The sequence below is a fragment of the Alligator mississippiensis genome, chromosome 7 (assembly GCF_030867095.1).
Source record: "Alligator mississippiensis isolate rAllMis1 chromosome 7, rAllMis1, whole genome shotgun sequence".
Lineage (NCBI taxonomy): Eukaryota > Metazoa > Chordata > Crocodylia > Alligatoridae > Alligator > Alligator mississippiensis.
Window position 1 is genome coordinate 64846364 of NC_081830.1, and position 121896 is coordinate 64968259.

Consider the following 121896-nt stretch of genomic DNA (forward strand, 5'->3'; position numbering starts at 1 on the left):
CAAATAAGTACATGTCAAAGTTCATTCTAGATTTCTTATTTTCCTCTATATTGGAAGTGGTGTGGTTGCTGAGGTACACAGTTTGCCTAGGGCATCAATTACCTTTGGACCAGCCCTGCTTATTTAACCTTTTCAAGTGATGTTGGTTAGTGGTCTTTGAGATGCAGGGCTCAATGCCTTTTCTCCTCTAGCACACTGGAACATTGTACCTGCCCTAATCAGCTTTGTCTACTTTATAAATTAGATTTAAATTTATAGCCTGGGAAACCTGTTGGCAATTTTTTATAACTATTTAGTAAAATTTATTATGGCTAGTTGCAGGTACTTAATTTATTGGATGCAAGTACCAGCTGTTTTTTGATGATTTTATTTGATGGATTCCATTTTTTCTTTCTTTAAACTTATATGTCACAAAGAAAATTATTTCCTGAGAAACATATTAGTTAGTTTTCTTTTAACTAAATATATTCATGGAAAGTCAGTTATGTAATCTCCTTGTATAGTTCCTAGTTTAATCAAAGTGTCCTTTTTTATGTCGGAACGTGAACTCCCTTTCTAAATTTAGCTATTAGTTCAGTAATACAAACTTACTGTTGATCATGAGAATTGCTCTATTTATATCTTCTCTATCACATCATTAGCTTCTTAGTTGGTGTTGCTCCTTTTTTATGATAATTTTTATCATAGAATCTGATCAGCATATTATAATCCACCTGCATGTGCCTACATTACTTTTGAATTATATTTTTAGATCATCCTGTTCTGTTACTGTATATAGTTCCTTGTTTAATAATTAATTTCAATTGTCTTTGGGAAGAAAAAAGGTGGAAGGTGAAAATTGCAAATTGAGTTGCTATTTCTTAGTCAGCAAGTCAATTACATTTTCTGTACTATGCACAAAAAGGAAATGCACAAATATATTTTGTTCTCTGAAGCAAGGACTAGGGCAATTATTTTCTGATATCTCATTTATAATTCAATAAAAAGTTGTTTGGGTTTGTTTTGTGTTGTTTGGTTTGGTTGAGTTTTTCATTTCATGTCATAAGTATGACTGGTCTTTTCAAAAGATTCACAGTCAGCAATGGTAACACCAAATAACCCTAGATCGAATATTATATTGTTGAAGAAGTTATAGTTTAAATAAATCAGGTCTGTGGAGAAGAGTATTTTAATCATCGCTTTGCATATTAAATATTAAAACCATATAAAAAATGTGAGCACTGCCCTTTCTTGGCTTCAAAACCCATCCCATATTTCTAGCTCAGTCTTCCTCATTAATACATTTCTTCCTTGCTCCTTACATGAATCTATTGATGTTTGTTGGACTACATTTTCAACTTAGTTGAAAAGAAATAAAGAAAGGGACTTTCTTGTAGTCCTACCATAGCATCAGTTTGCAGGCTCCAAAGCTCTCTGGGGTCTCAACCAAGGGATCATTACAAGCACCTTCTGAAAAGAATAAGTGTCATAGTGAACCACAAACTTCTAAATGCATTTCTTCCTATATCATGTTTTAGACTGAAAGAGGTAACATCAAAAGAAAAATATTACAAAAAGTAGCAATATATATTTTAAATCATTATAAACACAATTTAATTAGCATTGACATATTTTGATACATTAAAAAGTGAAATGAAAAGCTTAAATGTGTTATCAAAATTAAATCCCAGAGCATCTCTTATCTCCTAATGCAAATAGTTTCTCTCAAGTTCTTTCCTACCTAAAACATCAGGTCAGATGTTGCAAAAGGCTCAACTTTTTTTTTTTTTTTTTGAGATATACGAAGCAACTCCACTCTACACTTGGAAAATATTGAGTAGCTATAAGATATCATAAGATAAAATGACTGCAAGCCTCCAAGGACATAGCTGTGTGTCATAACCAAATAAATATATGCATGTTGCTCATTTACATGGTACAGAACACTTTTTTTTGCCAAAGTGTTTTGAGCTCAGAATGTTCAAGTGTCTTCTTTGTTTTAATTTAATATTTTAAAGGTATTCATGCAGAAATGTCAGGACAATATTCTAATATAATTAAAGGCTTGGTCTATCTGTGTGTCTGCCTGTCCATAACACTTTTGGACAACTGCGCATGCGCAGACGAGAGGGCAGGTGGCAATTGGCTGTGCGGCTCGGGCTGCGCGTGTCCAAGTTTGTACCACTGCTGGGGAAGTTTGTGGCAGAGGTGAACATGCTCTGGCCACCTGAGCAGCAGGGCTCCCCCCTGCCCCCCATCTCCTTGCCTGAGGTCAAAGTGGGGGGGGGGGGAAATCACAGTGGCAGCACCCCCCTGCCACCTGGCCCCGACACCCCCGAAACCAGCTGACGGAGAGGGAGGTGGCAGGCAGGAAGGGAGGGAGGCGGACATGGGCCAGGCGGATGCTGAGTGGGGTGGTGGAGGAGGGCCAGACCCAGAGCAGCGAGGAGGCACAGGGCTGGACACAGGGCTCCATCCCCACCTCCTCCCTCATCATTTTTGACAGGCAATTTGCTAGTTATACAATATTTTCTCTGCTTATACTTTTAAGATAAAATGAAATAGCAATGTATACCAAAGTCATCTTAAAAAAAAAAAGAAAAAGAAAAAAAATTCTACTTTTATTCCTACCTCTACCATGCAAATTGTGAATTTGCAGTGTAAACAGAGTACAGTGACCAAAGAAACACTTTTGGAAGGGCATAATCTAAGTCTAGATTTCTGAGGGGGAAAAAAAAAGCTAAAGTTTGGGGAACAGGGATCATATCTTGTGTTTAGAAAATGCCTCAAACATTTCAGGTTCTTAGTCTTCTTTCTGCTTGCTCCAGTGGAACAAATAGAAGATTCCTCCGTCAATCCAGCAACCATCTCCCAGTGCAAGTCAGTGCAACCACATGCTGTTCAAACTAACCGTTTCTTAAACAGTCCTTGAAGATCTTTCTGTCAGACAAAGATCCCTGAAACACATCACATTCTGTTTCCACTTTCCATCCCCCTCCCCCATTTTAGGAGAGTTTTCAGCTCTCTTTTAAAGCAGTGTGTCTCAGCCTGTGGGTTGCAAGGATATATGAAAGGGTTGTGAACAAACTTTAAAAATGGAAAAACATGGGAAACTGTGGCTTTCCCCTTGCAGGCTGCAGAGTTCAAGCCCCTCCACCCCACATATGGGGAGGCTGGGGCCTGGGGGTGGGGGGCAGTGGGTCGGGACTGGCCACTGATTTTTACAAATGGGTTCCGATGCAAAAAAGGTTGAGAACCACTGTTTTAAAGGAACCTATGAGTTCCTTCTTAATGGTGATTTTGGTTATTTAGGCCTTAGCAAACTAAAAGCACAAGACTGAGTAAGGGCTCAGTCCCACAAATCTAGACTGGGTCTGAAACGATAACTATGTGTAGGCTGAATGAATAATAAGTTATCTAAATATAACTAAGTCGGTGATATTTGGGGGCAGACAAATATCCAAACATCACTACCATATAGAAGTCATGGCTAAGGATATACACAGGAATACAATTTATGGGAAAAGAATGCTTGGGACCATGAGGCAGACAGGGAGAGATAAAGACGACTCAATTAACTCTTTGTTCTGCTATGACTGAACAAGCATTTTTCTAACAAGTGGCTTAACAATACCTTCCTCCCAGCCCTGACTTAACTCACCTATCTAAATCAAAAAGAGGGGAGGGACAGAGACTAATATGCTTATGCTTCCTTTGGTTTTGGTGCAAAGAAAGAATCTATTCATATTATTGTATTCCAATGAGGCAAGAGGACCGGAATCCTGGAAAAAAATGACACGACGTTTGGCTCTTCCTACCTAGATGAGATGGACTGGAACGAGAGGGGAAAGGGTTAAAAAGAAGTTCTTTGCATCCTTGTTGTCTCTCTTCCTAAGGCCAGGAGAGAGTATAATTAGGAAGAGAGATGCCTACAGCCTCATCACCAGGGATCCTGGTTTTTCTCTTTTCGAAAAACACAAATTCTCTTATTAAAAAAATCCCCAAATCCATGTTGTTCATTATTAAAATGAAATGCCACTATATAAATATATATATATATAGGTATCAGCAGAATACGATGTTTTATTGATATATTTACAATTTTAAAGCAATCTGGCAGCCTCAATCATTATACTAAAATAAACGCTAAATACCTATAAATTTTGGTATTTGATTCTGGGTTTTTTTAACATGGAAAAGTCAGAGCTCCCCCTGCCCCCTTCACTCACCAGGATGTGGGTCCAGCTGCAGCTGACCCCCTCACAGTTTTGTGGTGCAGAGCAGCCCTGATAATGCCAGTACCCTGCCTCTGCCCATGTTGGTGCCCCTCACTCCCCACCCACAGCCCCCGCAGGCCTGCTGGTGCCCTTCACTCCTAACCTTCTGCCCACTGCCCCTTGCCCCACTGAGTGTGAGGAAAGGAATGGGTATGTGGGGAAGATGTGAGGGGCACAGGCAATACAGTGGGGTGGGGGAGAATGTGCTCCTCAAGACTTATGTGCCCACAGTATGGTGTGGGGCTGCAGTGGTGCCACCACTGTGGCCCAGAAGACATGACCCAGTGCTGAAGGGAGTGCCACCCCATCAAGGTGAAGTGTGGCAATAGCAGCAGTGTGGATTTGTGCCCCTACTCCTACCAAGCAGGCAGTGGGCACCTCCCCTTGGCAGCCATAGTGGTGCAGCGCTCCCTCCCGTGTCAGGTTCCACCTGCTGAGCCACAAAGCTGGTCTAACCCTGCTGCAGCCATGTGCCCTGCTGTGGATGCAGAAAACCATAGGGGGCATGTGCCCCCTCCACCCTCCTCCTGCATCACCTGTGCACACCTCCACAGCTTGTACTCCCTTCCCCACCCCTGTGTGACCTGTGCCCCTCCCTCCCCACCCAACTTGTGATTTGTGTCCCCTCCTCCCCCCCATCCCCACCATGATTTTCTCCTTTAAAAGAGAAAATCCACAGTTTTCCCCGTTAAGGGAGAACATCCAAGTTTCTCTGTGTTTTTCCGCAGTGAATGGAAAACCAGAATCCCAGCTCATCATTCCTTTTCCAAGGGCTAGTTGAAGGAGTTAAATATTAGCTAATATAATGAAAAGTTGAACACTAGCACTTGAGCAAATGCTGACTGACTGAATGTAGGCATATCAAGTGACATAGCTGCTTATCCTTTTAGCAGTCTTCTAACTTTCCACTCTTGAGTGAATCTGTTTCTGATGCACAGTAATATCAGGTGCAGACAGAAGCGACAATTTTTGCCCAATATAGCCACAGAAAGCGATTTATAGCTATGATCAACACAAGTGCATGGCTGCAGACAGCTTTAAAAATGGCCAATTGGGTGAAAATCTGACCCTTCATTGCATGAACTAACAGATAAAGGTATTTTGAAATGTAGCATCTTTTGTAATTCGTGTCTGCAGAGCTCCCAACCTATCACTTTTCAGAATGGGAGGGGGGAAGGGGAGCAGAGGGAGTTCTATCAGGAGTTCTCAGTCCCCCCTGGAGGGGTGGGGAGTATATTGAAGTGCCCCCCACCCCAAGGTGGGAGGAGGTTCCAATTCACCCACCCCACCCTTCAGCACCAGCTGTATAGCCTGAAGAACACTCCCCGCACTGCCTTTCCCCTCTCCCATTCTGAAAACAGAGAGCATTGACCTGGCTGCCAGTCCGCAGTTAGATTCTCCTCCCCACAAAACCAACAGTGAACTTCTGTTAGGTCCAGGGTAACATTGCAACTCGGAACGCTTTGCAAAAATTGCTCTGAGCTACAGCTGGGTGCTGCACTTCTGTCTACACCCATTGGTGCCATTATTCAAGCATGGGTCAGCCCATTGTTAAGGGCAATATTTTCTAAGACACTCAGTTCCAATTTAATTTTAGTAGAAATTGGGTATCCAAATCTCCCAAGCAGTAAAATTTACTTTAATGAAACATGAGCTAATTTATCTGGCAGACTTCTATAACAGGGTTGGCCATACTGTGAAGCAGTCTCTATATGTGGCACACAGCAGATCAAGGAAGGAGCAGGCAGCATAGCAGAAGATAGGACAGGGAGCAAAAAGTAAAACAACAAGTCAGGTGGGGAGCACAGGATAGGGAACAGAACCAAAGCATCAGATTGGGCAGGAGGTAGAAAACAGAGCAACAGCTCAGAAACAAGAGGGAAATTGGAGTGGCAATTGAGGAGGGCATGGGGCTTAATTTATGGCATGTCTTTCAAAAAGGTTAGCTCCCATTATTCTATGATACACTCAGACCCATTCATGGAAAGCAATGCCATACTCTTTCAGAATGGAAATGCTTCTGTGCATCTAGAAAAGGAGGAATTCCATTAATGTGAATGCAAAATTGCTCTGAGAGTCTTGCAGATAGACTGTTAAGGCCATCTATTTTATATATCACTTAGTGCAGGGTTTTGGCTGCTATGGACTGGACAAGGTGTGCACCAAAAAGGATTTTTACAGCTGGTTAAGCATTATTGCCGTTCACGATTTTATTTTTCTCAGGTACCTCGGGTGTAAAATTGTATTGTATAGGTATATTGACTCAGAAAAGCTGGACTCTGGAAGGAATGTCAAAAGAAATAAATCAGAAACCATTCACTCTCCCATGAGCATGAAATCCTAGAGTGCAAAGGGGGTAAAAATCACCTTATAAAATATCATAAATTCCTGACATTCTTGTTTAAGAAAACAAATATAAAATTGCTCTTATTAAAAAATGTGTTTCTCTGCCAAAGAATCTTCATAGCTTGCCGTGGAATAGGACTGTGAACTTGAATTATCATTAATTTAGCACAGATTAGCCAGACAGAGGGTCTATTGGGCTCATCTATGGATTTATCTTCTTGGTCACGTATGGCAATAATACTATTTATAGAACACTTTCCAGATTGAAGCACACTAAGACCATGATTCAGCACAGTACTTAAACATGTACCTAAACATGGAACCAGTGACATGCTATCATCATATACAGGGTCTTCATAAAGTCCCTGTGTACAGCCTAAGTTATTCAATTTTAAAAGTGCACAAGAACTTTATGAAGACCCTGTATACTTTCTAAATAGAGAGGAAAACCTCAGGTTAAGTTTGCTAACATTTCTAATTCATTATACAAAACAAACATTCTCTCAAATTAGCATTAGATCATGTTTTAAACTTATATATCAATTTTAATTGGTCATTTTTCTTGTAAACATCTAAATATCCCTGTTGCATAAATTCACGCTTTTTTTCTACATTTTTTCATCTTAGGGTGTCTATACACGTACATTGAGGATGCTCTGACATGTTGTAACTACAGCGTATTAGAGCAGACTCTATTAATCGAGTCTGCTAGAGCATAGTAATTACTGCGCTCCAGTAACATGTGTAATCAGTGTCCCCACAATAAAAATGGTTGAGGGCATGGCACTTCAACTAAAGCTCGTTGAATGAGCTCTAGTTAAAGTACCTCCACTGCCATTTTTCAGCATGGGGACACTGATACATGTGATGGTCCAGGCACTTTAATTAAAGTGTCCCCACCTACCAGAACACACATATAAATGCCTGTAGGCATTAAAGCATCATAGATTGTAAAGGTGAAGGGACCTCGGAAGATCATTGGGTCCAGCCCTCTGCACCAGGCAGGAAAGACAGGTGGGGTCAGGTGACCCCAGCAAGATGACTATCCAGTCTCCTCTTGAGGGTAGGTGATTGCACCACCTCTGGTGCATAGCCAGGCTACCCTATGAAGAAGTTTTTCACAAAGTTGAGTGTGAAATGGTCTTCCAGGAGCTTGTGGCCATTACTCCTGGTTCTCCCCACAGATGCGCTGATGAACACTTGTTCACCAAACCCCTGATGTACTCCCCTGATGTAGCAGTAAACTGCTATCAAATCCCCTCTCAGCCTTCTCTTTTTCAGGCTGAAGAGTCCCAGGTCCCTCAGCCTTTCCTCGTATGGGTTGCCGTGCAAGCCTCTAATCATGTGGGTGGCCCTTTTCTGGGCTCTCTCAAGTTGTACCACATCCTTGTCAAAGTGTGGTGCCCAGAACTGGACACAGTACACCAGTTGGGGTTCTCACCAGGGTTGAGTAGAACGGAAGAATCACCTCCTTGGTCTTGCTAGAGATGCATCAATTAATGCATGCCAGAGTACTATTTGTCCTGCTGGCAACAGAGTCACATTTGCCGTCTCAAATTCATACTGTGGTCTGTTATTACCCCCGGGTCTCTTTCATTTGTAGTGCTGGTCAGGTTGGCATTGCCAAGCCTGTAGGTGTGCAGGAGATTGTTCATCCCCAGGTGCAGCACTTTACATTTCTCAATGTTGAACTTCATCTGGTTCTGACTCACCCAACTTGCTAGCCTGTCTAGGCTGCAGATGCAACAGATCCATCTTCAGGCTTGACAATGCTTCCCCATAACATGGGATCAAATTGCTCAAGTATTTTTTAACACCTAGTGATTAATTACTGTAATTCATCTCTCCTCAGAAATAACAAATCCAAGACCAAGAAATGAGTTTTCCCTGTGAGCACCAGAAAGCAAAACCTCAGAAGTCACACCTATATTAAGTGCTTCCTCCCTACGTCTGCCCATTAAGAACTTGTCCAGTTGCTTTTCTTGGCAAAAGTTTCTCAAGTGACTTCTATCTAAAATGAACCATTCTTCCAAGATCAACACTTTCACCTGAGAAGTCAGACCAAGAATAATATCAACATAGTAACTGAGTAAAGTTCCTCTAATAACTAACTGAATAACCCCAACAGAGAAACCTTCATAGTATTCAAAGAATCTACCATATATATTCGAGACAAATACATGCATAGAATCTTGTCACTTACAAAGTCCCCTAAGTAACAGCTTTAGAAAATGTTCTGCATTAATGCATGATATAGCTATGGATTCAGATCTCAAAGCCTAACATAGATGAAAGTCCAGCTGACTTCATAGACATTAGGGCTGGAAGGAACCTTGGAAGATTGAGTCCAGCCACCTACCCCATGGGCAGGAAGTCAGCTAGAGTCAAAGGATTCCACCAAGATATGCGTCCAAATGTTTCTTAAGAGTCCAGAGTAAGTGCTTGCACCACCTCTGGAGGGAGTCTATTCCAGGCCTTGGGGGCTCAGACAGTAAAGAAGTTTTTCTTTATGTCCAACCTAAAACGGTCTTGGAGGAGTTTGTGGGCCTTGGACCTTGTCATCCCTTGGGGCACTCTGGTGAACAGGTGTTCCCCCAGATCCTGATGCACACCTCTGATGTATTTATAGGATGCAACCAGGTCACCCCTGAGCTGCGCTGTTCCAGGCTGAAGAGTCCCATGGTTCTCAGCCTCTCTTCATAAGGCCTGTTTCTCTTGCCCTCTCATCATGCACATGGCACTCCTTTGGACTCCCTCAAGCTTCTCTACATCTCTCTTGAATTGTGGAGCCCAGAATTGGATGCAGTACTCCAGCTGCAGCCTCACCAAGGCTGAGTACAGCAGAAGAATGACATCCTGAGGTTTACTTGAGAAGCATCTATGGATGCAAGCCAGAGTTTTGTTCGCTTCATCAGCTGCAACATCGCATTGGTGGCTCATGTTCATCCTGTGGTCAATCATGACCCCCAAGTCCCTTTCAGCAATGGTGCTAGTGAGCATAGCACGGCCAAGCCTATAAGCATGCTGCGCATCCCCGCTCTCCCCCCCTCGCCCCCCCCCCCGGGGTTGAGTACCTTGCATTTTTCTGTATTGAATGACATCAGGTTTATATGTGCCCACTTACTAAGCCTACCTAGGTCAGTCTGGATCACCAGCCTATCCTCTGGTGTGGCAGTTCTACCCCAAAGTTTAGTGTCATTGGTGAACTTGGCCAGTCTGCTTCTGATACCAGTATCATCATTAATAAAGACGTTAAAGAGAACAGATCCAAGGACAGAACCTTGGGGGACACCACTGGTCATGGAGCACCATGATGATTCACTTCCAATCGACCACTACTCTCTGGGTCTGACCTTGGAGCCAGTTCCCCAGCCATCGGCCTGTGATGTAGCTGAGGCCACAGTTGGCCAATTTTTCCATAAGGATATCATGGGACACCAGATCAAAGGCTTTTTTAAAGTCCAGATATATGACATCAATCTCTTCTCCCTTGTCCAGGTGATATGTCACCTGGTCATAGTAGATGAGATGGGTTAGGCAAGACCTACCCTCAACAAACCTGTACTGGCTCTCCCGCAGGATGATGCCATTAGCCAGATTGTCAAGAATGGCCTCTTGGATAATTTTTTCCAGAACCTTTCCAGGGATTGAGGTCAAGCTGATTGGCCTGCACTTCCCCAGATCTACTTTCCTCCCTTTCTTGAAGATAGGAACCACGCTGGCCTTCTTCCAATCTTTGGGTACATCACCTGAGTGCCACAAGTTCTTAGATATCCTTGCCAGTCACTGGGCTATAATGCCTGACAGCTCCTTAAATACTTTGGGGTGCAATCTGTCAGGACCAGTTGACTTGAAGGTATCCAGACTCTCAAGGTGTTCCTTTACAAGGTCTACACTGATGCTGGGTATAAATTCACCTGCACCCTGGCCATCCTGCATCATGCTAGGCAAGGCAGTCCCTTTGGGCTGGTGAAAAACCAATGCAATGTACCCATTAAGCAAGTTGGCTTTTTCCCAGGTGTCAGCTGTTAGTTGTCCTATTTGGTTTAGCAGGGGTCCGATGATGTCCTTGCTTTTCTTCCGACTCCCCATGTATCTAAAAAAGGACTTTTTATTGTCCTTGATAAGTGTATCCAGTGGAGTTCAGTCGCAGCCTTTGCTTTCCTGGTTCATTCCCTACAGATCCAAACTAGTGCAGAATACTCTTCCTTAGTGGTGATTCCTGTCTTCCATCCTTTATAAGGCTACAGCCTTTCAACCTGTCACCACATAAACATTGTTTCTTTATCTTAAAGGACTTTTAGATTTTAGCTCCATTCTAATTAAATGAGCTGGGAACTTATTATAGAATTGATCACACCTTCACTCTTTCAATGCTTCCAGCCACTGCCACCCTCTGGTTCATGGGTGGGCAAAATATGACTGGCTGCCAAGGGATTTTATCCAGCTTGCAACAGGTCCCTCAAACCTGCCCACCCATGGCCCCATCCCATCCACCCAGCCAAGTGTGCCCTGCCCACAGAGGTTCCAGGCCAGTCTTCATGGAGACTCCATCAGTCCACTCACACCCCTGGCTTGGTCTAATAATCTACCATTTAGGGAGTTTTGATGAGCTGTTGTGAGCCAGGTCAGCACCCCATCCCCCCAGCCCACAACAGTTCACCAAAGCTCCCTATGTGTCCCTCCAGCCCAAATAATTGCCCACCCCTGTTTTAGTCATCTCCTCCCTTCAGGACCAACACACATTGTCCACTGTTTATGGCACTCCCTGATATAAGCTCTACAGCAAATAGCTGTTTCTCTATCACACCTTATTACACATTTCTGCCATGATATGCGTAATATCTAGTCAGCAGATCAAGGGCTCGATAGGTGATAAAATGCAAGATCTTTTCCACTTCTTTCTCTTTCCTACTGTCTGTCTTACTACTTCTGTCCCAAATTAACTGGTTCCATTATTGTATAAAACTAACTAAGCTGTGCAAAGTCTTCACCATACTCATTTGTGTGTGTAACTGATTTAATCCCTATTTTATTTAAGTCTTTTTATTGTAATCCTTTTCTACCAGCGATTGTTTGTTTTTGTGTTTATACAGTGTACAATGCAATGGTGCCCGAGTCAGGATTGTGGCCTCTGAATGCTACCAAGTCATAGACACTTACTATTAGTACTACTACTATTTATTCAGTCTCACTAAAACCAAAACACGATACACCAAAATATTATGAGAAAAAGCCTTTCTAGGCACCCTACAACTGAAAGGACAGAATCAGAGATTTCAATAGTTTGGATATGAAGCCAGATTTTGGTGAATTTACCAAACCATTATCTAAAATTCTATGATTCACCTGTCATCATCACTGATTATTCATAAATGTGTAATGCTTGATTCAATACCAGCCTAAATCCATGGAAAGAGTCCCATTAATTTCAATGTTTGTTGGATCAGGTGCATAATCCCTTCCCCTTCAAGGACCTGGGTCAGAGAGAAAACCTTTCTAAAATGATAGATTTCACTAGGTTGAATGAGAGCAAGGAGTTTCTATATAGCTGATATACTCAAGTCAACAGCGGGGGAACAGATCCAAAATCATGGAATGAGCAAAAAGTAACAGCACAGAGAGAAAACTGATAAATATATATTTCAATTAGAAATGTGAAGCACATCAAAAGCAGTACTACTGATATGATGTAGCTCAACACTATGTGGTCAAGGTGAGTCATTCCTATTTGTCCTACAGGGGCTCAATATGTACTGGAGAATGATCATTTTCTCCTTTCCAGCCTATAATGGGGGGTTGCACCCCTGTTGCTAGGAAGGGACTGCAGGACAGAGATGAAGTGCTAGGTCCCTCAAAGAGTAGGACCCTCCACTCCAACAGTCTGGAGCTTTCTCTGGCCTATGGTGGGCCCCTCAGTCCAGCCTGGCTCAGACACCATCCCACCATGATGCATCCTGCTACCTAGAAAGGCAGTCCAGCTGCGGAGCCACCCCAGCCCTACTGCATGCCTAGGGGCAGCAGGATGCACCTTGGGCAGGCGGTGTGGAACAGGAACAAGGGGGCTGGGTCCAGGCTATGTGCACAGGTTCTGGTTGGTCTGCTCTGGAAGGGGTGAGTCTGGAGTGGGCACAGGGTGCTGTGGGGCTGTGCGCTGTTGGCAATGGCAGGGAGGTGCCACAGGGCATGCAGGCTCCAGGCTGTTGTGGGGCAGGGGACAGTGCTGACCAGCTCAGGGAAGCATGTGTAGGGGGCTCCCATGCACACCCCACCATACCCACAAAATCTCCTCTGCAAACCCTACAACCACACCCTATCCCACACCCCACACACTCCTCTCGTACACCTGCATACCTCTAAGGCACACACACCCATACACCTCTGGGGGGAGCCCCACTCACTGCTATGTGCACACACCCCACACAAACATCCCCACAAAACCACCGACCACAATCCCCCATACCAACCCACCCCCATCCACACATGCCCCCAAACCCCAGATCCACACCCACAGCCCCTCATAAACCCCATACTCACCCCCATACCCCTTCACAACCCCCACAATATACAAGAAAACGTATATTTTGAGTATTATGCAATCACCTCTATATACACAATGCAAACACACACAAAATAGGACAAAATATCTTTTTAAAACAAAATTAAAATATTTTATTGTGGAAGTTTGATTTTCTTAGTATATAAATTTGGGGTTTTTTTCTGGTTACAAAAATGGTAAAAGGTGTACTTCCAGGGCAAGGACAGGGACTTCTAGTCCCAAGATACTGACCAGGGGGTGGGACACCTGTCAAGGGGTAGGGTTACCCTTGCAGCCCTCAACAGCTCACCAAAACTCATTACGCAGCCCTCCAGCTGAAATAATTACCTGCCCCTGGTCTAGGCTCTGACAGGGTAGCAAAGGCAGCAGAGGCCTGGCCTAGTGGTTAATCTATTGATTAGTGGAACTAAGGGCTCTAGCTTTGAGACCCAGAAAGGACTGTTAGCCAGGACAAGAAAAGACCTTATGGTCAGAGAGGCTTAGGGTCTGGACTTAACCTTTTGATAACTGAGATTTAAGGAATAATAGACAGGGACAATAACCCTGGCCTTAACTCCATACCCCTCTCCCCATAATGGATAAGGCAACTTCTAAGTCATCTAACAAGGTGTGGCAAGCAAATAAGAGGGGGAGTACAGGGCCAGTGGTGGACTGAACTCCAGTCACCCGCCAGTGGAATCCTATAACACTGCCATTAATTGAATATTTATACCAGCCAAAGTAAACAAGCAACTGACTTTAGAAAGAGAGGATGAGTACTAAAATATTATACAATCTTCCCTAAAGATTATCACCACAGAAACCAAAAGGATAGTCTTGCTATCCAAGATGCAGCACAGCATTCCAGAAATTCATCTATATTGTGGGTGGTACTAGACAGAGTGGAGGAGGTAAGTATTTATGAATATTGTTGTTAATTTTGAATTGCCCTTCAATTCAGCCTTCTTCACATTAGCAATGTTTTGTATGCACTGGTGATCACAGAAGGTACATTTCCATGTGTAGTCAAGATTTTTGAATCAGTGAGCAAAATTTATTTTGTGGCAAAACAAGATTTCTCTCAAATGGAAGTAGAAATTGTTGACATTTATTATGTATCAGAGTACCCACTCAGTCATAGATCAGGAATGTGATCATGCTATAGTCATAAAACTTAAACAGCAAATTCCAAATATCAGATTACCAATTTGAACAAGGTAGGGACCATGCAGTAGCTGAACTAAATTCACAATAGGGATGAGATTATAAAAAAATCTATTCTTTAAGTGTAATTAAGACAATCTGAGTAGAAAATAGAGCTAACAACTTTGAATGCAATACACTCGGAGCAGATCTTATTGTAGCAAAAGTTGATTTAAATTATATACCATGTTTGAAATGGGAAAATAATCTCCATAGGGAATTAATTGTCAATACAATGCACTCAAGCACATGGGGCTAGCTAGTGGGACTGATCAAAGATCAGGTAAGTAGAAAGGTGGCTTCAGTACATCTTTGCTCTCCTGCCTCATGCTGAATACAGAGTGAGTGGAGCGATTGATTTGGCTACCCAGTTGGATAAATTGATGAAGAATTATAAGAATCACAGCTCAATAAGTATTGTTCCATAAAAATTTATATTTTAAATGCACTGGCATTAACTTCCAGTGAAAGTTGCACTCCAAATTTTTAGGTACAACTGTCTAGCCTGAAAAATTAAATATATGTGCAGATCATCTCCCAAGGTTCTCTCACCACTGGGAAAGCTGGAAGCTATTTGAAGAATAAAAAAATTCACATATGAAGTATGCTCTTTCTACTGAGACAGCTTAAATAAGATGTTTTAAACGGTAAGCACAATATTGAATAGCTTTTAATCAATTCTTTCAACACTTGTACATATTGGATTACTCACAGAATGATAGAACTGTTGCTAAAATATAACCATGATCAAAAATAAAAACTAGAAAGACTAACCAGAGAGAACACTAGTGCAGGCCACTATAGAAAGGGGTAAGATTGTTGAAAAGCATACACATGGAATAAGGAAGAACACAAGAAATATAAGCTCCAAGTTTTCAGAAGAGAAGGATATAGCATTATTATTTTACACCTATTGGAGAGAAGTATTCATGTAAATGAGAAGGGACCTCATTGAAGAGAAGAGATTTAAATAGGAACAAAACCAATGAGAGGAAAATCAAGTGTTGGTATTTGATGCCACTTAAAACTACATTGGAATCAGAATCTCCCTCTACCTCTAAACCAGCCGGCTGATGAACACCACAAAAAGCTTTAAAAAAAAAAAAAAACATTTTGAAAAGTAAATTTTTTGCCAATTTCACCAGCTACAGCAACTAAAATAATCCAGTGCCTTCCTATCAACTCAAATATTTACCAGCCCCATACAAGATGCAGTTCAATACTAATCTCTTCCATGCAGCTCAAAACCAATGAACTATTAATCACTTTTCCAAACTGTCAGGGGCGTGGTCCTACAGGAGGGCCGTGATCTCCTCAAGGCCTCCTCCCCATGCCAAGTCAGCCCAAGGGCAACCTCAGATTCTCGTCCGCCACGTCTTTGATGTTCCAATATATATTAGGGAGGCTGCCTTACGTCTCCTTGGACACGGTTACTTCTGGCCCCGTGAACTCCCAGACTCTTCGTGGGTCTCACTCTACGATTAGGTGCTTCAGGGGCACCCTAGCCTTAGGGGCTATGTGTGGCTCCAACCACCCCTTTCACCATGCCCCAAGCCTCGCAGCTGGAATAGACATTGTTCAGTCTCTCTCTGTCTCCTTCTGCACCCTCTCTCTGGGGCCTTCGCTGCAATGCCGCCCTCTCTCTGGGGCTCGCCAGTAAGCTGTCCCCTTCTCTGGGGCTCGCTGCACCTGCTCTGGGGCTTTTCCACAATGCCCCCTTCTCTGGGGCTTCTCACCTACCCCTCTCTGGGGCTGGGGTCTATACACCCCAAATGCTGCGCCCTCACTGGTGCTGGGGTCCTCACACTCCACTGTGAGTGCCCTATGAGGCCTCTTCCAACCCCTTATAGCCTCACCCAAACCACCGGTGATAAACAACAACACAACAGAAACTCAAGCCTCTTGGCTATAACGTAAACATAAGCTGCCTGGCTATAACAACACTTTGCCTACCGGGATTCTTCATCCCACAGCCATATCATGTGCTGCTCTTTCAGCAGGCTTCTCCTCTCTTTTGCAGCAGAGAGCTCCTTCTTCTTGGGCTGCTGGCAGGGAACTGCCTCCGGCCTCCAGCCTGTGATTTATATAGGAGCCAGGCCCTGTCCCTTTCAGTCAGCTGACCTTCTGGTTGCCCTGGCAACCCACAGCTGGGCTCCTTATACCCAGCTAGGGCTCTTTCTCTAGCAGTTTTCCGCTCTTTAGGAGCAGGGCACCTCGGTGCCCTGTGACACAAACCATTCCTTTTTATTGGCTCATGTCTCCCCCATAATCATAATCTAATCTTGACTTCAGTGTAGTTATTCACTAATTCACAATTCCAGCAATATCCTCAAATAAAAGTAAATTTCACAATTTTCATACAAATCAACTAAGTCAATTTCAAAGTCAGTTGCTTAAAAATGTAGAATTCTCCACACAAATAGTCTACAGAAAGGCTTCACAAGTGGTGAGAATTATTGACTAATGTGCCAAATAAAACTCACAGGGTGCATCCACACATGCAAGCACGTGCACTTGCAGCAGCTCAAATAGAAACAGTGCAAATTTGAGGTGGGGCCTTTTGCCTCAGTGCATGTGCCCAGATTTGCACTTTGTTGTGGAGCAAATTGTGCCACTTGGGGCAAAATAACCCTACCTGGCTCCTCCCAGATCTGCATCCAGGGGTCCTAGAGCCCGGGCCAGCACCTGTGCTGTCCCCACAGTATAAAAACCTACCCTAGGCAAGCAACTCAGGGATGCTCTCTCTCAGGAGCTTCTGGGGCCCAGCCAATTTGTATCTGGGGACACTACCCCTTCTGCCAGGTGGACTGCTGCAGCAACATCTGAAATCCATTTTTTAAAATACCCCAAAATCCATGTTCTTCCACAATTAGGACAAAAGACCACTCTATACACACACACACACACACACACACACACAGAAAGATCACTTAGGCAATGCTTTATTGGTATTTATACAATGTTAAAGCAATTTGGAAGCCTACCAGTGTCTCTATCATCATAGTAAAATTGATTCTAAATATCTGTGTGTGTGTAAATGTGTGTTTTTGGTTTTCTTCGAACATGATGGTTGTGTGATGGAGGGGGATGTGGGATTTGCAGGAAGGGGCTGGGAAGGGCTGTGGGGGAAAGCAGGTGGATGTGGAGGGATCTGGGTTGGGGTGCGGGTAGGTGTGGGGTGGGGTGATTGTGGGGGACTGTGTGGGGGGGGACCTTGTAGGGGGACTGCTCAGGAGGGGTGGGTCCCCTGGTACCCACAGGGTGCAGCCCCCCTAGCACATGGACTGCCCCACCGCCTGCAGGGTCCAAGCTCCCCCCTGGAGGGCCACAGCCCCTATCCCCTGTGCAGGGTGCCAGGCACCCTACAGGGCCACACCCCCCCCACCCTATGCAGGGTGCCAGGCACCCTACAGGGCCACATCCCCCCCCACCCTGTGCAGGGTACCAGGCACCCTGCAGGGCCACAGCCCCCCGCCTCTGTGCAGGCCCATAATTTACCTCCTGCAGCAGGGACCGCACACCAGCAGGGACCGCACCAGGTCCTGATGGCACTGGGGCCTCTCACGCTGCCAGGCCCAGTCCTACGGCAGCAGGACTTGGCACAGTATGATTCAGCCTGGGCCACCCAGCTAGTGTGCCATTGTACAGGAGCTGCGCAACCTGGTTGGGTGCAAAGCCAGACTAGTGAGCTGCATGGCACTGGGTTGGGCACAGTCCCGCCACACACTGCCAGGTCCACTGCAGTTGCCACGCGCTACTGGCTCTGGCCACTCACCCATCCCAACCCCCACCCCCTCACCACCCCATGGCCCTACATGGGCTGCCACACATCTGCCCCTTCACCTGGCCCCCATGGCACCAGCAGCAGCAGGAAGTGTGGCTACGGCTCTGCTGCAGGCATAGGCAGGCAGTAATGCTGCACTGTCTGACCAGGACTCCTACATACTAAATGGACCCAGCCCAGCCCATCCAAGGCCATGCACTAGCAGGCCAGGCCAGGTCCATTCAGCATGTAGGAGCTTGGGTCAGCCAGCACTGTGACACTGCCTGCTGTGCCTGCAGCAGAGCCACAGCCACGCTGCCTGCTGCCACCAGTGCCATGAGGGCCGGGTGGACGAGCAGCCATGTGGCAGCCCCCGCTCAAGCCCCTCCACTTCCCCACCCACTGGGACATCCCACCCCTGGCCACTCCCCATCCCCTCCACTCCCCATAGTCCCCAAGAACCCCCTCCACTCCCAACACCCCCCCCCAACATCCCTCTGCCACTCCTCGCACACAGCCATGCCCACCCACACCCATAAACCCCCCCACCCCATCCCCTAACTTACCTTGGATAGCATTGGGGGCAGCAGGAGCACCACAGAGATGCCCTGGCTGAAACCAGAGTATCTCTCCTGGAGGACTGACTCCTGTATTTGCTCCAGGCATGGTTGCCCCACCGTTCTGTGGAGCCGGGTTTCTTTAACCTGGATATCCAGGGGCCTCATTTTGTCATTTGAACATTTTTTCATTCCTGCACATGCCTCTTGCAGTGTCTCAAAGTGGTTTGATACACTGCAAGAAGCATGTGCACGCTTGTCTGCACATGTCCACATTGTCCACTTTACAAATGAAGAAAGTAAAGGACAAAAAAAAAACATTCAATTTGAATACTCCGTACTTTTCATCCATAGACCTTAAACTGATATATGTAGGTGGATGGAATATGGACCATCATCCTCATTTTACAGCATTATTTGTCCAAACTTCACAGTCAATCTCTAGAAATGGAGCAGTCATTCTTTTCACTTCCATTCATTGCCCATGACTTAATCAATGTCAGGGGCAGAATTCAAACTCAAAAGAAGCTCCCTGGCTTCCTCTAATACATTTGTAACACGTATTAGAGATTCTTGTACATTTCTTAGAACTGCTTAGGTTATGGCATGATTTTATAATCAATTTACTAGCTTCAGTTAATCATGGTGTGCTGATAGCACTACTGTCTTACTCAGTGCTTTACAGCTATGTCCTGTGAGTTCTCTCCTTGAAGGAGTAAGTCTATCTAAGTGGTCCACAAGCCAGGAGGCTGTTTTAATTTTAACATAGAGCTCCCCAGAGTTATCTCCTGGGGTGAGGGAGAATAGTACCGTGCTCCTGAAACTGGCTCAATGCTTGAGCCAGCTCTTCTATTCTCACTTCCGCCAGAGTGAGTCACTTACAGATTCCCTATACTTCTCCACAGCTGGTTGTAAGATTATTTTGGCTGGGAGCTAGGCTTGCACAGTTGGTACCACCTGCTGTAAATTCTTTAGTCCTTGTTATCTCTGCAGCAGCCCTTGGCCTTTTAAAAGCTAATTCAGTAAAGGATGGGGAAGGGACTGTGTGCCTGATCTTCAAACAGCAATTTTATTTTCTAGCAACTCTTAAGATTTATAATTCAGCCTACATTTTGGGAATTCATAGTGTGACACAATGAACTACCAATCCCTGCTGTTGCTGCTGCTACTACTATTTAAATAATTATTGCAAACTATTTTCTTAAGGTCCATGGTTGAGAAAGTAAATGCAGTTTAACTGCAATTCCAAAAAGAGTTCAGCTGCAGGTAACAAGGTTATTTTGGAATTTTACCCATGTAACCAGGAACATCATTTGTCTTTATCACTACAGCCTTGTGGCTTATCCAAAGCACAGGTTAAAAGTCTTATGACAAACCCTAATTTTTTTTTTTTTTATATGTACTGCACTGTCAGGAACAAGAGTTCATTAAAAATATATGTTAGCATTTTTAGGAGCTTTCAGTTTTAGCATCCTGGATTCCAACAGATGAGTAAGAAAGAATTTAAGAAAGATAAAAAATTACAAGAAGAGCTAATAGCTATTAAATGCATTCTTTTAGGATGCAAAATTATCTTGAATGGTTCCGGGCATGTCTACTAATCAAATGCCAAGTAAAGAGTAACTGTCCATACATGTGCAGCAATTACTGTGAGGTAAATTAACGTAAAGTGCCACTTACTAGTACCAACAGATACAGGTACTAGCCAATGGTGCTTTACATTAATGTGCCTGAACACACGTGTAGATGCTAACTCAGGAATAAATTGCTTCTGGTCAGCTCAGTTAGCCGTGGGCCACAGGTGCTGCTCAGCTTAGCCCCGAGTTGCGGGAGTTGGGGAAAGAGCTGTCCTTGGCTCTGAGAGCAGTACCAAGTAGCATGGTGCTGAAGGCCAGGAGGACAGGGCAGGCCAGTGACAGCCCAGTCTCCAGGGCTGGCAGCAGGGAGCCATGATCCCTGCTCCATGTCTTTGGGCGGCTTGCTCTTGCACTGCCTGAGGTGCCTTGGAGCATTGCAGCGGGGGAGGGTATTGGGGGCGGTGAGTGGGAGGAGTCAGCACAGCTGCCAGGGGTGCAGCTGCCTGGCTCCCAGGAATCAAGTGAGGAAAGCCAGGCAAACTTTACCCTCTCTTTGCACTGGCTGCCTGCCACCTCTCCTCCCCGTCCCGCCCCCCCCCCCCCCAACACCCCTTTCACCTGCCACCATACTCCAAGGCACTCAGGGCAGCACAAGGGCAGGGCCCCACAGGTGCAGAGCAGGGGGCACTGCTCCTCACTGCCAACCTAAAACACTAGGCTATCACTTCCCTGCACTGCTCTGAGCTCCTTTACCACTCAAAGCTGCCCCTGGAACCAAGGAACAGATCCTCTCCCACCCCCCAGAGCTCAGGGCTGACTCCCACTCCCCCTGCCAGCCCATGGCTGGCACCCACGGGAGCCTGGAGCTTCTCCTGGCTGCTGCAGGGGGGCAGAGCAAGGCAGGAGCACCCCTGAAGTAAGGCCCTGCTCCTGTCAGGCTCAGTTTGCTTCTGACCTGGGAGCTTGTATAGATGCTCACCTGGGCACAGTTTAATGCACCTGAATTTTTTGCTCAAAAAAATTCAGATGCATTAATTGCACGTATAGACACACCCTCTAAGACACGAAGCTTCGAAAGACTAAAACTTCATCTTAGTTCTGAAAAATACTTGCGATTTCAAAAGGAACAAATGCAGAGATCAGACATCAGCAAGAATATTCTCCTGGATGATCAAAGCTACAGACTGGACCCAAACCAAGGTCCTAGAAAGTAGCATAACTAAGGAGAGAGGGGACAACTAGGACAGCAACCCTGGGGTGCCATCTTGGAGGGGACTTGCAAAACAGAACTGCCACAAGTGTTAGCCAGCTAGATCACCACTGTCCCATACATGGCTGCTGCCTAAGATGCAAAGGTGCCCTATTGCATCTCTACCTGGTCTTAGATTCTTTTCCACATTGGATTTTGTAAAAGTTGAATTTAGGAAAGGATTTGATTTGTAAAATACAAATCCAGACCTTATGAAGAAAAAGATTAAGTGCAAACCTAAGACAGATTCTGCTACTGGCTCTTTGTTGTATAAGTAAATTGTCCATCTCTTATTTTTTATGATTTTGGTTTTCTAACAGGTCATTCACTGGAAGTCAAGGAGGCAGAACCCACCCATATTTTCAGACCATACCAAAACTGGAAGAAAGAGTAATGATGTTAGGCTGCCTCAGAAGCAAAGACTTGATCTCTTTCCTTACCCTTATTCCAAAATACACACACAGACATACACTTTGCTATTTCATCCTGTAGCACTGAGAAGTGAGGTTACTCACTTGGGTCATATATGGCTTGCTTATCCTCCCTGGAACGGAAAGCTAAAATTGCATTTTGTCCTGATGCCTGCACTATGTGACTGGTTAATTGCTCTTCAGTGGTATTGATAGACAGGATATGGGGATTTTCATAATAAAATATAGTAAAGTTACTTAGCATCTAAGGATGCTGAAAAGAAAGGTTTAGGGTGATGGTCTCTTGCTGAGACAGACAAGAACTCAGACTTCTCATGCAGAATAAAAATAATTCATAAAATGATACAAAGCAATCTGTTCTAGGTGTGATGGCAGTAGATCAATATACCTATAGGGTGAGGTGCAGAGCCTGGCTGGCATTATTTTAACATGCATATTTTATACATAGACAAATGTATAACAAAGAGACACTTGTAACCAACTAAGTCAAGATCATTTTTGAAACGGTACAGCAACTTTTTGCAAAGTTTTAACTGTGGCATAGCAAAGAAGGGGAGACAGGAACACCAGCCTTCAGTGCTGGCCCTGGTGGGGGGCACAAAAATAGCAGCACCTGTTCTGTCAAACCAGTTGCTGGAATGCTGATGGCAGGGCAGTTAATGACACTGTCCCATGCACCACTGCCACCCAGGGTACTCAGGCATCCTATTACACCTCTGAGTTTTAAGATCGTTTTTTCCATTTTAAAAGACAACATCTTAAAACTCTTTCAAGCTTTGATTTGCTAAGAATATTTTTCTAGAAAACAAACTCATCTTGTTCCTTATTGCTTAAAGCTTTTATGTGTAGGTTGTGGTGGCTTGGTTCAAAATCCTCTCTGGTTTCAGGAGTTGTCTTTGGAACAGCACATGCTGAGCTGAGTCGAAGGGAACCAAGTACACTGTAAAGTCTCAGCAGTCTGCTAAATCCCCTTGCAAATCCTGGCAAATTCCCAGGCTTACCTGTTCTCACTAGGGCTAAGTGGCCTAAGTACAAATCTATTTAAATGTTGTGAGTTTAAGGCTGGAATTTAACCTTCAACGTTACACTTAGGAGATGCTGTAAAAGGAAGATAAGACAGGATCAAGCCAATGTGAAAACAGTGAAAACTGGAGTACAGGATAGGCAGACTTAGAACAGGAGAAAAGCTAAAAAAAAGACTTTGGACTGGGGGTTAAACAAATTCTAGCGATGAGATCTATGGCATAAATACTCCATAATGACTACAATTTATCATAAACTAGGGATGTTCTTAGCACATGAGGAATGGAAGGATTCTGTTTTGCTCTCATATAGTATATGGACTATAGATTATTTAAAAATGAATCATCCTTGCAAAATAATCACGCTAGCTTTCCACTATAAAAGATATTGAAAGCACTGTGAAACCATTAGCTACTGAATAGCATTTGAGGGAGATCACAAGAGCGCTATTTCTTATTTTTGTGACCATTTCTCTGCTGTCCTAACCATTCAAAGCTACCTAAACATCCAGACCTGACAGGAAAGACTGTACTCATTGAGGTGCGGGGCCTTTGCTAAGGTCTGGGTTAAGATTAGCATGGCCCTTTATAAGCATGGTTCCAAGATCTGTTGAGTATTTAAAGTATAAAACATTCTATAATAAAAATACAGATATTAAGATGTTCTATAACACAAATAAAACTAGTTTTGTGAATTCAGCAACCTCAAAAAGTACTTTAAGAATTTTGCAAAATCTTAAATGACATTAGGCTCCGTCACTCCTAGTTTTCATATTGGTAAAGTTTCCATGTAGGTTTGGGAGAAGAGACAAACCAGAGAGGTATGAAGCCATCATTGAAGTCCCCTGCATAGATGAAAGGAGCTCACCTAAGAAGGACATAGAGAACCCCAATAACAGCAGACTGCTATCCCTCCAGCTCCATAGCTCAATCAGGAATGAATAAACCCAGCATAGCAAGTCAGGTGCCAGCAACGTTTCCTTCTTCTACCTAACAATCACTTTATAGAAAAAAAAGAGCAAGAAAACACATTGTCTTTGTCTTCCCTAGATGTGAACCAAGGGTTTGAGCTGCGCAAAAACCGCTTTCAAAATGGCTGAAACTGGTTTAAGGTAAATCTGGATGATTGTTATATCAGACTTCCCTGATTCAGGTTAAATCAGTTTATCAAACTTCTGTCCCAGATCCCCTCCAGATTCAAATTAACTCTCAGTCTCCCAGCATCCCAAGCTGCTTTGCACCTCCCCCACAACCCCCCCTCCCACGCCCTACCCCCCCACACTTGGAAAGTGGGTGGGCTAGCCTTGGCCCAAGCAACCTGCTCCAGCCAAGCAGGGTGGCATGCTCTAGTGACTCCCCACCCAGCTTCTGGCCTAGGCCATTACAGGAATATGGCTGCATTTCCAGAATCAAAAATGAACATCTGTTCACTTGGTTATCCGTTCAATCTACACATCTTAGACTAGCCTGTAAAGACTGAATTAATTCAGCCTCAGGCTTTTTGGCTGTCTTTAGCCCTGGTGATAAGTTCTGTAAAATCCACAGGTTTACTGTCTACTTCTTATTTTAAGTGAACACATTCATTCATAAAAAATCCCTAGATTATGATAAATTTTAGTCATTATGGAGTATTTATGCCATATATCTCATCGCTAGAATTTGTCTAACCCCCAGTCCAAAGCCTTTCATTTTTTTTTTCAGCCTTTCTCTTGTTCTAAGTCTACCTATCCTGTACTCCAGTTTTCACTGTTTTCTACATTGGCTTGATCCTAGAAAATATTCTAACTAGGGTGATCATCTTTCTCATCTCAAAACAGGACCCTCCAACACACATTGTGGGAGTAGAGGTGGGAAGCACCAGAGAGCAGGAGCAGGAAGGGTGCAGGTACATTGGTGAAACAGTTCTGCTGAAAACAAGACAAAAGTTGTCTTTTGATTGAGCCAACAGAACACCTGGAACAGGTGTTAAAAATGAGACTGTCCCAGTGAAAACAGGACTGTAGTCACCCTAATTCTAACTGATACTTAGCTTACACACTATCTACTTCCTTTTCAGACCTAAGGAAGGGCGTTTTGTGCCAAAACTGAACGTTTGTCTAAAATCTCTTAGCTATAAATCTAGCCTAATAAAGGATATTACCTCATCTTACCAATCTTGCTTCTTACATATTCTCTGGACCATCAGAGTTACAACAGAGCTACACACACATGTACAAACACACATACGCACAAGCACCCTGATCTTCACCTGTACTTACTCACAAGAGAGAAGTTTATTGATGAGCTGTTTCTACCAAAATAGTCAGCAGTGAAATAGTTAACATTAGCCGCATCTACATGAGACACTGATTGTGCAGTCATTACTGCACAGTCATAGTACCCTGTGTTACTGTGCAGTAGAGCTGACAAATGGCTTTTTTGTGATGCTGACTGCGCAGTAGCCCAAGACTACTACGCAATAACATTGCATCATGGTTTCTGCCACATGATGCTACTGCGCAGTAGTCTCAGGCTACTGCGCAGTAGTCTCAGGCTACTGCGCAGTCAGCATCTCCTGTAGATGCAGCCATTAACTTTTAAGTTTAAATTTTTACTTTTAAATGTTAACTACTAGACTACAGAAATAGTACACATGCAGTTCACACCTCTCCTGCTGTCTTGTTTTGTGCAGTCTTCAGAGCCAATAGGCAGAAGTAAGGCAGTGGTTCACATTTGAAAGTTTTTCCCCCTGAATGGAAGGGTTAGATACTTAAGTCAAAATGTTCAAATGCCTACGGTTAGACAGCTAAATCCCGTACACAGAGATGTAGCAAGTAGCTTCGTTTCCAAGGGTGCAAATGAGGTTGCATAGGACCAGATCCTTTACCATAATAATTGAGAGCTTTGCCATGGACTGCAGTAAAGGCAAGATCAAGCCCTCACTTAAATGAGTCAGCATTGATTTGTCTATTTTTAGGCATTCAAATATGAATATTTTGACCTCTAATATTTTTAAAGAGTCTGCAGAAACGACTATGAACTGCTCATAATGGTTATTCTTTTCTTCACCCATCTACTGCCTAAAAACAGTGCAAGAGACATTGTTTGGACTCCCTGTGCACCGACAGTTTAGAGACCCAAAAGACCATGTTTATCTTCCCCCACTCCTGTTATTGTACAAGATTTAGGTTGTGTGTGTCTGATATTTTCTCATCTGGGATGAAAAGACCCCAAGGAGACTTTTAAGTCATGGACTTCATTCAAATTATCTCGTTGTCCCCAGACATGGAGCCAGCTAATTTGTGATTGAAACAGAATTCATTTTTCTTGCAGGCTAGTTGCTTATGTCATTGGAAAGGGGAAATGAGACCTCAGTATAGGGTACAAACTATATAAAAGGAAAAAAGGGAAATGATAGAGTTACAGCAATTTGTTGCTGCAGTAGGTGAAACACAGTGCTTTATTATTTTGTGGCATATTTATTATGGAATATTTGTAAAGTGCCTACATGTTACTTTGAAATGTTTTTTTCTTTTCCTCTAATCTTTAAGCCATTTCCTCCACCCCACACTCGCTGCTATTGAGGAATATCTCCTGTCAAAATAACTTCGCTGGTTTTAAAGCCACTTAAGGTAAGTAGCAGAACAGAGCCTTTACCATTTAGCCTATGCATAAATCCACAATCAGTCAGTCACTAATGTATCCATATATGCTAATAAGAGCTATACTTGGCATTCTTAGATGCCACAACCTGGTGAGATGCTTTTCTAGTCTGATGCTTTCTTTCCAGTCTACCTGAAAAAAAAACCACACATTTTCTGGTAGGTTGATGAACTTCTGAATTCTCTTAAGAATTCCTTCAATTCCCACTGATTATTAGGGCAGTTTGGGTGCTCAACATACATGCAAACAGTTTGAAGCCTTAAGATCTATACATGAAAACTCTCAAAAGGTAACATTAGCCAACACAATTCTTTCTGCAAATACTGTATTTGTAGTTGGTATTATAAATAGCATTGTGACTACTAGGTTTTCCCTGGAAAAATTCTGATAAGCAGGGATGTAGTGGAATTATGTCATAAATGTCAGCTGCTGAAACCTAAGCAAATAGGAAGGGAAGGGACTTTTAATCTATTTAAAACTTGGTTTTGTGTTTTGTTAACATCTACTTAACTCAAACATCTGACAATCACTTGTGGGAAAAGGCTTTTGGAACCATTTCAATAGCATTACTCTTTATATTGGTTGCCCACAGTATTACTTTTATACTCCAAGGAGTCTTCCAGCAAACATAAGAAATACTGGTTAGCCTGAATTCCCTAAAGTAAAAGCCAGCAAACTACTATTGTTGTTATTCTTGCTACTGTTGTTGCTGGTATGGGTGAGAAGCAAGGAGGAATTTTTTACTTAAGATGCATAACAAAGGAAGTAACAGGATAGAAAAAGGAAATAAGCCTATACTCTTTCCAATGTGAATCAGTTAGGAATAGCTTTAGGATTATTGAATGAGTACTGATCATATTGATAATCTGCCCTTCTTTGAGTCCCTAAGTTTAAAAAAAAACAATTCAGTTTTTTCTCCTACAGTCTAAATTTCTGCCATACTTTCTCTTGGCATGTCAAAATTCAGAGTAGACCGAGTTACAAAAAGTACATACACAAAGTTCTGAAGGTATTACACTGAGATACTAACTATTCTTTATAAGTAACTTGATCCTGACTCTTGGACTGTGATCAACTTTTTTGATTTCCTGCAGCCAGCTCTCATATGGTACAGTTTTTGTGTTTTCATTTGGGTAAGTATAAGTTTGTTCCTGCTATATATAGCATTGATTACTATATTAGAGGCCATATCATAAATTGTTTTACACTCTATTAAATGTTTAAATTAGACTATTAAATCTGTACTATGAATCTAAAAAACACCCTTTTAAACAAAGGATTGAAAATAGGTGTGGGGGGGGTCATTTTGAACTCAAGTAGCCAAATTCTGCTTTCAAATTGCACTGAAATAAATAAGACGTAATTTTACTGATGTTAATGAATTACTTCAAAATTATTCTGCTGAAATTCTACTGATTTTAGGCCAGACTTTATTTTGAGCCAAACTGTATTTGCTGAGGTTGCTCTTTGAGAATTCCCTTTTCCAGACATCCACTGCAGCACCAAGAGAATAGGCTTGTTTTTTTCCCCTACCTCATCATAACACAGACAGATCATCATTTCATCCCTGCATTAAAAAAGGCATTTTTCCATGATAACTGTTTAAAAAGGCAGCAGTAGATTAGTTTATTCCCACCCCTAGGTTGTGTTAATGTTCATTGATAGTCTGTCTGTCTGATCCAGGCTGTAGCAAGCAGAAGCAGATCTGTCTCTAGGGAGAGCAAGGTTAGAAAAAGAGCTACTTCTTGTTTGTGCATGGCATGCAGCCCTGAACACCTGAACACTGCTCATTTTTAACACTGATCAGAAACAGTGTATTTACCAGATTTTAAAGAATCCACCAAAAATAAGAATCATCAAAGTGATTAATACAAGTTTTACACAGTAAAAATAACTAAAGAGGAATTTTGACTGAAATACAACAATTGCACAAAATAGCAAGTGTTATTGAAAATAAAAGGCCAGAAAGAGAAAATACCCTAGAACTATCTTATGAGGTATCTATTCTCACTTATTTTAAATAAGGGACAGCACTGGGAAACCTTGTCCATTACAAGAATTTTCTTCTTTAAATGGTACCTCTGGCAGTTCTCAGTGCATGCATTCTTTTAAGACAGTTCCAATATAATTGAGATAGATTATTTCATAGCTTTTAGTTAAGAATAGAATCTTAACATTAATATAATAGTGGCTTCTGCTAGCAAGGGGCAGAGGAGAGGAAAGATATTATAGAAGTTCAGTCAACCATTGCGTAACTAGCAAAGAACAAATGAAACTTTAATATGCCAAGCACTGTAAATGCAAATACAAGTATTACTTTTACCTCTGAGCTAACATACAGCAGTTACACATTTAGAAGTCAGTTAATATAAAAAAAGAGAGAACCCACATCTCCCTACAATGTCGATAAGCCAGAAACTATTAATGTTGCAAAAAAGACCATGCCCTTGATCTAGGTTTCCTATCCTATATACAAATATTATACAGCTAAAAAGGGAACCAAAGTAAAACGAGTGAGAAGAATTCAAACAAAAAGCAAATATTATATTGAAGTTGAGGAGATTTTGAATACAAACAAATTAGAGATGCAAGATTAGTACTAAAAATATTAAGCACAAATCAGTGAATGCCAAGCAGCAGAACCAAATTTATTAGTTAAAATCACATAAAATTACTCATCTTACTCAACTGTATATTATGTAATGATGCACATTGCCCAGTCTGACCAGGCAGTGCCTCAGTGCCCGAGTCAGGTAGCATTTTCCAACTTAATCTCTCTAAGTATTTTGTAGAAATAATGTTCCCTTGACAAGCTGTTTCTTTATTATATGCAACTTAAACTTCTTATGTCAGTTTGTAAGTCTTTTTAACAAGACAGGTCCTTGACTTTTCTCAGAGAAAAAAATCTTTCTTTTCCTGGTAGGTTAATAGGATTAAGGTGAAGACAAATCTGATTCTTTGATATTCAGTTACCAAATCATAGAAAAGTAGGGCTGGAAGGGACCTTCAGAGGTCACCCAGTCCACCCCCTTTCTAAGGCAGGATCGTCCTTATCCAAACCATCCCATAAAACTCCTTCTTTAGCCTACTACTAAGACAATACAGTCAACTCCATCATAAAATCACAAAACATAACTCCTTAACTTGCCAGTATCCTGCTGTTGCAAGAGTTATGATCCACCCCGACCTCCCCTGCTATGTTGGAAGGCAAACCCCCTCAGTCTGTACTAATTTGACCATGGGGTAAAATTCTTTCCTCAAATATGGCAATTGTTCTGACCCTGAGCAGAGGGGCAAGACCCTTGAGCCAAGAACCTCCAGGTTTAAATCCCAGAAAGAGCACTAGTCAAAATCCCCAGCCTTGCCTTCAACTAACACCCAATGCTTCTGTGGAAGGTGGGGAACACTGCCTCCACCCCCTATGTAGCAGTAGGAGAGGGGAAAAAATCCCTCCTGGCTTCACGTAGCAACCAGCAATGAGTTGGCAACTCACTTTCATGTCTAGCAAGTAAAAGGTAAGTGTGGCCTGGACTTGAATTGTATTTGCATAGAGCATTTCATGAAATGTTATCCTGCCTTCTGAATCTGAGTTTGAAGTCAAGCCAAGTCAAGCCAGGAAACCCAAACCATGTTACCTGTGTGCAACAGAGGGAGAGAAGAGGGGAACAGGCCCCTTCCAGGAACAGAACTTTTGAGGCTTGCAGGGGGAGAAGGAGGCAGCTTAAAAGTTACTCAAGTCTGGAGGCCAGGAGTGGCTAAGGAGCCAGGAAAGGCTGCAAAGCAGGGGAAGCCAGGCAGCCTATTAAGCTAAGTATGGACACCTGGGCCAGCTCTCTTTGGGGCAGTGGCCAAGTGACAAATGAAGGGCTTAGGGATTTTAGGAATATAAGATATAGGGACCTTTAGGGACATAAGATATGTGGATATAAGTAGGGGGAAGAAAGGGAAAAAGGTTCTAGCCTGCAGGTAATAGGTGTGGGAGTGAAAGGAATTCCCAGGAGCTGGGGAAAGGAAGGAAGCCTCAGCAGTATTGCTGCTTCAGTGGCTCCAGACAATAACCTTTGCTGTAACCCTGGAGGGTTGGAAGTAACTTGTCACAAGATGGCGATTAACCCGTTTGTTCTGATTCTTTGTTTTGGAATTAAGTCAAAAGACCAGAAGACTGGAAGCAGCTGTAGGAGTGGAAGAGTCCATGCACAGGGTACCAGGCAGGCACCTTCTGCTGCAAGGCTGAAACCTGGAGAGCCAGGGCCATAAACAGTGTACCTGAGCCAAGGGGTTTCAGCTAAAAGAAAAGAAGCCAAACCTGAAGAGGCTGATGCCTGAAAAAAGTCTTGGGGTCTGAGGGGCCCAGTGCTGATTTTGTGTAGAGAGAGACAGCATGAGGAAGACAGCCCCTACAAAAGAGCAAATAGAGGGATATCCCTCAGAGGTGTGGGAGTGGGTATGAGGGTGTTAAGGAGGCCACAATAATAGACCTAAGGCACCAAGGAAAGGACTAACCTGGTCTTAGAGTTCAGCCTCCCTCTGAATACATACTGATTATCAAGTCATGACAGACTAGGAGCAGGAGGCGGAGTAGGCTGAGGAATACTGGCAGGAAGAGGCAGGGACCAAAGCCCAGTCCTGTCACAGTCCAAACCTGGTACAAAAGTCCACAGAATCTCAAGTGTACACACTTTGAAAAAGTCTAATTCAATGATTAGCCTTCTGTTTGGGTACATTTCTCATTTCACAACTTCTAAGAAAGTAATCCCCAATCAATAAGAACCATTCCAGTCCTGTATTACCCTTGCTGAAATGACTGCGTATATGTTTTCAGTGATTCAATTCACATTCTCAAACTAAAAGGCCCTGCATTCCTCACAATCTCCCTTAAAGTATAAAAGGCAGCTGACTTTCTAACCTTACCAACTAGCATATGCTAAAAAGTACAGTGGTGCTACTCATTGAGTTAAAATTTTAAATGTAGTCAAATATACTTAAAATGAGCCTTTGTTCATATTTAAGAGATAACCTTTATTCAAATTCAAGTTCACCTAAATTTGGCCTGAGTCTGCAGATGCTTCATCAAAGTCAGTTTTGAGTTTCTTTGCTGTTTCACTCCACAGATGCTTTGAGGCTGCAATGTATTTCAGCAGTTAGCTGAGGCAAGCCAAACAGCATTTCCCTAATGTCCACCATAGGTGAAGTCTACTGTCAGCAATCAGAGGGAAATAAAAGCTGTATATTGTATAATGAATTTAGAGCCACAGGTTTATAATCTACTCTGCATCAACCAGGACCAACTCCATCTGCCTCTTTTATGATTTTGCTGATGCCGAGATCCTTCATACCACAACAGACAATGTTCAGCCTGCCCTCATTTCCTCCATACTGCATTGTTAGGAAAAACACACTTCTCAAATGAATAATTTACAGGATAGTGTAGCCAAACCAGAGATATGCTGAGATATTATGGAGAAGATATTACAGCAATAGTATGCTATCATCATAGGAGAATGCAAAATTTCTAGTAAGGAATTCAACTCAAGTCTGGGAAGAAGGTAAACATTCCAAAAATAAATAAAACCCAAGCAAACCATTCTGAACTGCTAGGGAAAATAAAAAAATTAGAATCCAAATTAATGATTTCTGATTAAGAAAGCATGTAAGAAAGCATGTTCCTAATTGTGGACACAGACAATGAATGTTTACGAAGCATGTCCAGAGAGGAAGGAATAGGTCTGAGAGTCTAAATCAGTAATTCTCAACCTATTTAAGACTCAAGATACTTCTCATTAGACTCAAGGCAACCCTGAATAATTTTTGTGAATTGAGCTGACCCCTATTTCAAAAATTCATTTATTAGAGTGTTTACCTCCTTTGCAAAGCGGCCAGACAAGAAGACTGAAAGCCTGAGCCTGCCCATATCTGCTTATCTCTTCCCAGTTCCTACAGCACACATCAAAGGATCTTGCAGCACCCCAGGGTGCTGAAGCAGCCTTGTTGAGAATTGCTGGTCTAGACCTAATAATCATTTCCCAACTCTTGTAAACTGTGTAATCTTGTACAAGATACTAATCTGCAACTCAGTTGTCCCATTTATAAAATGGATAATAAGGTTGTAATGTTCATTGATAGGTAGGAACTCTAACCAGTTCCCAAATGTTACTGTTCTGGAATTGCTGTGGCACATGATGAATTGTCATTCTGTTCCAAACTGAAGTGGACAAGGCAGTTGTCCTGGCCTTCCTGCATTATGCTTCTGAGACCTGAAGCTACCATATCCCAAAGTTGGACATCTACTTTGTCTGCATAAAATGAGAACAGGAAAATTACAACAAAAGACCACATCCTGAACATGGACATTTGCCAACAGGTGGAGATGACTGGCATTCACACATTCATACCTAGTTACTGAAGTGCAACTGTGATGGCATGACCACATACTGAGAATGTCAGAGGACCACTTGCCAGAAAAGGATTCTCTACAGAGTTAAGCCCCTGCTAAACTTCATGGTAAACCTCATAAACACTTTAATGGCTATACAAAAGTTCAGTCCAAGGCATACAACATGACTTGGACTACAAGGAGCAACTTGTTTTGGACAGGTCAACATAGCATCAGCTATCTGAGAACCACTCTATGCGTGATGCTCAGTTGAAGCACCAGAGGAAAAACATTCACTTAGTGGAGTGGGAATGGGGTTGACATGATGTCAAGGATGTGCCGTTTGCTATCCCCATAGAAGCTTACTGCGATTTGAATAAATTATGAGTCCTTGAAAAATCTCAGTTTGCACACACCCAATAGAAACTTGTTAGACTTGAGGAGTTAAATTCCCATTTGCACTAAGCATGATCCACCCCAGGAATTCACAGTTGGACAGGACAACACAGTTGCTCTCCCTGGATGATGTTGATCACTGTGGGGCTAGGCACAGAATGGGGAGATAGGAGATTATTTCATAATTCATTTAACATTTTATCATAAAATGTATGCATGCACCAAGACAACACAGGAACATGTCTCAACATTGTCTCATAGACATTTAAATGGATAGTGATATTATAAAATATCATCCAGAAGTCACTAAAATGGACAATAAAATGACCCTTTGTTGCTGGATTAGTCAAACTGGACCAAACAGTCGTTCTCCCATTGATAGCATGTGATTGAAAGTTACAATATTGTGAAGCAACTTGTTTCTCAGAATTTAATATAGTACAACCTTTTATTATGGATCATTCTGTGTGATTACCTGAAACAAAGTTTCTGGAGAAGCAGAGTTCTTTAATCTCCTTTTTAAAAAAATCATAGTAACATCACATCCCCTTCTCTTGGGATGAGACAGAGCCCTATCATTTTTCAAGCTAGAGACACTGACTCATTAACTATGTGTTACTTGACTAACTACTTCCATAATCTTCTGTCATGACAGACGGTGTTCTGCTTGACCCTGTTGATTTACCATTTTAAAACATAACAGCTCCAACTCAGTTTTCCACAGTCAGAGATCCAGAAAGTTATCAGGGGCTAAACCCAAATTCTATTAAACCCAAATCCCTTAAAGGACAATACTGCAAATATCTACTCCTGGGAGTGATATCAGTGACAGGAAGATTACTCTAGGGCCACAAAGATTACTCAAGAAAGTTTATCCAACTGACCACTTACTATAACCATAGGATAAAATGGTATCAGATCTAGAGACAGCTCGTTTCTTTTTCTTTTTTTTGCTTGGTGATATTCCAACACTAGGAAAATGACACTGAATTTCAATAAGGTATCTTGTCACAAACAAACAATTTGAGAGAATTTCATGAGTTGTAGCATGTTGTAGCCAAATCTTCAGTTCACCAGGGCACCAGATTGGGGATAAAGCTAATCAGTATATTTGATTTTTCCTGAATTGAATGAAGCTCTGTGAGCGGCATTTTTCCCAGAAAAATGCAATGCACAAAAAGATGACACTCTGTTCTTGACATCTTATTTACTAAGAATTAAGAAATAGTGATATCCCCGACTACACAGTTGGTGCAAATGGTTATAATCCAGCTGAAATAAAAGCAGCTAACAAAATGACACTAGCCGAAAATCAGGCTAAGGGCTCTTCACTTACTCCTTGCACAGGAAACTACTCCATTGTTTCAAATGCAGGTTTTGACTGAATAAGAACTGAGCAGGAACACCAGATTTTGCCTCACCAACCATATCGTGTTGTTCAGTCTTTATATTTGCTATTTTGTAGTTGTCTTTGCTTCCACCTCGGCCCTCAAATTATGGACTCCATAACAATAGGAAAGCTCACCAGATGCAGAGTTCAGCCTTTTAGCTTTCTTTGAACTGTTTACAGGTTTCAACTACCACTATTTGTCATACTATTTTAGAAAAATGAAGGGCTGAGATTGCATATACATGATTCTGTGTCATTTTAACTTGAACTAGTCAGAATTACTGCTTCTTCTCTAGAACTTTGGTTATTAGACTATATAGTGGGAACCTATTGAAAACACAGATGAGACATAGTTCTCAGTAGTGGCTACTCAGCTCTGCAACTTCCTACCTCTTGCAGACTATTGGAGACAGAGTCTGGACCTCTTTCAGAAGCAATGTAAAACCTCTGAATTTGGGCAGGCTTTTAGCGGAAGTTACGTTGTGGGGCACTGTTTGGAGAATTCCTTATTAAATACTATTCAGTTTTAATAGTCTATCTGTTTTGATAATATATCTTGTTTTATATTGTAAGTCACCCTGTGCATTTTCCAGGTTAGGATGGTATACAAATCAATCAATCAACCAACCAACCAGTCAATCCGTGTAAATTATTCTTCCCACTTTGTAAGACTGATGATAATTAAGGCTTTGAATTATGATGGAGGACAGGGTGATTTTCAAGGCAGTAGAACTGTACTAGGACTCATTGGCAGAAGCAGATGGCTTGCTCGAATGATTGAAGTGGCAGAACCTGAAAGAATAATGCATGGGAGTTTGAAGTTGAGCTGTTTGAATTCGTTTGAGCGGCTGTTTCTAGAAAAGATGGGAGCAATATTGTTGCGACCTGTCATTTTAGGCAGCAAACTGGAAGAAGATTGCAGCCTCTCTCTGTTAAGGTTTCACGTGTGCACATGTATTGCTTCCCTTAGGCGCTGCTTTGCCTTTCTGCCCAAGGAGTACTTCTTTTACGCATGCATGTATGTATGAATTTCGCACTATTATTCCCTTAACGGGTCTTCGTTTCAGCCAGCTCCATGTGGAGCTCTGACTCAGTCCGTGCCTGCGCTCCTGTCCATCTCCCCGCCGCGCGCCTTCTGCACGGCTGGCGGGGCCCTTCGAGAAGGAAGTCCGTCCTCAGCCCCTTCCATGAAGAAGGGCTGCATCCCTGAGGAGACAGCCGGGGAGCTCGTGGCTCCAGCTCCAGCTGCACCCCGCGGTACCGCAGGAAGGCAGTCTCGGGGGCAGGTCTGGCACGGGCCCGCCTGGGCTCAGCCTTCCCCAGGGGCAAGGTCTCTGCTCCCCGTCTCCGGAGGAGCAGCGCGGCGCGGCGAGGTGCCGAGCCCGCAACGTGCAGTGCACAACTTGCGCCTCCCGCCCGGGCCCGAGTGCGAGTCCGGAGCCGGGGCAGGTCCCTCGGGCGCGGGAGGCGCCTCCTTCCCCGCGCTCCTGCGGGAGCGGCGGGCGGACCCTGCCGGCGCGGGCAGCGAGGTGCGGAGCGGAGCGGAGCGGGGCTGGGGGGGCGGGGGGTGCTCTTCCCGCCCCCCTCGCCCGCAGACGAAGCCTCCGTGTCGGGTCAGCAGCGCGGAGCCCGGGCTGGGTGCACAGCCACGCGCCGCGCTCTGCAGCCGCCGCGCAGCCCAGCTCCCACCCCGGCAGGGCGGGCAGCAGGCAGCGCTCCCCGCGCCGGGCCGGGCCGGGCCGGGCCGCCTCCGAGATGCCGGGGCTGCCCGGGGCCGCCCGCGCCGAGCCCGGCAGGCGGCTGGTGTGAGCGCCGGTGCGGTGCGCGGCACGGGGATGTGCGTGCGTCTGCCCGGGAGCCCCGCCGAGTGGCAGCTGGTGAGTGCGGGCCGGGGCCGGGCGGGCAGGGCGCAGCCGGGACCCGCCTCGCCTCTCCCCGCGCCGCGCCGCGCCGCGCCGGCGGCAGCTGCTGATGCCACCGCTTCGCCTCGGCGTCCCGGGTCCTGCCCGGGCTCGTGCGACCGAGCGCCGCCCTGCCCGGCGGTGCGCACCCGAGCGCGGGGCTGCACGGCTGCGGGGCAGACGGGACGTCCCGCGCGCGGCAGCCGGAGCCCCCTCGCCTCCCGCCCTCCTGCAGGGGGCGGCTGCCTCTGGTTTGACGCCCGCGCTGCTCTGGGTTGCACATCTTACAAAGGATGGTGGGCATCTCCCGCCCCACCTGAGCGGGGGCAGCAAAGCCATCAGGAGGATCCGAAAGGAGTGCCACCTGCTGCCCAGGGACCGGGGGCAGGGGCAGGTCTGAGGCACCTCCTCCCACCCAGTCCTACTTGGCTTGTGGGCTTGGCTGGCAAGTTCAAAGCACTGAGCCGGAGGCCCAAAACGGGGGCTTCAGGTTTGCTTTCTAAGCACAAGAAATGATAAGCGCACTGGCAAATGTTGCTGGTGCCTACTGGTGACACTTGTACGCCTGAGCAGTGGCTGTTGGCACCTTTTGAACCATCTCTTCCAGTCCTTTCCCTGCCTTTTACCTCGGTGTCTCTAGACCTCAGTTCCTGGATCAGGTATTTTTAACTCCTGTAGAAGTACATGGTGCTCTTGTGACACAGTGCATTTTCTTTAGCAGCTTGATCGAAGACATACAGCCCATTTGATTTCTGACCTACTGGAAGTCAGTTTGAAACACATGCATCCAGAAGTAAAAGGCTAATGCATTAGCTCACTATGCTACTTAGGCCAGAGCCAGTCAAAATAATTACAGCTGTCTGTTTTCTCTTAACTTTAGTGGGCAGCTGGTGGAGTATCACAGGAGCACTAGAAACATAATGAAACTATAACACCTAGACTCATATCTGCTTAAATTATTCCTAGGCTTTTGTTGTGTCTGCAATTAACACCTAAAGAGGCCTTTACTAGGTGTTCTATAATGCAGACTTTATAGGTTCCCCAAAGAACTACAAGTAAGAATGAGTCAGTGGGATGCCTTTAAATAAGAGGAACACTCCTGCAGCAATAAAAAGACTAGCTCGCTTGGAAAAAAGTTGGAAGCACATTTGGACACAAAAAAATACAGTAGTTCTTGTTGCTCTCATAAATTGCATTTCCAGAGCTTTCAAATCACTTGCAAAATCAGGAAACTGAACTATTTTTTAATTTAAGCTGAAAGTGTTCAGAAGGTTTTGAGGATTGGTCAGCTCTTAAATTTTTAAGATAAAGAATAATGTTTAGTGCTTGCTGTGTGTGGAGGTAGAAAGGTATAATTTTAAAACTGCTTTTATAGTTTCTGTGAGCTTAGATTTCACAGTTAATATAGAGCCACTTCTCGTGTGAGCAGTTCTAGTTCCTATGTATAAGTTTCTATAGGGTTTTATTCCTGTGTGTGAGAAACCGTTGTTTTTTTTGGGCAAAGGCTCATAATTTCAAGCAAAATATGGCCCAAAGTAGAAGACAGGTAGTGTTCAAATTGTTTCTGTAGGCATGAAAAGATAGGGGCTGGACAACCTGAGAAGGAATCTACCTCCAGACTTATGGAAGATCTGTGCCTCACCTGTTTGTGGTTCCTCAACTACTGCCTACTAAGGAAATAATGCTGTGTTGTCTAAATTCAGACTAGGAAACAGTGGGCGAGTATATACCTTGTTCTCCTTGTGAACAGCAACATGTCCTCCAATGTTCCCAACCAAGATCAAGTACCCATTGAACAATAGTTACTACCTGGAATAAAATTTACAGCCTAAAAAGATGAAAAATGGGGAAGAGCTACAGGGAGCAGGTGTTAGGATGGGTGCATTTCAAGTTAGCTTCATGTTGCTAATTTTTTCCCCATATTTGTTTTATGTATAAGCTTAGATAATTAGGTCTAGGCATTCTTTGTGCAAGGGAAGGAGTCGGGGAAGAAGAGGTTGCTGGAGAAAAAGAGTGGGGATGAGTGGAAAAAAGTGATGTGAGCAGCTGAAAGACTCTGATAGTGAGAGAGAACAGCAGTAAAGGGGAACTAACAACTGATTTGCAGTACAGCAAATTAAAAAAAAGATATGCAAACAAAGAATTCAGGCCTTATAGGTGACTTGGTGGCAATGTCAACTGATTGAGAAGGCCCTCCATTTGCTACTGGTACTACTTCTGTGTAGGTTGCTTCAAAAAGCCCCTCCGGGTCTGGTGAACAATGCAGGAGCACTTGAATGCTGTGCCTTGACCCTATGCCTTTGGTTGTCTGGTTTGGGGAAGAAGAACAGGGAGTTTGGCGACTTCCATTGCCACTCTGGTGTGAGTCCTATAATCTGATCCCTGCTGACTTCCTGCCCGTGGGGCAGGGGGCTGGACTCGATGATCTTCCGAGGTCCCTTCCATCCCTAGCATCTATGAATCTATGAATCTTTCCTGTCAGGTGGAAAGGACAAGAAGTAAATGCCATTGCCAATATGAGAATCCTAAGGAGACTACAAGTTGAAACTGTCAAAGTTTCCATCTGACAAATGGAGTATATTTACTGTCTGTTACAGAAGCAGAGGGAATGATCTGGTCCCAAATTAATGGCAATGTACATGTGAAAGGACATAGAATAAATATTAGAACAACAGCAATTCTAAGAAATAAACTAAATCCTAGTTTTAAAGAAGCACGAAACCATGGAACATTCCAAAATCTTATATTACTTCCTACACATAATGGATAGAGTCAACTCTATGTCACATCTACCAACTTTCTATGGTTTTCTTGGAGTTATTCCTAATATATGCTGATCTAAAGTGAGATCAGAGGACCTGATCCTATTAGCATTAAAATAGGTGTAAACACTTGTACTAACTTCAATGGGAGTTAGACGGGGCCGAAAACAAAGTCCATATGACTTCCTGTTGTTTAGTTTTAGCCCCAAGACCCTAATCACTAGTTGCTGAAATGATTTTTAAAACTGCTAGTGAAGCGCAATAGCATTTTTGACCTTTGGCTTCGGATCAGGGACACTAAGTTAATTTTTATTCAGTTAATAAGGGTTGTCTTTTGCCTGCTTGTAAACTCTTATATAATTAAACCACATGAGTAAGTGTTAAAATTAAGCATTGGCCTGTTGGCCTTCCCTTTTCTACAGCGGCTTCCACATGTAAAAGAACACTCTCCTGTCATCTGTAAGTAACAGAAGAGAAGGGTGGTTATAGCCACTTTAAACTCATGCAACATGCTAATCAGATTTATAAACAAACCAAACTTGTTTTCTTTTCCCCTAAAGCTTGCCCAGAAAAAAATATCTTTTGTTGCTGAGTAGCTCATGACCTAACTTTATTTGACAAATATGACTCCATAGATTCTCAATGAATTCTGCTTTTTCTTTTTCAGAATTTGGGTTATGGGAAAGTCAGAAAGCCAGATGGATATAACTGAAATGAACACTCAAAAAACAAAGGAAAAATCACGATGGAGTTTCCTGGAAATAGGGCTATCAGTTGTAGTGATTCTGCTAACTATTATAGCTGTCACAATGATAGTTCTGTATGCAACATATAAGGGTAAGTAGATGTTTATCTAACTATAATTTGAACGCAAAAATTGTTTAAGTATGTTGTTCAAAAATGTTATAGAAATACTATAAAATTGCTAATGTAAAAAAAACAAGACAATAGCAATGAAGTTGAGGCAGACTGAAACACAGTGCTAAAACGACTTAGTATGTTATAGCACATGCACTGTTAGCTAAACTCTTTTGTGTGCGACTTGCAGGAGTCAGGTCAATATTAAGTTGCCTGCTACTACCACATAATAGTTTTTACAATTACAGGGACTGCTGTGTATAAAACTAGATGATTAATAATTGTTGCTTCCTAGCAATTGTCTGTAAAAGGGTCATTAGACAGCATTGCAGAGTCAGTTAAAATGAAAATGTTTGTCCAGGTTTAATACCATATTGAAAGTTATGATTTACCTTTTCCAACACGGAGTATAAAAGATTGCCTCCTTCATGAAACAGAACTAGTTGCAAACAGTATTTTTAACAAAACACCTGTTTATTTCGATGTAATAGCTTAGTAATTTACAGTTCATGTTTCACTGTACAATTACATTTAAAGTATATTTGTGAAGGAGTGAAGTATAGTATAGAATGACTTGTAAAGAACAATATTAACTGTAAAAGCTTATCCATTATGAAAATACCATTCTTCCTTACATTCTTGCTCTACAGGGCTCCTATTGATTGTAAACTTTTTTTTTTTTTTTTTACAATCAATAGTAGCTGTTTCAGTAGCCAAATAAAAATTTGAAACTTGAAAAGTAGTGTTTTAATTTTGGGGTTATTAGTTCTTTTGAGTAACTTAAAAAAAAATCCATTTTTAACAAAAAATTACTTTCTACAATTACTTGACATAGAAAATGTCAAAATAAAATTTTCAGCCTTTTCAATTTTGGTTTCCTCATTTCTTATTCTGAAGCTAATTTTTTAATTTGACCTGAACTGTCAAAGTTTTTGACCCCTAAAATTCCAGTTTTCAGCAAACTTACTATTTGTCAAAACAGTTTCACCTAATTATAATTCACCAGGAGGACACTCAATGACAGCAACAGGAAGGGTAATTTTAGGGCCTGATCCTGCAAATAATTTGTGCCAACTACCTTGACTATCATGGGATTCAGAATTACATCCAAGATGTGTCCAGGATCATGTCTTTAATGTTCTAACATTGAAGGTAATGCTTGTCTTCCATATTTTAATGTACAGTGCATTTAAATTCAATTCTGAAATTACTATATCAGAGAAATTAAACTGGAGAGTCACATACATTAAATAGACTTTCCTGTGGAAATTCATGAAGGATTTATCTGTGCCACTGCTTTTTTTTTCAGACAGTGTTTGCAAGACTTCAGATTGCATAAAATCAGGTAAGAATAAATGAAAATGTGTAGGTTTTTAATTGAATACAACACTGTCCTTTTGAAATTCATTATTCATTATCACTCTTCTTTTCTTAAATTTTTCCAATTTCTGAACTTTCTTCCCCCATCACAGATGTATTATTTATATGGTTACACTTTAGCAAACTGCTATTCTGTGACTGTATGGGACAGGACTGAGTGTGCTGACAGCTAGAGAAGGTGACAGGGATGGTGCATGGGGTGTGGGGCCACCTGGATGGGCTGCTAGCTTTCCCAAACTCTCCCGGACTTCCAGCACACCGTGCACCATCTCTGCCGCCTTCTCTGACCACCAGCACAGCCAGCCACCCTCCTGCTGCCTCCCTGCACTGCCCCAGGGGCAAGCCAGCCCATTCACTGGCAACCCCAGGCATCCTGCTGGCCACAGGAGCCTGCTGAAGGCAGAAGTGGTGAGGGGCCTAATCCTTTTTTCGCTATGCAGCCTGCCTGCCTCTCCTGCAGCTGGGGGGTGAGCTGACAGATTAATGGCACAGATTAATGGCCCCCTGGCCACGGGAGAGGCTCCACCAGAAAAAAAAAAAAGGATCCAGCCCCTCGCTACTTCTGCCTTCAGCAGGCACCTGCAGCCCTCAGGATAATATCATATATACAGTGACAGAAAAATAAAACCCACCATTTCAATTGAAAACTCACCGTTTCAATTTAGGGGGCATAGAATGGAACCCTATGGACTAAAACTCCATCGTATGTACAAGCGGCCTATGAGGGTGGTTAAACATTGGAAAAGGCTACCTAGAAAGGATGTGGAATCTCTGCCCTTGGAAGTTTTCAAGAGGAGGTTAGAGACTTGGCTGGGATGATTTCATCACAGAAGATCCTGCTTTATTCAGGGAGCTGGACTAGATGACCTCATTAGGTCCCTTCCAGTCCTGTTTTTCTATGACCTGTTCTCAAAAAAGACACTTAAAATATTGATTTCAGCTGCAGATTAATGAATATTTTCATATTATACAATTTAATTCATGAAAAAAAATAGCAATAGCAAGTGGGTTAACTTCCTTTCTTAGGTATATTAGACTCTATCCTGATCTCAAAGCATGGGCCCTCATTGTTGAGCCTCTTGTAAAATCAACTCCTCTGAACTTTTCTTGTGTATATTGATTTGTTTTTTATAAATTGAAATTCTGGCACCATTGAAGTCAATTGAAAAACTCCCACTGTCTTTATTGGTTCCAGCATTTCATTCTGTATCTTTAAGAATAATTACGGTATAATTTGTGACAAGCCCTTTATAGGCACTCAGGAATGACTAGCAGTAAAGAGAGTTCATCTGAGTCCTTTCTTTCACTGAAAAAGCCCATTCTATCTCAGGGTAAAGGAAGTAGCAACTGAGTACTTCAAAGAGAAGCAATAAAATTTCATATGGGGAAGCAAGAACCACTTGTTCCTTCTTTTGACTAAAAACTGATCTGCATAGGAAGGAAAGGAAGTACATATGGCACTGCTGTAGAGGATGCAGCAAACACACTTGCTCTGAATATTCATAATGCTTTCCAGAGGTATTGTACTGACTTGGGTACAATGAGCAATATGTTGACCATACATAAATCCATCTGAGTTTTGTCATTAACTCTTGTAGGGCCAACCTCATCCAATGTCCCTGGGAGAGATCACCTAACAGTGCAGCATTTTCCAGCCACAGTCTAATTTGTCTGGTTTTGCACTGGCTTTCAAAAGTAAAATTACCATGTCTCTTCAACTGGTCAATACTGTTCTGTTGCGTTTGCCTGTGTTAGCTTGCCCTATACTGGAGTAGAGGGCTTATTTTAGGAGACATGCTTATTCTTAATGACCTGTTAAAAACAAAAAAACAACCCCCCACCCCAAAAAACAGTTCTTTCAGGTTTTTCTCATTGTAAAGGAACCAATGCAATGGAAAGCACAACATCAGGCATGCATACTTGCGGCAGCAAGTCAACAGCTAGGAATAAAACAGTGTGCTTAAACTAGCTATAATAGAGAGAAGACTAACATTAGTCAAGGGTATTATCAAGTCTGATTTCCTAAACATACACACACACTATGAAAATATTATGAATTTAGTTGGCTCCTATGAATAATACATCTCCTGCCAAACAGGCGCCAGAGAAACCTTGAGGCCACATTATACCATCATATGATGTGTGTTCTTCTTTCAGTGAAGTGTCGTGGCCCGTTTAACAGTAGGCCAGACTATGTGATCGCAATGATCCCTTCTGCACTTATCAGTTATGAGTATGCCATAGACTTCACAGAAAAACTAATTTTTGTAGAGTTTACAACCTGTTAATACTATATTGCATGTTCTTTTATCTATGAAGCCACGTGACTCACCACTTACTAAGTTGTATAGGCCTTTGGTAAGGGGGAATATAGAAATAAATAACTTCATAAATAATTTAAAATATTTCTAAAATACCTTCATGTTATGATATCAAAGTGAGATACTTCAGTACGTTCTCTTAGTCATTATCTAGTCTTAGTTATAGCTCTGCTGAGTTATGTAATATTAAACAGTAAACTTGTCACTAGTCTTTCCCATGTGGGTTTCAGAAGATGGTCTTGGGGGAAAGGCAGGGGGAGGGGATATTCATATTCTAGTAAGACTCCTTTGCAAAGGAATTTTAAGTCAAAAACTTCTGAATCAGATTGTTGAAAAAGCCAGTAGCAGTCTTAACTAGTTGTGTGGTCTTGTTCACTCCAGGTAGGCATGGCACATTTCAGGCCTGTGATAGGATTACACACACAATTTTTTAGCATATTTCTGGAACTGTAAAGCCTTGTGATGTGACATTGTCAGTTCTTGCAAGCTCATGGGATCAAGCTAGGTCACTAATGCGCAGTAGCAAAAGTGCACGCTATTTTAGTGTGCATTAGTGCATTAGTGTATTTTGACTTTACACTTTAATGAGTAGTAAAATAGGCTACTGCACATTAAAGCAGACTTGAAGATATGCTCCTCCTGTTCTAAACTCCAGTATAGTGCTACTAAAAACTGTTAAACTATTGCTGTGTTTTGCCATAGAGATACCTATCCATAGGTTAGCCCCTAGTTATTCTGGCTTCCTCCTTCCCCAGTCCAGTTAGTGTTGGCCATCTTCACTTCTCCAAATCAATTCTGGCCTCCGTGTCACCAAATTGTGTATAATATCCCAACTGTTTTCCCAGTATAATTGATGTGAAGCCCCACCTCTCTAACTTGACTAATACCAGCTGGACTCAGATTTTGTTTTAGCTACTGCCTCCAAGTTCCAGAACTCTGATCCTCTTTCCTTACTCTGCTTTCTGCACATCTTTTGACAGCATCTGAGCTCCAGCTCACAAAGACTTCTGTGATACAGATACTGGTACATATACTTTGGTTAGTCTCTAAGGTGCAGATCTACCCTGCCTCTCTATTCTGAGGTACAGAGCCCTGTGAGGGAAGGACTAGAATCAGTGGAGAGACTTTTTGATAATTTCTGGGGATGGGAGGGAGAAGGCTATACTGACACACACAGGTTTGTAATTTGGCCACTGAAATATATGTGGTATGGAAGTTGTGCAAGCTACATCTCCTGAAACATTTGACACTGCACAGAATTAAGTGCTAGAAAATGTACTTTATGAGTTGGGTGTGCAGGGCAGGAGGATGCATAGGTCTTTTACTTCTCTAAGGTCTAAGCCTCATTCTGCCATCCTGCAGCCAGGCCCACTGGATGTAACAGGACTACTTATGTGAGTGAATTCTACTTAAGAGCAGTAAGAGAAGCATGTTCTCACCCTTAATAAATATAGCTTGTTACAAAATATAACACACAGGTTGTTTTGATAACTAAATTACAGTTTTTGCAGTTCAACTTGTATTAAGGTTGAGTGGCTTGCAGTATTTTAAATTTAGTGTTTTGGAAGGCAGCTAATTTATCTGGTTAATCTAATGTCTACAATTAGTAGATCCCACATTTACTCAAATATAAGACAAGGTGTGTCTCCCCCTGCCCCATCAGTGTATATTTGCATATGAAGCAAAGGAGGGGAACAAGGGCTTGCTGTGGCTCTGAGCATGGGGCGGGGCCAAAGGAAGACTCAGCAACTTCCTGCCTTCCCCTCCACCTCCCCTCTGCAGCTTCTACCCCCCTGCCCACCTCCTTCCTTCCCCTGACTGTCCCTCGCAGCTTGGCTCTGGCTCGGGGTGGGGTCTTGCCAAGGTTGCCAGATCTGCTTATAAGAAGCAGAATTGGGCTTGTTTTTTTTTTTAAAAGTCACTTTAATTTTTTGAGAGTTGCACGTTGTGTTTTTTTGGGCTTGTTTTATTTGGAGGTCACTTATTTTGGGTGTTTTTGGAATAGGCGGCTTAAAAAGTTATAATTTTAAAATGGTTGTAGGAGCGGTTTTGGTGACTGATGTTGATGTGTATCGGGGTGGGGCAAAATGGCAGATCTGGCTAGCAGTCAGACTCCATTTCCCAGCAGCCTTTGCCCATGTGGCTGGGGCCAGTTTCCCTTGAGACCCCAGCAGCAGCCGTGCTGTGATAGCTCAAGGCTGGGGTTTCTTTCCATGGAGACTAGTCCCAGCAGCGCTGGCAGGGCATGGAGCGGCTCCAGAGCTGGGCTGGGATCTTGCAGTGGTGATAGCATGATCTAGAGCTTGGGCAGCGCCACGATCTGCAGCCAGCATGCTCCGGGGCCGAGACACACAGACAGTGGATCCTGGCTCTGCCCTGGCTCCTTACAGCAGTGCCCGCCTAATGTAAGTACATACAAATTTATTTTAATATTTGAATGTGTAATTTAATATTATATGCAGCAAAACTAGAACTACAAAACATATGGAATTTGTATAAGCACCCCCGCTCCCCTCTCTTTGAAATGGGTTGGGCTTGGTTTGGGCTTGTTTTTACAGGCAGTGCTGCTTTTTTTTCTTGTGAGACTTGGCAACACTGGGTCTCTCCCAGGCACTGAGCAGGTGAAAACTCCTTCCCTTGCCTGGGCAATCAGCAGCGCTGACATTGTTGCATTGCTTGCCTGGCCAGTCATCAGTGCTGAAACTGCTGCATGGCCAGGCAAAGGCTGAGCTTCCATGTGCTGTGGTCCAGGACAGAGCAGCCAGAGCAGCATCTGACAGGAAGGCGAGGGAGGAGAGCGAAAGAGGCAGAGACTGTGGAACTGGGGAGAAAAAGGGCAGAGACTGGGGGGAAAAGGCAAGGGAAGAGGCAGAGCTGTGGGTGAGCTGGAGGTGGTGGGAGGGTGCAGGTGGCAGAGGGACAGAAAAGCTTTAGAGGGAAAAAGTTGGCAGGGCAAAGGGCATGGGAGCCACTTGATCCTCCTCCCTAGCCACTCCTTTCCTGGCCATGGTGGTGGGGGTGGGGAGGTTGTGGTAGGATTCAATTCAAGATGACTCTCCAATACTTAGATTCTATAACTGGAAAATTATAACAAATTTATGGATTTTGTCAATATAGAATCTAATTATTGGAGGACCATATTATATCCAAGTAAATATGGTAACTATACCAGACTTGGTGTGAATGCAACTGAAACCAACCAGTTCACCTAAGTTTAAATCTGTTATGCTATTTGGTAGGGCTGCATGAAGCTTCAGTCTCTGGTTTGATTCAGAGGAGATTTGGCCCAATTCAGTGGCTAAATCTCCGAATCTAATCAGGAGACCCATTAATCTCTCTGAATTGAATTGGAAACCTCAGATCCGATTTGGAGAGATTCAACAATTCGGCCATAGACATAGCTTTATATGTTTTTTCTACGTACCTCGAGGTACCAGGTACGGCTCGTGAACGCTGAGATTTCATAGATTTCATAGACATTAGGGCTGGAAGGGACCTCGGAAGATCATCGAGTCCAGCCCCCCGCCCAAAGGGCAGGACGTCAGCTGGGGTCATAGGATCCCAGCAAGATAAGCATCCAGTTTCATCTTGAAGGTGTTCAATGAAGGCGCTTGAACAACCTCCGGTGGCAGGCTGTTCCAGACCTTGGGGGCTCGGACAGTAAAGAAATTCTTCCTTATGTCCAGCCTGAAACGATCTTGTAGTAGTTTGTGACCATTCGTCCTCGTCATCCCTTGGGGCGCTCTGGTGAACAAACGTTCCCCTAGATACTGGTGGTCACCCCTGATAAACTTGTAGGTGGCCATCAGATCACCCCTGAGCCTGCGCTTTTCCAGGCTAAAGAGCCCCAGGGCTCTCAGCCTGTCATCGTAGGGTCTGCTTCCCTGACCTCTGATCATGCGCGTGGCTCTTCTCTGGACTCTCTCAAGCTTCTCCACATCCTTTTTGAATTGTGGAGCCCAAAACTGGACGCAGTACTCCAGCTGCGGCCTCACTAAGGCCGAGTACAGGGGGAGAATGACATCCCGGGATTTGCTTGAGAAGCATCTATGGATGCAAGCCAGCATTTTGGTCGCTTTACTAGCCACAGCATCGCATTGCAGGCTCATGTTCATCTTGTGGTCAATGATGACCCCCAAGTCTCTTTCTTCCATAGTGCTAACCAACATAGCACTGCCGAGCCTATAAGGATGCTGTGGGTTTTTTTTTCCCAAGGTGGAGAGCCTTGCATTTATCGGCGTTGAACACCATCAGATTCTCATCCGCCCACTTGCTGAGCCTGTCCAGGTCAGCCTGGATCATCCGCCTGTCTTCTGGTGTGGATGCTTTGCCCCAAAGTTTGGTGTCATCGGCGAACTTGGCCAGTCCGCTTCTGACTCCAGTGTCCACATCATTAATGAAGATGTTGAACAGTATGGGTCCAAGGACAGAGCCCTGGGGGACCCCACTGGTCACAGGACACCACGATGAGTGACTTCCATCAATTACTACCCTCTGGGTCCGACCCCGGAGCCAATTTTCCAGCCAGTGGATCGTGGGGGACCCAAGGCGACAATTGGCCAGTTTCTCCAAGAGACGATCATGGGACACCAGATCGAAGGCTTTTTTGAAGTCAAGATATATGACATCAATCTCATCTCCCTTGTCCAGGTGATAGGTCACCTGGTCGTAGAAGGAGAAATGAGAAATGAGATTGGTCAAGCAAGACCTACCCGCAACAAACCCGTGCTGGCTATCCCTTAAGATGTTGGTGTCAGCCAGTCCATTAAGGATGGCCTCCTTAATAAACTTTTCTAAGATCTTCCCCGGGATAGAAGTCAGGCTGATGGGCCTATAGTTAGCCGGATCCACTTTCCTCCCTTTCTTGAAGATAGGCACCATGTTGGCCTTCTTCCAGTCTTCGGGCACTACACCAGAGCGCCAAGAGTTTTCAAAGATCCGCGCTAGAGGCTGGGCTATGATGCTCGCCAGCTCCTTGAGTACCCTGGGGTGAAGAATGTCAGGGCCGGCTGACTTGAAGGTATCCAGCTTCTCAAGATGTTCCTTCACAAAGTCAGCATTAATGGAGGGCAGGGGATCACCCTCACCCGGACTTCCCGGCCCTGTAGCAGGCACAGGCGTCCCATGGGGCTGATGAAAGACCGACGCAAAGTACCTATTTAATAGGTTGGCTTTTTCCTGGGCGTCAGTTGTCAGTTGCCCCATCTGGTTCAGCAGGGGTCCAACGTTGCCCCTGCTTTTCCTCTGGCTCCCCACATATCTGAAAAAGGACTTTTTATTGTCCTTGATGCTGAAAGCTAGCTGGAGTTCAGTTGCAGCCTTGGCTTTCCTGGTCTGCTCCCTACAGGACCGGACCAGTGCAGAATAATCCTCCTTGGAGGTGACTCCCATCCTCCATCCTTTGTAGGCCTATCTTTTTAGCCTCAGGAGGTCTGCTAGGTCCCTGGAGAGCCAGGGGGGCTGCTGTGCCCTCTTGCTGCCTTTCCTCCAAGATGGAATAGACTTAGTTTGTGCATTGAGGATCGCTTCCTTGAGGAGCAACCACTCTTCTTGAACTCCCCTCTCCCTGTGGTCACAGTCCCTTAGGGCCTCACTGACAAGCCTCCTGAGCTTGTCAAAGTCGGCTTTCCTGAAGTCAAGGACTTGCGTGTTGCTGACTGACTTGCCAGCTTTTCGGCGGATGGTGAAGGTGATCAGCTCGTGGTCGCTGTCACCCAGCTTCCCATCGATCACTAGGTCGCCGACTAGGTCCTCCCCAGTAGCCAGCACCAGGTCGAGCAGCGCTTTGCCTCTCGTTGGCCCATAGACTTCTTGAGTCAGGTAGAGGTCATCCACGCACGAGAGGAAGCTCTGCGACCGGTGCGATGGTAGGGTGGATGCAGCATCCCATGGGAGCATGGGGCAGGGTCCCCCGTGCGCTCAGTGGCAGACCTGGTAGTGGACCAGAAGTACTTCCGGTCCACTTCTAGGTCCACCACCAAGCACATGGGGCAGCCTCCCCGCACTCCCATGGGATGCTCCATCCGCCCCACCATCTCAGCGTTCACGAGGCGCACCTGGTAACTCGAAGTAAATAGAAAAAAACATATAAAACTGTGTCAATGGCCAAATCACTGATTCTCTGAATCAGAATCAAATCTTCAGATTCCGCCAAATCAAATCAGGACAGTGATCTGAATCAGCGAATCAAATCGCTGTCCTCCAAATCAGGCCGAATCTGAATCCAAATCAAATACTGCCCGCTTCGCATACCCCTACTATGTGGTACTAAGGTGCACTAGTATCAACAGTAAGTTAGCTGTTACAAGCTGTATTCTCTTTATCTACAACACAAGGTACAGTTGGCATCTGGGAATTACCAAATAAAGTCCAGATGTACTAGCCATTACAGAACTCTGGTTTATTTCCAAATACTACATCTGGCTATAAGTGATTAAAGGGACAGCTCAAGAAGAAATGGAGAAGGACCAAGCTGTCTTTCAATTTGATGCAGTATTTCTAAACAAATCTGGAATATCCTTATTCTGCTATGAAGCTGAGATTTGAGTAGATTTCAAACATCTGTAAGATTAATTATATTAAATTGACTATGAATCTATCATGTGAAAATGTAAAGCTTCCTGGGCTCTCCTGTAGCCATTGGAGTGTACAACCGTCAAATGCAGCAGCCTAGAGCTAAGGCCAAGATTACAACGCTTATGTTGGTGAGCATTTATTTACTCACAGAACTTTGTTGCATTAACTTCAATAGGAATATTTATGTGTAAAAATGCTTATTAATGTAAATAAAGCCTTCCCAGTCTGTCCCTTACCATTGTTTTGTAATGGTTAATCAGTTGCTAATTTTAGAACCCCAGAGAACGTGACAATATAGTGGTTCCTGCATATGTGTTACAGTTAATGACATAATAAAATGTACTCTGTTATAAAAGACTAGGATAATAAAAAGCCCTTAAACCAGAAATAACTGTTGCACTATATTAATTACTATTTATTAAGGTTTCCACAAGGATGAACAATAAATCCATGAATGAGTATTACTTCCGATAGGAATTTGATATCCAGTCAATATTCAGTTGGGTTTTGGTATCAAGACGATAGAAGATAAAATGCTTGAGCTATTTTCTAACTTTGCAATTAACACTTTGGCAACTTTATATGTATAGAAGGCAAAGATAATTAAATTACTAATCCAAGGAAATGCTGTTGAGGTTGGATAGGAAATTCATCAGTACAATGTTATTAGGGGTAGAAATTCCTTGAACTATTAACACCTTAAACCTGCACTAAATGTTAAGATTTTACTGTAGAAGATTTTGTTTTCAATTTTTTAAAAAATTGCACTATGCATAAGCTTCTGCAACTGAAGGAAGAACAGGCCTCAATGGAACTGATTTAAAGAATAGGTTGTGAATAAATGACCAGGGAAAGAAATGTGATTGAAAGTCAATAGGTAATACACAAGGTAAGTACTTAGTAAGGAATGAAAATGTTACCAGTATTCGTGAAGCATCAAAAGCGTCTAAAGACGCTGTAGATTTTTGAGTCAATATACTAATATCAGGTTGTCTCTATCAACATCAGGAACCTGTTTTGAGTATGCTCTAATCCTGTTTGATAAGTGCTATGGGCTTAGAAAGAATTATATGTATAGTATAATGGCTAGTGGATAGCCAGTAAGGAGTTTAGGCAATGTGTAGGCGAAACTAGAGGCATGTGTGCACTACACTTTAAAGCGGGCTAAATGCTTTTGCTCCACTCTAATGATGTTGGTGTTTGCATACCTCGGGAGTGTATTGCGCATTAATTCCAGCCGCTGCAGGAAATTCGGTGGCATAGTGCACCTTAAATGACTTGGAGCACAGCAAACTAAAACTCTTTCAAAGAGTTCAAGCTGCCCCTACAGCTGCAGAGCGAAGCACGGGGCTCCATGCATCTCTGCAGCTCTGCGGGCAGCCTGACAGCAGCCCGAGAAAGTAGCTCCACCCAAGAAAAGCAGCAAGCCTGGTCTTTTGTTTTTCCCCCTCCCTGGAGCCCGCCTGCCTGCCTGAGCTGCACGGGGGCTTGGTGCTTCCCTCCATGGATGCAGTATCCCCTGGGACCACCACAGCCAGGTGCCTGCGAGCGGGTGCCACCTGGGGGAGGCTGCCGCACCAGGCCCCTTCCCCCCCTGCAGCCCACACAGTACCACAGAAGTGGTTTAATATTGCCACCCATAACAAACCCCTTGTCCACCAAGCAATGCTGAGGGTGTTAGTGAAGAGCAGTTTGTAAACCATGCATTTGTTGAAGTACTTGCAATATCATGAGCCCCAGAAGCCTCACACTAGTGAAACTTGGTTCCAAAGCCAAGCAAGCTGTATCCTGAAGATACAACCCTGAATATACACTGCTTAGAGATGTTAAGTTTTTCTAGCTTTAATCCGGACTATAGTCATCACTGTATACGCATGGATATCTGTAGTCTGAATTAAAATTGACACCAGTCTGAATTAGGTAATCTTCATTGAATGAGGATTAAAGTTATTGCAGACTAAGGTAGTGTGAAGTAGGCAATTTAAACTGTATTTATTAACATGTATACATGGCAGATATCTAGGGCTTGGTCATTGCTCATGCCCACCACCAGGTGCCCCCTGCCACCTCTAGTGCAGAAATGCACGAAATCCTGCCTGATGGTCAGTGATAGTTTATTTAGCCCTTAATTTGAATTGAAATTTGATTCAATCTATGTGATGTGAATCAGTGAACATGTCTACAAATGGCCTTGGAAGAGCTGAAGGATCCACTTGGTCAGGGTCCAGTCTACCACTTAAATACAGCAGTCCCATTTGCTTACACAAAACTATTCATATGCTTAAAACTAAGCATGTGCTTTGCTTGTTAGGGACATAAATCTGTAACATTTCAGATTACAAATTACAGGCCTTTGATATCACCCAAGTAATAGGTGGCAGTCTTCAGAGAGGAGAAGCACACAAGGCCCTATTGTGAGCATAAAAGAGTGAGGTTTCTTCAATGGGGCTGTTTTAGATATGTCAAATGCATTTGATCTTTCAGTTCCCAGCTCGGTGATTAACACATCAGCTAATATGGACCTTTTAAAGGGAGTGTTGTGATGGGTAATTAATTGTGTATCTCACTAGCCAGGAAACAGTAAAATTCTAGGCAGATGCTGAATTGAATAGAGGAGCCTGATTCCAAGGGTGAAACAGGCTTTGATACTATGTAGACTATTGATGATTTACCACACACATATGCAAGATATAGATTATACTGCATTTTGCAAATGCAACACAGAGTGGGTAAGAAACAGCTTTTCTTTGCAACAGAAGATTTTTCAGCTACAATTTTTTTGGGGCATGTTTCAGGCATGTTATGGAATCCAACAGCTTTCATGGTCCATTCTGGATATTAAACTCTGAGCTGACAAAGGATTAAGTGCCTGGTGAAGCAAGCAGAAGCCCCAGTTAGCCATGGGAGAGTCTTCCCCTTTAGATACATCTCCTGCCAGCAACTGAAACTCAGGAACTCATGTTTCAAACATAAGAGTTTGATATTTAATTATTTACTATTTTAAACTAATCTTAAAACAGAAGCTGTGGAATAGGATAACCCAAGAAAATGTTAGAGTCTGGTCACAAAGACAAAAATGAGAAGAGAGAGTGATTTTACCAAACATATATTTGCTGACTGCCATTCTGAATGAGAAAAATGGAAGAAATTGAAATAACAGCACTGAACGTTTGCAAAAATATAATGCCAACGCTTACAGCAAGCAGCTGGAGCTCTGACAAGAGTAAAGCACACAATTCAAAATATGCATATTACCTTAAATGAACTGATTTTAAGGGAGAACTAGGCAGAAATCAGGTTCCTGGAGATTACAAAGAAAGGGAGAACACCCCCCACCCTCCCCGGACCATACTGACCTGTCAAAAGAGTGAGTAAATTCTACAAGAATCTGGGTAAACCCCCAGAAAATGAATGTGACCGGAGTGTTTGTTCCACACAGAGTACGTTGAACATGGAAGATCCTGTACTAATGAGAATGTTCAGAGACAGGATGATGAGGTGCTTTCTGATGATTTCTACATTTTTTACGCTAATTAAGAGGCCCCAATAATGCAAAATTTGTTCACCATCCAAAAACAGGAACATTGTGAAAACACCAGATGTTGGCCTCAGGCTTGGTTCTTTTAAGTCAATAAGAGAGCCCACAAAAACAGAAAAATAAAAGAGCAAACAAACACAAGGGCCTGCCCATACTTCTCCTTGCCAATGGCATGCAAAGGCCTGGAAGAACTGTAGAAACAACCTATAAATGTTTGAGTCACTAGGAGTGGGAGGAATAGCTGGAAACACCAGCCATATAATTTAGCAAATATAATGGATGAAGAGAGAGATGGATTTAGAAGATATTTTCCATTTTGGCAAACAGAGGTTGTTGCTATGCTCTTGTACTCTTCCTTTCCCTGAGCAGATACACTAACACAGGTTCTCATAGTGAAATTCCTTCTAAAAGGGTAGGAAGAGACCAAAAAGAAAGAGTGCAGAAAGTTCACAGGCAGGACCTGAGAACATTAAGAAAGAAGATTTCACTTGTTATCTATGGTCCAGGGTCTGCGTATAAGTCAGTGAGGGCTTCAACTAGCCACTTGAATAACAACTATGCCATCAGCATTTCGCATAAGGGTCCTTACTGATGATCCCAAGAGGCAGTAGAACAATTCTGGGAGAAAGTAAGGTAGCACATAAGGTGTCACAAAATCAAAATGCATGAAAGATAACTATTGCTAGAAGTAATTTTGAGCATGTAATTATGATGATGATATAATGGGAAGACTTTCCCTGATAAAGAATTTAATTAAGATAAGAATATTAGGATTTGTTACCATTTGTTTGAGATGAATATACAATATGCTTAATGCTTAAATTACATTAAAATTATAAGAGGAGCATAACCATAGGATTTGTTTCCAAATTCCATTTTTCAAATCACTGGATTATCTGGAACCAGACCCTCAGTTTGAGTCCATCTCTACATACAATTTTTGGATGGGCACATTGTAAGTGAGGAAGAATTAAGTACCTTCCTGAGAAAAGATTCAGGCACCGAAAAAGGACACAAGACAGACCTTAGATGCATTAGTCCTAAACTGCAATCCAAAAAAACTCCTGCTTAACAGTTGACTCTCTGTGGAACTGCCTCCCTCTTTGGCCAGAAAATTCACCAGGTTTTTCTGTTGCAGTTCTGCTCAAATACAGAACTGCTGGCCTGAACAATGGGTGCTTAGCTTCTACTTAAGGTGCACTGAGATCTCAAAAGCAGGCAGAACAGTGCGTAAATCCTTTGGCAGGAGGGGATCCATTAGGCATTCTCAGAGCACACCTAACATACATCAGCAGGATCAGGCCATTCACAAAATATAGGACACAACTCTGGCAATCCTCCTTCCACAACTGAGAAAACAAACAATAATAAAACATAAAACTGTATATATCCCAAAAGACATAACCACACTTTAAACTCCTACACTGACTGTTTCAGGAAGAAAAGTAAGAATTAAATTCTCAACAAAAGCTAAGACCACAACAAACTCTCTCCCTCAGAAAAAAAGCCATACAGTTCACAAGGTCCTACAATGAGATAGCAATCAAATCAGCAGACAGAGATGGAGCTACAGTCATCCTCAGCCATCACAACTACATCGATGAGGCCAACAGCCAACTCTCTGACACCTAATATTTGGGGAGGACCCCACACCAGCATTCACTCTAGAACTGGCAAATGTCATCAAATCTTTCCCACACCAGCTTCAGAAAAAACTCCTTTCACTTATTCCCAATTCTCCTACCCTAAGAACTTTCTGTAGGGTCCCAAAGATTCACAGAAAAGGTAACTCTGGCAGACCCAATATATCCAACTGAAGACCTATCAAGATTCATAGCAACTGTCCCGAAATCACTTGTCTCTCAAAGAGAAAGTTTCCTAGAAGACACAACGGACTTCTTCAACAGAATCTAGAACATCAACCACACCCCCTAGAAGGCATACTTGCAACCATGGATGTCACCAGCCCATACTCTAATATATTGCACCAGGAAGGCACAACTGCCTGCCAGAAATAACTAAAAGAACATGGAGTACATTCAGATTAGCAGCAACATGTTCTTCAAATCATCCATTTCATCTTCACCCACAACAACTTCAATTTCAACAGGCAACACTTCTTCCGAACTGTGAGGAATGGGCACAATGGGCATAATGATGGCCCTTCAAATATGCCAACCTCTTCAAAAACACCTGGAGGAAGACTTTATGGAATACTGCACCATCAACCCTGCATTACATACAGAATATTTTCATCATCTGGATTGGACTCAATGGCTTCTACAACAGGTTTAGTAACTATCACCCCTCTATCAATTTCTCTGTGACATTCATATGCTCAACTTTCTGGACACCATGATCCACATCTGGGATGGCACCTTACAAACCACACATACCAAAAACCCACAGACCACCATACTTATGTCCACAAGAACAGTAATCATCCTAAGAACACCAGAAAGCTATAATCTACAGTCAAGGCCCTCAGATATCTCCACATACACTAGGAGGAGAACATTCATGATGTCCACCTGGCCAGCCTAAAATCTACTTTTATACAACAAGGATACTCCAGTAGAGAAATATGCCTTGTGTCTACACACCACTTGTGGTCACCTACCACCCACACTGAAACCAGAGAATAATCATCAAATTACCATTTGTACTCAACTAAGATCATACCTAGAAAGAAATATTCCCAGCCCCTCCACTTCTGGCTTTCAAACAATCTCCTGCCCTTGTCCAACTCTCATCATCAGAAGCAAAATCGTCAGTGCCCAGCAGACATCAGGGTGAGACGCAGATTCTTCAGCGAGGGTCAGTACATCTCAACTGCTACTATAAAAACACTGCCCCCCAGCCAAAAAAAAAACAAACCCAACCCATCAGAACCCATGGTTCTTACTTTCCCAAAATCTGATACATCTGATCCAGTGCACCAAATGCCCCCATGGTAACTACGTGGATGAAACTTAAACAGTAACTATGCACCAGAATGAACTCACTCAGAAAAAATATAGAAAAGATACAGATACACGTGTCAGTAGAAGCGCATTTTTAATAGAACAAATATTCTCTTTCTGACCTCACTGTTTGCATGCTAAAGGGAAATCTACCAAGCATTTTTAAAAGACAAGCTTATGAATAAAAATTCATAATCTGGTTGGGTTACTAGGAACCAAGGAATATCAACATTGATTTTTTGGCACACTGATCTACCCAATTCCTGATTTTTTTCTACATGACCCTCCTCCCTTTTGCTAGGTCTTGATCTTACAGTAATCATTCTTCTTTCCTTCCGCTAATTGTTTGCTACCTCTGGGAATTTCTCCCTCCCTCCAATTTTACAGCTCTATCCATTGTTCATAATGATTGCTGTGCTTACCCTCCTCTTCAGACCTGAAGAGAAGAACACCTTACATTCCAAATCTTAGCTAACTATATTCAAACTATCTTTTATTGGTTTAATAAAATGTATCACCCAAAAAATCCTTCCCTCTGACAAAGTTTTAATAACTTTACTTCTAAAATAGCTGCTGGAGGAGAAGATGGTGATGCCCACTTTTATGTGTTGTGATTAAAGCACTCATCCAGGAAGTAGAAGATCCAGGTTCAATGGCCTCACAGGCCACATCTAGACGAGTGTGGATGTTTGGTTCCCCAGGAACAAGTAGCAGCAGTGCACCTTGTACATTGGCGTGCTGCAAGTTACCCTGGGGGCAGCAGGGGAGCCTGTGGCCAGCACTGTGCTGGCCCCAGAAGCCTTACTTGGGGTCAGGGGGGCCTCCCAGGGCTGCAGCAGCGGTAATTCTGCCACACACAACCCGGCTCTGCTTTTCAGTGGTGCATGTTGTCTGTGTGTGCTGTTCCGTTCCTCCTCCCCACCCCCAGCATGGGTTTTTTTGACCCCTGAACATCCAGGGGTCAAAAAAACCTGTGGGAGAAAAAACAGAGCAGAGCACACACAAGCAGTGTGCCCTTTCAGTGCAGAGAATGCCTGACTCTGCGGTATGTGGCTCCGCAGACTTGTTTGCAGCACCGCATACCGCATGGCTGGACTCGTCTGGACGTACCCATAGTGCACAAATCTATACCTTCTACCTCCTAGGAGCATTTTCTACATATCAGGCTGTAAGCTAGGCAGGGTACAGGGTACTCTTCAGCCCTCCTTTTGAAAATGGTACATTGTACAGAAAGGGATGATGGATTCTTGGGGCTTAGTGGAGGGAAACAAAAAAAAAGAGAGCCAGACTCTGGAGCCTAATGCTCAGGGCATTCACATAAGAATAAGGGGTGTGCTGGATTCCAGTTCCTGCTCCCACAGCTGCTAATGTGCATCATATTACATGGTCAGTGAATGAAAAAAACAGAAATAATCCTGGAAACAGGGTCGTAAGTGCCATAATAGTGTCTGATCTTCAGTTGGCATAAGTTGACATAGTCCATGGTGGTATGCCAATCTAACCCAGCTGCTGATGTCCCTGGACATGGAAGGAATTATCCTGATCATTTAAATCTGAATTCTTGCAAAAGAGAGGCTATTCAACCTTAATTAGTAATATATACATCAATTACAATAACTCATACCATTATCCAAAACGCCTACACACGTCCTTCATTTTTAGGTGCAAAAATAGTCACATTAGCTTCAAGTGAATAAATATTTAATAGAAAACTGTGATTTTAATCACAGACTTCTAACACTTTGCAACAGCAGTCATAATGCCAAGTTTTGTATTTGGTATTTTAAATTTTGAAATTTGTGTGTGTGTTTATCTTGGCCTGTTTTGAATGTCGTAGGGATTGTCAGGGTATGCTGTTTATTCAAAGTACATTATAAAATAGTTGAACATAATTCTTTCATTTTATGCTTTTAAGAAGAAATATATAAATAGAGCTTTTTAAAGGTAATAGGCAACAGATTGCGTATGATACATACTCTCATCTGAAGTTTAAAAAACGGATCCAAGTTCAACAGTCTAGGATTTATTTTTTATTTATTTGTAAGAATGATGTAATTATTTACTACAGAGCATTACAGACATATAGAAAAATGTACCATTTTGCTTTAAAAAAATCCTGTCAGGCTGAGAAAACTTTGACTTTTCATTTTTATTTCTATCTTTCCTTCAAACATTGATTTCTCTTCCTTTTACATATTTCAGTATAGTTCCAGCACATGCATCTTTCTTTCTTCCTGAGTCCCAAATATTTGTCTTCCATAAAAGCCCAATGCATATTTTCCATTTGCTTAATGTCTTCTACTACAGGCTTTGTCTTTCTGTTTTTGGTTGCAGAGGGCTTTCCATAATTGCAGCAAGTAAAAAATACTTTCAAGGTATAAATCTGATGTTTCTCTACAGAAAAATGTATGAAAAAGCCAACAATCACTATCACCTCATATTTCTCATTTAACCAAAGTGGTTGAGTTCTTTAATTTGGTGATGATCAGGGTAGCCAACTGTTTGTAAATTTTGTGGACAATCTGTAAACAGGTGGCTAAAAACCCCTGTCCTAAAGTCCATAGAAATATTTCAAAATCTTTAAAATGTATGAAGACTTGGCAAGCCTTCTGTCCCACAGTGTTCCCCCCCCAGGACCTTCAGAAAAGGGAAACACTTGGGTATTACACATGTGGGAAGTAGGCTTCCTCCTCTCTTGTTCTCAGGGGGAAGTGGGCAGCCAAGACTTAGTGGTACGTGTTTAAGCACAGGGGGTGAGGCTTGGAGTATCCCCATCTTGCGCTCATACCAGCTTCCTCACGGACCCCCCTCCAGGGAAGCAGGGTGAAACCCCTTTGGATTCTGTATGTGTGTGTGCGCACGTGCATACACATGCACTATTTCAGGTTATATTATGTAACATTAAGTAAAATATATGTCAATAAAAAAAATTCTTGTCCGTAAAAAGTTTGCAGACTGTCAGTAAAATAAATAAATAAATAAATAAATAAATAAATAAAATTAGAGAGTGGCAACCCTGAGGGTGGTGGTCCTGGGGTCTTTATAGTATCCTGGGATGTGGTTTTTAAAATGGGCAGGCCCTCAAATCTCCCACTCTACTGAAATTTGTAGCAAAACTTTTAATTCTATAAACTAAGAACCTCCCTTTCTAAAGAACTGGACATGCATGTACAATCTCTGTTTTCCTTTATTCTCCTGACTCTTCTGGTGAATTATTCCGTCTTTTAAAGAGGAAATTCCTTCATAATTTAAATGCTGTCCTAACCACATTTTATTACAAGGTGTAAATCAGTAAATGAAACATAAGAACTTTAAATATAATTTAAAGCAATAATGAACAATCAATCACAATGCTAAGTTGGACTGAAAGTATCAGTTTTCTCATTAGAAAACATTGGCAACTAAAATGTTGTTATTTCAGCATTTGGCTCAATGAAGGATGACACTGAAAGAACTGGGGTTTCTAAATGTTGTTTTGATGGTTTTTTTCAGTTTATTAGCATTAATGAGCATTATCTAATTTTTAAAATTTCTTTAGATAAGTACCAGAGTGCTGCTTTAGACTTTTCTCCCAACAGTGTGGATTCTTTCCCATTTCTCTTTTAGTATAAAACACCTTTCTGTGAAAAATAACATCAGATAATTTATATTTAGTGAATTAGAGTATAAATCATGAAATAGAGCATAAACTTCTGTTTATGGTCTCAAGGGATATGCCCAAGCTTGGGAATTTGTGCAGAGGTGGGGAGGGAAGAGGGTTGCAGACTCACCATTTGGCCATGAGTAAGCTGTATCTAAGAGTCCCTATTGGTAAAATGGAAATAATCATTTCCCACCTCCCCACAAGCTTTTGTATGGATGACTTAGCTGTTTTCTGTATATTAAGTATTATAAAAATACTTCCTAGCTTTCATTTGATGCAAAAAAAGATGTTTTGTGTTGTCACGGCGGAGTCCTCTCGGAGGGCCGTGATCTCCTCGAGGTCCCTCGCTCCGTGTCAAGGCCGGCCCAAGGGCACCCTCTAATTTTCGCCCGCCATGTCTTGCTGGTAGATATAAGGTTGGGAGGCTGCCTATGACTCCCTGGGCACGGCTACTCGGGACCTCTGTCCCCGTGTGTTCCTGGACCCCCTGGGGTCTCCCAGTGTAATGGGTGCTCCCCCGGCTCCCTAGCCTTATGGGCTGCGCATGGCTCCTACCACCCCTAATACCACACCCCAAGCCTCGCTGATGTAATAGACGTTGGTGTGTCTGCACGCCCGCTCCCCGGGCTCTCTCCCATATACAGCCCCTCACTGGGACTCTCGTCCACTCTGGGACTTCCTCTCTGGCCGCCGGTCTCTTGGGCCCACTGCACTACCACCCTTTCTGATACGGGCTCACCGCGCTGCTACTCCCCGTCCTCTCGGGGCAACCGCAGCACCTTGCCTTTCTCTGGGTTTTCCTGCGGTGGTAGCTTGTTACTGGGCTCCTCAGTATCGCCCCGCTCTCAGGCTCCTCAGTAATCACCCCTCCCTGGGGCTAGGGTCTATGCACCCCACAAGTGACACCCTTGCTGGCATCTGCTGCGCCGGTCCTGGGCTTCCTAATATGGTGCTCCCCCCTCTTTGGGGCTCACCGCACCAACCTTGGGCTTCTCAATAGTTCAATATGGCGCTCCCCCTCTTTGAGGCTCGCTGTGCCCACCTTGGGCTTCCCAGTAAAATCACCCCTCTCTCTGGGGCTGGGGCCTACGTACCCTGCACACAACCCGGGGTCGGTGTCCCCTGTTTGCAACCCACTGGTTGCACCCGCAACCCACTGGTTGCGCTCCTCGCTGCCAGTTGTGCCTTCACTGGTGTGCAAGCTGCACCTTCACTGGCGCTAGGGCACCCCACACTCTCTGGGGTCCCTATGAGAATAATGCACCCTCCTTGCGCTAGACTGCGCCCTCCCTCAGGCACCGGGGCCCCTCTCTCTGGGGTACCTATGAGGCTCAGCCGCTCCTCTCTAAGGTTAACTGACCTCACGACTCTGCCCTGTAACTCAGGGCCTAGTGCGCCCTCACTGGCGCTGGGGCCTCACACTCCCTTGTGAGTCCCCAATGAGGCCTCCTCCAACCCCTACAGCCTCACCCAAGCCTCCGGTTGTAATATCACAAACACAACTTCAAGCCTCCCAGCTATAACTCAAAACACAACCCAAAGCCGCCTGGCTATAACTCAACATCGTGGCTTAAGTCCGCTCGAGCGGTACTTGCTGTTATCCCCGTGAGCTCCTGTCTCTTTGGCTGCTGGCAGAGAACTGCCAGCCTGGCCTCAGCCCTGGGCTTTATAAGGGCCAGGCCCTGCCCCCTACAGGCAGCTGGTTCCCCTTAGTTGCTCCGGCAACCCGCAGCTGCGCTTGTTACCTTGGCAACCCTCAGCTGGGCTCGTTATGACATGCCAGGGCTCTGTCTCTCTTTCCCTGGCAGTTTCTCCTCTCTAGGAGCAGAGCACCGGGGTGCCCTGCTACATGTGTATTTAGGGGAGGGGAGAATTGTTCTGAGAGTATCTTAACCACAGGAGGTTTATTGGTTCCTTTCCAAATTAAAATTCTATATTTATTATATATTTATTTGACCTGTGAGTTTTTTCATGTGTTGCTCTGTCTTACCCTACAGCAGCCCGAATCATTGAAAACATGGACACCACTGCAGAGCCTTGTAAAGATTTTTACCAATATGCCTGTGGAGGATGGCTAAAGAGGAAGGTCATTCCAGAGACAAGCTCCCGTTATAGTAACTTTGACATTTTAAGAGATGAACTAGAAGTTGTTCTGAAAGGTCAGTGGAGTTTATTTCTACGGACTATATAAAGTTTCTTCCATGGCTTATATGTAATCATAACAAAACCTGTTATCTAACTAGATAAATCAAATGTCTTCTGTATTCAGTTCTTATCCCTGAACTATTTGCTTGGCTAATAATTTGAGCTTTAGGAGTTATGCTTTTGGGCACTGGAGCACGTTTGTCCAGACCTGACCCCTGTGATGACTACTCTTTTTGTATGCATCTGGATATTACAACAGCTGAAACCCAAATCATTACCCATGAGCTACAGGTGGCAGCTGTACTAAATGAAGAAAAAAGGAGTCTCCTTGTATCCAAGCCAATCGGAACACTTCCACATGCTGGAAGTTGCTCTTTGCCAGCCTTACAATCTGCATGTCTGTATTTCTTCAGCTATGGCCTAACAAGCAGACACATTTCAGTGACTATGACCAAAGGCATATCACCATTTCATTTTCACAATGTATCACAAAGTACCAAGAGCAAATTTAGGATTGTGGGCCATATCATCTCCCATGAAAGGAAAAGTGCATGAGAGTTAAGAAACTCCCTGAGTTCAAACGGGGGCATGTTCTTCCAATCCTTTTCTTGGGATTTAGATCCTGTCCTCCACTGCACAAAGCATCCTGGGATTAAGACTTGTTATGTTTGCATACCTCATAGCGGTCATGTGAATCAGGTTTATTTTCAGACACTCAGTGTCTCTATACTGTTCCTCAGGCTTCATCTCTAAACCTAGCTACCCAGAATCTTTAATCTCTGCAAACAGTCCCTCAGCAGTTAGGGGTGGGAGTGGTTGTGCAGAGGGGAACTCTATAGCATGTAAACATGATAGGAAACACCTGTGGCCTGGGGCAAGATGATCCAAAGCACCTCCCCACTCAAACATGGTACCTCCGGAGCCCTGTTCCTTTGTACCTGAAGTAAAGGGACTTGAGAAGAACAAGGGGCATGGTGCAGAGCTATAGATCCTCTATTCTCTGTGCCCCCAGCTGACTTCCTCCATAGTTTCCTCCAGTCGCCTTGCATGCAGATCAGATGCTGTAAGATATTGCATGTAATTATTCTCTGTTTGTTTTAGATGTCCTTGACAAGCCAGACAATAACAACATAGCAGCAGTGCAGAAAGCAAAAACTCTGTATAGATCATGTATAAATGAAAGTAAGTTTATCCACAAATTACTACACATAAGATTTATAAATGTAATGCATCTAATTCATGTGTTCCTAAATGCTACTACAAAAACATTGGCTTGTGTGGCATTCTTTTGAAGCAGCTGGGAAGTTCTGACTCGGCTTCCTGTAAACTAAAATACGTAGGTTTTGTAGAATTAAATATGCATATAAGTAATGCAGATCAGTACAAAGTAGTTCTTGTATTATTAATTTTGGCATTAAATGAGTTGCTTCCCTCTGGTCTTTCCTTTTCAGTATTCAGGGTGCTGCAGACTTTTGTTCTGGCAAATAAAAATTGTACCATGCAAATTTGTGGCTTCAGGACAGTTGGGACTTTGGACATCCAGAAAACATGGGGGGGAGAGTTTGGAATAACCCTAGAATAACGGGCAGTGAAAGTTAGTTATATTCGCGTATGAATTGTCATCATTAGATTTCAGAGTTTCCTGAGCTAAGTAGTGTGACTTGGAACAATTGTTTAAAGCTCTAGGCAGTCTCAGGAAGACAACGCTACTTAAATTGACATTGTCTCACCTTTTTAAGGGCTTGGGCATTGTTTGTAATCATGAGAAGTTAGTTTTAAATATAAAATCTTAGAATGTTTATACACATGCTCCAGGAGGTGGAAGGGAAGAGGGGCACGGTAATTAGCATGCTCCAGCAGACTCAATTAATCGAGTCCAGCACTTTGGAGCAGCCTCGATGAACGTGTATAGGTGCCCATTGATTCTGGACTACTGTCCTCCAGCACTGGAAATGGTGAGGATGAAAGCTTGGTTGCAGGGCAAGTTTCTCAGCTGCAGTCACAGAAACAGGGAACTTTAGTTTATAAAAGGCAGCATAGTGTTTACATGCTTAAAATATGCATATAACTAATACTGACCCAACTTTTACCATTTTCAAAAGCTGCTATTGATAGCAGAGGTGGAAAACCTTTAATCGATATATTGCCAACTGTGTTTGACTGGCCTGTTGCAACAAGTGACTGGGACACTGTCTATGGTAGGACAAGCTTTTCTATTTATCTTTCTGTTAAAACTTCTTGATTGTATTTTTCATTATTTCCAAAAGTATCAAGACTAAGTTCATTGTTCAATTCTTTAGGTGGAAACTGGACAGTTGAGACAGCTATTGCACAACTAAATGCTAAGTATGGGAAAAAGGTTCTCATAAATTTTTTTGTTGGCACAGATGATAAGAACTCCACAACGCACATCATTCATGTAAGTTTGTCTCAATGGCCTGGCATTCCTGATCCTTCAAGTGCAGTAAAACACTACTATAAAAAAGTTGGTAGGGGAAAATTTAATTTAGCTAGTTAAACAGCAGCAAAACACCATTATGACTTTCTGTAGCCCTCATATTTAACAGTGTTTCTTTATTGTTCTGAAATAGACATGTCTTGCCATTCTCAGAGTATATAGCATTATCCTTTAGTCCTTGCACAAATTCATTGCTACATCCCATTTTCTGAGGGGTTTTGAAACCTACAGTGAACACGACACTGATGTCATTTGTATATGCATGAAAACAATGTATTTTTTTTATTGGCTCGCCACACATTACAGAGTACCCTAATGAGGGCTGCCCAACTCATGACAGATCACCCAGCCTGAAGGGTGTTACAGCTGTATGTATTACTCCATTATGGATCTGCAGTCTGCTGACAGAGCTCTGAAAGGACAGGCAGAGGACAGGCAGAGGGCAAGGACAGGCAGAGGAGGGAGCTGGCCAAGGTATTCAGGTTATGGGGTGATCCTGGAGCACATATGAAGGCAGCATCCACAATGCTATGCAGCTTGCCATTGCTATAAAATGAATATGATCCCTCTCAGCACAATATCCAATGGGAGGTTGATGGCATAAAAGGTGAATCCCACTATGGCCCAGCTTTCTTTGGTGATCACACTGCCATGCTCAGGTGAATCCAGCCTTTCATCTAGGAGGGTGAATCTGGTCTGTTCTACACACATTAACAAAAAACATCCTGTAACTTTGGTGTCTCTGTGGAAGGTATGTTTGTCCACTGATTGCATTGGCTACTTACTTGCAAAGACATGCTGTTACAATGGACTGGACAGTACATAGGGCAGGAGCAGAAGGCAATTACTGAGACAAAGGGGAAAAATAAAGAAGAAAAGTAGGAAAGAAATCAAGAAAGCCTGTGAGTCAGCCTTCAAATTTGTTATGATCAGCAAGAATTCACTCTCACTGATCAGAAGCAGAGATTAGCACTCTTAGTCCCTGTCTTCCAGGACTTTGGCTTTCTACAGTGTTGCACCATTTTCTTTGCCAGCTAACTATTTTAAATGTTCCTACAGATTGATCAACCAGGGCTTGGCTTGCCTTCTCGTGACTACTATGAATGCACTGGAGCATACGAGGAGGTAAGCTACGGCTGGTAAATTGTAACTTAAGCTCCTATCTCAGCCCTCAAGGTTCACACATATATCTAGGGACCTTCCAAAATCAAGGTGGAAGTGCGCTGCATGCTAGCTCCATTAATCTTTTAGTTTCCCCCATGCAATCCCACCCCACCATCAGTGGAGGAGCCCCGCCATTAACTGCTCAGCACTCGCTTCTGATTGGCGGAGATTTTATCAGGATTTTAAATGTGGCGTGATTTTAGCCTCCTGCCACTGATTGACCAAGGGGCCCCAACGATCCCACTGTTTGTTGCTGACCAGCCAGGAGGCAAAAACCATACCATATTTAAAACCATGTTTTTCACTTTGCTGCTGATCAGGAGCAAATGGCAAGGCCCCTCAGTGGTGGAAAGGGAGGGCAGGGAGCTGCAACATTAAAGGAGTCGCTGCACAGTGCACTTCTGCTGCAAGTTTGATAGATCCCTACATATATCTGATGATGAAGATGTGCACAGACAATACTTAAGAGAGAACAGTCCCTGCCACAAAGAGCTTCTGACCTAAACTCCAGAAAAAAACATAACTTGCAAGATGCTCAGTGTAAGGACTTCAAACCAATTTAATTTTAAAACTCACTACTATCATGAAAGAGAAGAGAGAGTAAGACTACTTGGCAGAGAGAACAGAGTTTTCTTCTAAGGACAGAGAAGCATAAAGAAAAGAATTAAATCAAGAGCAAATGTAGAAAATGAAAGGAGTATTTCAGAGCCAGATTAGCAAGTAAGAGAGCAAGTAGAAATAAACAAGAGTTGAGGGTGGGAAAAAGGGCTGTAGAGATGAAAAGCAGGAGTGCAGTGAAGGTTATTAACTTGCTTCCATTTTTCTGCATGTATTCAGAGGCAGCAGTTGGGAATCCAAGCTCCAGTTCGTGATATGTACTTAGGAAGTCACTGAGACAATGATGTCTCTGCTGGAGGGAAAGATGTATGTCCAGTATTGCTGCATGATTGCCCAAAATACCTAATATAGATATCATAGAAGAGCTATAGCAGGGTGGATCGTCATAGAGAGTATAGATGTCAGCTCCTGTGGAGAAAGAGCTGCTGCTTGACATGATGCTTTTGGATCCCTTTGAAGAAATTTCATAGATTTCATAGGCATTAGGGCTGGAAGGGACCTCGCAAGATAATCGGGTCCAGCCCCTCACCCAAGGGACAGGAAGTCAGCTGGGGTCAAATGATCCCAGCAAGATAAGCATCCAAATGTGCCTTAGAGGTGTCTAGAGTAGCTGTGTCTGTTCCACACTTTGGGAACTGGGATGGTAAAGAAGTTTTTTCTTCTGTCCAGTCTAAAATGGTCTTCCTGGAGTTTGTGACCGTTAGACCTTGGGGTGCCCTGGTGAATAGACGTTCTCCCAGTTCCTGGTGCACACCCCTAATATATTTATAGGCTGGTACCTAAATTAATATAACCAACTTAGATTTGTTATTCCAGGACTCATAAATGAAGTGGGGTTATTCATAACTGGGGGGGTCCAAAAGCTCCTAATTCAGTAAGATTAAGCATCAGTGTTGTTGTAATACCTCTCCTTCATTACGAGAAGGTTGTCTCATCAGAGCAACATAGGCCATTTCTGAATTACAACATCTGAGATGAACCCAGGTTGGAATGAATCTAGGGTGTCAGTAGAGGTTAGATGTAATGGCTGTGCTGTCAGCGTCTTAGAATTTGTTAGTTAATTGGCATTATTTGTGCTGAATTTTGAACATAGGGTTATTAAGAACACAGATATCATTTTACCACTTTGAAAAAATTTTGAAAGCTTTCAGTATTACCTGGCATGTTGAATTGGATAAAGCTATGATTCTCAGCGTGCCCTTGGTTGAGATCCTTTATGGGTGCTGCACAATATTAGCACTGTTAGGTGTGCAAACACCTACATGATTCACAAAATAACCCCAGAGATTTCAAATAGGAATCAGTAGCGTTAAAACCATTTTGATCTGTTGTGGTCTTTTTGAGTTCTTTGTAGCAAACTACTTGCTCTGTTATTTTTTTCTGTATTCAAGAGATGAGTTAAAGCTAAGAGCAGGTATATTTCAATGTGTGCCATGAATCTAACATAGTCTTGAGTTAAAAATAGTTGAGAACCACTGGGATAAAGAGGAGAAAACAAAAGGAACCCCACCCCAACACATAATTTCTCTGGAGAGGTTCTGAAATTATCATAGATTCCCTGGCTATCTGCTAAACTGAAGCTTAGAAGCTAAACCATCGTTCCATCTGATCTTCTTTAATTCATGTTTACTTATTGTGCTAGCATACTTCAATTAACATCTTGGTACTGGAACTGTGTATCTCTCACTGTCAACAATAGGTGTGCATTGGGAGAATCTTCACAAGGTTAAGTATAGGCATTTACTAAAAGCTAACGGTGTCTTTAATTAGCCAGTTTTCTACCTTGTAACTGAATGCAGAAGTCATGAGAAACATGTTATTGTGTATTTGTTTGGCTGGTATTTTGCTGACATGCTAATGGTTAATACCATGATTTATAATGATTAGTTTTAATTACAGTTTACATACTAACAAAGATAACCACTAACACATTAACCTTTTGGTTTACCTTTTATTATACTACCACAGCACTTAGGAACTCCAGTCATAAATTGGATAATATTATTATTTACCATAGCACTTGGGAATCCCAGGCCCCGTTATGCTAAGAAATGTACAAATATAGCACAAAAAACAAGGTCTCTACACCAATATCACAATCTTCTGGCCTATCAGAAAGTAATTTATGTGAAGAAATGGTTGTTGACTGTTGATGACTTTGTGTTGAATGATGACTGTTATTAGAATTTTCATATGATCTCTCGCTCTACAAGCCTTTCTCGGATTTTACAATGATTTTACACTTGTGTAGCACTATTGGCTTCACTGGAACTGACCATTATTTGCAGGCAAGAGGAGAACAAGGACCACTGAATCATCAGATTTGAAAAAACAGCAATTTTTACCATGAAACATTGGTCTTTTGCTAATATGTAACCCAAATTCCTGAAATAGTAACCAAAAATATATTTACATCATGACAATAAATGCACTAAAAACATTTGTTAGGACTTATGCTTCTAAGCTACTTGGTTTTAGAATTTAAATCATGATATTGAACTTAATAAGCAAATTACATGGTGTCAACTTAAAAATGAACTAAGAAACAAAGTTCATCCAAGACTTCAAGCATCTTAACACTAGAGAGTAGAGAAAGTTTCTTTTAAAAGCAAGTCTCTTAATGGTGCCAAAACCATGCGCCGAGAAGACAGAGTCTAAAATAAATATTGCCACAGGCATGAATGCTTCAAGGGAAGGAGTCTCTTTCTGCTACAGAACCTCTTCTTTGCTAGCAGCCATTTCTTGGCTCTGATTCCTGCTGTGTCATTTTACTTCTATCCTTGAGCTTTATGTGGCAAAGAGGACTTTTGTCTCCTGTACTTTAACCTGAATGTTTTCATCTGTATCAGGAATACACGCTATGAATGTGTGTGTGAGGGTTTTATATTTTTAAATAATTGCTGCTCATAAATTGTTAATTAGTAATTGTTGGTGCAGTTATTTTGACCCCTGCATGGCCTTTGAGATGACTGCGCAATAACTAGGACCTATTTATGAGTTGTATCTAGAGATCAGTTGATTTCATCCTTTGGCTGTTCTGATTGACCCAGGGAGGTGTGCAGTGATCTTCAAGTTACGTAATCAGCAGACTCCTACTAATTTCAGTGGATTTTGAATCAAACCCCATGGAAAGTTTAACAGTCTGTGGACAGATGCTGATACTCTTGAAGTATTCATAAGCTTGACAGGGACCCTCTTTGTTACTTGTCATTTTAGCGATCAGGAACTTCAGCCCATTTCCTCTCTGTTGAAGTGTTCTTATACAACTCAAGACATTGAGAAGACGTATCTTTGATTGCCCAATCCTGAGAGGTGCTATCACCAGTTCTCAGTGGAATCGATGGTCAATGCTATACAGGATGCATGAAGTACTTTGCAGGTTGAGGCCCGGAGTGCATAATAGCTGGTGCCAGGTGAATTATTGGCCCAGGGAAGATAGTAATAGCCGAGGCATGGTTTTTCAAGCACTCAGTAGAATATCCATCTGATTTTTTCATTTCAGGGTACAGATTTAAACAAGTTGATAGCAGATATTCAAACATCCCATGTTAAATGCAATTATATAGATGCACCTTTTAAAATCCTATTGTTTTTGTCTCTATGTAGTTTAACCTATTTATATTTTCATAAATGGCTTGTGTGGCAACCAGGATTCTCATCAGGGATGGGAATTGCCAGAAAGCATATGGTAATAAAATTTCTACCTCATGTTCCTTTATGGAATAGGCCCCCAAAATTAACAGGAATAGTTCTATAGAGCAGGATTCTATAAAAGTTTAGTACTATAGAATCACATTATTTCTATATTTATAACTGCTTCAAAGATAACCTTATTAATTTGTATTAAATTATGCTGAATGATCCAAAAAGACCAATGGAAAGGTTATCATTTTCTGCCGAATTCCTTAGGACTCATCCATGAAGTAAATCCAATAGGAGCTGCAAAACTGTTGGTTGAATAGTTTATATGCAAATGATATAAAATATTTTCTGAGTCTTTGTGGTCTCATATGAAATATGTGCATGCATGAATAATGAATACATAGTGGTTAGCTAGACCAAAGACTGAGAAACTGTCAAGCACACAGGGTTCTATAAAATTCCCATGAAAGATACAGTAGATATTTGACTACAATGAATCATTGTTTTTGGAAATGATATCCAAAAAGCACCAGTACAGGAATAAACATGCACTAGGATTCTCATTTTCTGGTTTCTGGGATCACTTTTCCCAGAAATTTTAACTAAAATAATCTGCTTAGGAAATTTCAGAGAATTCCTGGAAATTCAGGGGTGGTAGGATTTAAGTATGGACTAGTAAATATATAATTTTAAATAATAAAACCAGAGTATGCAGTTTTAGAATGCTTCCCCTAATTTGCAAGCGACTATATAACAATTTCAATAAGGGAAAAAAATTAAGGTTAATTTTTCATTGTTATGTAAAGAGCCTTTCCGAGTGAATTTGTATACATGTGGCTAAAAAAGGAGTCCAGAACACTAATTCAAATCAAAATTAGAGTTTTAAAATATCCCACATAAGATATGCTGTACTCTGAAAAGGTTTGTCTTGAAAGTATTTATTATTTCTCCCTGCAGGCGTGTTCAGCCTATGTTGCTTTCATGATTTCTGTAGCTAAGCTGATTCTTCAGGAAAGAAATCTTACCATCACTGAGGTCCAGATTTCCAAAGAAATGGAAAGAGTTATGCAGATGGAGAAAGAAATTGCCAATGTAAGGAAATATTTCTTTATTGTGAATTTAAGTAACAGACTTCCTTCTGGAGTGAAGGGAATATACAGGGGATATGCAGGAAAGCAAGTTACACATCAAGTTGTCAAGTTACCTTATCTGTGAAAGCTAAGACGATAGCATGCAGACAAATTCTGTTCCACAGTACAGGAGCCCAACACTCAAATGTGGTTCCCATATCCTTGGTGGTGCTCATTATTGAGAAAAGAAAAGAAAAATAAGCTATCTGTTTGCTCCCAACCAGCGGGATGTTTACTTCAACCCATCACAGCTTCTGTAGGTAAAGAGAGGAAGACTTGGTTCCCACATAACTAGGGGTCTACTAAACTCATAGAGAGACAAAGCAATTTTCACAGCTTGGTCCCAGCATGATGAGCCGGTTTCATGTGAATTTCCTGCTGGCCTTGCCCCTTGCTGCTGATTGGCAAAGTGACATTGGTATCAAGTTTGAACTTAAAAGATGGCACATAAACATTTTCACTTCACTGACTGACTCCTTCAGTTCAGGTCTGCTAGTGACATAAACTAATTTAATTACATGCTCTGTGGCTGCAATGATTGTCACATTGTCTTTGGCTTATTGTAAGCATTGACACATTCTAAAACAGCATATTATATTAATATAATTTTTAAAAGTTTTTTTAGGTTGATTTTGTGGAAAACTGTCACTACAATATTTTCTGGCGATTGCAGACAACACTATTTTTCATGGTTTCTGTGAAAACCACAAAACTGCAAATAAAGTAGACCCCCTACATATAACCGGTTTAAGAAAAAGCACTTTGTAGGGTTACTCATTTTTTTGCCATCTTCCTTAACTTCTGGTTGTCAGAAGAGTAAGTTACCAACTCTTGTCCCTTTCATACAACATGGAGTAGTTTTTGGCCCTTACAGATTATCAGATCTCTCAGGGCTGAGTTTTGTAATTTCAGCCATCTTTTAGTTATACCAGTGAATAAGGGTATGTGTTTCCTAGTCAGACTATGACTTCTCCCCCTTTGCATAAATAAAAACCAGAAGATTTTGATTGTCTTCTAACTTTCCAGACAAACACAGGTTTGAGCTGAGAACAAAGATGGAAAAATGATCAATGAAAAAAATTTTACTGAAGGTTTGAGGGTGTGAAAAGAAATATTAGGAGCAAAACTACATCTGAAACATGTAACACTCACTACTGGCATAGGCCACACTTAGCAATAGGCAAGCTACTGTTGCCTAATTTTGAACTTGCTTCACCTAAATTTGAAAGGTGTACAGACTGAACATGAAAAGAAGGGAGTCTTCACTGTACTGCACTAAAGGAAACAAATGAAAAAGAAAATGCAGAGAAAAATATCAAATGAGTAAGCAAGAGTAAGGAATGTAGCAGGAAAAGGGAGTGAAAAAATCAGTAAAAAGGAAATGATTTCAAAGTCTCAGGGATGGAAGAAAATGTGCTCTTAATTTTAAAAAATGATGGCATAGATAAAGTTTTCCATTCCTTCTCTAGCCAAATCAGCTGTGCTGATAGCAGCACACATCCTAAACTGAGGGCAGAAAGTGGTACTGAAAGTACTACCGTGGATAAAATAATCCCTTTAGTGAGACCACTCTGTTCCCACTGTGATTTCTCTTTGTTTTCTATTTTGTCATCTCACCATTCTAATAGCCAAATAAGAAAGGGAGGCAGGGTCCTGATAGTGCCAGATGATACTTTACTCTTTGAAATGAAATAGCAAAAGCCTCAGTAGCAAGAGGCAGAGGGTCAGCAATATTATAGCATCCTGAAGGCCAAAGGACAGAGAAACAGCCCCTCCTTGTTCTGTGCTGCAGCTGGGTAGGCACTTGGCTATGTTGGAGAGATGGAGAGAGGCAGTACCTGTCTACTAGTTTCTGTCCTGCCTTTTACATCAGTACAAAGGGATTTCTGTATGGGCAGGTGAAAATATAGGAGTAAAGAGAACAGAGGTATAGCTTATTTTCTTTTCATTGTTTTTTCACTCCCTCTTGATACTGCATTTTGGTACCCTGAGCAGAGATGGGGAGGAGGAGGGAAAAGGTGTGCGAGGCACTGGAAGGACTTACCTGACCATTAGCTCAGTATGGGATCTCAAACACCCTGACTGCCTTGCATATGATTTCTTCATTCTGGATGCTGCTTCCACCATTTTGAAACCCTCCTCCTCTAAATCAGTGCTCGGGGCTGGTGTCCCAGCTGCCCATCCCATAATATGCTACTGGGAGAGAGGAACCATTGGGGACAAAGAATGTGTGCCAGATGGCTGTTGAAGGACCTTGACTAAGGATATTTATTGTGTGAGAAAGGGTTGGAGGTAGCTAAATGGGGTAAGGGAGTATTTGGAAGATGCTATAATATTGGCACTATGATACAAAGCCAGTTTAAAAAGGAGAAGTATTAATAGAGTAATATTAATGTGTAGTATTAATATAATACAATATAGTCCATATAATTTGTTTCTTTTTGGAGTCATGCTTATAACGTATACTGCCATGTACACATGCAAGGCGCTTAGCTACATTGGGCACATCTACATGAGACACTAACTGCACAGTAGCCTAATAACACTGTGCAGTAGCATGCCAGGCAAAAACCACGCTAATATGCTACTCCACAGTAGTATTAGGCTACTGCACAGTAAGCATCACTAAAAACCCATACCCCGGTGCTACTGCACAGTATTGCAAGCTACTGCTTATTGATTTAGTACTTGGTTATCCAAGTACTCGGTTAAACAAGTACTAAATTTAATGTACAATAATTACAGTACATTAATGAACTTGTAGGTGTACCCAGTATGTACTATACACAAAGCACATGTATGTATTAATGTATCAGATCAGACATCCATCAGTCCTTTTTATATATTGTTTTTAATTTCTTTTCCTGTGGCTCCTATAAAATGCTTCCATTTATAGTCATTTTCTGTAATTAACATTCATAGGCTACAACTAAACTTGAAGACAGAAATGACCCAATTCTGTTATATAATAAAATGACAGTGACACAACTCCAAAAGAACTTCACTTTGCAAGTCAATAGTACGGTGAGTGATCAATAATCCAGTGCTTTTCAATACCTGTTCTTGATAAATGAAACTATGTAACATTACAAAGCTTTTCTTTAAAAACCTTGGAGTGCCTGAATTAAAAATAAAGGTGTTATCTTGAAACTTTAGCTCAAGATTATTGGAAAGTTATTTAATAAATAAAAACAGCACATATTGTGACTGGCCTTGCTCCCACCACTGCACTGTCAGGGTCAGAGGCATAGGACATTTCTCATTAAAAAGGTGTGTAGGTCTTCGTCATCAAAGCTGATATCTGAAAATCATGTACCAACTTAAACCTGGTGGAAGAGAAGGCACTAGCCCTTTGCAGATTTTGTGGAAGAACAGCTTTAAATTCTTAATCTTCTCCCCCTCATCTTCCATCTCAAATGGAAATGTGCCTACATCAGGCAGAGAGAAGCAAAGGAAGTCCCAGCTAGGGCTCAGCAAGATATATCCCTACTAGCTCCTTCAGAGTGGTAGAACTCCATACTATCTCTTATTTTGGGCAGCATTAACTTGGAAAACAGAGCTTCCAGTAGCATTACCATATAGCCCAGCCAAAGAGTTTCCAGGGGGTGTCAATATGGGTTCCTTCATCAAGAAGGAAGTTCCCCATATTACTATCATACAAGTAACTCTTTTCTGTAGCACACAGTAAATGATAAAAAATGCTGTGGTTAGGTTAGTTAGTATGTCACTAGAAAAGGACTTGGGCCTGTGACATCATTTGTTAGAAGTATTACCAATTCCTTCCATGCTGGTAATATACTCTGAATTACTGTGAGTCCCATCAGTACATATGTTATGTAACATCTTTCTTAATGTTTAACATTTTTACTGACCTTAAATTGCCCAAACTTAAAATTACATAGAAGTTAAATTTAGCTCAGTTTATCATATTTCCATGTCGTAGGAGTTGTCTACACCCACAGATCTTATTTGAACAGTTACCCCACAGGAGCCTTGTTATCAGGAAAATATTTTGTTTGTTCACAAAACAACATTAGCTTGCTTATTTTTAATTCCTGGGGAATTCTGGTGATGAACAACAGCCTGCTTGCTGCAAGTCCAGCCAAGAATACTTTGAAAGGCACTGATTGAGAACAATCTACTTCCCTACTTCCCAAAATAAGTGGCAGATCTTGTTGACTGAAAAATGTCTGTTCTTCTTTAGGTGTTATATTTAATAGAAAGATGATCTGCATTTCCTAGACACAGTAACTTCTTTTCCATTATTTAAATAACAGATTTAACAGATTTGTTGAAAATATTGAATAATTCTTTTGGCATACATATTTTCCCAAAACATTTTCAATTTCTCCAATTTCCACCCTCTCAGTCTTCATAGCAGCCCACAGATGCTCTGTAGGCTGCCTGTAATTGTGAATACTAAACAGAACGAAATACAGAATTTGAGGCCAATGTGGACGTTTTAACAGGCCACATGATATTCTATATGAAGCAGTGAATGTCCACTGTTTTTGTAATTAAAATTGGCACGCCATCAACCAACAGTGAAAAGATGAATGAAAATTTTTGTCTCATGTTTCAATTCTGCAAGGTTTTGAGTGCCTTGAACATCAATTGAGATTTCAAATAATTGAAGGAGTTAAGTACTTCTTAGCTGGTAATCAGTAACACACAGGCTAAGGTCAAAAAAGGATGAGTCAATACACATGAAAGGGTCACATTAACAGCATTAGAAAATTAAACTCACTGTTTTTGAAACAGGCAAGGAAATTGGGTGATCTCATTGCAAATTTTCCCCAAATAGCCTGCCAATATTTTGTAATACCAACTGAGAGAGAACACCTTTAGGTGGTGAAAGAGTAGTATATTCTCCATTCTCACTCATGCTTTGACCTCTATTTCCTCTATAAAGAAAAGTGACATATTGTTATCAGATGTGGTGACTGTTGGCCTTAAAGTACAAATACATTCCCACTGCATACTAGAAGGAGACAAGGAACTTATTTCACATAACCCACTGTGCACACTCCAGCTGTCAACAACTTTAGGTAACTACTGCTGCATGTGGGTCAAATTCCATCAGTATTGAGTGACGTAATGGTGAAATATTCTATATCCTCTTACCAATCCAGCAATCCATCTATTTTCTAGAGCAAAAGATAGTGACCAAAATATAACCATGAACAATAATATTTTGCCTAGTCAAGGATTTTTCAGTTAGAGTTTCAATTTTAGGGAGTTCTCATTTTAAAACAATGCATTATGCATCGTGGAGGGGCTTCATAGAATAAAATCCTTATTTAACAGAAAGTAATTTTATTAGATATTAGCCCACAAAAGCTATGTAGGGCTCTTCAATTGTGAATGCCTAAAGATATGGAGTTATTGATCAGAAGAAAAAGGGGGAAAGCTACTTTACTCTGACCTTAGGGTGTAATCACCCCCATACCGCAGAGGTGCAATCTGTTATCATATGTAGAAGACGTGGAATTTGTGTGGATACATTTTATGAAAGCCAGAATGAGGGAAGCCTGTGTTCTAGACAGCCTTGCTAGAGAGCTACACTGTACCCAAATAGTTTGTTTTGTGCAGGCGTGAACCCGCTATTCACATTTCTATTCTATTTTTTTGGCTTTTCTATTTTTAATAATAACCTGCATAGATATTATTGGGCAATCTGTGCATAATTCCATAGTTGTTTCATTTGTTATAACAATGTGGTTTCCAAAGAAAAACACTAACTTTTGGTCTGAAACATTTGTTTCATTCAAACATACTTGAATCTTAAAAGCAGTGGCCAGAAAAAAATAGTAATAATCACATTATTTCTTAATAATGCTTATACTTAAACTGTATATTTTTTCCAGGAATTCAACTGGTCAAAATTCATAAATAATATCATGTCAACTGTGCAAATTAATGTTGAGAATATGGAACCTGTGGTTGTTTACGCTCCAGAATATCTAATCAAACTCAAGTCTATTCTTAACCAATATACTCCCAGGTAGGTATGATGGGCATGATTTTAGAATTTGCATTTTATCACCAATAAATTCTGAAAGCCTAAAAACATCATCAACTTCCTATTGTTGTTTTATTATACAGAGACATTCAAAATTACATGGTTTGGCGATTCATAATGGATCTTGTAAACAGCCTCAGCCGTGACTACAAAGACACAAGGAATGCCTTTCGTAAGGTGCAGAAATCAATCTCTCTTTAAATTTTAAAGATGACTTTTTAACATCCACAAAAGATTGACTATACTATACCATATATCTGTTTTAAATGCAATGTGAACTTTGCAGTGCACTAAGCTCCAGATGTTTGCTGATGCTCCTGCTGGGATGTGTTTATAATTTATATGGTGTATTCTTAATTATTGGAAAACAAATCTGAGAAATATCGTCCTGACATCTGGGTCTATGTTGTTCTAAGTCCAAGTTAATCAGTTGGTTTTATGAACATTTTCTGACAGCACAGGACTATTTTAATGCAAATATATATGGCTGTGTCACGGCGGCGTCCTGCAGGAGGGCCGTTATCTCCTTGAGGCCCCCTCTCCGTGTCAAGTCATCCCAAGGGCACCCTCTATTCTCGCCCTCCGCGTCTTTGATATTAAGTTAACTTGGGAGGCTGCCTTATGCCTTCTTGGCCACGTAGACTCCTGGACCCCTCGTGGATCTTGTCCAGCACAAATGGGTGCTTCAGGGCACCCTAGCCTTATGGGCTACACGAGGCTCCAACCGCCCCCGATACCACGCCCCAAGCCTCGCAGATGGGATAGACATTGGTTTATCTCTCTCCGTACATTGACGCCCCCTCCTGGGGCTCTCCTTGCCCACTCCGGGCCTTCACTGTGCCGTCGCCCTCTCTCAGGGCCTTCTCTGTGCTGTCGCCCCCGGTCTGGGCCTTTTCAATAGTGCCCCCTCCTGGGGCCTGCTATGCCCTTACTGGGGCTTCTTGATAATGCCCCCCCCCCTTCTGGGGCTCTCTCTGCGCCCACACTCGGGCTTCTAAAGTGCCGCCCCCTTCCTTGGGGCTTTCCGCGCCCACACCTGGGCCTCTAAAGTATTGCCCCCTTCCTGGGGCTCGTCACGCCCATATTGGGCTTCTCAATGCCATCGTCCCCTCTCGGGGCCTTCTCAATAGTACCCCCTCCCTGGGGCTCGTCGTACCCACACTTGGGCTTCTAAAATATTGCCCCCTTCCTGGGGCCGTCACGCCCGCCCTGGGGCTTCTCAATAGTTGCCCTGCTCTGGGGCTTGCTACGCCTGCACTGGGCTTCTTAAAAAGGCTGCCCCTTCCTGGGGCTCATTGTGCCTAACTTGGGCTTCTCAGAGTTGCCCCTCTCTAGGGCTTGCTACGCCCATACTGGACTTCTTTAACGCCCCCTCTCTGGGGCTGGGGTCTAAGCACCCCCGTACACTGAGCCCTCACTGGCGCCGGGATCCACACCTCACTGTGGGTTCCCCCCGAGTATGCTGCGCCCTCACTAGCACTAGGGCCCCCACACCACTGTGGGTCCCTATGAGTATGCTGCACCCACTCAGGCACTGGGGTCCTCACCCTCTGTTGTGAGTCCCCAATGAGGCCTCCTCCAACCCCTATAGCCTCACCCAAACCACCGGTTTAATAAATAACAACGCCAAAACCACAAGCCCCTAGGCTGTAACACAAATTGAAGCTGCCTGGCTATAACTTAACACCCCATCTCAAGCCTCCCGAGCTGCCTTTTGTAACTCTTCTCAGGCAGTACTTGCAGTTCTCACCGCTTCTTGTGTCATAGCTGAGAGCACTCCTACCTCTCTGGCTACTAGCAGGGAACTACCTGTCTGGCCTCAGCCCTGGGCTTTATAAGGGCCAGGCCCTGCCCCTTTCTGCCAGCTGACTCTCATTAGTTGCCCCCAGCAACCCACAGGTGGGCTCCTATTCCCTGCTAGGGCTCCCTATGCACTGCCAGAGCTTTTCCTCTGGCAGTTTCTGCCCCTCTAAGAGCAGGGCACCTCGGTGCTCCGCGACAGGCTCCTTACTTCCAATTGACTTGCTGCAAGTTGTTGACTACTTAACAATATTGGATACTGGAGCCAAACATTATAGATCCAATATTGCTGTCATTAAATGGTTCAGTCCTATTAGATGTGAGTGCTTCTGGTAGGTGCTAAGCACTTTTACCTCTCTATTTTCGATGGGAGTCGAGGGTCCTCAAAACCTTCCAAGCAAACTTTACTACTGTATAAGATTGGTGCCCATAAAAAGGAAACAAACCTGATTTATGGTCTTAGTTTATTAGTGACCTATGGCCATGGTAGAGAAAGCACTTATGCATACACACACACCCCTCACTGTTTTCTGGAAATAGAATCACTTCGGCACAGGGGGTAAATATTCTGATTATTCTTAGCACAGTAGTGAAGTATGCGGAAGAGAGGAGTAACCTTCTAGCTGATCATTTGGGGTACTTCTGAATACAATAGTTTTCATGAATTATTCAGCTACTTCTTGTACTCTTAGAAATTATTCTAGTATAAGCCTTTTTTAGTGTAAGACATTTGCTCTAGTTTTAGTCATCACTGGGTTTGTCTACACGAGACGTTTACTGCAGAGTTGACTCAATAGCTCCGCAGTAAAATGTCACCATCTACACATGTGGTGCTATTAGGATGGAGAAAACTCATTAACTCTGCCATAGGATAGTACTGCCAGACACAGCTACTATCCTATGGTGGAGTTATTTACTCTGCCACAAAATGTGTAGATGCTGAGGTAGCTGGCTGGAGCACAAGAGTGCTTCAGTGCAGGGGCTGACTGCCAGCTAGCCAACCCCTCCACCGCATGTTGAGTAGGGGAAGAACAGCATTGGGCTGGCAAGATGACCTCCTGGGCCCCCTGCCAACTGGGGCTGCTCCATCCCAGCTCAATGTGCTGTGATCCTGGGCGTACATGCAAACATAGGAGCAAGGAGCAATAAATTGCAATAAAAGCAATTGCACCCAGGAGCAATAAACTCCTATGCGCACTGTGCCAGAGCTTTTTCAGCTGCATTAATTGCATATGTAGATGTGCCCATGGAGGGCAAGTATCTGAGACATCCCTGAAGAAATTTGATTTAGAATTAACAACATTCTAGGCTTTAAAGATGTACTTTACATGTAAATATATAAGTTTTTTTCTACTAATTTGCTAAAAGTAATTGGTATGATACACCACATGCATGCACACACACACACACACGCACTTCTAAAACTGGAGTTTCAAATTGAGTATCAGCTAGCTAGGATTTGCTTCACTAGATTGTCTTCAGACATAAACACTTCAGAACACTTATTTCTTCCCCTGAATCATCCCTACCATATTTCTTGGAAAGTCTGACAATTTAGTCACTTACTCTTTCAAGATGTCATATGTCTGAAGCTCAGATTTAGAGTACTTGATATATGCAATTGAGAGTCATGAAGCCCTAGCAGAAAGATCATCAGACCTGTTGCCACTACTTTGAGGATCTCAGCCAAAAAAAGCCCCTAAAGATTACTAGATTATTTATTCAAATAAGACTACTGCTGTTAGAAAGACAGGACACAGTACCTGGCTCACTGGCATTCCATTCTGCTCCTAGGGGACAAGTTGTCAGTCTGAACCATAACAGTTGCTGAAAACTGCCGTTGCAGCAGAGAGAAGCTTACAAAAACAGTGAAAAAGCATTTGATATAGCGTGGTGATCCTAATTAGTTCTTAATGCAACAGGAATATAAAACTGTGAATTATTTTTCTCTTTAAAGAAACACACTGGCACCTTCCCTTTAAAATGTATTTTCTGTATTTTAAATAATAATAGGAAAAGTTGTAGTAATGTAACATTGGGATTGAGATTTTATGCATAATAACCTAATGAATTTCAGTGGTTTGTTTCTAATGCATCTGAATTAAGCCATATTAAATGTATGAATCTACAGTAATTGATTTCAGTTTGATACCATTTGTAGTGATAGGCAAAGCAGATGTGTTTCCATTGTTACATGAAGCCTAATGGATTTCTAGGGGCAGATTCAGTAGATGATGCAGTAACTGGCAAAGCAAATCAGGCTTAATGGTGGTGACTTCTGGGTTCTTCTGTTGCAAATAAATCTTTGGCTGGCATAGAACCAGCATAAACCCTTCTAGCCAGCCAAGTGCTGGGCTGCAACCTGTGACCTGATAAACAGCTCCAGCGACAACCCCTTTGGGTCATGGGAAGCTGGCATACACCTGAGCAGCAATGTACCACCTTCCCTGATCTCCCATCAAACTTGTGCTGGGCATATCTTGACTTATCTGCTGAATCCCTATTCCTGATCTTCTAGTATATCATCTCTCTGATTTTATAGTATATCATCTGTACAATTACATAGTCACAATGATTTTGTTTTGCTCTGATTTTGAGTTTTGCTTTGCAGAGGGGGTTGGGTTTGTTTTTTCTCTGTCCCATTCTTGGTGGTTAAAAATTAACAGTCCTCCACTCTGCAGTGTCTATATTGCATTACAAGCATATTCCTTCTCATGTATGTGTGCAGCATGTCTGGAATGGGAGGAAGCACATTAGAAATAGGAGGATTTGCTTTTCTATTCAGCTATTCTTAGCCATGCTGAATCACAGAGTCATGGAATAGCTCCAACAATGCAGGTCTTCAGGGAACCCTGCAGTAGACAGTTCTTTACTGTGTTCTACTGATAACACTTTTGAAAGGTCTTTCCTCTCCTAATTCTTTCTACTATTATCAGGGTGAAGAGGAACATATCAGCAATCTTTCTTTCCAATACCAGCATTTCAGGCCAAGGTGTAACTGTAGCTCTCTGTACATTAAGTCACATGTCTGCAGCCTTGAAGACAGAGAAGCCAGGGAGTGACTAAATGGCCCCAATGTAACGTGCTCTTTGTGCTATGATCTTTGTATTGCAAGGGGACAGCATTGCACCCCATCTTCACAGCCTCAATTTTTTTATGAACTATTGTGACAGAATAATTGCAGCTAATTAGCACATCATTAATTGATGGCACAAGAGATCATTGCACCTCCACTAATCTGCAGTAGGGGCTGCAAGCAGTCAGGGCTATCCCAAAAGTGGGTGGCTCTGTCTGGAGGGGCAGTGTAGCTCACATGTTTAGGGTATGCATTAGCAAGGTGCATTCCCTAATCTGACACCACTGGTAGTGTTTCTATGTAGCTGCTGCCAAAGCCACGTTGAAAAAAACAACTTCTTCCTCCTCTGGAAATGATTCCACTCCAAATCTCAGTGGCCCTTATCAGAATAAGGAGGTACAGTTCAGTTCCAGGCACAAATGGCATCTGTATCTCTCCCCGTCTTGGCTGCTAGTGGTATTTTCTTCCCTACCCCTTTCCAAAGCTGGGAGGTATGTAGTATGTTGTTAATGACCCTCATACTTTTGCTCAGCCTGTGATGGATGTTCAGTTTATATAGTGAATACACCTAACTCCTATTTAGACCAGTGAGAATTAAATGCACGCATTGAGACTAGAGTTGCCTCCTCTAAAATTCACAATCTGGAATTCGGCCACCCTTCTCCTCCTCCTCCTTATGTTTACTCAGAAGTCATTTCTTTATCTTATATTTAACAGGCACTGTATGGCACAACATCGGAAACTGCTGTTTGGCGTCGTTGTGCAAACTATGTCAACAGTAATATGGAAAATGCTGCAGGACGATTATATGTACAGGAAGCATTTGCTGGAGAGAGTAAACACGTGGTAATGTTTTTAACTCAATTTTTTTATATGCCATCTAAGGAGTTAAGTTTACAAGATGATGATTTAGTAAATATCAACTTTATTTTACAGTTGTAGAAACCCAGTTATTGGTGATTTAATTTTGATATGAGCTCAGATGCCCAATTCTAAAGCAAATTCTGATTTGAGATGCTTACAGGGTGCTCAGATTGACAATGAAGTGAAGGGTACCATTAAGGCATCTGGCATCACAATTTGTCTCTGGAAATTATATTTGTTCCATTCCCTACACTAACCAAGGGATAGCTCAGACAAACAGATACCATCTTGATGGCATAAATGAATAATTTTGAATTACTACAAAGTACAGTACATTATAATGCTGTAATTCTCCTGAAGTTCCAGTATACTAAGAAATATGAATTACAAAGAATCCCAGATCAGGCTTTTTAAAACTTTACTTAAGAATAGGAAAGAAAATACTATTCAGCATTATGTTGGGAAGCACCAATGTCAGTAGCCTGTGATGATGCGATTATATACCTCTTGCAGGCCTGTACATCAAGCCATTAGCAAATGATAGTAAGAGAGGATGTCACTGAAGAGAAGAAGCCATTTTGATTACATCTGAAGTTTTAAAGTAGAGATTACAGAGAGAGGCAATGAATCATATTGCCTTGGCTGAAAGTAATTGTTTTGCATCAGTTTAACTTCAGTCAACTGATCGAATTTTTATACTAAACTATGTTATCAGGTATATTTTCACAGTAAAAACAGAGTGATTTTGCTTATTTAAAATGCTGTTCTTATTACTTCTGGTGCTCTGAAAATACACGTGTTTTTTTCTTTCACTTATCATTACAGGGGCTATTGTATAGACATGAATTCCATATCTATTATTTATGTTTATTGACTTCATCTTCCCAGCTGAACTTTGCTTCAGTAAATAATTGCCGCTTAAATATATAGATCTTTAAACAGTAAAGATAATTATTTTGATTAATTTCTTCTACCTGGGGACCTTGCTACTGGTGGACAAAGGTGACCTGAAGATTATATTTTGGTGCTCAATATTTTATTGAGCAATAACAAGAACAGCTATTTAGAGCTTGTCTGTGCTACTACAGGAAAATCAAGGGAGTATTTTTGTGTTACTCCTCTTGAACTAGTCTTGAGTGAAAATGACCACACTGCAAAACAATCCTTAAGCTACATCAAGAGTATATTATACTGATACATTTTGAAGAGTATCCTTTGCTTAGGTTAAAAGAACAGGGTAGGCACCATAATTCAACTTTTAACTTGGATTAGCACCTCAAATTCAAGTCACAGCATCCCAATAGGCTTTATTTCCAAGTGGTAACCTGTATCTTCACTACTCTTTTACCACTAGTTCAAATAAAGAACACAACTTTCTCTGCAGTGCAGCTATGCCCAGGAGTGATTTGATCAGTAGTACTGAGTGATTGGGCCCTTGTCTGTTCAATTATTGTAGTTTGAACTGCTGCAGTTCCTACTGCATTACTAGCTCCAAAGTCAGCAATTATTCAAGCATTTTCCCTTCTTATACTCCCAACCTCAGCAGGCCAGTTAGTGCTAGATAAAACACTACTTAATTTGAGCTGGGACAGGACAGGAGTCAGGTTAGGGCCAATCTTGAGTGATAGTTTAAAGTAACAAGGCAAACTCTGTAGTGACCTGATTGACCTATGGAAAAGTGTTTAGGTCATTTTATGTTGTCTTACTATATATTTTGGTGCTTTTTCCAAGGTTGAAAATATGATTGCTGATATCCGTGAGGTTTTTATAAAAACATTAGATGAACTTAGCTGGATGGATGCAGAAACCAAAAAGAAAGCAGAACAAAAAGTAAGTGAATTTAAGGGTTATTTGCTATATTATCTTGCCATAAGAACAGTCTGCATACAGATATTTTGCCTGGAAAAATCTAATCAGACAAACATGCCTTTCAGTGTATTCGCTAAGACTTTAGTTAGAACAGAACAAAAACAAAACAGTCAAGTTGGAGTAATGCAGAGGTTCCTTGTTTTTGAGATAGAGACAGCCCCACTTCATTCTGAGTGGCCACATCTGCACAAGACACTGACTGTGCAGTAGCTTGAGACTACGATTTTTCACCAGTCCCAAGGGGTGCCCCTGCCCATTACAGGACAGGAATGCCTGGGTGAGGGTGATTCCTTACCCTCCATCAATGCTGACCTTGTGAAGGAACACCTTGAGAGGCTGGATATCTTCAAGTCAGCCTGCCCTGACAGTTTACACCCCAGGGTACTCAAGGACCTGGCAGGCATCATAGCTCAGCCTCTGGCATGGATCTTTGAGAACTCCTGGTGCTCTGATGAAGTGCCCGAAGACTGGAAGAAGGCCAATGTAGTGCCTATCTTCAAGAAGGAGAGGACTGTGGATCTGGCAAACTACAGGCCCATCAGCCTGACCTCTATTCCGGGGAAGGTCTTAGAAAAGATTATCAAAGAGGCCATTCTTAACAGACTGGCCGATGACAGCATCCTGAGGGATAGCCAGCACGGGTTTGTTGCAGGTGGGTCTTTCTTGACCAATCTTATTTCCTTTTACAACCAAGTGACCTATCACCTGGACAAGGGAGAAGAAATTGATGTCATAATAATATATCTTGACTTTAAAAAAGTCTTCGATCTGGTATCCCATGATCACCTCTTAGCAAAACTGGCCAACTGTGGCCTCGACTTCACCACGATCTGCTGGCTAGGGAATTAGCTCCATGGTCGGACCCAGAGGGTGGTGGTTGACAGAAGTCAATTGTTGTGATGCGCTGTGACCAGTGGGGTCCCTCAAGGCTCTGTCCTTGGGCCAACGCTATTCAATATCTTCATTAGTGATGTGGACATTGGAATCAGAAGCGGACTGGCCAAGTTCGCCGATGATACCAAACTCTGGGGTAAAGCGTCCACACCTGAGGACAGGAGGGCAATCCAGGCTGACCTTGACAGGCTCAAAAAATGGGCGGACGATAACTTGATGGTGTTTAACACCAAAAAATGCAAGGTTCTCCACCGTGGGAAGAAAAACCCGCAGCATACTTATAGGCTCAGCAGTGCTATGCTGGCTAGCACTATGGATGAAAGGGACATGGGGGTCATGATTGACCACAAGATGAACATGAGCCATCAATGTGATGCTGTGGCTAATAAAGCAAGCAAAATACTGGCTTGCATCCACAGATGCTTCTCAAGCAAATCCCAGGATGTTATTCTCCCATCATACTCGGCCATGGTGAGGCCGCAGCTGGAGTACTGCATCCAGTTTTGGGCACCACAATTCAAAAAGGATGTGGAGAAGCTTGAGAGAGTGCAGAGGAGAGCCATGTGCATGATCAGAGGTCAGGAAAACAGACCTTACGATGAGAGGCTGAGAGCTATGGGACTCTTCAGCCTGGAAAAGCACAGGCTCAGCAGTGATCTGGTGGCCACTTATAAGTTTATCAGGGGTGCTCACCAGGATTTGGGGGAATGTCTGTTCACCAGAGCACCCCAAGGGATGACAAGGTCAAATGGTCACAAACTCTTCAGGACCGTTTCAGGCTGGACATAAGGAAGAACTTTACTGTCCGAGCCCCCAAGGTCTGGAATAGACTGCTGCCAGAGGTGATTCAAGCACCTACTTTGAACACCTTCAAGAGAAATTTGGATGTTTATCTTTCTGGGATCCTATGACCCCTGCTGACTTCCTGCCCTTTGGGCAGGGGGCTGGATTCGATGATCTTCCAAGGCCCCTTCCAGCCCTAATGTCTATGAAATCTATGAAATCTACTGCATGCTAGTGTCATGTAAAGAACCCATGACACAGTGCGCAGTAGTCTCGGGGCTACTGTGCAGTAGTGTCAGAAAAAAGCCATTTGTCAGTGCTACTGTGTAGTAACTTGGTTTACTGCGCAGTCATTTAGTACTTGTTTATACTAAATGAAGTACTTGTTTATACAAGTACTAAATGAATGTGCAGGGATGATTGCACACTTGGCATCTCATGTAGATGTGACCAGTGTCAGTTGCTAATCAATTGATAAGACTTAAACTCTGCCACATAGAATGCTCCGAACCTTTACAGTGAAGCAATCACAAATCCATGCAGTAACTCTGGTTTTTAAGGCTCTGTATATCAGAGTTAGGGGTGTGATGACAAGAGCAATTTCTCTGTTCAAGCCCTGTGTCTGGACTCTTCCCAAAGGCTGCTGCCCCCATTTGACCCAGATGTAAAAGTACTGATCAAAGGTGTCAAGACATAACGTTGGCAACTCTCATATGTGCCTTAGCCATACTAGGCAAATAGGTCATTAGGCTTGGATGGGCCTTCATGGGTCAGAATAGTGTTTCATATCAACCAGGAATGACTGATGAGGGAAGTGTAAGAGAGATACTTAGGCACCTCAGTGGCTTCTACTTGGTGGGTTTAGCTCATGCATGCATGGTCTAATTGCTAGATTTGGAACTAAGGAAGAATTTTCCCTGGAATGGATGGACAAGGAGCATTGGCAAGCTTTGTTGTTGTTAGTTTTGTCTTTTTTTAAATAGGAGAATAATGCTTTCCTAGGATCAATTTTAGCATAATGGCTAGGGGGCTGGGGTACATGACTTCTGAGGAGAGGCTGAGGGAACTGGGCTTATTTAGTCTGAAGAAGAGATGGCTGAGGGAGGATTTGATAACAACCTTCAACTACCTGAAGGTGATTTCAAAGATGATGGAGAGAGACTGTTCTCAGTGGTGGCAGATAACAAGGAGCAATGGTCTCAAGTTACAGCAAGGGAAATTTAGGTTAGATGTTAGGAAGAACTTTCTCACAAGGAGCATAGAGAAGCACTGGAACAGGTTACCCAGAAAGATGGTAGAATCTTTATCCTTGGAGGTTTTTAAAGCCTGGCTACACAAAGCCTTGGCTCAGATGATGTAGTTGGGGATGATCCTGCTTTAAGCAGGGGGTTGGATTGGATGGCCTCCTGAGGTCCCTTCCAGCCCTAATTTTCTATAATTCTATGACTCTGTTTTAACCTTTAGAAGACTGCAGTGACCAGGAATTGCTGCAAGGTGGTATCCTTTTTCCCATGCAGCATGTTGTCTGTGTTTTTCATAGAGTACTTTGTGCCTATGGTGCTCAAGAGAAACTAGAGTGAATGTTCTTGTGGACCATTTTGAACAAATGGTTAACTGCAAATGCAGGGTGCTAGACTCTGTGGCCTTGGAAGTCTCTTCCAGGCATAGGTTCCTATGTGTGATTTGAATAATTCCTGAGTTTTGAAACTGGCAGTAGTGAACAGGTACCAAAAGGTCACAACCACACTGACCATCCATTGCTGAATGAAGGGGAAATGTCTGTTTGGTCCTAGCTAGATGGAAAGGGCATTCCAGGAGTAGCATGACATAGACCAAGGTATAATTTCATAGAAAAGTTTGAGAACTATCAGGCTGTACCAGGGGCAAAGGGCAAGTTATAGTGCATTACAAATATTGCATCTGAAGGAAATAATGAGAGATCATAGAGAGGAACTATTTAGGGTGATTCAGTGGGCTATTATGGCTGAGGTATTATTGAGATGGAATAAAGAAAGGAAGTAATTCAGCTGTATATTACTTCTCTACAGTGAAATCTGCAAAACAGTCTTCTAAGGGAAGAGATAGACGGCACATTTCAATAGACAAGTATGATAGACAGTGCTGTACTGGTAGGGCCAAACAACCACATAGAATAGCTTCCAACTCTAATTGTAAGATTCTAGAGCTGTTTGAAAGTTTTCCAAATATCAACATTTTATTGTTTCTTTTCTTCCAAAAATACTAATTTAAAAAAAGAAGACCTTGTGGAATTTTTTTAAAAACTGCTGTAGTTCTGGATTTTATTTTTTTTTTTACAATCATAATTTTACAGTCATAACATTTTGTTGAGAATTCAACGTTTTTCAAAACTTTTAAAAACAAAATTTAAAAAAATCCTGCAACATTAACAGTTTTTAAGAAAGACTTAGATTATACAGTATATAAAGTAGAACGTAGTTATTGCAACATTAAGGCCAGGACTTTCAGCTAGTTTCCCCACTACTTTTAGGCCAGGGATGGTATATATTTTACTGGTGCCTTTCACAGCATATTAGAATATGGTCTATATTGATCACTCAATATGGATACATAAATGCAAAATTCGAGTTTTTGTTGCTCTTATCTTTTATTGGATCAACTTCATGGTTGGGATAGATTTAGAAAAGCTTTTAGGTATCACAGTACTCTGCCTCAGGTCTCTGGGAGAGGCAGGAGCAGCAGAGCTGAATCTAGGTGAAACAAGGACTTGTGTAAAACTCTATTCTAATATTATAAAAGCCTTAATTTGTCTGTCTGTCTGTAACGTTTTATTCATGCTCTGATTGGCTGAGTGTGAAGAAGCGTTTGAGTGAAGAAGCCAGTCAGGGTGTGAAGAAGTGTTCGGTGGCAACACAACTGCCATAATGGTGAGGACACAGGGGACAAAGCGGAGGCGATGGCAACGGAGCTGACTGAGTGGGTGGGTGGGACTGGCCTCACCCCACCCCCTGCCCTGCTGCCTGCAGGTGGCGATGAAGGAGCGGGAGTGAGGGTGCTGAGGCTACTGGAGCTGGCCTCGCGCCCCCTCCCTCCCCCTTTGCTCCTTGGACGTGACGGTGGCAGCAGTGCGGGGGGCAGTAAGGTTAGGACACTGCAGGGGTGGGGCAAGGCCACCAGTGCTGTCCTCGGCCCACCCCCCACTTTTGTCTTCACTGTGTGCAGGGCCAACTCAGCGGCATTATGGGGAGGGGCGAGCTCGGCAGGGGGTGGGGAGGAGCGGCCAGGGCAGCTGCAGTGGCAGTAGGGGAAGGGGAGGAGTGAGCCCAGGCCTGACATGGGGAGGGGGAGCCAGGAGTGGGCCCAATGCGGCGGTGGGGGGGAGCAGCAGGCCCGGTCCAACGCAGCCCGATACAACCGCACCTGGGGGAGGGGAAGAGTGGACCTCCTGCCCCCCTCAGGCCCAGGCCCACTCTTCCCCAACCCTTCCTCCCCCATGTCAGCCCCAAGCCCACTCCTCCCATCCCCCCCACCACCACCAGGTTGGTCTGGGCCCGCTGCTCCCCCTCCCTGCCCCCCCCACTGCTGTGGCAGCCTGACTTCTCCCCACCCTCGGGCCTGGTCCTCCCCCAGATCGGGCCCAGGCCCACTCCTCCCCTCCCCCTGCCACTGCAGTGGGGAGGGGGGGAAACAGGCCCAGACCCCCAAGCAGCAGGAGGAAAGGGGAGAGCGAGCCCAGGCCCGTCATTCTTGACAGGCAATTGGCTAGTATATGTAAATAAAAACAGGATATAAGAGAAGTTATCAGGTAGCCAACAGATGAGATATATAGTAAAAACCTGATGAGTGGAGAGCAAGAATCGTTTAGAAGGGTTGTTTTCACCTGTGAAGTGCAGAATTTAGCAATTAACATAGACAATAATGTCACAGTCCATTATAAGTCTTTGTTTTCTAGCATACAATAGGCTAATGAATTTTTGTTCCCAGTCTACTCTTTTTGAAGGTGTGTTCTAAATTCCCCTTGTGCATGAGAAGTGTGGCTGCTTGCAGACATTCCCCACCCCCGGCGCTTTACTGAAAGAAGCAGTGCACTACTTCAAGTTGGCTCTGCAGCATCTGTGTAGATCAGGCTCTTAAGCAGAGCTTTTTGGCACTTTAAATCTGATTCAATCAGCTATTGGATAAAAGTGCCAAAAAAGCCCCACTGAAGTGCTCAGTCTATACAGACATTGGGTGATCCAGGTCCAACTAATGCGCTGCCTCTTCTGGGCATGTGCGTGGCATGTGCTGGGCTATACAGATGTGGGAGCATGCCGAGTTTAAAATAAAGTACTGTTGGTGGGGGGGGTTGTTAACATCTGCAAGCAGCAAGATCAAACAGATTGATTATTCCGTGAAAATTGTTTTCCTACCTGCATTTTAGTGTCTCTGTCCTTTATCTTTTTGTGCCACCATTCATTCTGGTGCATAGTTTTTATCTGTTTTTACCCACATAGTTATCATGAGGACATTTGGTGTGCTGGATGAGATATACCACATTCTGAGTTAGACATGCATGACTTGTGGGTTCTCATGGTTTGCTGATGACAGTTGAGATGAAATAACAGATCTCACATTTATTGCTGAGGAAAGATTTGATCACAGGGGAGTATGTTCCTGATGATTTGGGCAAGATTGGGAGCTATTTGAAGACCAAGCATGAGGTAGGGCTGGAGTGGAGGGGAAAGAGTCTGGGAATATTTTTCTCAAGGTCTGGTTCTTCTTGAGTATAAGCTTCAATTGTTTGATGATCTTTCTTATTGGTTTGAGTGTGGGATAGTAGGTGACAACTAAAAGGTGTGTGGTTAGAGGAGGTTTTCTTGTATTGTAATAGGCTGCAAAATTCCATTTATCATATGTACATCCAAATACATAGGGACTGATCAGTTATGATATATATCAGCAGTTCAACAGTGTAATGAGTCTGGCCCAAAATACTCCATGCTGTAGAAGACTTATTACATACAACCTTAAGCCTATGCAACCTACAAAAAATGTTTGCAGTTTCATATGGAAAAGGCTTTGATTAAATTAATTAAATGTCAAGTCAGAACCTTTATGAAAAGTCATTAGCATTAGCTACCCACGGGTACTCACATGTGTTTTTTTACATTGCTTACTTTTTATGGGCCTAACCAGAGTCAGAAATTCCTTAAACCTGCATCAGTTAAGCAGGTTTAACTGTTAAATTCACCGTGGCATTTTTATATTGAAAAGTCAGAAAAGATTGCCAAGGAGACCTTTACTGTCTTGTGGCTTTTTATCATTTGTGACATTAGCAACAAATAAAAATGAGTACTTAACTACACCATGTAATGGGCTCTGAATGGAACTGGGCAGAAATCTTGGATCCAGATTTCAAACAAACCTTTCAGTGTTCAGGACATTTAAATTCATAGTTTGGTTTTCTCTACTATAGACATAAGAGACAGCTGTAAAGTTTGGATCCAGATTCAATTGTAGTTTCTGATAACACCTGGTCCCAAAAGTTCAGGTACACTTTTTCATTTGGTTCCCATTTATCCACATGTGTTCAACAACATTAATAAGACCTTTCTTTGTGCTTTAGCTACAGTTACAAATATATTGATTATTAATATTGTGTCTGCCTTAAACACAAATTGAATGTGTCAAATACATTGGGAAAGTTTTCAGATAATTTGAACGGATATTTCATTTTAAGCTGCTACTGAAACCTGGAATCTTGCTTCTATATGAAGTTTAATAAAAATAACATTTCCATTAAATGGAATGCCTTGTCTACATTCTTCCAGTGTCATAAACTAAATAACAATTAGAATGAGCAATCCTTTCACGGCATAAAGACACTTCAGCAAAAACCAGATACAGTGAAATTCCTGGCTCTTTCACAACTGTTTCTACAAAGGAACCTGTAAACATCTGTTATGTTACCCAGTATCCAATCATCTAAAGTATAGCTGGATTTGGATTTCCACTTAATGAAGACAGAATAATCTAAATATTATCTTTTCATTCAGGCTAAAGCAATTAGAGAAAAGATTGGCTACCCAGATGAAATCCTGACAGATGATAATAAGCTGAATAGTGAATATCAAGAGGTAAGTATCCTTAAAGACACTGTAAACAATGATTAAAAGCGACTTTTAAGAGGTAGATTGTGACTTAAAATACCTGTCTATGCAAAAAGCAAGAATTCTTGTGGGTGATAACTTTCTCACAAGGAGGGTAGTAAAACACTGGAACAGGTTACCCAGAGAGGTTGTTGAATCTCCATCTTCGGAAGTTTTTAAGACCTGGGTAGACAAAGCCTTGGCTGGGATGATATGGTTGGGGATGGTCCTGCTTTGAGCAGGTGGTTGGACTAGATGACCTCCTGAGGTCCCTTCCAACCCTAATTTTCAATGATATATTTTATTGGACTATGGTTATGGTTATGTGTGTGGTTGGTGTAGACATAGGCAAGCTTTGGAGGTATCACAGTACCTGGCCTCAGGCCTTTGTCTATGCAAAGTCATGCAAAGGAGTAAGACTCCACTTCTACCTGAGTTACCTAGATCCTGAGTTCTTGTGCAAAGGAGGAAGGAGTGTGTGGGGAGTTGTCTGATACCCTATAATATATAGCGTAACACAGATGTTCCAGTGGAGGCTTGGGTGTAATTTGCCTGCGGCATCAGTCAAGGTATGCCAGAAAGATGGTGCATATATGGAGATCCCAGTGGTGTCACACAGCATAAAACTGGAACAACATAGTTTTCTGTGCTCAACAGTGGCAGCAAGGTCTGATACTTCCAAATCTGCCATAGTTTGTATTTTAACACTGACTCTGTGTCTTAGCTCTATGGAACCCAAATCAGTTTTGTCCATGTATATCAGGGTTGAATCAGTGACTTGTGTAAGTCACCAAACCTATCACCATTTTTTCAATAGCAAAATCTGGACAAAAATACCCTTCCACCTCACAGATAAATTGCAGAAATAACATATATAAAACATGTTGAGATATCAGTTAGAAACTGTTATTTTATTGGAATTAATACTTTTGATGCAGGAAAGCACATAGAGTTATAGCACCATTTAAAATATCTTCTCAAAATAATCAAGAGACCAGATTCTGACATGCTTCCTCATATGAGATAATACCTTACCAGAGGGGGTCATTTCAATTAAGGTAATTCCAAGAGTAAGATACAGCTCAGTCCAAGTACGGCAGAATCAGGCCCTAAATCTGTAGCAGGCCATGCAGTAATGTTTCATTTTGATCTAGCCATTATATCAACTGAATGATGTGACAGAACACTGCAAACCAGGCTTAGCCTATGGGTTTCAAACCCCATTCCTTCTTTCTGTAGCAATTGAATTTAACTAATTACATTCTCTCTTTTTAGCTGAACTACCAAGAAGATCAGTACTTTGAGAACATCATTCAAAATTTGTTATTTAACCAAAAGAAACGTCTGAAGAAGCTCAAAGAAAATGTGGACAAGGAAGAGTATGTATTTGAAATTTCTGTTTTTTCAACCACTTCATGTTTAAAGTGAGCAACAACTGGTTGCCAATTTGTACCTTCTATCATCATCTCCCCAGTTCTCTAGTGGCTGTAAAGAATCGTTACCACAGTGTCTATTTCTTCCAAGTGTGAGAATTGGATTTTTGGGTTGGTTGTAGTGGTGTTGGTCTAAGGACATAGGCAGACAAGGTTCCTTGGATAAATGTGATATTTTTTATTAAACCAACTAAATAGTTAGAAAAATTGTTCTTTGCAAGCTTTTGGGCACAGACATAGGGAGAGACTGCTGGTGTTCTGTGTTCTCCTGGGTGGAATAGAAGCCAATATGCAAAATGCAGTTCTGTGAAAATGGCAGTGAGGATCAGAGACAATGGGAGACAAAAGGTGTGAGACAGGCAGATATGTGTGGAGGTGGGGGCGTGGAAGGTTGACCTGTTGATAGAATGTAGCTGGTAAAATGTAGAGAGGTTATCTAGGGTTATCAGATGTCAGGCAGGTTATAATATGCCATAAATCCAATGTCTATATTTAGTCCATTATTTTTATAGCCAGTGGATTTATGAAATGAAGTTTATAGGCTCATCTATGAAGGGTTTTTTGTAAATTCCCTTTGAGGATTAGAACCGAGATTGGAGAGAGAGTGGTTGTCTTGAGAAGTGTGCAGCCATAAGTAATTGGGTATTTTTGTCTCTGATAGATTTGCAGTGTGCGTTCATTCTGTTATGCAGTTGTTTGGTTTTCCCTACATATGTTCCATCAGGACATTTAGTGCACTGGATGAGATGTATTGCATTTCTGGAGGTGCAGGTGATCCAGAAATGGTGTTCATTCTGTTGTGGGGTGTAGTTATTGTGGGAGTGGTAGAGATGTGTTGGCAGGTTTCCATGAGTAGGATTTTCTGCACACAGGTTAATTAAACACTGTAAGCAGAGTAATAGCATTCTGACTTTTCACATGCAGCCACATGCGGGATTGAACTCTAAGTCAGGGCAGAAATTCTTAGAGACTGGTGTTCCTCCAGTGTCTTTTCATGATTGTTTTTTTAAGGTTGATAAGAATTCAAGAAGGAAAAGGTACATGAGTGTTCATCAGGATAGGAAGGATTATTACTTATTTACATAATATACAATGAAAAAACAAGAATAATTGAGAATGTATATTATTGGGTTCTTTGAGGGCTTAATCTTGTAAAGTGTAAAGGTGAGAATAACCATGAATTGCTGTCTAGAGAGACTGAAGAAATTTAATTCACTTTAGACACGTTTATCCTTGAAATACAAATCCGGTGAGAGGAACAATGCAGCCAGAGGGAGATCTGCAAGATCTGGCTATTACATAGACTATGTAAAATAAGAAGTTGATAAAATTGATTACATATGTCAAGTTAGAGAAGCATTTTAGTATAAGGATGCTAAATTAGTGTGTAGAAGAATAGCCCTAACTAGGTATATAAGGCCTATTTTAAGCCTAAAAGGTTCCTCTGACATTTATTTAGGTAACTTAATTTAATGACATAGCATCTTACTGTTGCAGACCTGAAACAATTGATCAAGCTTTTTCTTCTGTCCAGTTGGAAATATGAACGCATTAACCTAGCTGCTAACCTTCTGCACATCTCCCTAGGCAATCCTTTTTTACACTGTTTTGTTACCCACTGGCCTTATGTAGTGTTATTGAAACTCTGCTCTTACAATACAGTGCCTCATTCCCCACTTCGATTCTCTGAACTGAGTGCAGCTCTTCTTTCACTAGGATATCCTGAAATTGAAAGCTTGAAAAAATGAAATTATAAAGCTTTTTCTGTGTCCAGCTCTTGAGAAAATGTTCAAGGCTGATGCATACCAGGATGGAAAGAACATGCATTTTGTTGAGTTGATTCAAAGATTGTGACTTAGTGGCTGATGTTTTCTCATGTCAAACCAGACCATGGTTCCTTAAGCTCCTTGTCTGTAAGATTATACTCCATAAATAGCATAATGAGGCATGGGTAGATGTGCAACATTTACTGCTCAGCTAATTAGTCTACTGTGCAGTAAATGTCTCATGTAAATGCACCCTGAATATATTTTGCTTCTGTGATGGTTCAGTATATTAATTTTTCCCAGTCATTCAAAACACAAAGTTTTCAGGCATCTTTATGACTTCGACCTCATGCAGCATAAATCCCAAATTAATGATAGACACACTCTTTCTGCCAATCTGACTGCAGTGAATTCTTAGGCATCGCCTGCCAAAATGTCCACTATGGCTGCTTTATCGTCATCTGAAAGTATTAGAATAAAGGTATCTTCCAAGGTACTTTTCTAAATAAATCTTTTACAGTGAAATAAACCCTGTGTGGACAATACTGCTTGAGACCTCCTTCAATACTATCTTGAGGTCTTGAAACCTTACACACTTAATTGGTGTGTAAGATTTTTTCCACCCTTTGCAAGTGTGAATTTCATCCTTAGGTCTCAATACTGCAAGTTTCTTTGCACCTTTTGAAAACTGGCTCAGGCCCTAATTTAGAAAAGCATTTGGCTGCATTTCCTAAATCCCTGTTACTACTTTTCCTGGTTAAACAGGTTTGTAGAAGTGAATTTTGCTCATAAAGCAAAAGGCCAGAAAGTACTATTTGGATCATTTAATCTAAGCCTCTTCATTTTGCAGGACTGTTCATTGTACCACTCTTACTGGCAGCTTTTCCAGTCTTTTTTGACTGCAGTCACTAGTCATAATATAGAAACATCCTTACTGAAGGGGTTAAACTAGGAAAGCTTCCTAAACTGACTACCAGTGAAAGGCAGCAGGAAATGTACACCTGTAAGGAAGGCAAATATGTTTCAAGTATTTCCTGTGCAATGGGCATGGCCCTGTAAATGTGCTGAACACCCTACCCTCTGCCAGGGGAGAAGATATTGGCTTGCAGAATTCAAGAATTCTTGGCTCTGCTGCAGACAGCTGATATATCCTTGTGTCTGCGTCTCCATTTCTGGAAAAAAGAGGTCATAAAAGTTTCCTCCATTCCACTCATACTTCATTAATATTTGTGATATGGGGATTACTGATGCTGAGATACTTATAAATAAAATATGTGGAACAACTTTCACTACAGATGACGAGTGGATTCTCAGGATTTATAATAACTGGTACCTTTGAAGAATAGTAAATGGAACTCAATGCTGTTGACTGACTTAAGAAAATTCTTGTTGGTTTGATTAGAAGGTTTGTTCAGGTAATGACCATAGAATCAAGTTCAATCTCCAGCTTCAAGCAGTTATTTTTAATAGCAGATTCTGAAAATCCTGGTGTCATGAAATAAATAAAAGTTTTATGAATCCCAAACACTGAGGAAACATAAAAATCTACTCTGTTATCTGTCATTATTTTATAATATACAATCTGAATTTATGAAGGCTTTTTGTGAGTTAGAAATTTTGCCTGTGAAATGTTAGTGTCAGTAAAAGCAAATCTATCATCTCTAACTGGTTATACATGGTGAAGAGGAGGTTCTCTCTCTAATTCTGTTCCAGTGTTCAGTTAATCTTGTTGTGAAAATCTTTTTCTAACTAGATTTCTTCTGTATATTCTCTAGGTGGATAAGTGGAGCTGCTGTAGTCAATGCCTTTTATTCTGCAAGCAGAAATCAGATAGGTAAGGTTAACTAAATTCCTTTATGACATGGTTATATTTTTTAAACTGAAAGCTGAAGCATGTGCAGTAGCCTGAAGAGTGCAGAAGGCCCCAGTATGGTAGAACAAGGGAGGATCCTTGCTTAAGAGAAGGAGACTCACGGTGCAGCTGTGGGAGGGACCATTTTGTTGGGGTAATAAAATATGGTCCCAATTAATGCTGGAACGTACTTCATTTTACTTTTCTGAGTTAACCTATCCTCATTTTACAGTTTCCCTTCTTCCACAGGCTTTCAAGGTCCCCAGCTCTGGGAGAGATTCATACCTGGGTGTCCTGGTTTCAATATGGGCCCTTCAGATGGCCTGTCCCAAGGCTGGGGATTCAGTACTTTCAGTGTGGCTGGAACAATTCAACATTGTTCATCTCAAACTTTACTACCCAGTGCATTTTCTTAAGTGTGGCTCTGTAATATCTTGTTGAATGTGAGACCTTTGAACCCATTCCAGTGAAACACGTCATCTGTCAAGTGACTTAAAGCTTATGTTCTTTCCAATGTTTCATTTCTATTAATACTAGTTTCCCTTGTATTGGAAAAAAATAAAAGGTCAATCAGGCAGATAAGACTAAGAAAAAAATATCAGAGGGAAAGGGGAAAAAAGCAAATAACTTCAGCAATGCTTTAGGGCAGGTGGTTTTCAAACTTTTTAGATCATTGTACCCGCAGCGGCCGGACATGGAGCAGTGTACCCCCAAACGCTGGGAGGGCAGGGGGGACGACACGTGGCCAGATGCCGAGTGAGGGGGGGTGGCACATGCACGAATGTGTGTGACCTTCCCCCACCCCTCCGCGTCCGGCTGGGCAGGTGGCACCTGTGCCACAGCGTGGGATGTTGTATGGCAGTGCTCCATCCTCACCCACCCACCCGTACTCTCTAGGGCCGTCTCAAGTACCCTTGCTTTACGGTATAGGGTCAGCCTATGCAGGACTATCCATGGTTACAAATAATTTGGGAATAGGTGAGGAACCATATTTTTAGGAAATGTGAAAATGTTAGATCTGAAGAATAGAACATGGTAGTAATTCAGAAAATGTGTGAGGTTTCCCTCCTGCTTCTAACAGCAGCATAATTAAGACCAATGCAGGCTCTTTCATCCTAGGATCATAAAGCACTTTAAAGATATTGCCATAGGCCTGCAATATCCCTACAGGGTAGATTCAGTAGGTGTTATACTATGGGTTCCATTCACAGTACACAGACAGTCAACAGAGTCTATCCAGCTATGTCTCTAACTCCGCCTCTCAAAGATATGTTTTTAGACTTGTTTTATAACTGGAGAAATGGAAGCACAGGGGACTAAAAGGATTTTCTCTCAGTCACTCAGGCATTCATGACAAAGGTATAACTCACCTGACCCTAGCCAGAAGCCATGCTCCAAGGTGCTATGCATTTTTTTACTTCTTAAATGGAGGAGCTTGGGACAGAACATTCTGCTTCCTTTTATATTATATAAGAAACTATTTGCAAAGCTCCTGCTGGGAATTCCCTCTGACTGAGGAGAAGTTCCAGTAGAAGCAGAGGTTAAACATATGTCTTTTTTCCAAACATATGCCTCTGTTGCATGGAGACATGTCAGGAGTAACCAGTCAGGAAAAGGCCTGGAAGTAGCCCTCCAACTAGAGCTAACTGACACAAGTTAGAACAGTTCCATCCTGCTGTACCGTTGGTCCTGATGGCACTGTGGCTGGACTTGGACAAAGAATTAGGGAATCATAGCTGCTTACCTAAGAAACCCTCTTCCATATTGCTGTGTCTATCTAGGTACAGCAGAGAATCTGGACCCCCATATGTATTTGGATTCAAGCCTGATTTCTACCTTTCCATCTCAGTGACACCATTCAATCTCTTGCTTCTTATGGAATTCCAAGATAGAAAGAACAGTCCCAGACAGACTCTGTTTCTCCTGATCTCTCCTGGACATACCATAGTCCATGTATAATTCTTAATATTACCTGAAAACAAATCTATACCATGTTGGCAAAAGAAATGGAACTAATCCTGCAGTCCATGCACAACAAAGAAATAAGTTGTTTATGGATAAAACTTTTTATGGAAAATGTGTTAGTGGCATACTATGGTTTTCATTGCCAGGGATAACTGACCACTGGAAAAAAAAACCTTACACCTACTTTTATAATCCTACTTCTGTTTTCCAAACTAAATATTCAACAGGGTGAAAGGTGGTCTGCCAGGTATTTTCTGTCCAAAGTAAAATAAAACTTAATTGAGTGTCCTTGATCATATATGCCTTGTTTCTTTTCCCATTGATTTTGAAAGTACAGACTTAGAATGAAAGAGAACAGGTATTGTAGTCATATTTTCGAAGCATGTTTCTAAATTGATGAGATTATATAAAAAGAAATTGCTTCTTCCCACTAAGAAGTTAGACCTTTTTAGATTGTCTTTAAGCAGCCCCTTGCTCTTCCAGAGCTTGAATTTTAATTAAACAGATAATACCTTGACTATAACCCTGTAAATGTGATCCCAGCTTTCTCACAATTCCCCATCTTTTATGAGAATTGCCGTCATAAGCACTAGAAGGCAATAGTTTTAATGTTGTTAGCTCTGGCACAGAGAAGGCAAGCATGATGGGAAGTGAAGGAAGGCTCCTATTGACCTACTCCTGATACAGCTGAGTGAAGGCCCATCTTCATTTGACCAGTTTGCATGAGAGCTCAAAAGCACGAGAGAACTCGGCTGTTTTCGCATTTCACCCCACACTCAAAACTTGTTTGATGCTCACTGAAGCTTTCAAACTTGCCCAGTGAATCCAAGCCCATTTTTGGCATCAAAATCATATGGAATTTGCAGTTTTGCATTGTTCTGAGTGAGTTCCATTTAGACTCATTAGTAAATTAAATATGCAGGGGTGAAGTTTAAATGTAAACAGATTAACACCAAGGTAAATGATCACCCAAACATCAGGAATGCAAAACTACCACATCATGATTACGTAGCAATGAGTGTGAGAGCTCCTAAAAACATTATTGTAACCAATGAGCAATATGAGGTAATGATAGTGTATGCCTAATTCAGACAGAAGCTGATTGACTTCACTGACCAGTTTGTGCCTGAGTAAGGAGTACAGGATGAGGTCTCTACTTTGTAAGGGTGATAAGGCCAAACAAAACTTTTGAAAGTGCATTTCAACATTCAGCATAAAAACCTGCTCACAAAGCTTTGTTTAAAATAGCTTTGCTAAGTAATGAGTGGAACAGAAATCATAATTTGGAAGGTTGAAGCTGATGACTGGAGGTTAATTTGAGCCATAAATTCTTACCTCATCCTTCAGCAATGGCATGTCGCAGCATAATTAAAGCAGTATGATCTTTAAAGTTGAGGTTTGAAGTAGATTTGTAACATACTAACACTTCCTTACAGCTCTGTACCACAGTATGTTAGAATCATAGAAAATTAGGGCTGGAAGGGACCTCAGGAGGTCAGCCCAACCAACCCCCTGCTCAAATCATGACCATCTATACCTAGATTATCCCAGAGAAGGCTTTGTCTAGCCAGGTCTTAAAATCCTCCAAGGATAGAGATTCCACAACTTCTCTGAGTAGCCAGTTTCAGTGCTTTACTACCCTCCTTGTGAGAGTTTTTTGTAGTATTTAACCTAAATGTTCCTTGCGACAACTTGAGATCATTGCTCCTTGTTGATCTGCACTACCACATCAGGACCATAGGAGGCACTCTCCCTCCAACAGAATGCTCCCTAATTTGCCACATTTGCAGGGGGAATCCTGGGCCAGACTACAAGTCTTCAGGTAGGGCTCCATAGAACCTCCTACATGCCCAGACTTCTCTTCTGGCAGAAGAGGGTAAACCCATGTCCATTCCTTTTAGGGAATATCATGGAAATGCCTGGACAAAGCCATTCCTGTAAATCTCAGAATACAGGGACTATGGCTGTGTTCTGCCCTTCTGCAGGGCTGCATAACATGTGAAGCAATACCTGCTACCTTCTCTCATCTTGCACACACACAGCTCAGCAGAGTCCAGCTCTTAGGAGACATCTACCTGGCAAAATGCACCATCATGCAGGAGTATCCGAACTAGTTCTGAATGAGCAAATTCAGGATATAGAAGTAATATAACTGAAATAGCATGGCTCTCTGCTCAGGCTTATTAAAGTAGTAGAGCTAATTTAACTGAGCAGAGGGCCAAGCTTAAACAGTCATACTGCTTTTAGTATCCAAGCTAGCCTAGGCAGGCATCTCTGCACAGCACATCACTGAAACATATACACATCTTCTTTATGCCTGTAAACAGCTGCATATACTCTAATCATACCTCATTCCTGTACTAGGAAGTAGAGTACTTAAGTCTGGACTTTTGTTATGTGATAGCAGTCATAGAATCAATTACACTCTTAGGGAGGGGAAGATTAAAAAAACAAATCAATGAATACAGTTTAGTATGTGAGTGGACGTGGTGGCAGAATGTTAAATAAACTGAACTGTGAAGGCCCTGAGGGCAGCAGTTTCCTGAGCTGAGCTGAGCAGGAATCTGTCAGGGAGCATGAGCTCACCAGCTAAACCTGCAGAGAGCTTTGTGCTCAATTTCTCCTGCCTATTCCCAATATAAAAATGCTATTTTAGAAAGGGAGGGTAGTCTTGTGGTTTATACATAGGGCAGCCTGCAACTCAGGAGATCTCAGTTGTAGTCCTGGATTTGAACAAGTAAAAAAAAAAATTACTAGTGCAATTCTCAAGCCATCTGTGTGTAGTTTTGAGCAATAGCAGTGGCCTTCTCCCCATAGGAGTATATTCATCTGATGTGGGAAGTATCTGTAGTGATAATACATTTTTGTCATTACTCTCAATATCTCCTGAAAATAATTAGCATGGACAGTAATTAGCATTTGGACATTCTCTTTACATTAAAGGTGTAGTGATATGAGAAAATTATGGCTCATGCTCACTACAGACAGGAATTCATGACAGGAATTAATACTTTTATTCTGGGATATCATTAAAATGTGCATAATACAAGACAAGACCTACCTGGAATACAAAATTGAGCAGAATTTGTGGGGGAAAGTTTAATATATATAATTCTTCATTCTCGAAGGAAAATGTCACAATTGCGATGTGGGTTTTTGTGCCCATTCTCTTGTTAATGATCTAGAGGACCAAGCACAGAACTGGCTAAAAGGAAATCTGTAGCCCAATTCCTACGTTGCCAAATATGACCTAATCACTAATGAGTATTATTTATACTTTCAGTGGGAGAGTATCTTCTTATCACTAATAATGACTCTTGGTTTGACTTGTCATAAAGCTCAATTATTCTCCTGTTAGAGTACCCTATCTCACCAGATATGTTGAGGTCTGAAGGTGCTAAATGTAATTAAATGGTTAAATATAATTATTTTTTGTGTGCTGCAAAATAATAGCAGAGATCCCTGGTAAAGTCCAATTAGGACCCTGTGAACAAAAGTTTGAAGGGATGTTCTCTTTTGCCCCCACCCGTCCTGCCCCATTTTTTTATTTTGCTCTTTTAGCTTAATTTCCTCTCAGTCATTTCTATATACACATTTGTTTACCAGGGCTGCTATATTTGAGGCTAGAGAAAAAAGTTTGACTTCTACCCTGAAGTCCATATAAATGATTCCATAATAATAAAAGTTCAATTCTTGAAAGTGATCCCACATAAATGTCTTACATACTAACGCTGTGTACATCGAATGATAAAGCAGCATCTTGAATATTACCTTTCTTTGCAGTCTTCCCTGCTGGCATTTTGCAGCCACCTTTCTTCAGTGCATCCCAGCCCAAATCCTTGAATTATGGTGGCATTGGCATGGTTATTGGTCATGAAATCACCCATGGTTTTGATGACAATGGTAAGAGCTTCTAATGCCTAAGTCTTTTTTTATAGACATTCCATTACTTTTTGTATATATTTAGCTTAATCATTCCAAAGAGCAGATAAAATGAAGGTGCAGTTTCCATTTGCAAGTCCAAATCCTGTTTGGTCAAGCTTGGCGTTGGCATTCTCTGCAATGATTCCCAGGAACAATAATCAAAGTACACCACAGATAGTACCGTAGCCTCAGGGTTATAACAGTTTTGCAGCACAAATGCTCTCCCACTACAAGGCCTTTAGATCTAGTTGTAGGTCCTTTACTCTTCCCATGGGCCACCCAAAGACGCATGGAAGTACAGAGAGTGCCTTAAGTTATAGTTAAGAATGATCATTCTTTCCTGGCTAGAATACAGATTTCTTGACAAAAGAAAAGGGCAGTATTTATGTGATTGCTTCATTATAGGAATATTCAATCACATGAGTGTTTGCGCTTCAATGTGTTTTCTTCTAATATAATGTAAGTTATCTTCTTTACTACAATTTCTTTCTTGCATGCATAATTCCATAAATGCACCATTACAGGTAGAAATTTTAATGCGAATGGGGACCTCATAGACTGGTGGACTCAAGAATCAGCACAGAATTTTAAGCAACAGTCCCAGTGTATGGTGTACCAGTATGGAAACTTTTCATGGGATCTAGCAGGTGGACAACATGTAAGTGATTCATAGTTTCTGCCTAACCCAATGGTTTTCAAACTTTTTGTCTGTGTGCTCCTTTACTTGCAAAATATCACTGCTCATACCCCCTACACTCAATGTGTCTCTGTATCTTCACTGACATCAATATACAACAGCATCATTACTCACTACACCTTGACCAATCAGAAGCTCCATCATCATTATTTAAATGTAGGCACATACCCTTTGGTAAAGCAACATATACTCCAAAAGATATGCATTTCCCAGTTTCAAAACCATTGATCTAACCCATGTCATTTAAAATAAATAACATGCAGGGCCTAATCTTGCAAACTAATACACATAAACAGTGTGATTGTGGTTTCAGGCCAACATCATCCCCTCCCAAAGAAAAACTGGTGAAAGGAAACTCTTATAAACATTCTCCAAATTATTTGTCCTGGCAGGGGGCAGGATTCACCTCTTTAATAAAAATCATGGTGTGAACTGCCCCAGTTCTATTCATCTGCAGTGTCTTTGGCCCTTGAAGAGCCCTCTTCAGTTCTCTGATGGAACAGGAAAGATCAGCTCCTAGATTTTAGTTTCTTTTCCATGGAGCTGTAGATGAGGATGATGAATATACCAGTCTTAAATCATCCTATCTCCTTCTTTCCCTGGCTCATGGTCTCTTTCTATTTGCCAGCACACACCCTAGACCAGAGAGAGTGGCTTCCAAAGGGTCTGGAGAGAACTGGCAACAATACAGAGAGGAGCAGGTCATCAGATAGCAAGGTCATGATCAAGCCATGTGAGGCTGTACCCATTGTATTATATATGCCCCTCACCATGGCATCTGTGTCCTGAAAAAAGCTAGCTTCATGAGTACATACTTTGCAGGATCAGACCTTTGTCCTGTTTGTGAAAATTCAGTATAATATTAACTTACAAAAGCAGGTAATTATCTGTATTACTTTTGTTTTATGGAATATTAGCTCAGCATATATTGAACCCAACCTGCAAAACTTCCGTTTAAAAGAAAATGGTACACAGTTAGGTCTGGGTATTTCTATCACTCCTACAAATTAAGACCTATATTGGAACCCTTTCCCTTTTACTGCTAGTCTCATTTAATCCTCTAATCAGATTTTCTTAGGTTCTGGGCAGAGTTGTAAACTCTTCCAAACTCAGGTTGAACAGCTCTATGAATTTGTTTGCTAGAACCATTTTGTGTGTTTTTACTGGCCCCAAAATTAAACTAAACTGCAGTGGGAAATAAAGCAGTTTAACAGCCAATTGGAGCAAAGAAATGGAGGGTGTAAAAGCCATAGAGATTATGGGGACATAGCACAAGAGCTAAAGGTGACTTTAACTGTCTTTGCAGTTCCAAGCTTGTATTTCCCATATTTCATAATACAAGTCACAGTGCTCTTTTACCTGAGGCTTCAAGGGGTTTTTTGTACATTCTCCATGGGCAGCATATAAAAACTTACACTGCACTCTTTAGTTTGAGTTCCTGTTTCTTTCATAAAGCAGGTCACACAGCAAGTGAGTAGCAGCCCCTGAATCACTGTTGCACAATAAGCAAGTGAAAGGAGTTTACTATAATAGCACCCAATTCCACTGAACTCCTTAAAACAACTGTCATATTTATTTTGGACTTCAGAAAACTGCATGCAGTGTTCAGCTGTGCTATAAGCTATTTGTACAAAAGGCAGAATTTCAGTGGGTTTGAACCTCCTGCTGCATGTGATGAATGGAGTTGCTCCCAGGGGGTTATATCCTTGGCTGTTGTGGTCTCTTGAAAACTGACAATGTGTTTGCTGCCACACAGAATACAGAAGGGACAAAGTCCCTGACAAGGGCACCAAAATACATTTAAAATCAATTTGAGAAATTGTATTGCAAAATAGTTGTTACTCTTCTGATAGTTATCTACCAAAGGAACTGAATCTACAGCTTCAGATGATGTGCGTTCTTAGAATGAGGACTGGCAAAAACTATTCAGTAAAAATAAAAGGATAGAGTCTTTGTTGGCATAGCTCCATTGTTTTCTGATTTACATGTGGCCTCAAAATTGGATTTGAGCATTATTTTTTAACATAGGTGGGGTACAGTGTTTAGGACATTTGGCTGTGGCTCCAAAACTGTGAATGTGAGCCTCACTCTAGACTCACACCGAAGGCCACCTCTAACCTGTTTGTAGATGGGTACCAGCTTACTGGGGCTGGAGAGTCAAGACAGCTGGATACGATGCCAATAATATAATTCCCTTGAGTGCCATTGGCTACAAAACTCCTGTGCTTTATCCACGGTTGCAACTGGCAGACCTGGAACTGGAATTGTGATAGAAGTACAGGGATTGGTTAGAGACACGTAAGAATCTGGGAGCCACAAACACAAAGAAGAATAGGAAGAAAAAGAAAAGCCAGAAGCATGGAGAGGGGCAGTTAGGGATGGAGGAGGATTTGTTTGGGTTCTGAAATAAGGGAGGCAGAGAAAATTTAGATAAAGTTACACAATCTTTTATTAAACATTCAAGTTCAGGGGGCTTTTGCCAGTGACTTATCACTACTTAGGGGTGTGAGACCTCCTGACTCCAGTGAGTGAATAATCAGGAAAAATTGAGAAAAATCTAATATTGTGAATCTGAGGAAGAAATACTTTGTATGAGAAAACCATAACTTTTTCATTTGTTTTTTTTATAGCTGAGTGGAATCAATACTCTGGGAGAAAACATTGCTGATAATGGTGGTGTTAGACAAGCATATAAGGTGAGAAACAGCCATTTTTCTCTTAGTCCTCTCAGTCAAGATTGTTACAGTTGAAAAGGATTCATTTTCAGGTTTTGAGGGGGAACAAAAAGCAGATAAGAACCACACTTTACAAAACAGACAAGGTTCTTTGGGTGAATCTGATATCTTTTATTATTATACCAACTGAAATAGTTGGGGAAAAAAATTCTTAGCAAGCTTTCGGGTTTAAAAACCCTTCGTCAGGCTAAGGAAGTTTCTGCAGTCGGTGTGTGCTCTTCCTGGATGGAATGAATAGTAAAGAGGCCAGAGGCTGGCCTGCATGCACGATAAGCAGTCAGTGAAGATGTAAATTGAGGAGTCAGTAGGTGTGAGACAGGCTGGGGTGGGGGGAGGAGGGGAATGAATGTAGCAGGTAAATAGTAAAGAGATACCTGGGGAGTCAGATGCCAGGCAGGTTAGAATGTGTCATAAAGCCAATGTCTATATTTAGTCCATGATTTTTTGTATCCAGGAGGTTGATGAAGTGAAGTTCATAGGCTCGTCTCTGAGAAGTGTTTTGTAAGTTCCCTTTGAGGATTAGAACTGAGAGACTGGAGAGAGAGTGGTTTTCTTGTGAGAAATGTGCCCCCACCAGTAACTGGGTATTCCTGTCTTTGATAGATTTTTGGTGCGTATTCATTCTGGTGCATAGTTGTTATTTGGTCTCTCCTACATATTTTCCATCAGGGCATTTGGTGCACTGGATGAGATATATTACATTTCCAGAGGTGTAGGTGTAAGATCCAGAAATGGTGATGGCTCTGTTGCGGGATGTAGTAATTGTGGGGGTGGTGGAGACGTGTTGACAGGTTGTGCATTTCTTGTCATGGCACGGTCTGGATCCATTCGGTGTGTTCTGAGCGTGAGGAAGTTTGCTTCTGGTGATGAGGTTAGCAAGGTTCAGTGCTTGTTTGAACACTAGGATGGGTGGTTCTGGGAAGATCTCTTGAAGAATAGGGTCTCCTCCTAATATGGGTTGCAATTGTTTGAGGATTTTTCATATGGGTTTGAGGGAGAAGTGATAGGTCATAACCAGCAGTGTGCGATTTGTGGGGGGTTTTATTCTGTACTGCAGCAGTTCTTCACATGGTATCCGGGTGGCTCTTTCAAACATGCGATCTATCTCTCTGGAGGAGTGTCCTTGTTGAGTGAAAGCCTTTTTAAGATTAGTGTGGTGGCAATCCTGGGTGTTCTCCTCAGTGCAAATCCAGTGGTTCTCCTCCATGCAGATTCAGGTGTTTTCCTCAGTGCAAATTTGACTGCATCATCAAACCCGTGCTATACATAAGATATATCAATGACATCTTCATCATTTGGACTGAAAACCTGCAATCTCTGATTGAGTTCCATCAGAAATTCAACAATCATCATCTCTCCATCTGACTGTCTCTTGAATACTCCAGCACCAACATCTTTTTAGACATGATGATCAGTATCCAGAATGGTAAAATACAGACCAGCTTATACAAGAAACCCACAGACCAACATACATATCTGCATAGAACCAGCAATCACCCTAAACATACCAAGAAAGCTGTGATATACAGCCAAGCCCTCAGATACCACTGAATTTGCACTGAGGAGAACACCTGGGATTGCCACCTCACTAATCTTAACAAGGCTTTCACTCAACAAGATCACTCCTCCAGAGAGATAGATCACACGTTTGCAAGAGCCACCTGGATACCACGTGAAGAACTGCTGCAGTACAGAAGAAAAACCCCTATGAATTGCACACCGCTGGTTATGAAATGTCACCCCTCCCTCGAACCCATACAGAAAATCCTCAAACAACTGCAACCCATACTAGAAGGAGACCCTGTTCTTAAAAGATCTTCCCAGAACCACCCATCATACCCTTCAAACAAGCATCGAACCTCACCTACCTCATCACCAGAAGCAAACTTCCTACGGCCCAGAATGCACCGAATGGAAGATTTGCCAAATGAAAATATTTAATGAATCTTTGTCAGATTTGGACTTAACCTAACTGAAGTGATCATATTGAGGTGTTATCTGCTTCTGGGTGTTTCTTTTCAGCAGCAGTATTCTATGTGGTAACATGTGAACGAACAGGATGGGAGGGGAGCTAAAAGGATCTGGTGGTACTCCTCCAGGCTCCACTCACAGGAGATGCCATTTGCAGTAGATTGCCCAGAAGTTCAGAAAGTGACTACACACATGTACCGAGGTCAATCCTCTCATTATGGAGTTCAAATGCAGCCTTGGGTTCTTCTGGACTCCGTATGCTTCCTACGAAGAGTTTCTTAAGTGCGACTGGGTTGCTGGAGCCTGTTTACCAATGGTGTGGGCCCAGATACTCCACTGGACTCTACCAGACTTTTTAGGTTTGGGCCCTTTGTTACTTTCAAAATGGAAGAACATTATCAGTCACTGATAGTGCCAAAAGAAGGTAGAACCTTTATGAGAAGTTACAGATTTTCCAGTGTGATTTCCCTTCTCATTCCCATTTGCTTTGAGCTGTATTGAAATATTTAACAATGTAGACATGTAAAATATGAACATTCTGCATCTGAGTACCCACTGAGCCAGGTCATATCTCTCAGAGTTATTGCTTCAGGGTCTGCACACACAGATATCATTCGAAAGTTACCTTCTTTTTTTAATAACTGAAAACTTAAATTCTGAATAGCAAGGTGGGAGCCTGAATGAGGTGCTTATGCTGCACTACATCACTCCAAGTCCCAGCTTACTAGATTCTTAGTGTCTAACCATGGCAGCACAAATATACAAAAAAAAGATCCTACCCAATACAAAGTCAATCAGGGCAGGAGCTAGCCATTCTTCCCAATAAACAAATAAGCTTAATGGTTGCCAGAGGAGGGGAGGTGGGGAAAAAGAGACAATATATTTTTCACAAAAACAATCCTAAGGGAGTTTTCCTTTTTTTAGACAGAAATGTTACCATCTGTACTGCAAAAGCATCCTTAGATTAGCAAATTGTATGAATAGTTGTATTCTGCTCCCCTACCATATGACTGTGGCGTAAGTCTACATTAACGCCATGTATGTCAGACCAGATTCTGACCTGAGAGATTTTGTAACTAAAACACCCACCACAATTTCTGTGGCAATAACAGATAAAAAACAAAGTAAATAAATTTAAATATCTAACATTCATGGAGAAAACAATCTGGGAACAGAACAGCACATTTGTCAGCTTTTGTAAAAACCAGAGATGATAATTTTCACTGTCACTGAACTATGTTGTCCCACATGCTTAAGTATAATAGCATGGAAAGAATCAAGCTAGGAGAAGCCAAGTAAACAGGAAACTAAATCCTTTGTTCTTACACTAATGGTCTTGGATAATTTGTGATCTTGTGAGCTGAGACATGGAACATATTCAGGGGACCCAGCTCACACATCCATCTGACAGAGCCGTCACTGGTCCTATTGGAGTCCGCTATGGAAAGAGGCAAGAAAGACAGGATTGTCCAAGAGAAAGAATAAGTGGAAAAAACAAAAATTCTCCTTATACTTATAGTATCATCTTGTGGGCTGTACTTATGGAAGACAAGAAGCTCAAGGATATATTAACTTCTTCATGTAGTATTTAGAATGGCTCTGGTCTGTCAGAACCTATCACTGTGGCCCTGGTAGAGCCTGAGGGACAGATCCCCTGTGTCAGGGGAGATGGTCCACCACCAACCATAGAATAGTAATCCCTGACCCTCTCCCCAGCAACCCCTCCTCATGATAGGAGGGAAACTTTTAGGCATACCCACCCCAAAAAGATCCTCCCACAGTTTTGAGCATGGCTTTATGGTTCTCAACCAGGATTCCACAGCATGGGCATGGGCAGGTGGAACTTCCCCGTGCACCTAGAGCACAGCCTAACTCAGAAGGGCTGCAGTAGTAATGCACACTCCTGCCTTCATTAAGGTAATCTGGTAAACCTATAGCAGTCTGCAGTGCCCAATCCTGCTGCAGCCCATCTCAGTTTCAACTCTCCATGGTCCTCCCAGAAATAGAGGCACATGTGATAGTTGAAACAGTCCCATGTGCCTCTGTTGCAGCTGGACCTGGAATTGCTGTGGCAAGAGCAGGTGCTCCTGCCAACAGTAGGCTGATCTGACTGTGTACAAGGTGTGTGGGGCAGTTCTACCTGGTGGTGGGAGCACCCTGGTTGAGAGCCACTGAGGTAAGCTGACGTAGCACAACTGTGGTTCTTAACTGGGGTTCTGCCAAATTAAAAAATAGTTATGGAGCTGTGCCCCAAATCTATAAAGGTTGAAAGGCACTGCTCTAGGTAATCAGTTGTGTTGGGAAAGGAACTGCAGAGATAGGATGTAGCAGTAAAATGGGATTTGTAAAGCTGACTGGTGTGGCAACAGCTCTACAGTTTTGCTTCTACAAAGCACCAGTTGTTCACCTATATGTTCCTTATCTTTTTTTTTAAAAGATACATACCACACAACTTTCTGAGCTGGCTGGCAAGGACACCTTTCTTACTGAGATAACGACTCTCTTATCCCCGTCTTCCCTTTGGAAAATTCAACTCTTTGGGCCCGAGTCTCCTCTTACTGATCTCCAGATAAATAAAGAGTAGCTTTGCTGGACTCAGTGGAGCTGCACCAGTGTAAATCTGATCTGAGAGAACTAAATGGTGTCACTCAGACCATTATTGATCTCTTTCCTATGCTCTTTCTTCTGCCCCTGTGGTCTGCAGTCCGACAGGGTGCCTAAGGCACTCCTAGCTGAAAATGTCAAGTAGCCCATGTTGTTTCTTGTCATAATTCCATTTTGATAAAATGTGGAAAACTAAATTTTCTGTTCTATTAATTTTGCAGGCTTACGAAAACTATGTTAAAAAGAATGGAAATGAAAAACTGCTTCCTGGGCTTGATATGAACCATAAGCAGTTGTTCTTCCTGAACTTTGCACAGGTATTTTACACTTCTTGATTGAAGGTTATGAAAATCATTTTTACAGTAAGTTGGAAACAGTAGGCAGACTTTTCTCATTTTAATCAGAGCTAACAGAATTGCTTTAGCTGAACAGTATTCATGGCAGAGTAGAAAAGGGAATATCCTGCCAGATAACATTAATCCTAGCTACATTTATGAATTTAGTTAGGAATAAGTCTAGTAGGCACAATTTCTTGTGCCCAAGTGCCTTTGAAAGTGCACTACAGTGTAATTTTCCTAATATAATTCACATTATTGCACTCCAACCCAAACTGAAGTTTATTCCCATAGCATTAAATGTTTCATAGCTTACCTAAAGCAGCACTACTCCTGCAAAAAACTTGTTCACAAAAAAATCGTTTTCTTTTTCTTATGTTTCTAGGTCTGGTGTGGAACATACAGGCCAGAATATGCTGTTAACTCCATTAAAACTGATGTACATAGCCCAGGCAAATTCAGGTCAGTACTTATAAAAACAGTCAACGTAATTCTTAGCTGTAATAAGTTTCACTGTAACTCTCAAAGAACTCTTGTCAAGAAGGTATGTGTTATCTATCTTTAATGGGTGTGGAAAAATAGGCCCAGAGACATGATAGGAGTCTTCAGCCATCAGTAACGTAGAATTTAAAGCCCCAGCTGCGTGTTTCTAATACAGAGGTCTTTCATCAAGGCTACCTTGCCTCACGTGATAACAGTTACCTGTTAGCAAGAGCTGCTTGCCTAAGGTTATTCCCAAATAGATTACAATAGAGAGAGAGAAATGACAAACAGGCAGTGGGACCCAAATGCCATGGGTGAAATGCTGACTTCATTGAAGTCAGCGGCAAAACCCATATGAACTGCCTCTCAGCCAGGATTTCATTCATCATGCCCTACCCAAAAGCAGCAGAAAGGAGAAAGCTCTGCCTGGTAGAGATGAAGAAATTAAATGATCGCCTCACCAATGGAGAGCATGGGACAGGAGGATGATAGGCCTCTCTCTATTTTGAGAGCTCTTTGCCTAAGGATATGAGGGAATTGCGCTCAAGTGGAAGCGGGCAGCTCCAGGCAGAACTTAAGAACATCCTCACATCAGATTGGATTGAGTCTGGCTATCTCCCTTCACTGACGTTAGCCTTAGGACTATACATACTGTACTTTGGCAAGACTGGGGCTACATTGTACCTGACACTGTACATGGCAAGTAAAATTGAAGTAATTCTGACACTGTTTGCTCCCTACGAAGTCTCACACAGCTCTAAAAAGGCTCAGTTTCCATCTCCTACTCTTCTTTACACATCCACACTAAAACCTAACCACAGTGCGTGGGGGCTCATGATGACCACTTTGGGAGCTCCATGCAGTTACATAGTTTATACTGCTCTAATGCTATCCTGGTCCCTCCAAGAGTGAAAAAAGAGAGGAACAATGAGATGTTCTCATTTCTTAAGCTAGTGACAGTCCTACACATTCTTGTATCTCACATTACTGTGGGATTTGCTTGTTTTTCAACCTAGTATAGGTCAGCTTTCCCAAAAACAAATTGATTTGGTGGCAGTAAAGGCATATGCCTTTGAGGTTTGTGTAACTAGAAGCTGAAAATGTTGTGGGCTAATTAGAGTCCTTAAATGTTAACTTATGCCAGAACCACGGTGCTTATGAGTAGTATAAAAGCAATGTGTTTGATGTAATAAATGCACTTGGTTAAGTCCCAGAACAGCACAAAGCATTGTGGATGATATTACCATACCTGTTTGAGAGCCACAAAATGTTGTTTTTCATGTAGCACCTATATGTTTACTGATCAAATTATCTCCTAATGTCATTCAACACATCATCATTTCCAAAGGGCTTTCTTTCCCAACCTCTCTCTTTACTAGAGAATTATTGCTTATCCCACATATTCAACTATTTCATGAAAGCAGTGGCTGTTCCTATGGTTGATATTAAACAGGCATTTTTGGTGTGGGTGGTTTTCTATGTCATCTATGTAGCTCTTCCCAAGACAATTATATAAAAATCTTTCAATCAACTGAATTCAGACACAATGTTTCCGCCACAGTTCTTCAGAACTTTGCTTCATCTTTTTGTTATTAATTTGTGTGATTCATTAGCTCCTGGAAGATTATAGGAACATAAAACTAGCTCAATATCTGTGTGCATTTATACTTGCATACACTTTCATTTAAGTAGATATCACTGCTGTTTTTATATTCTTACAGAGATGGCTGCAAACATGTGAAGTAGTCCTGCACTTTTCCCAACTTACACAGGCTTACATTGGGAAACTTACTGATTTCACTGAGAGTAACAATTTGCACAGAATAGACCTGCAAAATAAAAAGCACCTTTGCATGTATTATAATCAAATATAAAACTACAGGTAGACTGATGATCCAGTATCAAAACACCGTGTGGCCTCAAATGTTTAGGTTTATTTTATTTCATTTATATCTACTAGAAGATATTTACTTCTCTGTCCATGCAGGGTAGGCACGTTATTTATTTGTATTGTTGCTTACAGTACATGGTTTTAGATTATGGAACTGGTACTCTGAATACAAGATAGGCAACCATAAACAAACTTAAGCCACAGATTTAGAGGAGAAAAAACTGAAGTAATTTTTCAGATAACTTGCAGTTGACCGTTAATATTCCACTAATATGTAAAAATATAACAATGGATAAAAAACTAAGCCCTGTTCATGCAACTCACCTCACCTGTACTAGAGACATGAGTAAAGGAACCAGGATTTGCCTTACATTGCCACTAACTCCAAAATCCAATAGATGAAGCAGGTTTATGTTATGCCCCAAAATTTTTTATCTTTGTTTTTGGCAAAATCTGATTTCAAAATCCATTGCAGCTCTGGAAGTATTGAAGCTTTGTTGGATCATATAATAGAAGTCTTTTTTATTTCTTTTGATCATGTTCTGACTCCCTGTGAACACTTGCCAAGTAGTCTCTTTTTTGATTAGAGGCCTGGTCAAGTAATTTGTTACAAATGTAAATCAATGAACAACACATCAGCTCTTTTTTAGCTTCAAAGTTTCATGGAAAGTTCTTGATTCTATTAAATGTAATCATTAATCAAAGTATCATTGCTGCTAATAATTCTTGGTTTATGATCAGTTTGGTGCCAGTTTTTGATGAGGTACTTTCCATGTAAAAGTCCCCTGTTCCTTGGTAGTAGAAGTGTAATTCTTAGAAGATGTTATGGGGGAATATGCTCACAATTACAAATCTGAAACTTGCTTTTGGCTACAATTCCAAAATTTTGAAAATTCACTTAAAAATCTGCTGTTTATGTGAATATTACTGTTAATGTTCTAATCTGTGAAAAATGACCAGAAAAAGTTCATGACGATTGTCAAACTGAATTTGTTTGACAATTTAAATACATTTGAAAAGTTTTGAGGTATTGCATTATTTATAGGTCATATTAATCTTTTCCATAGAGCTTGTAAAACAAGTGGAGCTGTGAAAAAATTCTCAGTTAAAATTAATACAAGGTCATAATCCTGTTTCTAATTAAGTGAATGGTGGGTCACTTTGTCACAGTTAACAGCAGAAGTATGATAGAGCATAGATAGGCTTTTGTAGGCTTACAATAGGAAATGTGCAAACTGCAAAAATAAAACTGTAGAGACCATTTTAGAGATGAGGGAATAACCTGAGAGCTTGAGAATATGGATGTTTTCCCAATATTTTCAGGTGCAAGAAGTGATATACTTTTGGGGGGGGTAAGTTGGTTGTTAGAGGAAATTAATTATACTAACACGTTCTTGTTTTGTTTTAAAGGGTGCTAGGATCATTGCAGAACTCCCTAGAGTTTTCTGAGGCCTTTTCATGCAGCAAGACAAACTTCATGGATCCAGTAAAAAAGTGCCGGGTTTGGTGATAGAACTATGTATCCCACGGAGGAGCTTCTCAGATACAAAGAAACTGGGAATTAATTAAGGGAATAAATGTTCTGCAAAAGTCACTGTAATTGTTAGACAGCAAAAATGCACATCTGCAAAACTGATACTTCAAAATAGTCAATTTTTCAACTTACAGACTATCTCCAAGGCAGCAAATATAATGTATTAGCAGCTTTTCTTTTGACTGAACCTTGCAAAATGTAAATCACTTACCTGCATATGTAGTGCTTCACTCTTAGTTCATTCCCGTTTCCCATTTGCTTTACAGATTTTTTTTATTCTCAGAAGGGAACACTTAATCACCTACTTCTCTGTGAATGTATATGCCTGATCAGATGGAAGAAAGAAATATTAAGTAATACATTATTTTGGACACCAAAACATGACAATGAGACAACAGTTTACATCAAACGTATCAAACTTTGTACTTTTTTCTCTCATGATAACTGCTCTACCAAATATTTGCTCTCATTTTACTTGAGACCATTTCTATAACAAAAGTCCAAAGACCTGGTAGAATACACTGATGTCATTTCTTAGTAATTATTCCAGTGTTTAATTCACTATCTTCTTTTAGTAAATACTGTTTTCCAGCCAAATTGAGAAATGTAGATAATTTATTCATTTTGAGTATATAATCAGTAATGTTGTGATCACAGTTTTCTAAGCGTTTTCTTGTTTCTCCAAACTTGGTCTTTTTAAAGATTTGTAGTAATGTATAAAACATAGTTTTATATTTAATTCTGAGCTACACTTATGACTTGAAGTAACTGTTATATATTTTATCAGTGATTTCATAAATAGAAAATTTTAGTTAAACCTGGTATGATACTACAGGATGAAGTCTAAAGATCTCAAAAGGGATACACAGAACAGTGACTTTTGAGATCCACATTTTGGGCTTGATCCTGAAAATGCTTTGTTACAGGAATTTATCAACTAGTCCCCTTGAAGCTAATGGGACTGCTCCCAGAAGTAGAGATATCCAAGCACTGGCAAGACTGGATCTATCCTCAGGATAAGCAAAAGTCTTTAAATCTTCTATAAAATATAGGAAATGCCCTCCTGCAGGTTGCCAAGGAACATATTGCTTCTTATATAGAAGCAAAATGAGATTTCAAAAGTATATATACCAGATACCTCAGATGACTGTAATGGGTATATTTAAAAACCTGTTAATTTTAGCTTTTTGATTTTGTCATCTGATAAAAGCATTTTGATAATAAATTGAAAGTATGAGCCTAGTGCTCCATATTGTCTAAGAGTACCGTGGTGTTTGTGTTTATTGTAAGGGATGTGCAGTGAATAAAAATGTGTTGTCTGCACAGCATACGTATAGAAAGTCCAAAACCCCAAAGTGTCTGGAACAACCAACAAAAGGAAAACTCAAACGGTTTAGTCCTAGTTTAAAAATAAATGCAAATGGATTATTTGGCACCTGAGGAAATTACCACAAAATTGACTGCATTTGTCAGCATGTGTCAGTACAGCATAGCAAAGAAAAGATGCTGAAGGTCAAGTTTCCAAATTCTCCTCTGCTGCACCCAGCCAATTAGTCAGGCTAGATGCTGGAACAGCAGCAAAACCACTGTGGAGCAACTGCTGTGTTTCTCTTTCCAAGCAGCAGCAGCAGCAACGTCCCTGCATTGTGTTGGGCCCACTGCCAACTCTGAATCACCAGACCAAGGACACAGAGACTTCATGAAGCTTGTCTCTGCGGTGCACACAGAGAATACAACCCTGAGCTGGACTTGCAAACTCAGTGTGCCCTAATCAGTCTTTGAACCGCAGAATTTTTACCCCAGTGCCGCTCCACCCAAGTCCTTCTGTGGTTACAGAAAGGGGCCAGTAATACCCTGAAAGAGATGTGATTATAATAGGAGAAAATAAGCAGTAAGTGCATTTTAGGTGTCTCTCTCTCTATTGGATTCCTCTCACTCCCCTCCATATATTTATCTTGAGTACTGATATGGCCCCCCATCACCACAGTACCTTAGTGGCTCACAAGCTTTAATCCTCCCAATACTGCTGTGAGATAGGGATGTGCTATTATCCCCATTTTACAGATGGGAAACTGAAGCAAACAGATAAGTAATTTGACTGAGTCACAAAGGACGTTTGTGATGGAATCAGGGATCTGAACCCAAGTACCCCAGACTAGACCTAATCCCTACAGTTAAGCAATTGTCATAAGGTTGTTTTGGAGATGGTTTGGCAGTGGCATAGCTGCAGCTAGGTTACCTGAAAACAGGTGATTGATTGCATGTGTTTGCTAGCCAACAGGCCAGTCTGAATGGGACATATATAGTTACTGGAGAAAACTTTCCTTTTTTTTCTCCACAGTAGATTCAATGCACATCCCCGATTCTCTACCCTCCACTCCACCAGTCTGTGAACAGTGGTCCTTAGCTACACACTTCCCAGTCTTAGCTCACTCAGGGGAGCTCAATGTGGTTAGGTTATTTTTTTCATATTGACAGTAAGAAAGCAAACTATTCTTATGTAAAGTGCTCAACAAAATGCTGGCCAGCAGTAGCAGCAGCAGAATCTGTTTGATGAGGCAGAACCTCTATACCTATGACAGCTGTATCCAGACAAGTTGCTGAGGCCAGTGTTCTCTTTGTGATTCCCCTCCATGTGCCATGGTCTTTTTTTATTATCTTAGCTAGCTTTATTACAGCCCATTCATCTGTAACAATGGAGTAGGAGTAGAGGGGGGAAGGAGTTGTGTAAAATTCCAATGAGATACAAAACATAAACAAGAAAATATGAAATGACTGATTCACTAGCTTGGTGTTGATTATGTTGTAAGCGAGAGGCAGCAGATTGTTCTGGCTTGGTCAAATAAAAACAGGACTGTGCACTTAGACGTGTGATTCTGAACCATAGGACTAGGAAGTACCATAAAATCCTTGTAAGGGTGCTGTGGGGTGCCACACAACATTACCACTGTTAGGCATGCAAATATGTACACGTGATTCAGAAGATAAACCAAGAGATTTCAAATGGAAACCCATAGTTAAAAAAAATTCTGACCCATTGTGTTTTTCTGAATTCTTTGCAGCAGAAGAATTGCTGTATTGTTTTCCCATGGTCAGAAAGTGAATGAAATCTTGGAGCTGGAATTTTCCAGGTGGTACCCCCAGTCTAAAAATGTTGAGAACTACTGACTTACACCAAAGCTTCCAGGAAACAACCGTGTATTTAGAGCTGGACTGTGACATGGAGTAAATCCCTGCACCCGGCAGAAAGGGAAACATTTTCCTAAGTTCCAAAGTAAGCGGAGCCTTAGAAGTAAGCAAAACTAGGAGCATAATATCACTGACTTTCAATTAAACATTTGGCATCAGGTTTAGGCTTCTAACTCAGTTGAAAATGTGTTAGGCTTCTAACTTTTTTAAAATACTAACCCCCAAAGTGTCCCCCAGCACCACCATTGGACATGGGCTGCTGAAATAGCAGATCCAAACACATGGGAGCAAGCAAAGCTACACATTTTTTGCTCCCTTGGAGCAGGTGAGGGAATGGTTGGAGCCTTTGCTTTGCTTTTCTGTCTGGCTACAGCTGCTGAAGCAGCACAGTGTGGGTCATTACAAGTGCTGAAATAAGTGCAGCAAGAACTTACTACACCTTAAGACCTAGAAAGATTTGTGACTCAGAGGGGTGTATTCAAGTCTTAGTGAGCTATTCATGGGGTGATGCACATTATGTACCACTTTTTTGGTTCAGGGTTTTGCCAAAAGCACAATCTAATCCAATACTATTACCTAAGAGTTAAGTCACTTTGCCATATCCACTAAATGCAGCAAAATGGGACTGGACAGCATTGCACTAAATGCTTTGAAACCTCTGGGCTGCCTCACTCTTCCGTGGTTTACTTATGTGATTTCGGCTGGGGGCCTACCCTGCCTACAAGTACGTGCAGACAATTCAGTCGACTTCAGTGGTAGCTTCAGCAATAGAATTGGTCCCATTGTATTAACCTGAGGAAATGTGAAATTTCCAGCAATTTCATTATGCAAACTATCTGCCTCTTGCTGTTGTGCAGCCTCCCTTCAGTGCCTCTTCTGCCCACTATCAATCTGTTATCTCAGGAGTCAGCATCCAACATATCACCCATGGGCCAAATCCAGCCCACAAAGCATTTGGATTCAGCTGCAACATGGGGCTTTGATGGCATTTGGTGACAGGGAGCTTCAGCTGCAGTCATTTTCCTGGGCTGCTGAAGGGACAAGCACCAGCTGTGGAAGCTCTCCCCTTGCTATTATGGAGGAAAAGCAGAGGCAAGGGCTGGGTCCTAGTGCCTGCCACCCATTCAGCTCCACAGCCCAAAGAAGGTTCCAAACCGCTGCTCAATGCTATTCACTGCCTAAGCTGCAGCTGGAGCTGGTAAACACTAAGGCCAATCTCACCCCCCAAAACAATGATACTGAGCACTTACATGACATACAACACATTTCATTTACAGCAGTAAGTATTGATCTTCCTGTGACTCACCTGCATTTACAACTCAGTGGGTGCTTCTACATGTCCATTAATGTGCTGTAGTGACTGCACATCAAGTTTAGTACCTGCATTACCAAGTACTAAGTCAACGTGCAGTAACTGGCACTACTGTGCAGTAGCACTGGCACATGCCTTTTAATGCTAACGCTCAGTAAATTAAACACATTTACCCTGTGATGCGCTAATACACAGTAGAGTTAGTCTGCGCATTAAGCTTCTTGTGCAGACACACCCTGTTTAACAGATAAGGAAGCTGAGACTCTGAGGGTAAGAGTCTATTTTTTATCTTGCAGATTGCCTTATCGCTTGTACCTGTGCAATCGGGATGTAGAGCACTGCTGAATCAGCATGCTGCACCCAAAACAGAAGAGCCACAACATGATCAGGCAACCAGGGAGTATGGCCACAGAGATAGGAGACAGGGAGACACCGGGCATCATGACTACGGGAAAGTAAAGCAAGTGCAAAGGGAGAAAAGAATCAGGTAGCAAGGAACCATGCACAGCGCCAAGAACCAGAAATGCACGTGAGGGAAGCAGGGAGAGCAAGGACCAAATGAAAGGAAAAGAATTCAAAGCAAGAGTAGAGAGAGATATGACTCACCTCCTGAATACTTCTCCTGGTAGATAATTTCAGGAGTCACCACAGATATATTAGGACCCACCAATGGGATGGAAGTGACGCCATATGATTTTAACTGGGAGAAGAAGTCTAAAAAGATAAGAACCTGTCTTGGGTGCCCAAACTGGTTACAGGTCACATAAGAGAAGCCTGTCATGTATCTCAGATAGACACACCTTCCACTTGAATACACAGTTGGGTACCAAAGGGGTAATTCTGGGAGCCGAAGGGTGCTTGAAAATTCTGGCCTACTGCTAACGGGCATATTATCTTCATGCTCACCACTTTTGATTGGCAGGTATAAGACCAGACAATAAACTGAAG

The 121896-nt window shown here is 42.0% G+C and overlaps 1 protein-coding gene across 4 annotated transcripts; it reads left to right on the forward strand.

Moving 5' to 3' along the window:
- The first annotated feature begins 35910 nt into the window (after positions 1 to 35910).
- Positions 35911 to 117709, forward strand: MME (membrane metalloendopeptidase). 4 transcript variants are annotated; one of them, XM_019491793.2, is made up of 23 exons: positions 35911 to 36000; positions 40074 to 40243; positions 41574 to 41609; positions 62683 to 62844; positions 63932 to 64012; positions 64933 to 65028; positions 65131 to 65249; positions 66348 to 66413; positions 71670 to 71804; positions 74765 to 74866; positions 77710 to 77846; positions 77948 to 78041; positions 83458 to 83586; positions 85336 to 85434; positions 93165 to 93245; positions 94533 to 94636; positions 98232 to 98290; positions 104057 to 104176; positions 104722 to 104855; positions 107525 to 107590; positions 112426 to 112521; positions 112925 to 113001; positions 116324 to 117709. In XM_019491793.2, exons 2-23 carry the CDS (start codon positions 40084 to 40086, stop codon positions 116421 to 116423), a joined length of 2253 nt encoding a protein of 750 aa, XP_019347338.1. In that variant the 5' UTR covers positions 35911 to 36000; positions 40074 to 40083; the 3' UTR covers positions 116424 to 117709. The 4 variants fall into 4 exon arrangements, with proteins under 4 accessions (XP_019347338.1, XP_059587037.1, XP_059587036.1 ...); XM_059731054.1 differs by lacking the exon at positions 35911 to 36000 and adding an exon at positions 36248 to 36272; XM_059731053.1 differs by lacking the exon at positions 35911 to 36000 and adding an exon at positions 36530 to 36620.
- Positions 117710 to 121896: the final 4187 nt, after the last annotated feature.

Excerpts from the sequence above, each read along its gene's own strand:
- MME (XM_019491793.2), top strand. The coding sequence starts at position 40,084 with ATGGGAAAGTCAGAAAGCCAGATGGATATAACTGAAATGAACACTCAA. Across the intron at positions 83,587-85,335 it reads CTGGAGAGAGTAAACACGTG|GTTGAAAATATGATTGCTGA; the intron begins GTAATGTTTTTA and ends GCTTTTTCCAAG. Across the intron at positions 113,002-116,323 it reads CATAGCCCAGGCAAATTCAG|GGTGCTAGGATCATTGCAGA; the intron begins GTCAGTACTTAT and ends TTTGTTTTAAAG.